The sequence below is a fragment of the Vigna angularis genome, chromosome 9 (genome assembly GCF_016808095.1).
Source record: "Vigna angularis cultivar LongXiaoDou No.4 chromosome 9, ASM1680809v1, whole genome shotgun sequence".
In the NCBI taxonomy this organism is placed as follows: Eukaryota; Viridiplantae; Streptophyta; class Magnoliopsida; order Fabales; family Fabaceae; genus Vigna; species Vigna angularis.
The window spans coordinates 1,076,343-1,202,362 of record NC_068978.1 but is presented as its reverse complement, the minus strand read 5'-3'; the positions used below and the strand labels follow the sequence as shown (position 1 = coordinate 1,202,362).

Genomic DNA, 126,020 nt, shown 5'->3' with positions numbered 1-126,020 from the left:
CTTAGAAAATAATTAAATTTAACGTTGATTTTTGTGGTAGATTGAAGAAGAGTGAAAAGGTAGATTGGGGCTTCATGCAGGAGCTTTTGTTCTGTCACATGAATCTGAACCAGAAGAAGTGGCACAAGTTCATTCTCAGCGCCTTCGTGGATATCGCCACCACCCTCCGCCAGACACCGGAGATTTCTCCGGCGAACCCCCAGCCGCCGCGGAGCGTTCGGACTGTTAGGATCGGAAGAGAAGTGAGGAAGAAGACAAAGGAAGCAATCACCTTGGAATTTGGGTCACCCTAAATTACCTGTATTACGAGGTTCAATCTCCTGGTATCTGTCATAATAAGAAAACATGGAATGAACTTTGATTTTCTGATTTATTAATGTGGACTGTAGTAACTGTTAAACTTTTTCTTTATTCAGCAAACAAAATAAGCATATTAAACTTTTTAAAATGCATATGGAATAGAATTTTAATTTAGGATTAAATATATATGTTTTTTAAACTATAATTTCTTTTAAACTAAATTATAAAATATACGATAATGATATGACAATATTTTTTCATCATCTACGTGTCATTCTGCGATTGGTCTATATTAATGTTTATGATTAGTATTATTGATTGTGAAATAATTTTAGATCAATTATATAATAACACATAGATAATGTTAAAATGTTGTAAAAGAAATATTATCAAAGTATCTATCTTAAAATATATCATTTCTATACTTTATCAATCAAATTAGTGTAAAATATTATCGTCATAGGTAATATTATAATTTATATGAATTTTTGTTTATATGTTCTATAAAAGCATTTTATAGAACATGGGAATAATATTTTACATAACTTTTTTATAAAATGTAAAGATTAAATATTTTATAATTTAATTTAAAGATAATATGTAATTTTTATAACAATTTTAAAAATATATTTTATCCTCGTTGTTGTAATATGAAGTGGGGAAGATGATGAATTTCTATTAAACGTGTACTCAAACTAGATAGAAGAAGCCAACTTTACTATAAAGATTGAATATGAAAATATTCACTAATTATCCTGTCTACGTCTGTGTAACCGTGCGTATCCATAAGTTATTACATCTGCGATTTTAATTATTCATTTAATAAAATAAAAGTATTAGTTTTGTAATAACTTTTTTATTTAATAGCTGATTTTTAACATATAGAGACATATTCATATAAATATATATGGTATTTATTGAGTTATTTTTATTAATATAATTTATGTTTAATAAATATAATAATCAATTATGTATGCGTGTACAAATACAATAAATTTAATGTTAAGCGTGAAGAGTTTTTAACATATTTTCAATGTATATACAGTGTATTTTAATTAGTTTAATTACATCACAAAAATAACATTGTTTTAACATATTAAAGTAAATAATCAATAATTTATACAATTATCTATACCTATATGAGGATACATCTATTTGATATAGACTTTTATCTTTTCTATTTTATTCTTAATGATTTATTTGTTAAGGATAATTGTATAAAATTATATATAACCAATTTCAATTTTATTTTTTAAATTTGGATTAAATTCTTTACTAAAAATTATTTATATTTTATTTGATAATACTTGTGATTTATTATACTTTCAAATTTAGATTAAAAATTTTACTAAAAATATACTTATATTTTATTTGTTTGTGGTACTTTCAAATTTAGACTAAATTTTTTACTAAAAGTTATTTATACTTTATTTCATAATCTTTATGCAACTCACATTTTTTACTTTATAATTTAGTAACTTCTTCTAATTTAAGATTTTTAATCTACATTTTCTATTTTATGTTTTAGTAATTTCGTAATTCCAAAAATTTGATTTTTTTTCTAATAATTTTATTTATTATTTATTATTTTTAAACAATTTTAGATCTTATTTTATTATGAATCAAATCAAATTAAACTGAAGTTGGAAAATTACAATAACATAATATTTAAAAATACTCACACACATGAATATGTTTGTGGTGATTTATATTATATAAAAGTTCCACATTTTTTTTTCACTTTTACTTTTCAAATGATTATTTTTCTATTTAACTGTTTTTATTTTAAACTTAACAATTTCCTAAAATTAAATAAATAAAAAATTATTACAGAATAAATAAAAACTATTTACAATTAAATTAAATTAAAAGATATTTATATTTATTTTTATATTATAATATTTTTGTTATAACTCATAATGTTGTCTAATAAAGATTCTCCTCTTACAATCCTATTATAAATGTTGTTTCAATTAGTTATCTCTAATAGAAAAACATTATGTGATAAAAAAAATTTATCTTGAAAAAGAAATATTAAAGACGCATGTATTTTCACTTATTAAAGAAAATGAGAAAATCTTTACTGCATGAAACTTTTCATTAAAGTATATAATGATAGAGAATGAGAAAACTTTTACATCACACACGTATTATATTAATATTTAATTTTACTATACATACATAAGTATTTTTATTGAAATTAATAAAATTTATTCGTGCTACAATAAGTCATTGAAGGAGATGTAGAAAATCTTTACGATATAAAGTATTGTATTAATATTAATATTATTTAATTCTTAGTATGTTATCTAACACTTTACAGTGGTGGTTCAGAATTATTTTTTAAATATTGAGTTATCATTTTATATATTTTAAAATTATTTTTTGACTATGTCTAAAGTTTCAAAGTAAAAGGTGTTAAGAAGTAGTATTATGATTTGGTCTTATCCTAGTCGATATAGGACTTTCAACACTCTCTCACGTTAAGATATATACATCTCGAGCGTAAGACTAAATATTAATAGGTGAGGTGAAATGTGGACTTTAAACGTAACTCAATTCCACAAAATTGACTTGTAAAGTGAAGTTTGCATCCACTTATATATTATGAATTGATTTTATCTCCAGTGAACTTCTAACAAAAGGAACAAAAAGTTTAGTTTTTTTTTGTCGAATCTCTACATGATATATCATAATATGTTTTAGTTACGAGGTATAATTTTTTTCTTATTTTATCTTTATTTGTAAGAATTAATATGTTGTATTTTTATCTTTGTCAATACTTTCTTTATTATTTTGAAGCCGTGATTTTCTTTTCACGTGTTTGTTAAACTTTTGAACGTAGAAAATAGAGTTCGTCTTCTTTATTAGACTCACGTCTTTCCGTATGATTGTTGTGCCTTTTTAAGGTTTTGAAAAACACTTTTTTTTTTCACTATAAAAAATTACAATTATAAATAAAGTAAATTTTGTTAATGAATTTAAAATTTTTTATTACCTTTTTCGGTCAGAGATATATTGATAGCATTTATCGATAAACTATAAATTTTATTGTGATAGATTTTTTTAGGCTTAATTGCTTAGTTCCTCCGATCTCTCCAAAGTTTACCCTAAATACAACCTAAAATTCACTCACCCTATACCCCAGAATGGTCTAAAAAATATCTTCTCATTTACTCTAGATATTTTATGTTAAAACCCACCCAAAGTTTCCGTTCTTATCCTATCCTAACTTCCTAATATAAAACCAGCATTCAAGGGCGTAAAATCTATTTTAAATTGCATTTATGTGCCCATAACGTTCTTTAGTTTCGAAACTAAGAATGGGAAGAGAACCTTCTTTAGAAGCATGCAAGAATCTACTCCAGCCCCTTTTCATTCCAGGTTTAGCTTTATAACATAAAATACGTTCCTGCATGCTATAGGAACCAACCCAAGTTTTTCATTTAATCCCTTTGACTTTTCAAAACAAAAACAAAAAAATAACCTTCTCTCACTTTGGAGACCAACCCCACCCATGAAAAGGGAAAGAATGTATTAGTTCACCATTGTTATTAATTCTTGTATATCTTTATGAAATACTTTATGAAATACTGATGTGGGGATTTGTTGTCAAATGCTTTATGTCAGTGGTGACGTGGCATCATAAATAGTTGAGGATTGTTCTTCAAATGTTATTGAAGTTTCTGAACTGAATAGAAGATTAAAGGGAGTAGAAGTGGTAGGTTTGGGTCGAGGATGGTGAAAAAGCTTGTGCCTAAAAAGTTCCATGCCCTAGGAAAGAGAAAAAGGATAACGGGTGTTGCGTGTGGAAGATGATAAGTAACTCGTGTTAGAAACAGAAGAGAGAGGAAAAGTTGGGCGTTGTAGAGAAAGGAGAACAGAGAGAACAAAAAATTACAGATTTGATAGTCACATGGATTTAACTCTGTTTCTCTCTATTTAAGAGAAGGGATATGATTGATACAATTTATACTACATTGTAATTAAATAGAGGCATTTTTAAAAGTGGATATTAAACAAAAAAAATCTCTAAATACAGGAACCAAATAAGCAATTAAACCATATTTTTATCAATAGTGTATTTGTCAATTCATCAATTTTGTTGATAATTTATAATATTGACATATATTTTTGTTAATAATGAATCTATGGTAAAATATATGTTAAAATTTTCATTTTAAACTTCAATTATTTTTGGTAAAATTCATTATTGAGTCCGTTACTAATTGATTTTTTTAAAAAAACAAATTGTTGCTAAATGAATTTTTATAGAAATTAGGATAAAATTCATTGTTATTTTGAAAATCTACGAGTAAATTCATCGGATAAATGTTTCATTTTTTTAAATATGCGAATAAATTTATCGGTAAAATGTACGTAAAATTATTCGTCAAATCCAACTAAAAGAAGAAAAAAAAAAACTTTGTATTTAACAATGTTAGAACCCTTAAAAACTCTAAGTGAGTGGAAGCCAGGTGTTAGTGAAAATCAGAAAGTGAAAGACAGGTGTGGGCAGCGGAATGGCCAATCGGTTTTGACGGTGGTGTAAAACTCAAACTTTCAAATTTCGTGCCACTTTCTTTGCATGCACCATTGTCTTCCAAACATTATGAGTTTTCATTTTCTCCTCCTTCTCTCTACAAATCTCATACTTCTCTCTAAAAATTCTCATTTTTTTCTCCTTCTGATCTACAATCAGACCACGTCTGAGATCTTCTGGTGACAAGAGCTTTCTTTTGCACCGATCAAGTTGCTGGTTGAGCTGGTAAGTTCATTCCTTTCTCGGCACTGTTGTTTTTTGGCACATGCAAACCAAGTTCTAGTTGCATGAGTTTATCTTATTCTTCCATAAAATTCTGATAGCAATTATGGTATTGTGTTTGGTCTAGTTTTGTAAAAATCTAAAGGGTATAAGACTGGTAGTGATGATCCACATTCTTCAATTGTGAGCGTTCGGCTATATCTAAAGGTAAGGGAAGCTTATATAATTTGATTATGATTTCTTATTCTGAATGGTTGTATGTTTGTTTGATCCATGAATGAATATGAAGTATTGTTTTTAATGCGTGTTTTGTATATATAAGTGTAAGAGTTACAAATGATGTGAACTGGTCGATATAGGGTTTGCTCTTAAGTCTGTAGTATTCTGTATAATCTTATGGTTGTCACTGAAAGTCATTATTGACCGATCGGTTTTTCTTTGAGTATTCGGTCTGGAGTGGATTCTTCTTCTGTGGAGAATTTCAGTTAATGACCGATCGGTTTTTCTCTTAGTATATTCGTAAGTAAGCGTTCGGTCTAAGTGTAGTTTCCTTTTTATGATTCATAAATAATTTAGTTAATGTATTCTATCATACTTAAAGTCGTAGATGTTATCTTTATCCTTCATTGAAAATAAGTGTTGTGTAATTTTATATATATATATATATATATATATATATATATATATATATATATATATATATATATACATATATATTATTTCTTTTTTATATAAGTTTAGTGGTGCTCGGTCTTGAAACTAGCATTCGGTTTCATTAGTGATTGGTCTTAAACCAAGTGCTCGATATTGTTATTATACTCCATTGTGTAATATTTGAACTAATAGTGTTCGATCAAAGCTTGTAGTGTTCGGCCAAGCTCAATAGTGTTCGGCCAAAGCTTGTAGTGTTCGGCCAAGCTCAATAGTGTTCGGTTATGTTTTAATGTTCGGTCATTTCCTCAAAACTTACCTAGTATGGACCGTTCGGTCCTGTTCTGTGGATAAGTGAAAGACCGCTCGACCTTACACTAAGTGTTCGGTTAGATTAGTCTAAAAGGTATTTTCTCGTTCGGTCTTGTTTTTAAGATGGGATATTATTTTCTTGGGTCAGTTTGAATGTATTGATGATGAAGTATGATGGTATTTAAATTGTGAAATGAATGAAAGAGTATGGTTATGAAAGAGTATTCCAGGGAGGAATATCTCAGAATTTGGTTATTGAATGGTAAAGTATGAATGTGGTCATGCTAAGGTGGTGTTTATCCTGATATTCGGTTATTACTCATTCTCAAGTAGAGAGGAGTAAATCATGTGTGAGAATGACAGGAGGTCCTAATCCATAAGTTAAGATGGACGAATTATACCGGACTAACCTCGGGTGACAGCTGTTGAATGCATCCCAGCTACTACATCACCCGGGTGCAAAAACGTCGTAGCTACGCAGAATTCATACTGTCCGGACAGTCTGAGTCAAGTGGTCGGTTTTTGCTTGTATTGATGTATGGTTATGATTGAAAATGTATAATTGGTTGTTGTATAGTTGACCTATTGAATCATATCATATTTATGTGAAATATATGTTTACTGAATTAATTAAATTACATAAGCTTACCCTATTTTACTGTGTTGTCTGTATTGCCCGGTTGTCATCTTCCTGTTGCAATGATCATCCTGTGGATGTAAGCAGAAGGAGAAGAGTTGCTGGAAGAAGCTTTAGAAGAAGTGGAGGTTAAGGCTGAACCTTGAGACCGTTCGAAAGTGAGAGTTATTTTGTTTTTTTTTATAACCGTTCAGTTAAAAGTTTAGTTTTGGAACCGTTCGGCATAGTAGTTCGTTTTGTAAATTCAAAAACTTTGTAGTATTGTAGTGAGGTCGTTCGGCCATAACTGTATCTTTTCTCCTCTTAACTGCATTGTAATATTATTAAGTGTGGGTATTCTATAATATGGTTTTACAGTGTATTTTTGGGATTTTACAAACAATCTTTTATATTTAATAGTTTTTATGAGAAGTGGTTTATATATTATATACACAACATAACAGAATTATCATAGGGTTAACGAATTTCAATTTTCCAAATTTAGATAAATTAATTTTCATCTGGCAAATTCTTTAATATATATTTTAAAATTAATTGAGTTTACAATGAATATGTTTATATAATAACTATATTATCCAGCTACAGTATTAGTACACTTTAACATTAGGCAAGTGCATAACAAATTTTAATTTTAATAAGAACATAGATATACGTAGATTAATTAATTACAATGCTAATTACAATGTTAATTACAATGTTTCCGTGCGTTGCGCGGGTAACAAGCCTGTTTTAGAAGTTTAACAACAATTGGAAATGGAAAAGGTCGTCACTGAAATTTAAAATCAAAACTCCAAAATTCGACAAAATCTCTTCTCTTCTCCCTTTCTGTGTTTTGGGTACAAATTACAAACTCCTTAGACTCGTACGATTTTGCTACGTTCTCATTCATAAAAAAATTCTTTGTTCTCTCTTTCAATTTTGATCCAACTTGTTTCGTTTAATTTCCGCTGCTTATCTTTTATTCATGCATGATGGAACGCTGTTTCCTTTGTTAATTATCGTTTTTTAAATGTTGAATTTGCTTAATCTATTATCCAAGTTATTAAGTTATTGTTCGTGCAAGTTGATTAGTTTCTAGTGTTTATGTTTAATGTGTAAATGAATAGTGTAACGACGAGAGTTTTTTTTTTTTTTTTCAGATTTGATTTTATTCTGTTTTGAGCTGAGTTTTTGTTGAGGAAGATGAGTGTGGTGGGTTTTGATTTCGGTAATGAGAGCTGCGTTGTTGCAGTTGCGAGGCAAAGAGGGATTGACGTTGTGCTTAATGATGAGTCCAAACGTGAAACGCCTGCTATTGTGTGTTTTGGTGAGAAGCAACGTTTCATTGGCACTGCTGGTGCTGCCTGCAGTCTGATGAACCCTAAGAATTCAATATCAGAGTTTAAGAGACTCATTGGCAGAAAATTCTCTGATCCTGAATTGCAACGGGATCTTAAGTCACTGCCATTTCTTGTTACCGAGGGGAATGATGGGTACCCGTTGATTCACGTGCAATACTTGGGTGAGGCTAAGAAATTTACACCTACACAAGTGTTTGGTATGATGTTGTCGAATCTTAAGGAAATTGCAGAGAACAATCTCATTACGGCTGTTGTTGATTGTTGCATTGGAATTCCGGTTTATTTTACTGATTTGCAGAGACGGGCGGTGTTGGATGCGGCCACGATTGTTGGTCTACACCCGCTTCAATTGATTCATGAAATGACTGCCACTGCCTTGGCGTATGGGATTTATAAAACGGACCTTCCAGAAAACGATCAACTGAATGTTGCTTTTGTTGATGTTGGGCATGCTAGCATGCAAGTCTGTATTGCTGGATTCAAGAAGGGGCAGTTGAAAGTGTTGGCTCATTCGTATGATAGGTCTTTAGGTGGTAAGGATTTTGACGAGGTTTTGTTCCATCACTTTGCTACTAAGTTCAAGGAGGAGTATAAGATTGATGTTTTCCAGAATGCTAGGGCTTGCTTAAGGTTGAGGGCTGCCTGTGAGAAGATGAAGAAGATGCTTAGTGCAAATAGTGAGGCACCTCTCAACATTGAGTGTTTGATGGATGAGAAGGATGTTCGTGGCTTCATGAAGCGAGATGATTTTGAGCAATTAAGTCTTCCAATTTTGGAACGTGTCAGGGGACCTTTGGATAAGGCACTTGCTGAAGCAAATCTTACCATTGAAAATGTGCATATGGTTGAGGTGGTTGGTTCAGGTTCTCGTGTACCCGCCATAACCAAAATATTGACAGAGTTTTTCAAGAAAGAGCCTAGGCGAACAATGAATGCTAGTGAGTGTGTTGCCAAGGGTTGTGCTTTGAAATGTGCAATTCTTAGTCCCACGTTTAAAGTACGAGAATTTCAGGTAAAGTTTTTTTTATGTTGGATTATTTTATGTTTCTTTTCAATTCAGAAGGACCCTTTGGGCCATTGTTGGTTTTTTAAGCTTGTTTGTGTTGTTGTCTTTTACTTGTTGCAAAATTGTACAGATCTTTGGGAATTATGATTTATGACATTATTTTAATTACATATCTATGATGTCTACCTATGTTTAGGCCCTTAGAAATTCACTCATCGGTTTCTATTCTTATTTTTACATTGATTTTCAAAATTGTCGGTCCTGTGAACTGCTGATATATTAAGCTTTGCATGTGGTATGATGTTACTATTTTTTTTCCTTTTCATAACGTGAAGGTCAATGAAAGCCTTCCTTTCTCGATTTCCCTTGCATGGAAAGGTACTGGTCCGGATGCACAGGACAATGCACCACAAAATCAGCAGAGTTCCCTTGTTTTTCCCAAGGGTAATCCCATACCAAGTATCAAAGCTCTAACATTCTACAGGTCAGGAACATTTTCTATTGATGTACATTACGGCGATGTAAGTGAGCTGCAAACACCTACCAAGATTAGCACATATACTGTAAGCCAATGTCCAACTTTCTTCTTTCTATGCTACATTTCTTTTGGCAGTGTTGTTACTCTTTGAGTGTAAGCAGATTGGTCCGTTCCAAACTGCAAATAGTGAAAGGACAAAAGTGAAAGTGAAAGTTCGTTTGAATATTCATGGAATTGTATCTATGGAGTCCGCCATGGTAAGTTTTTTTGGCTTTATAGGTCCTTCTCCCCTCAACTACAATAACCTCCGTTGTGAGCTTATGATAGTTAACAGAGAGCATTTGTTCTTGTGATTTAACAACTTTTAGTTGTTTTTTTTAGCTCCTGGAAGAAAACGAAGTTGAGGTTCCGATTACCAAAGAATCAGCAGGGGAAAATACTAAGCCAAACATCAACGAAGCCCCAATTGAGGCTGCTACACCTCCAACCTCCAATGACACTAGTGAAAATGTGCAAGATGCAAAGGTTAGCACTGATGCTTCGGGGGGTGAAAATGGTGTTCCTCAGAATGAAGATAAGCCTCTGCAAACAAATACTGATACCAAGGCGAGTAATGTTGAAAAAAATATTTAAGCAGTTGCTCGCCATTTTCTTTTCATTTCTATATGTCAATATCGATTTTATAGCAATATTTGTATTATTTTATTTTGATTCTTTTATCCTTTTATGTTTTTATTTTATTTTATTTTATGGTGTTATGGTAAGTAATATGATAGTGCTATAGTTTAAGTTGTTTAAACCATTTAGAAGAAAAGTTTTTAGAAGAATTTCACAATATAACACTTGTTGAGTTTAATGTGGGATTTCAAGTGTTTGAATCATCCTATAGTTTATTTAACTTGCTTGATTTTTCACTTCAGATTAAATGTAAATCTTAGGGATGGTTGACTTGAGAAATCATTTTCCATTTTTTTGTTTTTATTTTTAATTAAAATAAGTACTTTTTTGTTTTGTTATTTAGTTTATAAAGATTTGTAAAGAGATAGGGAAAACATTTCTTTACCATACAAAAATTTGAAAACAGAAAACAAAGTGAGGACATTGCAATTTATGTAATTATTTGTAAAATCAACAAATAAAAATAATTTGTTTCCTTAATGTAAAGACCTCGTGTCTTTCTACAGTCATGTACAATAAGGCATACGTATTGTGTTCTATGCTTGTAGGTTTGTGTATCTCAACTAGAGTTGTTCAACATGGTTGGTGATATTTTCTACTTTTGGCTGACTGAACTTTTCAATGTTATGGGTTCAGGCTCCAAAGAAAAAGGTTAAAAAAACAAGCATTGTTGTATCAGAGTTAGTTTATGGAGCAATGGTCTCTTTGGATGTCCAAAAGGCAATAGAGAAGGAGTTTGAAATGGCTTTGCAAGATCGTGTGATGGAGGAAACGAAGGACAAGAAAAATGCCGTTGAGGCTTATGTTTATGACATGAGAAACAAGGTGTGTGTTAATTCTTTCCTCTCTTATTCATGGTATGATATAAACTAAAATTGCCTATCATCAAATTGTTTTTGTCCATCATCATTTCAGCTTAATGACAAATACCAAGAGTTTGTCATTGCTTCAGAGAGAGAAGATTTTACTGCCCAACTCCAGGAAGTGGAAGATTGGCTTTATGATGAGGGTGAAGATGAAGCTAAAGGTGTATATATTGCTAAGCTTGAACAACTAAAAAAGGTATAAAGCTGGGTGATTCCTTCCCTTCCTCCCATCCCTCCGTTTAACTAAAAAGTTGTAAAAAGAAAAGGGATTGCAGCCCCTGTTATTGTTACCCTACGTTATTTATGGACAAACATAATATTAGTTTTTAACATAAGGAATCTTAATGGGTGGTTATTTATGTGATTGCAGCAAGGTGATCCAATTGAAGGACGTTACAGAGAATACATGGAGAGGGGTAATATAATTGAGCAATTCATGTATTGTATAAATAGTTATAGAGAAGCTGCAAAGTCGAAGGACCCCAAATTTGATCACATTGACATTAACGAGAAACAGAAGGTAATGACTTCTCAAACTTTCTTTCTCTCGCTTCTTTAAATGGTTGTGAATAAATTTGAAATTGATTTCTTTTTAATGTTGTGTAGGTCGTAAATGAATGTGTTGAAGCTGAGAAATGGTTTATGGAGAAGCAACAACTACAAAGCTCACTTCCAAAATATATCAACCCTGTACTCTTGTCAGCTGAAATTAGAAAGAAAGCTGAGATTGTTGATAGGTATCTGTTTAGAATCTTATGTAGTATTTGGGTTATTTGGAAATCATTTGGCTTTAGTATTTTTTTATTCTCTGTCACTTAATTTGATTTTAGTAATCTTTGCACCCTTTTTTTATGGTTTTGATTCACTTAAACTTTAATTTTTTAAATTTGTTCTTATAACCATTTTCTGCCAACAGGTATTGCATCCAGTCATATTAAATTATTAATTATTTTTATAGTGATTTAAAAAACTTTATCTTAGACATTGTTACTAGTCCATTATCGTGCCATTGCTTTATGTACTTAGTCCAGTTGGGAAAGGATTAGTTGTCAGTTTTAAACTTTTAGAGTTATCAATATTTCTTTTCTCTATGTTAATTGTTCATTTTACTTTCTATTGAAAAATTATTTATTCTTATAATAGATTCTGCAAGCCAATTATGACAAAACCAAGGCCAACCAAACCAACTTCTTCCACTGGATCAGGAGCCCCATCTCCTCACGGTGATGAGAAGCAACACCCTCGAGGGACTGCTAATGCCAGCAGTAACGAAAATACTGGGGATAGAAGTAGCCAGGCTGCATCAGCTTCTCCTGAACCAATGGAGATTGATAATGATAACTCTGAGAACGCAGGCTCTGCATAATTTTTGTTGTTGGTTTGCACTCAAGTTCATGCTCAGACTAATCTATATACCTTTGTGCAAGCAATTGAGTAAGCATTGGGCCTGGGAAAAACGACCTTTCGAAGGTTGACTGTGAATGACTCCTCTAACGTTTGGAGTAAGTATAACCCTCTCGGCTAGTTGGTATCGTAAGTTTTAATTAATATTATGGTGTTACTTCAGAATACATACTTTTTTCACGAAAAGAGTTTTATAGAAAATACGACAATGTGGTGGGAATTGGCCAAAGTTACTTTCTCTAGATTTATAGATTATTTTTGTATTAGTTTTTTAGAAGATGAATAGTTATTTATAATGTTGTTTACCCTTTAATAAGTAAGTTCTTTTAGTTAACTTCATAACTGTTGTTATGTTTCGTTGCCTTTATTCGGCTTTTTCTTGTCGTTTTATCAATGTCACAATGGATTTCCATTTTCTCACAGGTATTAATTTGATATCGCGTAGATTTCCTTTTGTAAATATAAAATCAATTTAGACTATATAATTGGATTAAACTTCACTTTATAAATTGATTTTATAGAATTGTATTAGATTTAAATTTTATTTCTTAATCCTTACCACTTATCCTTTCTGCTCATTTATTCTTTAAGTCTATCCTCGCCAAAGACAATTACCCATGCATGATTTATGATGGAGACTTTCTTTCTGCACCTCCATAATTTCTTTTTGCATTTCCATACACATTAATTTGCTAATTTTATTGTATTTTGGATTATATAATTGAAAATGTAAAATAAAAAAATCTTCCAAAATTTGAAATATATATTTTATATTTTGAATTATAAAATTTAAAATAATTGTATGATTTGATATTGTATAATTTAAAATACAAAAATAAAAAATACATTTCAAATTATATAATATAAAATAAAAATATATATTGTAGATTGTATAAGTAAAATGATGAAAAGTGGGAGAAGGGACACTGCATGGAATGTGGGAGGTCTTTTTTACTTGAGCTATGGAGGTGCAAGAAGAAGTCCCTTTATTTTTCTACTATTTTATTTTCATTCCTTTGATAGTATCCTTATAATCTATTAGTTCTTTTATAGCTCCCTCAATAATAAAACAATGATTCAGACTACAATGATTGGAGGAACAACTAGTGATAATATAATTCGATTGGTCCCATTACATTATAAAATTTACAGGATATGATTATTTTTTGTTTTTTTAGTGCAGGTGATTTACTTATTTGACTAGTGACACTTGAACACACTATCTTGATTAAGTTTTACAGTTTGATTGTTGTGTTATTAATTTAGTTTCCTCATGTGGTGTATTTTAGCTTATAAGTATTGCTTAATTTGTTCGTTATGACTATGTATGGAAGTAAATACAAGGTTTGTGGTATGAATGTATTAAGTTATAAGAATAACTAAGAAAGTCATACGATAAAATGTACAAAATTTTAATATTTCTTGTTTGAATGATTTTTCTACAAGTTAAAATTAGTTTATTCATGAGTCAATTTGTAAAAAAATTTCCATACAAATTTATTTGTTTTTATATTTATTGTGTTTGAACTTTTTTAGCATGGGAAATTATTTCATACTTTTTTTTTATAAGCACTTAAGAAAATTCTATCCGGACAAGTCTTATATTTAATTTAATGCACATAACATAATGTTAATAAGTTATCTTGTATTTAAAATCGAATTACTAGATCATGATTAATAATAATAATAATTATTATTATAGTTATATTTATATTATAATTATAATTATTTTTACAATTAAATATGTTTTTAATCATTTAATTTTTATTAAAAATTAAAATGAGTTATTTTTTGAAATTTTAATCCAATTTAATCTTTTAACATAAAATACAATTGACAAGAAAAAGAAAAAGAAAAATATGTAAGGTAAGAAATGTTCGATATTATTTTGTAAATAATTGATCTTGCATTTTGGTTGATTTTGTAACAATTGTCATTTAAATATTGGAGTGCATTGAAAAAGAAAAACGTGTTAATAATGGACACAAGTAAATACTAAAATAAATATGGTCATGTAAATTATTTTATTAACAGCACACAAAGGTTCGCTTAACTATACACTGCCAAAGACACCAAAACCTCGTGTGTTGGAATTGAACGGCACAGGTTGCAGAAGTAGCATGGTTCATATAGATCAAGCTTTGGGCTTGCTCCATTCTTCTAATGTTGGAGTTGCAACTCCAATATTTTTCATGTCAAACAAATTAGCTGAAACCACCCAAACATTGCTCATCAATTTAACTTTAATAAGATTTTGAAAAAACAAGAGAAGGTTAGTTTTGCAATTCTATGCACTTAACTCCTCAAACATGTCCTCTCAGAAATTGATAAATTGCATCTAAAGAAATACAGTTTCATAAGGAATCCTCTCCAGAAAATCAATAAGGATGTATTCAAAGGTGTTGTTCACTTCATTAGGACTTTGAACAGTCAGATAACTTGTAATCTCTAATAGTTGTGCAACTTGTGAAGTGAGCAGACTCACACGCCAACTTAACTAATTGCCACACAGTTTTAGTTTTACATATCATATGAGGTATTGTCCATTTTGAAGCGTGAAACTTCGTCATAGTTTTATCTTTAGAAAAACGCTTCAGAGCATGAAAGGAGAATGAAGTATTTAAACTGTCTTACACTTCATTCCTAGGCGAAGTGAAACTATTGGATGTGGTAGAAACATGAGTGAATAATGCGTGTGCAACCAACAGATACAATTCCAGGGAGAACAAAGAAAAATTAAAAAACAAAGACATTGCAAAGGTGAAGACCATTACCGAGATGAATATCAGGTGTGGCCGCTGCTGTAGCATCAACAATAACAGTTACTGGTTGATAGTCCAATGCTACAGCATCATAGACAGTTTGCCTAATACAGTTGGGAGTTTGAACACCTACATGAGTCAATACACAAACATATAACTCTTAGTAAGTTGACATTGTGTATTACAAAAACTATTACTCACCAGTGATCACCAGACTGTTAATTCCTGCTCCTTGAAGGACTGAATGAAGGTGTGTATCAAAGAATGCACTAAAACGGGTTTTCACAAGTTTATAATCCCCTTCTTTGATAACCAGTCCATCAACTAATTCTAGACCTTCACTTCCTTTACTGACTGGACCAACTTTCCCTGCACCATATAGATGGCGACGAAAGAGTTCAACATCTCTTCCTAAGGGATCATGTTCCCGTAGTACCTGGAAACGTGTTTAGAAATATAATTCAACAGTTAGATAGCTATTTCTTGATACCAACAGTTCAAGATCTCTGGATAGTGAATAAGAATGATTGTACTGAAGTAACACTTTAGCTCTAGAACATGGGTTGAATAGAGTCCAACACTTTTCATAGAAACAATAGTCCATCTGGTGCTTGATCATCCATAGGTATAAGAAGGAAACGTGTTTTATTCTGGTTAATCCTAAGCTTTGGATTAGGTCCAGTACTCCTTCAAGATAAACTTAAAGGATTCCACTAGTGATAATAACGATTACAAAACAAGTACACCAAATCACTTCTGATACATAAAACTACTCCTAGCTGTCCTATCTTAACTTCTCCTAAATCTAAAGTTTACAAATATTACCACTCTTCTTTAAGTAATGGTACGGTCACATATTTATATTCATTTGACACACATTATAAGGATAAAATGATCATAAAAGAATAAACTTTGTGTTTTTAAGAAAGAAAAAAAAAGTAAAGTAAAAAACTTTATGCATCAAAGTATCATTTCTCTATCACCTACCGCTTCTAACTCCAAGAGCAAAAGATAAGAAGGTCAAGCCAAGGAAAAACTCTACAAGGTAAATAAAAAGACGCTTCCAACAAAGGTACTACAAAGACTTCTATCTCAATCTAGTACTAGTAACTCAAGGTTTGGAAAATGAATAAGAATATGATAGGCTTGTAGGAACTTGTGCTAGTTTTTCTTTTGTGTTCTTCCTCCTCTTAAGTAGACTTCCTATGATATGACCATTGTAACATGAATGTCTTTATACTGTACAGGAGATTATGAACAAAGTCTTGCATAATTACTTGATATAACTTCATTCTTTGAAAAAACTGATATTATTGTACTTGTCAGTCACTTAATATAAAAGAAGAAACATGGTGCAATAACTTGTTTAGAGTGTATTTGGTATATATAATTGATTATGAGACACCCCTAATCAATTGTTTTTTTTTTTTGTTTTCTTAATAAAATAATTAAAAGATAATATAAAAACTAATGAGTAAAAAGCATCTTATTTTTTCACTCTTTTCTTCTTCTTTCTTTTCCTTTTTCTTCTCTTCCATTCCCTCAAAACTTCCTTCGTCTACTAAACGAAACATAAAAATAAAAAACACTTACTTGTGTACATTTTCATATTTTTTCCCTAATAATGAACAATGCTTCTATGAATAAATAATATATGCAATCACAGAGGACAACAACACAATATCTTAAATGTCATACCGAAAATGATTCTTCATTTATGAATAACAATGCTACATGTTCATTAAACTCTACTTTTACAATCTTTCATACTAACATTTATTTCAATTCATTGAAAGAAAAACATTGATTTACATTTGAAACATTATTCCCACCTTTAATTATCCAGGAGGAAAACAGAGAAAGAATGTTATTACCCAGATAATGAGAATTCCACGCTGCCTAGCAACATCCACAGCTTTAATCACATTAGGGACAATTTCTTTCCCTCCTTTGACAAGAAAGGGACCCACACCTTCTATAAAATCTTTCTACAGACACAGATAGAAACCTTAATTTCTCCGAACAGGTTCTGACGAGGAACAACATCGGAAAGTAAACAAGTAAGTACCTGCATGTCGATCACGAGAAGGGCCGAGCGACTGGAATCATCTGCCATTGTTTCCAAAGAGTGAGCTCGAGCAAGTGCAGATTTTGAGCGCAGTGACAAAGGCTTTGGCCAATTGGGTCTCTTATTATGTAGGATATTGGTTCCACTGCACACACAGCAACGTGAAAGACAAACCCCAAAAGAGTAAGGAGAAAAAACGAAATTGAAGAGAAAGAAGAAGAAATTACCCAAAGCTGATATTGGGTGTTTTGCTGTGCTTCTGAAATGGAAGAGGTGAGAGATTGAACTGTGCAGACTTAGCCATATTGGCCTCCACACTCACATTAACATGGATCATCCATATTTTGTTTTCTTTTTATTTAACTTACTTTTTTATTTTATTAAATAAAATATTAAATACGATTTGATTTTCTTAACTTTCAAAATTTTAGACTAATTTAAATTTTTATCTTTAAAATAGTTTAAATTTATTTTCTTTAATCAAATTTTATTAAATTTATTCAATAATTCAAATATATTTATCAATTTCAATGTAAACAAAAATGTGACTAATAGAATAAATGTGAAAACCTGAAAAATAGAGTTAAAAGAGTAAAAAGGTGTATTACGTTAATGGAACCAGACTTTAAATAGATTTTTCAAACACTGTGGTCCATTAGCTTAAGCATTCTATATCTCTCTAGAACTTTGTTTCTCATATTCTCTCTACCTTCTCTCTACCATTCCTCCTCTCTGAGCCATTTAATTTCCGATCAGGTGGTGCCCAAGTATCCGCAACGTAGAGGGCTCCGTATTTGACCGATCAATTTCTTCATTCTGACCGATAAGTAGTTCTTCCTGTTTCCTCTGCTGTTTCTGGAACCTAGAACATGCGGTTCTGCTAGTTGCATGTAACTAGAAACATTTTCTCTACTTTGTTGTCAAACTCTAGCTCTAAAAGTTGTTCTTGATCACCCAGTGGTGGTTTGTAGGGTGTTGTTTAGGTTTCTCAGCACTCAAGGTACTGTTGAGGAGTCTTTGTGAGCTGGGCAATTCAACTTTGAGGTAAGGGGAGTTAGAATACTTCATTAAATTTGTGGTATGATATGTATGTATGCTGAAATTTAACTTGGTGTGATGTTTTGGAGTGGTATTTTAGGTCTTAAGTATATGGTTTGGTATGTGATGAAACTGAAATGTATGAAACTGTGTGAATTGATTTGGCTGAGTTTGAATTGTTATAATTGATCAAATGGGAAGTAATTGAAGTGTGGAATCTGCTATAACTTTGGTTAGATAGAAAATTTGGAGTTTTGGGAGTGTTTCAAGTTACTTTGGAGGAAGTGAGATAGGGAAATTGAGAGTTAGGAGTCTATGGCTCTTGTAGCCTGTTGGGTCAGTATAGGGAGGTTATTTGTGACTTGTTTGAGTCATTAAAATGGTCAAAAACAGATTCACAGTAGTAGAATTGGATTGGGGTCCCTAAGTTGTGGAAATTGGTGTTTTAGAGTTAAATTTGAGTCTTAATCACTCTAGATTGGTAGTAAGGAGGGTTGGGATCATCTAGATAAGTTTAATTAAGTATAAAACACGACTTAGGGGTGTTAGAAGTTGGGAAAAATGACTAGAAATGGTAAAGGGTGTGTGAGTTACATAATTCTGCAGAATTTGCGTTCTGCAGACTCGCTATGCGAATGGTCTCGCATAGCGAGTCCCTGCAGGGGGTGCTCTCTGTTTGAGTCATTCGTTGTGCGAGCTGGTTCGTTGTGCGAATGACTGGAGGGTGCTGCTCTTTGTCTGGTGATTCGCATAACGAATCTGGTCGTTGTGTGACTAGTGGTTGCCTGGAGCCTCTGCCAGTTTAATTCGAAAAGCAAATTGGGAGCATAGCGAGGGGTTTTAGGGGGTTGGTCTCTGTCTAGGCTCTCGCACAACGACCTGAGTGCGCTATGCGAGAGGTTTGAAGTCTGGTGCATTCTGCGAGTTAATTCGCATAGCGAGAGGTGTCGCTGTGCGAGCAACTCCTGTCTCGCCTTGCGAATCAGTGCGTTGAGCGAATCATTTGAGTTGTATGTGCTTCTTAGTTCCTTATCTTGGTTTGGTTTTAATACAATGTTGTTTGATATGTAAAGTGTAATTGATGTATATGGTTAAAGTGAAAGTGTATGAATATAAGAGTGATGTATATGGTTTAAAGTGAAAGTGTGGTTAATGGACGTAATTCCATGATTCTCAAGGAAAGGATCCATGGTGGTGCCCTTGGTATGTTTAGAATGATGTGCATGGAAGATCAGTCTTGGGGGTTATTCTGAAGCTCCTATAGTCTTTCTTCTCACTTAGAGAGGATCGATCTATGTCGCGAGGAGTATCAGGAGGTCTTAGTCTTGGAGGCTTCCAGTATGTTCCAAGGCATGGTACAAACTAACCTCGTGAGTGTGGTAGGGTGAAACCCATTGGCAATGACTTTGCAAAGCAGTAGAAGCCACCACGAGTGCATGACCCGCCATAGCTCGACAATCATTTTGAGTCGGGACGAGTCAAGTTTTAAAGTGTAACAAGTTATGTTATGTGATCCAGTAACTTGGAATTAAACTTGTATGTTGTGTGTGATTGTTATAACATGATTTTTGTATATCTAGCTCACCTTTCTGTTTGTTTTGTGTCTGCTTGTGTGTGGTGTGTCCTTTATGCAATGATCATCCAAATGGATGTGAGCAGAGGTAGGTGAAATGCCTCTGAAGCAAGCCTTGGATGAAGATGACGTCACTACTTAGCCTTGTTAGGATTCATAGACGTTTTGTGTATTTTTGAAATACTCTTTTGTGTTTGAAATTTTAAATTATAGCCATTTTGGGATGACTCTAACATTAAGACTTTATCTGCAAGTCTTTTTTAACTGTTTTATTATATTAAAATGTGGACTACTATATTATATAATTTTATATAATCTGGGATGTTACAATAAAAAATTTCAATATTATTATAAAACATGTTTAAAACATCAACTAAATTTAATAAAATTTAATTAACAATAATAATTTCACATATTTTTTAAATTAAAAATTTAAATTGAACTAAAATTATAAAAAAAAACTATTTTCAACTTTCACTGTAAATTAAAGAAAAAAAAAACATATTTAATCCTTAAATAAAAAATAAAATTTCCTTGTATATAAATTTTAAAATTTTTCAAAGTTTAAATATTTAGGAAAATAATAAAGTTAGTTAAGTTTACTATCATTTTGCATTATAAAATATTTATAAAGTTGTAACAAAATAATAATAAAGGCTATAATTCTCATTTTACTTATGCACGAGAACTTGACACCTGTCTAAAATAAACTCTTTTTTTTCATTTACAGATTAAAAACTCTCCTTCTTTGTTTTAGTGGCAACAGTGTAGATCATTATAATTATTATTAATTATTAAGAGTGACCTCAAAATACATATTAAAAAGATAAAATGGTAATATAATCATTTTAGTTTAAAAATTTAAGAATTATTTAAAAAACATAAATAATAAGATAATTGTCAGACCTCGGAAAAACGCACCCAAAACCCCTCCTGTCAGCTCATTAAACCGCACTTAAAAACCCCTGAACAGACGTCAGGTGTCAAGCGAAGAGATCCGAAAATCAGTTAGTGGAAAACAGGTGTCGACTGAAGAGGGGACGTTCGTTTTAACGTGTGAAGTAAAACTTGGATTTTTAGAAAATCTACTCCACTCTCCTCTGCATGCACCCTCTTTCCAAAAATCTGATCTTTCATTTTCTCCTTCTTCTCTCTAGAAAACTCTCCCTTCTCTCTACGATAACTCACCTTTTCTCTGCTCCGATCAACGTTCCAGCACCGTAGGATCACTTCCGGCGTCCCAAGATTCAACTTGAACCGAACGGTTTCGAATTCTGGAAACTGGTAAGTTTCCTTTTCCTTAGTCGTTCGTTCTTTTGGAAGTGCAAGCCAAGTTCTGGTTGCATGAGTCCCTAGTTTATTTCTGAACTCCTTGTTGGTCTGTTGTTGATTTTGGTTTGAAGATTAGTTGAACGTTGAGGGTAGAAGGAATCTTAGTTTGACAAAACCAAGTTGCGGTCTGTAAGACGTTCGTTCACACTCAGAGGTAAGGGAAGCTTATTTGATTTAATTCGTATGTTGTGTTTTGTATGAACGTTCGCTAATTGACTGCATGAGTATAATGCATGATGTTTGATGAGATTGAATTGTATGAACGTTCGTTGATTTATGGTTGGGAATGAAATACATGAATTTACATTATATGGATTGTATGAAATGTGAGAGTTGATGTTGATATGAACGCATGAAACTATGAGATTGCATGATGAGAAATGAACTGGAATGAAAATGGATTGTATAAGAATTTCCCCATAATAATGTACGTTCGTTGCTGAACGGTCTTTGACCGTTCGGTTTTCCCTTGTAACATAGAAAAAATGGGATTCTTTCATTTGGATAGAACCCTAGTTAAGGATGAGCGTCCTCGTGTTATAATACTATGCTTGAGCGTTCGGCCAAGCACAGTTGTATCTGGTATTCTTTGATAAACTCCATTCTTTTATATATATATGTAATAGTATATTTCCTCGTTCGTAAACACTACCTTGACAGTCCCTTAGTATATTTATCAAATCTACTGTTATAAGTTAAATGGTGCTCGGTCTTATACCAAGCGCTCGTACTGAGAAGTGCTCGGTCTTACACCTAGCGCTCGCTATAAGTGGTGCTCGGTCTTATACTGAGCGCTCGTACTCATTCTTGTAAATTAGTCTTAATGAAATAGCGTACGTCCAACTTCAGAAGAACTTTCCTTTACCACGTTCGGTCATTGACTGGCAGTGGATTTCAGTATGAGAATTATTCTAAATATGGTTCGTTAATGTCTTGAGGTGTCTACATTTTATGTATTCGGCCTGGAGCCTCCACACTTAAATTATTCCTTGAAGTATTGGTTTGAACTCACGAGGGTCAGTTCATTAAACTGATTCACATGGTAAATAACGTTCGTCACTTGGAATCTGATATTACTCAAATCTGATAGTAACTCCGTCGTCTGTACTCTGATCTAGAACGGGCGTCTTCTTGGTCCCGTCCACAGCGTTCGTCCTCGTTCTGAGTGAGGATAGAACGTTCGGTATTTTGGTGTCTTTATAAACCTTTGAACAAAGATGAGATTTAACTTATTGACAATAAAGATGAGTTTGAGAAAAGTGATAATGAATTGGAATTGGGAATGATTATGAATGCAATAAGAAAAGAATGTGATATGAATGAAATGATGTGAAGTTGATCGAGCGTTCCGGGGAGGAACGACTCATGTATGAATATTGGAATTGGTAAAGTATGACTGTGGGCATGCTAGTGCTGGCTGTTCATCCTGATGTTTCGTGGGTACTCGTCCTCACGTAGAGGAGGGTAGGTCATGTGTGGAAACGGCAGGAGGTCCCGTCCTTAGGGGTACTTTGGATGAATAGGACTAACCTCGGGTGGCAGCTGATGAGAGTATTCCAGTTACTACATCACCCCGGTGCACGAACGCCTGTAGCTACACAGATTTCATACAGTCCGGACAGTCAATCTAGTAATAGGTTTTGAATGATATGTTTGACGAAATATACCTTGTTTTGTTGGATTGTTTGAAATGCATGTTTATACTTGAATTAAATTACATAAGCTTACCCTGTGTTTCCTGTCGTGTCTGGTTTTGTACATTCGTCCTTGTCATTGCAATGATCATCCGTGTGGATGTGAGCAGAAGGAGACGAGCGGCTGGAAGAGGCGCTAGAAGATTTGGAAGAAATCGAAGTCAAGACCGGAGAATAGGACGTTCGGGTAATAGTATAGTTGTAGTAAGGTGGACGTCCGCTCATTTTTTCCTTTTGTTTAAGTATGAACGATCGGTATTGTTATTTTTGTAAACCGGTCGTATAGTTTGGGTAGTGAGGTACGATTTTAAATTGTAAGTCTTTTTGTAAGGCCGTTCGGCCATGAGCGTATGCTCGATTCTAGTGTAAGACTGATTCTGGATTATTATTGTGATTATTCTAATATATAGTTTATTGCTGTATTTTTGGGATGTTACAATAATCAAAATGATTAAATTTTTTATTTTTATGTATAACAATGTATTTGATTTTTCTTATCATATTTTTGGGTTTATTCAGAATCTCTAAAATACTATATATACATAAATATATTTATGCATATATATTACGTATTTTGTTTAAATATACTAAAAAAAATTAACATGTTATTCTTTTTCGTATTGTTTAAATCGAAAAAAGAAAAATTCGACCACAGTGGGAGTCGAACCCACGACCTTTTGATCCGAAGTCAAACGCGCTAATCCACTGCGCTATGCGGTCAATTACATTAAAGTTACTGTACTCAATATTAAATCTATAAAGTATGTTTCATAAAAAAGCACACTAAATAACAAAGCTATTAAAATTAAATTACAGACTAGCCTAAGTAGAGATAATATATGTTTATAACTGACAACTGAACTTTTCATATTTTATTTATAAGACTTTTTTTTATTTATTTGTGAGTTTTTAATCCAAACTTATATGTAAATTTGAAGTTAATATATTTCCTTATTTTGTAATAATAAATGTTAACAATGAACTTTTTAACACTTGAACTTTTCATATTTTATTTATAAGATTTTTATTTATTTATTTGTGAGTTCTTAATCCAAACTTATACAAAATGTAAGTTTGAAATTGATATATTTTCTTATTTTGTAATAATAAACGTTAACAATGAACTTTTAACACGATCTTTATTATTTGCTTGAGAAAAACGAATTTGATTGAATATGATCTCCTATGAAAATGAATTATTTATATAATAAATTCATTTTTATATTTTAATAAATACGTATGATTGGTAATTTAGCACGAAAACGACAAATCAGAAAGCAAAAACGACACTTGGGTGTTTCAACTTCATGCTTAGTGAATTTGCGTGCAATTCTTCTCCCAAAATCTTCATCTCTCGCCATCCTCGTTGGAGAACATTCGAATTTTCTCTCCAACAACAATTCGTTCTTCCCTTCTCAATTTTCGGCGTCTGCTACCAATCTGTAATTTCCCTTTACTCTATTTCTATATTCGTCTCACTGTTACTAGAAAGTTGGAATCTCCTTTCTCTTCAATTTCTCGTAAGATACATGGATCACGTACTCGTATTGATTTGTTTTTCTCACGCTGATCTTATTTTTCAGTCGATTTTCCCGTAAAAAGTTACCACTTCAAGAATCCAGATCTGAGTGTGCAAGAACCATCGTTTGCATTTGGATAACATTGATTTGGGTTTTGAAGTGCTTTAAGGAAACTGGGGTCCCAAAAATCTGTATCTTTTGTCGAATGACGACTGGTGTGGCTTCAATTGCGGAGATTTGGATGACTGGGTTGCTGCTGTAGTGGAGGAAGTTTGACAATTGGTTTCGATTTGTTTGAGGAAGTTGTCTGGGAGGACTAGGTTTTCGTGAAGGAGTTTGTCGGGTCGGCATCATGTTCTATGGTGCGGTGGTATGGGACCCTTGGCTTATTGTTGCTCAAATTGTGTGTCTTCAATGTTTGTACTATATCACCCTGGGGTTGCTCTTGTCGATACTTGTTGGCACGCGTGTGTCTCGGATGAGTCTCGTGTATTTCTTTGACTATGTTGCGATTACCACCTCTACCGTTACTGGTTGGTGTGTTATTGCTTCATTTTTGCTAAGCTCAGTTGCAGGGTAATTGTTCTTTTTCACCTTAGTAGTGTTTCGTATTTTTTAACTTACTGGTTACAAGATTGTATTCATTATGTATTTATTCATTTGATTGCTTCTTTGAAGTTTCTGAATGAACCTTTAGCATTTTGTAGCCATGCATTTAGCATATATTCCTCTTTCTTTCATTATTTTCTGTTATGCCTCTAAGCTTATAAATGAATGTTCATTCTTAAAGCCGTTCTAATGTTTGTTTTCCTTGTATTGAACTGGTTGTGCTGTATTCTAGAGTAAGGAAAGAAACAAAAATTAAGGTTGGGACCTTTGAGATAGATGTGTCTTTAATTTGAAATTTTAAGTTCTTTTTCTTTCAATGCTTTTAGAATGTTAAAAGGCGAGATTGATTTGTAAATTAGACCCTGTTTGGAATCTTACAAAATAAGATAATTTGTTTTTTTTTCTAAATCTAGTGAGTTAACTGTTTTATATTTAGAAATTCTGTCCAATGTTGTGTTTCTGTTTATTATTTTTAGTGGAAGGATTGAACAAAGGAGGCATTCTTAGCTGTTTGGTTACGGCTTCAATGTATTATTTGCTGCAATAATGTTTTAGCCATCGTACTTATCCCACTGTTTTTTTTTATGCAGGTCGATATATATGTTTTATTTGATTGAAAGATCACGAAAGTGTTTGGATTTTTCGGCCACACTCTACATTGTCCATCTCTTTATATGCATTGTGTATGGTGGTTGGCCCTCCTCTATAACGTGGTGGATTGTGAATGGTTCTGGAATTGCAGTGATGGCCTTGCTTGGTGAACGTCTGTGCATGAAGCGGGAACTCCAAGAGATATCATTAACACGATTTCGTTCAAGTAAGAATTTCCTCCTGCTATGCTTAGCTGGCTAACTGGACATGTATTGTTTAAAGATTTGTTTTCTGATGTTATATTTTGTATGTTGTGCCCTATCTTTCTTCTATTTTGTGCTTAATTATTTTTAGAAACCTGAATATATGTTGAGGCTGTCAAACTGAATTTGTGTTAGGTGAGCATTTAAATTCTATATGTATGTTGTTTAGGAAGTTCTTATTTTCTTTCTCTTCTTACCTTTTGTCCTTTGGAAAATTATGTTTGGAAGGCAAAACCTTAATCTATGCATTAGGTTTTATGTTCTCATTTCTGTTTGCGTATCATGTTGCATTAGTTTTTAGGTTTTATGCTATGCTCTTTGTGAGTAGCTCGCATGATCTAGAGCTGGGGACACCTAGGGAGAGCAGTGGAGTTTGATTAATAGCAGTATGCTCCCTGTCTTCTGAAAAACAAAAGGAGTTGGATATAGTGTAAGAGGCTAGTCTTTTACATTTAGTAGCTGACCGTTGTTTGAGGAGGATTGCCTTCGATGGAAGATCCTTGTCAGACCCACTCTCCCTCCCAAAATAATCAGAGCTCTCTTCAATACCAATTTGAATTAGAGCATCTATTCTCCAATCTGATTTAAGGCTGAAATAAAAAGTTGTGAAAATCTGGTGATAGAATTTTAAATTGATGAAAGACCCTTGATGAATAGTATGGTACATATTACCAAATGACAATTCAATAAAACTCTATAGTTTCTGAGTCACCACCATATGACACATGTCAAATTCTAGAATATTTATATTCTATTAGGATACTGCCAATTTATATTTTGTTGTTACATTCCCTTTTCATCCTGTTTTGTAATGGGCAATGTGACAGCCTCTTGGCTCATGATCCACCACAGGTGTAAGAATTCCCTGTAGCCATAGATAGTACTTTTAGTAGTGAAAGAAGGGGGAGAAGAAACCTTAATCTTTCGGGAGCTTCCCCTTGCTTGAAAACGGTCACAACAGAACTATTTTTGAAATTATTGAAAGATCCTTCACCCAAACCTCCCTCTGAAATTCGCCTGCAACTTCTCCACCTCCCCCTTTCACTGTCTCCTTTGAGGCCGTTGGAGTTTGAGATAGGTAGGTCAAAACCAAACAAGTGCCTCTTTGTTTGCACCAAGCCTCCAGATCGTGCTCTAAACCAACACCTCCAATTCTGGCCAACACCATGGAACCACCACCTGACCCTGCCGACTGCCATGTCAGCTCCTCAAGGATCAAACTTTCAAATTGAAACCCAGCCATCTAGGCAGCGTTGTTCTCTACCCAGCTCAGCGGCAAACAGTGAAGGCAGAGAGAAGCAAGTAAACCCCACACCGTTGCAAATCCAAAATCCAGCTAGAATAAAAACCGAAAAACACAGCTTTATCTAAAATCTGAACTCTAGTTAACAAAACAACAAATGTGTATGATCAAAATCACACATTTAATTCTAGTTCAATAAATAATAATTATAATAATGAATGTTTTGTGCAAATTTTTCACCAAAATTGAGCAATAAGGGTGGACAGAGGTGGGGTTGGACATGACACTGGCAGTGAGGTAGTAGAGGGCAAAGAAAGAGATCTAATTTGTGGGTTCCCATGCAGAGGGAATAACTGGAAAAGAGACATACACGTGAAGATTAGCCCATGCAACAATAAGAAATGCTTCATCCTTTTAACCTCTTTTGGGTAAAGAGGAGCCGATATATTTTAATATTTAGTAAATATAAGGTCTGTTTACGTAGACATTTTTCTGAAAATTATGTTTACTTGTAAATCTTTTAAAATTTATTAATTTATATTTTACTAGAAAGAAATAGATCCATACTCTAATTGTAGGTTGGAGTGTGGGGGGTATCCTATTGCACACTTTTAAAATTTGCATTCTTTCTGAGTAAACACCCCTCCGGAACTAGGAATTTTCATTATATAGACACTAGCGAAAGGCAATGTTTTGCCTATCTGCCCATTTTTTATTTTTTGCATAAATTATCAAATTTAATTTCTTTTATCAGTTTAATATGTTTAATTTGATGTGGGAGTCTCAAAAAGTGTGGTAGATGTTTTGGGTGCAGTTGAAGGGTACAGTAGTCTAACAAAATATGCATACCAAATGAGGGTATTCTCCTTATTATAGATTATAGAAGAAGATTATTAATTTATTATAGACTAGAGAATTAGAGGCCCTTCATACCTTCTATATTTTTAAAGAGTGGAAATAAAACAAGACAGAGAGAGATAAAGAATAGAATAGTGGGAAATAAATAGTGGTTTACCAAAGTGGTTTTTCGGGGGTATAACAAGGCACAAAAATGTGTACTCCAAACCTTGTAATCATTTTATATTTAGTATAAATATAGATTGTCGTTTGTAGATAATGGCGTGTTAGAGAGCAGTCCGTTTTGTGTACTGTCTAAAAGATGGATGACTATTCCTGTTGCTTAATACTGTCTTACTTCCTTGCAGATGTTTGATTGGCTGAATACATTTTTCAAAAAAGAAGTGCTGCAGGATGGTAACCACTTTTGCTTCTATATATTGGATCATTTACGAGATGCAGCCCAAGAAGTGAATAGTTCTATTCTGCCGTTGAAAGACCTACATTTCCATTTAATTCTTTAGTTGCAATAGAAATGAAACATATATAACCAGACGAGTTTAGGTACATAATTTTCAGGAATTACTGGAAGTCTTAATGTAATTTATTTATATTCTATTTTGATTTTCCAACCCTTTGGTGTTGTTGGTTAAGGTGATGCATTAGTTGATAAAATTTCTCTTCTTTTTACCCTTTTTGTGAGTTTTCGGTTCTTTTTACAGTCATGGAATTATGTTACTTCTTTCTGTCCCGCTACTTTGAGGTTGTTATATATCAGCTAGCAGATTGAACCTCTTCGTCAGTTTTTTTTAATTCTTTATTGATCGATAAATTTGCACCACAGTTTTGTTCAATCTTCCTCGACATAGTTTAATTGTTAATGTTACATTGTCCAAGTAATTCCTTATTAAAGGAAAGAAAAGTAAACAATTTGTAATCATCCCTTGTCGTGGTAGTGAAGCTTGTTAAAGTAATTTACAAAACGGATTACTTTGTTTATACGTTGCCATTGGAAGCACTGGCTCCGTTAACAATCGCTTTCTCTTTTGTTAGTGCGAGTTGGGTAAACTTAACATTCGTGTTAAGAAAAAGGAAAAAGAATATAGTCATATCAGGAAAAAGGAGAAGACTGGAATGCTCGTCCTTTATTCTTTCTTTCATCTCAAAATATCTATCATATTTATCAATGTCTACGGAATAAAGTCATCTCTATATTTTGCTTGGATGCTATTCTGAAACAGCAGAAAGCCTTGGTTTGTCAAGGTTTCTGCTAAAACCAAGTAAACCATTTTGGAGGCAAAATAACATTTGATGTTAAGAGAGTTTCTGAAAGAAGTTAGGAGCCTCGTATTTTTTTCTCCTTTTGTGACTGAAATTCATCTATGGAATTCAAGGCTGAGCTTTCCATGAAGATGAAATGTCAGCCACAGCTTCTCCAACAGTGAGATAGACACCTTTCAACCCAAAGGAATCCAAAATATTTGACTGATGCAACTTTTCCATCACATTCCCAACAGGATTTGCCAACACAAGCTGCACCAACGAATTATGAAAATAAGTATTTAAAATAAAACTGATGGAGTCTTTATGGCCTTGTAATATGGTGCGATCCGTATCTATACCTGAAGTGATCTTTTGTCCAGCACCTTCCTAAGTTCACATAGAGTATCGATTCCACTTGTGTCTATGGCTGTAACAGCTGGAGAAAGAAAGTAAGAAATTATTGTTTTCAGTCAAAAGTATCTCAAAACTTGAATAAAAAAACTTCAAGTCAGATGAAATGCATACCCGTCATGTCCAAAATTATACACTTCAATGTACTTTCATTGTTTGCTTTTACTCGCTCTTCCTCTTCTCGAACCCATCTCAGTATCCTAGTGCAGGAAAAGCACTCAAGTGGTTGGAGTCTCAGGATCACACAGAAATAAGTAATGATACTATGACACACTTTTACTTTCATTTTAACACAGGTTACAAGTGTAAACTTTTGTATTGTTTCAAGAAAGAAGAGAATAAAAATTGAATAAGAGTAGTGTCAAATGAATGTAAAATATTTAGGTGTGTCAAAAGAATCTTTATTCTATAAAAATCATGTCAAATGAGTGTAGGTGTGTCAACCTACCATTGCCCTTTTTCGAAAAAGAAGAAAGTAAAAGATAAGAAAGAGTAGTGTGAAATGAATGTACAAAATTTACGTGTGAAAGAATCATTTAAAAAAAAAATCTGACAATCTATAAGTGGCTTTATCTAACCTTTCTTGCAGGTACGTTGAATTAGCAAAGTAGATGGGAGACTCAACAGCCAAAATGATAAACGAAGGAATCCTCAAAGCTTCTCTATATTGGTTTAGGTTGTGGAATATTGGCGTCCCCGGTATATTCCCCAAAACCAGTGTGTTTGGCCTAGAGACATGAAGCAAGATCTTGAAGACTGATATTCCCACCTAAAGATTTTGGCCAACCCAGTTATATTAATCACATAGCATCAACACAACATGTATTTTAGGTTTCTAATAACAAGAAACAGATTAAAGTATTCCTAGCTTTACCGCTATTCCAAGGCCAAGAGGCACTGAAATGAACAGAACACCGAAAAAGGAGCACAAGCAGGCCAAGAAGTCAAGCTTGTCAACCTTCCACAATTTATATGCAGCTTGATAATCTATTAGCCCTACAACAGCAGTGATTATAATGGCTCCTAAGACTACATTCGGTGTGTAATAGAACAGCGGCATCAGAAACAAAAGGGTCACAAGAACTGCCGATGCCATGATTATATTTGATACTGCTGTCTCTGCCCCAGCATTGAAGTTAACAGCTGATCGAGAAAATGACCCTGCAAATTTATTTTAATGTCAGAATGGACGTTTTCTCAAAAAATTCCACCTCTTCAATAACTTAACTACTGGTAAGTTGTCAGTGACGTGGTCAAATGACAGAAGAATCATTACCTGTTGTGACATAGCATGAAGAACAAGAACCAGCTATGTTCATAAGACCAATGGCCATCATTTCTTTGTTTCCATCCACCTGGTAGTTCTTCAGTGCAGCAAATGTTCTTCCCACTGCAATTCCTTCCTGAAACAGAAGATAATAGCAGTTTAGTTATATGGTGTATTGTTTGTGTGTAAGGAGAGGACCATGTTGTTTACAACATGCAATTTGCAATTTCCTTAATATTTTCTGTAGCCATTATGTTTCTCAGTTTGGGACAACTTACAGTGAGAGACAAAATCCCAGTGACAAGTCCTGTTTTGAGAGCAAGAGCCAAATAAGGACCATTGAAGTATAACATGTTTGATGATGGTGGATTCAGTCCTTTTGGCAATTCACCGATCTGACAGAGAAAAGGATGAACATTATTAGGAACGAAAATAACATTTGAGCATGTTTGTTCAAAAAAATAGAAGGGGAAGTATGCTTTCGTACAATGGCAATTTTATGGGCCTTATTTCTCAGAAGAAATACTAAAATGGTTGACAGAAGGACTGATGTCAACGGGGCAGCTGCTGAAACCCAGAATAATTTTGGCTTCCTCAAGCTCTGTTGCAATCATTATGAATTTTCAGATCTCAAAAAGTAGCTGAATTGTCTTAGAACAAAGAGTAGTCATCTATGTATATGTGCATTCGAGATATAGAATCTTACAATGTGCCTTGTTGTCAACAGGAATAGCAGGAAACTGAATCCCAGCAGAAGGTTTTGCCATGACCACTGCACAAGTTGCTCAAAAAATTTAGTGAGCATATACATAATCACACTTACTGGGACAAATATGAAATTTAATTTTCATTTAGAACTTCTACAGTATAACGGTCCGATCAGTCCAAAAACCAGGCAATCAACCAGACTATGGTCTCATGTCAGCCGGTCAACTAAAATAGAATTAGTGTTAAGGATAGTTATATTAACCTTAAGCTAGACTATTACTGTTTGAGCCGTAATTAAGTCAGTACTAATCAGAAGTTCTTTCCAAATTCTATAAGTAAACGTTTGTAGTATTCCACTGGTTGGTTACATTAATTTCACATTTATTGTTAATATCATCGACATGTGCTAACTTTAGTACAAGAGTGTTTTCTGCATGTAGCATCTCCGATCGAATGACACTAACGTGAAATGAAGAAAGAACCTTAACCCAAGAAGAATTTAGAAACCGTTTGGAGAAATAAACTTAACCTCAATTCCTTGAATCGAATCCCTTAATTGCCTAGCTATTCATTCCATTTTTCCTTTCATGATATGATTAGAAGGAAGAAAGTTTTAGTTTAATAAATAGTTGGAATCTAATCCTTAATATAAAAGTCAAAGAAGAGAATATATATACATATATATATATATATATATATATATATATATATATATATATATATATATATATATATATATATATATATATACACACACACGAATAACTGGTTTTCAATTACCAATCTCAATTCAATGATAGTGTCAATGCTTATTTCTTAAAACAGAATCAGTGCTATCAGAATGCTTTACGGTGGGGATTTTATTTTGTTTTGTTTCAAAGCTGCTTTACTTTGCCAACCATTTAAAATATGAAAAACAGTAACTGCAATATATATAAAAAAAAAAAACTTGTGGCCGTCCTTTTAAAAAATAGTATTTCCATTTGAACTTATATTATTACAAAATCGGAGTAAAACTAGAATAAAGTATCAGTATCCAACTTTACCTCTTCTCTTTGCTTGAAAACAGAGATAAGCACAGGCGTTATTTGCATCTTGTTGGTGAAATGAACTATTCCAAGCAACCCTTTCAGCTGCTGCAGTGACACAATAATCGCTGCACCAGCCATGAAACCTACCAGAGTTGCCTTTGAGAGAAAATCAATCACAAAGCCTAACCTGTGAGGATCATCAAAGGCTTTTATCAGTCATAAAATACTGCTAGCCAAATATCATTCACCATAAGCCATATATCCCTTGAAGTTGCTATATTAAATTTAAGTGAAAAAATCCACAATTAAAAGCTAAACCATGATTTAATACCTTAATATACCCAGAGAAGATTGGAACAAACCAGCAAAAAAAGTGGCAGTGAAAGCCATTTTGAGATAGAGAATAGGATCTTGAGTATAAGAAATTGTCTCTGTTAACATTGATCCCATGACTAAAGATGCAATTGAAACTGGACCAACACCCAGATGTCTAGAACTCCCAAGCAAGGAATATATCAACGGAGGCACAAAACTAGAATCTGCACAATATTCACACCACTTGAAACATTACTCACACATCATCATTGATCATATACACATCTACTACCACAAGAACTCAATGACATGCACAAACAAAGGGTACTGACATAATCCAAGAATGGGTGGCAAGTTTGCTAGCTTAGCATAGCTGATACCCTGCACACAAAAAACTCAAACTTAAACATACTTCTAAGAAACATGCACCAAGTATTATGAATCATTACACAATCCAAAATAGCCCCTTATCAATGATCTCAGAAACTCTTCACATGACACTCCACAGAGCTTTTCAATTTTCAAGACAAAATTTAATAAAACTCGGTTACATGTTGCGTGAAGATTGTTTGTCAGGTAATTCAGTTCCAGACTACATGGTCTGTATAAACTCTGACATGAAACAAAGTTTTCAATTCAGAAAACTCGTCCAACCCTGTTTAACTTTTGATCATGTAATAACTTTTGAATACTGCTAGATAGAAAAAAAGTGAGACCTGAGGAATGGCGAGGCTTGCAATGGTGAGACCTGAGATCATGTCAGAGCGGAGAAGAGAAAGGTTGTAGAGAGGGGCCCATTGGAAAATGGGGAAGAGGTATTGGAGAGCAAGGAGAAGTTTCATGAAGCAAGTTTGGTTCTTGAACCTGTGAAGAGGGTCATCTGGGAAGAAGATCTCAGAGAGTCTGTGTCTCAGTTTCTGCAAGGTGGTTCGTTCTGGTGGCAGCTGAACCTTATGGATTTCCATGGCTGGCACTGGCATTGCCATTTCTGTATCACTTTGGATCTTCATGCTGCAGCCATTGTTGCATGCTATGTCCTCTACTCTGTTAAAGTTTACACCCATTATTGCTCAGTTTTCTCTTAGCAAAAAACACAGAGAAGCTATGAATTTATAGAGGCAGAGAAACCATGGCATCAACTCAGCATAGGGTATCTGTCGTTATCCAAATTCCCGCTATTGGAATATGCTGATTTCTCTTCTTCAACCACTTCTCATACAACAAAGAATAACTAGTAATACACTTTTTTACCATGCTTTTATCTTCTGTTAAATATATAATCACACTCCAATAACATAAAAAATTCTGCATTATTCTTCCATTAAATGCTTAGTGAGGTAAATCATTATGGAGGAAATGTTTGTTTTATCTGTAGTCTCCCTGGAAATTCATAAAAAAATGGCATTGTTTCGGTTATTTTCATTATGCAGAAAGTATGTGTATATGCAGACTTTAAACATGCATTTAGAATTTACGTACTTAGTGTATAAATTTAAAGCACTAATTAATCAGCTTCATGTTAATTCATTTATACATGTGAGATTATACTATACACTCTGAAATTACTAAAATTTTAATTACATATTTATAGAAGTATTGAATAAAAATTAATTGCTTATATGTTATTGACAAAGTCAACACTTTTGAAATATTAATGTATTGAATTTTTTGTATTTAATGAATATGACAATGTTGTATAGTAATTTTAAAACAATTTTGTACTGTATGATCGTGGATCGAGTGGTCGACCATCTAGTAGGGAACCTACCAGTCCATAACAGTCATTAACTGGTAATTAATCTGGACAATAATACCAATTAATAGGCAGTTAAGGAAAATAATAGCAATTTATTGATGATTAATGAGTCAGACCTAATGGTAAGCTCATTAAAATATTTATAAATATATCTCTTATGAAAAACGCAGGTAATTTTAACTCTGATTACTCATTCTTATTATAAAATTTATTGAGTAAATCACTGACTTGAGCGTTAGAGTGTTTTCTGCATGCACTCTCCCCCGCGGCTAGGACAAGGAGAAAAGAGAGAATAGCGCAACTGGATGATGGAGCGGACAACTTTGAATGCTTTGGGTTAAGGATCTCAACCTTACTGAAACAATTTTAAAATGTTTTAGTTTTTTCTATATAAGTGTTAAGTACAAGATATATCTTATTACGATGATTTTACGTCAAACTATTGTAATTGTTATGGTTTACCTAATAGAATAATTAAGGAAAATTAGAATTTATTTTTCACACCTTTTTTATTTTCGATTTTAAGTTAGTTGAGATAACATAGTTAATTTCATCATAATTTTGTAATTAAAAGGCATATACAAAGGTAAGGGAGAAAAATGTATTTTAACTTTTTTTTGTTTCAATTCTTAAGCTGTAGACATTGTAACAAACTCAAGATCTATGAGGAATGAAAGTTCGTCTTTGTAATTACTTTTCATTCCTTCTTTAACTTTTTAAGATGTCTTTTAAAAATAAAATTGTGACAAAGTTTCATACTCTAAAGAAGATAATGTACAAGAGGAGGTCATATAAGTTTCAAAAAGGACAATATCTTCTAGGTGGTGATTGACTCTAATAATGATATTTTACTAGACTTATGTCTCAATATTAGTGTCGTCTATGAAAATGAATAATAATTTTAAATCTTTTAGAAGTCAGCTTCAAGTACAAATTTCTTAATATCGTTTTTAAAGTTAAATTGTGATGAAACTTAATGTGAACATTGTTTTTGATGCAATGATTAAGTTTAATAATACTAATTCAACATACTTAATGTTAGAACAATAACTTTTAATTCAGAAAACCTTTTTCCCTTAATTAAATTCAAAACTTTGTATGAAAATATCGATTCCAATTTGTTTGGATGCAACTATACATAGATAATGCTTGAACTTAAAGAACCTAATCAACAATTTTCATTTATTTTATTTTAGTGTCTAATATAAACATTCTCTTAAATACAGGCCACTTACCAAGTACCATTATCATAAATTTTGAAGTTGGTGTGCAGCTAGTCTCTTAACTTTCACACCAATAATATTTCCATTTCTGTTTAATTTATAGACGAAATGAGATGAAATATAAGGATGTTGGTTTTATTATCCAAACAAAACTAATAATTTCCACTCTTCTATATTTTTGAGAAAGATAGGTAAGTTTTTGTTTATTTTTTTATAATTAAAAATTTGTAAGAACATCTTGAAAGTCAAAGATCTTAATTTTGAAACCTAAGTCTTATAAAAACATTAAAATTAAAAAATTTGATTTTATGTAAGATCTTAAGTATTAAGAACAACACCTAATAACTAAAAAAGTTTATAATGTAAAAAATTGAAGTGCGAATAAAAATTATAAAAATGTAAGCTTTTATTACCGTGAATAGAGTTTAAAGAATCTACCAGATTAGCATACCAAATAAACAAGGACAAAGAATGAAAAATGTTAGCCTAATTAATATTCTCTCGATTTCTGCTCCAAATTTAGTCACCAATTATAACTTATTCGTTTGTTTTTCAAAAATAAATTAATTTGTTACCATAACTTCAACTTATTTATTAAATTAGGTTAACTGCAGGTTTATATTTAGTAAAAGTGATATAATATTTAATGTAGAATATGTATGGTTCATTAATGTTATTTTTCTTTATTTAAAAAAAATGGAGTACCAAAATTAATTTTGTTAATCAAGTTATAAAATTTCAGCTAAACAATTTCAAATAGTTATAAAGTTTTTTAGGTTATAGAAATGCATATACAGATTAATCTCATGCATAAATTTAAGAATAAAAAATGTATTAGTAGTGATAAAACACAATGAAAGAGCCAAACTTGTATACAAAACTAAAATAAAATATACTAAAATGAGGAAGTTACGCTATCAAGTGTTTAATACTTGAAATATAAAAATTTGAAATGGTCACTCATCATCATCATCATGACCACCTTTGATGGACTGGAACAATCAACTTATTACCTATGAAAATGTTGGTTTAACCATGTTTGGAAATTCTTAAAAAGCAATGGTGTTGGCAAGTTGGTTGGTGTGATGGGCAAACATAGCTAGAGTGAAAAACGAGGTTAAAGAAGCTTTTTGGTGTTAGTGAGAAAGCACTTAAATTAAGAAGGTATAGAAGTAAATTGAAGGGACCAGAGAAAGACAGCACAGAAAAGAGAGACAGATTACCAAGTAAAGAAGATAAAGAAACCCTAGATATGGAAATCACTCTGTTCTAAAAAACTAGAGGTATATTTACCTTAATATATATAACTTTAACCTAATACATCTCATGTTTTTTAAATATAATGAAATAAGCAAGAATCAATCCAAAAAAGAATAAAAATTAATAATTTGAAGGAACGTTTGACATGAAAAAACTTTTTATTGAAACCAAAATATAAGAATATTTTATTCTTTTTAAAGTATATGATATATATATATATATATATATATATAAAGTTCGATTTACATAACAAATTAACATTACTTGTAATAAAAAAAATTAAATTAACACTATTTTTAATAAAAAAAATCACAAAATATTAGATTTATGTGTCTTTTTTATATATAATTTCTAATTAATATAAGACTTGTACTTACACTTAAATTATTTTTAATCGTATAAAATAATTTTTACTTTTTTAAAATAAATTTTAATAAAATAATTCCGTTACATACACAAATTTAAAATATTTTAGAGATTATTTCAATTATATAAAACACATTGTTATAAATAATTGCATTAAGTTTAACTCAATGTTTAAATACGTATATTTTGTGTATGAGATTAAATATTTGTATATGATATCAATGGGTCTAATAAGCTTGAATAAACTCTGATCATATATTAAAAAATGGGTTAAAGTTTAATAATTAATCTTACAAAATAAATTTGTAATATAAGTTCTGCTTGTATAACTAGTAAGAACGGTAATATATTTTATTGATTTGTGAAAAATTGATTAAAATTATTCCTAATAAAAAGTTTATAACTAAAATTACTTTTTACGTATTTATAGTTATATATGTCGAAAATAATGTATCACATTATTATATAATAAAGTAATTTAATATTTATTTTCTTTATTAGTTACAAACAAATCTTTACTGTTAAATCGTTTTCTTGCATAAATCAATGTATTATTTATTTTTTATATTAAAACTTATATTAGGACCTACTCATACCTATCTTGTAATGATTTTTATTGTTTTTTCTTCTTCAAGTTGCATCTCCTTACTTTGTGTCGTCTTATTATTGTTGGTGAAACTATTGGAAATTCAAGTGTGAGTCTAAGTCACACATTGGATATAAATGAGAAAGGAAAACACTATATAAAGATGAAAGATCCATTAGTCCATTGTCTTTAAGGTTTTGGGTGAAAAGTCGTGTCAATCCCTTATATGATTAGGTTCATATCTCATTAGTGTTTGTATCTTCCCGGTGAAATCCCTTCTCAATAAACCCAACAGAAACATCTTTCCAACAAACATTACATCTCTCATTCTTCTCAAATGTCTTTTTTTCAAAGTATTATGATATCCTCCTCATGTGTTAATATAATACACGTTACATTACAAAACTTTGGTATAAACCCAATGAGAACTTAGAAAAAATTATATTATAATATTAAGTGTTTTTTTATTTAATCACTTTTGGTTATTTGATATTTCTAAAAATTTATGTTTTAACTTACATCCATCTACCAAAATCACTATAACTTATATAAAATGTTTTTTTAATCAATTTCTAAAAAAAAAAATACAACAATTTTATGATGAATCATACATAAACATTAAAAAGAATAACAATAACAAAATGAGGTAATTATTGCTAAAGAATTTCGGTATAGTACTACTTCATTTACAACTTAAATCAAATATACAGTTTAAATATTCATTTCTCTTCCTCATTCTTTAAAAAGATTTTAAAGGAAATATTTTCTAAAACTACAACAATCATATTTTAGTTTTACTTTGTTTAAATATAGAAAACAGAGAAACAAAAAATATGCTGTTTTTGTTTTCTATCATTTTAGTTTCAAGTTAACTATGTCTTTATCTTTTTTTTCTCTTTTATCAGCAACTATTCCTTTATCTCTCCCAACTTAAGAAACAGTTTTTAAAAATCATTTTAAAATTATTTCTAAAAAAATAAAAACATAACCAAACACGCTCTTTAACTACTTGTTCAACCCTCGATAAGAAAGAAAAACTCAAAACCTCAATATAATTTGAAAAAAAAAAAAAACTAAAAAGGTATTAGTGTAAATTATTCTTTATTTCGCTATTTATCACGGAACTCATTCATCCTAAATTTTATTTATACAATTTTATAGTACAATAAAATATAAAGAGAAATACGAGAAAACAATTAAAATTAAGATAATTAATACGATTAAAAAATAAAGGATTGATTAGATATACATGCTTTTTCCTGTTACCGTCGTGCACAGTTAGGTAATATAAAGTTTAACAAATTAACCATTTGACACGTTAGAAATTAACACCAAAAAAACGAAGTTATCATATAATTATTAAAACGGGTTATAACTCGACTTATGAATTGATTATTTGATGAATCAATTCAACTCACTCTACTTAACAAAGGTTTGACTTATTTGTGAGTTAAACATAAATTGTTCATTTAGTTACAATTTTTTTTTCTTCAATTTCAAAATACATTTTTAATTAAAATATGAAAAAAGTTTAATTTAAATATTATCTAAAATTATATTAAATTTCAAATACAATCTAAAATCACAAAAATACAATACAAATCAAATAAATTTAGAGACAAAAATACAATACAAATCAAATAAATTTAGAGACAAGAGCATTTAGAGTTTTTGTTTTTTTTAATATAATTTAATATTTAAAATTTATGAAGGATTGGTGAATCAATTTAATTCGAGTTCAACCTGAATAAGTGAATTCTTAATGAAGTAAATTTATTTTTTGTTCGTTTCGAAATTTATAATTCTTTTAACTTAATAGAGTTAACTTTCAAGTTTTAACTAATTTTGATATCTCTACTTATAATAATGCTATACGTTTTCTCATATGAAGAACAATAATCTTTTGTTGTTTTTTTTGGTAATTAGGGTTTAAACTTTATACAAATAAAAGGTTTTTAATTAATTGTGAACCCTTGGATGCACTGAAGAAGCAACTAACGCTAAAACCAGCTTCCTTTTGGCTCTCATAATAAGACAAGTGCATGTAAGGAAATGTAGCCGCAACATTACTTTAGGATCCAATTATGCGGTTATATTCAAACCAAGAACAAATTCTCCAAATTCTACGGATGTTATTTAAGATTCAAGAGAGGGTTCTGTTATTTTTTTATTGACATTCACTTCCAACGTATATATGTCGTTTAAACATAATAATTAGAATAATAATATTTTGATAATATTTTTTGATAATATTTTAATAAATATTGTCTAAAGTATTATTATTCTAATAATTAACTGTCTCATTTCTGGTTTTACTTATTTGCAAAAAAGTTGAGATATGACTCTCAATAGACTGAATTCATTTAATTACGTGAGTTCCGATAGATTTAAATTTGATTCAATAAAATATATATTTTTATTATTATTATGAGAAGTTATAGTAAAATACAATAAAAATTAATTTGATGGATTTTGGTTTATAAAAAAAATTTGTGGTTTTGTATCTGATTAATTTATAAGGTTTTTTCACACTAAATTATCAAGAAAGTGCGAGAAGAAAAAAGAAATAGGTTGATGAAAGATATTTGAAGAAACAAAATATTAAAAACGCAGTCTTATTTAACTCAGATCCTAAAATATTTTTTTTAAAATAATTAAGAACGTAACAAAACTACATATAAACTTATAATGAGAATGATGCTTGATTTTTAAGAATTAACTCTCATTGAATGACTAAGTTGGATATAACAAATTTAGACCTACCATTAATCAACATATATTATTATTTCTGCACATACGTAAAATATTAACTGACAGGAAATATGAAACAGAATATGTTATATATTATAAAGTGGAAATATGATGCTTTATACTTTTTGGATATTTTATTTAATCTTATTATTGATACATATTATTTATTTTATAACCAAAATGAGACTATTAATTATGAATTAGTCTGTATGGGATAACAAATTTTGGTCTTTAGACGAATATAAAAAATTAGTAACATTTGGGTTTAGATAATAGATTTGAAGTGAAAATAACTCTTGTTGTCTCTATATATAAATCTCTATGCTATCACTAAAGGAGACACACATTGAATGTTTTTGACTTAAATTATTTTCAAATTTAGCATAAACATTTTGAACATAAATTATACATTTGAGAAATTTTGTTGGAATTTAAAGTTTAGACTATATTCAAATTATAAGGACTTATTGTTTGTATAGTCATTCTTCAAAGAGATACACTTATCTAACCGTTTGTCAGAAAATTTTTAAAGACTAATCATCGGCTTTGAAATTATTGAGATCATTGAAAAGAAACAACACTGTTGAAACATAAGTTTAATTCACACATAAAATATTACATAATCTATATTAGTTTCAAAACTTTGACAATAGATTTGGGAATCTTACTCAACTTTTCAAGTTTATTTATTGTAAAATTTAAACTCAAATTTGGATAACCTATCATTAAAAAATACAAACCACTCCTGTGTGTTAAATTAATATTAGTATATTTATGTGTTTTAGATTTACATGTGATGTTTGAAAGGATTTATTATTTTAGTTATTTCACATTTGTATTAATTTATTGTACTATCGTATAAAATGACTAATTTAATATCAATTTTGTTAATTGATTTTATGTGTTAAGTTATATTATGTTATATATTGCGTTTTGTTTTTGGTATACGATACATTTTAAATAGATTGTTTGTTTCTTTTATTTAAAAATTATTTTATGATTTTTATATAGTTTTACATTTGTTTTTCTTGTTCCTCTTTAATAAATATTATGAATATTTATGTTGTAATAATATGAAAAGAATCACCCATAAAAAAAATCTAATACATTGATAATATTTACAAAATTGACTAAATTAAGTATTTTTATTAGTAAATGTATTGTATTGAAAGTTTCTTATACTACAAACAGAAAGTAATATTTAGAAATAAATTCACGTGGAAAAGAAAAATATTACTTCGCATTAAAATAATGGTATTATGCAATAATTAGAGGGTGAGGGCCCATCTATATTCCCACTTGTTACTACCAATAAAGGTAACAATAAAAGTCATTATCCTCATCCCACCCATAATTAGGCGCAAAATTTAATTATTTAGATTATTCATTAAATTGATTCCATGAATGAGCTGAGTTTTATCACGTTAAATATATTTTTAGTTCCTAAACTATAAAGCGAATTTGTTTTTATTTCCTCTTTTAAACTAAGGTACATTTTAGTCCTTCTTTTTAACGAAACCTTAATTTTTGGTCCTTCAAAACTAACACTGTTAAAAACCAGTTGAGCTGGCTGACGGTGTAGTGCCACATAATTTTTTTTTCTAACATCACTCTTACCAGATTTTCTCCCTTCCCACCAACCCAACTCCATTCCCCCACCATGGACCTCAACCCCCAAACAGCGCAACGCCCCCCACCCCCCCGCCGCCTTTGAGATGTTCCCACCACCCCTCAGCCAACGACGATTCCCTTAGCCACTCGCTGCCCCTTCCCGCGTCGCTTCCTCAAATTCCCCATCATGTCTCTCACCGCAACACCTTCCAAAAATACCACCATAACCACTACCCTCACTGCTAACGTCTGGCCATGTAACGTTTGCCACGTTTGAGAACATGTATGATGACCGTGATGCTCCTCCGCTTGTTCACCCGCACCTACATTTCCCCATAGTTCCAAAACTACCTCCACTCAAAAATATCGAAACTCCTCTCCTCCTTCTCCACAGAACTCACTCTCGTCATCGACAAATTGAACGGCCTCACTCTGAACCCGCTTTTCGCCGTGGCACATCTCTACCTCAAGCCGTAGGAGGCGCCGAACACGAAGCGCTTCCGTGCCATGATGTCTTTGAAATCGCGCCACATGTCCCTTTTCATGGACGACAACGACGAGATCACAGACTCCTTCAACGGTGTGCCGTTTTGGTAGAGGCTTGTGTCCTGATGCGACAAATCGAACGTCGCGGTGCAGTTCTTCGAGGTTTGTGACTATGACGATGGATTGGGAATTGAAAGAAATGATAATTAGGGATTTGGATAGGTTTGTAGAGAGGAAGAGTTTATATAAGAGTGTTGGGAAGGCGTGGAAGAGAGGGTACTTGCTTTCGGGTCCCCTGGAACTGGGAAATCGAGTTTGATTGCTGCTATGACTAATATTATCTGAATTTCGATGTCTATGACTTGGAACTCACAATTGTTAATGGAAATTCTGACCTTAGGAAGTTGTTAATTGCCACCAGGAACCATTCCATTCTTGTTGTGGAAGACATTGATTGCTCCCTTCATTTGCAGGATAGGCTTGCAAAACGTATAGCAAGGTCTGCCATATATTTAAGTTGTTTCTTTTATTATAGGTACACCTATAACAGGGTCTATCGTTGATCAAATCGAAAAAGTCATTAGCTATGTAAGCTGGAACTAAGAAAATGGTTCATACCCACTTTCAGCATCTTCTTTGCTTTCTCCATTTGAATGGGATAAGGAAGATTGACAGTGGAAACTTTTTCAACATGTACACGAAAACGAAGAATGAACTTACAGTGTCAATGACCTTTTTGCAGAGGGTGGCGAGGTTGGGTGGAAGATGGAAGGAAGAGACGAGGGAGAGAGAGGGAGAAAAGAAGAGAAACACTGTCAGCGCAAGAAAAAAAAATCGTGTCAGTCTACCGTTAGTCACATCAGCTGATTTTTAACAGTGTTAATTTTGAAGGACTAAAATCAAAGTTTACTTAAGGAGGAAGACTAAAATGTATCTTACTTTGAAAGAGGGACTAAAACCAAAACCGCTTGATAATATAAGGATTAAAAACATATTTAACCCAATTTTATATTTGTATGGTGCCATTTTTTTCTAGTCTAAATTATTAGATGCTTAAATTCGAAATTATTTCTGTCCAATATAATAGATTGTTTTACATACATTCACGAAATTTGTAGTAATTATATATATATATATATATATATATGACCGTTGCTATTATATTATTTTCTTAAATAGATTTCTCATTTTGTGTTAATTTGTTTCGCATAAATAATTCCATCTTGAATAATACAAAAATATTTTAGTATCATCCAATCCATCTTTAATTATCCATGTCATAGCTTAATTTATAATTTGATATATGTATTGTCTAAAACAATAAAAAAATATAAATTATTTATTTGTTAATGAAAATACGTAGAAAAACATTTTTGTTTGTAATTGATGTTGAAGGGGATATGGAATTTTAGAGTTAGGTGACTCACAATACCTACCGAAAAAGAAGAGAAATTTGAACCACGAAAAATAAAAGAGAGTTAAAATGTATACATATCCACAAAGAAAATTGGTAGGAATCTATATATACTGTTTTGTGTTAGGATCCTATACATAGTCTAGTAATAGTTTATTCTTCATACAACTTTTTAGTAAATTTTCTTTTACCAGTTTTTTTTTGGGTCAAAATCTCTCAATCACAGATCTTAACTTTTCACATGTAATTTTGGATTTTAGAAAATTTCAAACCTATGTCATTTGAATTCTGTCCGTTTTTCAGAACTGCAGAATTTTGCTGCGAAAATCATTCTCATAATCAAATGACTTTCAAAAGAAAAAACAAAAATGTTAAAAATTAATTTCAAATTTAACTTAATCTTATAAAAATGTTTAATAAGTAAAGTTTGAATACATATATATATTTTAAACGTTTATCCAATCTCTAACTGACATGTAATCCTTAACACATTCTTCCCATCAAAGTATATTAAGCGTGAGATTGTATGTATTTCATAATAAGTCAAACAATAGACATAACAATAAATTTTAAATATGCTTCTAACACAACTTTAACATAAGGTTTAGATGGATCCAACCCATGAAACAGTAAATCTAATAAATAAGAAATTTCACCAAAATAAATTCTAACCCATGATATATGTTAATAAATTTTAATTTAATTTAATATTACAAAATTAACATATAAAATAAAATTTATACTTATTTTATATATTGTGTAATTTGATTTTACTTTTAGTTAACGTAAAACTTTTAATAAAAATAACTTATTTTTAATTTCCGCACAATAAAGGTTCACAGCATAATTTTTTTAGAACAAATATATGGGAAAAGTTTATTAGTACTCATAGGATGAAAAATTTCACGTGTGAGTATATGTTGATAAAATTAGCGATAGAGAGTTAGTATCCGCGAATATTTATTCTGCGAGATAGTAGATATTTTAATATTTATTTATAAACAGGTCAGGTACAGTATTATACTATTCGTATCTGTGAATATTCACTATCTATAAAAAATAAAAATAAAATTTATATTTATATTTTTTAAATTAAATTTAATTAAATTTAACATTAATTTATATTTTATAAGATTAAATTTAACTAAAATTAAAATTTAATTTATATTTAATTTAATTTATATGGTATATTTTGTAATTTTATTTTAATAATTTATAAAAATATATTTTTTTAAATATTTATGAATATCCATGATTATTCATGAGTATTTATAAATTTTAAAATACTCACAGATATTTTTTAAATAAATATTCATATGAATAAATTTTATAAGTAAATATTAGTCGTGTCCGATCCGTTTTCATCCTAAGCATTTTTCTAAGATGAAGTACTGAAATCGAAGCTGAATGATGTTGTCTGATTAATAAACCAATTAGCAAACAAAGTAGATATTTTGACATTGGATGGACAGTATGGAGCAAAATGAAGCAGATTCTGTTGGTTTTGGTGACTGAAATTAAAATCCTTGAGCAAAGAGACAAAAGGTTACATACGCGGCGACAGGGAGCAATGTTTGATTGCTTCTTAGAAAATAATTGTAGAATATAAGGAAAATCTGTTAAGGAAGATTTATAAGGTATCAACGACCACAATTGATGGATGAGATAAGTTGGAAATTGAAAAGGAGAAGAACATGGTGGACCAGAAGCACTAAACCTTTCTGTTCAACCGCATGTTCAAAGGTTCTCCTCTTACTAATAAAAAAAATAAACAATGTTATGGCTTCCGATCAACGACATCTCAGCTTACAAATAAAATAGGGTTTGATAGAAATCATATAAAGCCAAGCTAATAATGATTATAAGAATATCAAATTTATTGAAATAACATTATTAGAGATTCATGGCATTTTAAATATTGGTTATTTTCAATATTGGAATTTTATCATAAGAAAACTGACTAGGGTATTTGAGAGATTTTCTAGGGTCATGAACATAAATGTTTTATTCACTTGAATGGATTTAGAGAGAGTGATTGAATGAATTTGAAAAGATTTAAAAATAATTTTTGCTGTTATTTATTTAAGTGGATTTGAAGGTAGGTCAGAATGAATTTGGAAGTAAATATTTTTAATCTGTCACATTAATCAAATTCTATATTATTTCTCACAAACGTTCCAAATTCACTCTCGTTTGCCTTCAAATTCACTCAAATATACACCAACAAAAATTTATCTTCAAATCTATTCAATTACTCTTCTTTAAATCCATTTAAGTGAACAAAGAAAAAGAGATACAGAAGCTTTCAAAAAATTGGAAAGTGGAGAAGTTTATTCTTGGAATATGCCTTATGCTTCTAATACATGTTTATGCACTTGTACCTCGTCAAAATTTCATTAAATGATATAGTTAAAGTTAATTATTTAAAATATTATTATAACAGATCAAAATTGTTTGATGTTCTATCTTAAATTCTAATAATAAATACAATAAACAACAATAATAAATAACTGTTAGTCGTAATAAATAATGTTATTACTGATAATAACAAATGTAATGACAAAAATAACAAAAGAATTAGCTTTATTTTTAAAAAATATTTCAAAAATAAAAAATAAATATTTAAACTAACTTAAACTTTTACTTCTACACGATATTGGATTATTAGGTACACTGATAATAAGAATAATCTTTTTGTGTATAAAGATACCTTATATATGATGTAATTTATATATATCTGGGAAAACTTGTTTAATAATATATTATGTCTCACTATCAATTATTTTTTACTGTACAACTATTTAGCGTTGACCCCTAAATAAGCGTTTCTTTCAACATGTGGTTCTTCTTATGTTTAGGCTGTTTTAGATATTATGGCAATATAACGATTTTTTAACTATGCTACTCTATAAAATAAAAATTAATTTCTATTATTTTTCAACACAAATGGAATATGAAAATTAGGTCAGACTTTTTCTTCCTGCACTCCTTAATTTCTAGGTGCATCTTCATAATTCTCAAAACAACATTTACCCGTCCCAAAGACGAGTTTCCCGTTATTTATTTTAAAAATCTTTTAGAATAAGCTTTTCAAAATTTTTAGAACATGATTTTTCCAAACCAATATTTCTAATATAATTGCCTTTTTTGAATAATATTTTCGGAACAAAAGAAAATGCATACGTGTTTTAAAGTACCTTTCTAAAATATAAATGATATTTTCTTAAACCAATTTTTAGAAAAAGTTTTCTTAAACACACAAAATGCGTTTTAAAACAAGATTTCTCTCTTCTTTCTTTATAGCGAAGAACGAAGTGCAGCAGTAATGACAGCAGGGGAAAGTACAAAAGTAAGGGTATTTCAGTCTTTTAATTAATATAGGTGTGTAGTTAGTAATAGGGGGTGCAGAAAGAAAAATCCATCAAGGTAAAATAAAATAATTTATTTTGGTCTTGGGCTTGGAGCATTTCGAACTCTAGAAATATTATCCAGCCCAATCGAGGCACACGCAATTTCTTTATCTCTTTGTTCTGTGAAAATTGATGTGCAGAGACGCTAGCAGATAAACCTAACACACGAACCTCGAAAATTCCCTCAACACTGGAGTCGCTAAGCAGGAGTCGCTGGAAATTGATTCTGGGACTCAGGTTAGCTTTCTATAATGTTATGTGATGTGATTATAATGTTATGTTTTTTTTTTTTTCATTTTTATTTAGTTGTGTATTATCTGATTCGGTAGTCATTTTTCAACTGTAAATTTTTAATTTAATCGTAATTTGATTTTTTCGTGATTTTCCTTCTTCAATCAGTTGACCAACCATGATACAGAATGGTTGCATTATATCCCAAGGGTATGCCCCTGTGAATTCTAGATCACGCAATCATGTCGTACCCAGCAGCTCTGTGGTTCGATGTGCTTCTGGAATGTCTGCTAAGGTTGCCGTCTCAAACATCCGGAGGTTTTCGCGACATAATTTAGAATGTAAATCCCCGTTTCCAGGAGGTTCGTTCATGCTGTACTTATCTGTTAACTTGTTGACTTTTGCATTGGTTATGATTTGAATTTTTGAGCTTATGACTTGTGAGAATATTATTTGACCCGCCTTCTCTGCAAATGACAAAACATTTAAAAGTATGAGCTTAAAATCTGTGCACGGACAGTATAAAAGGATTTTACACTGTCAGACAAGCAGAATTCATCATAGGGATGCTTTTCAAGGTATTTATTGCAATAATTTAGCGAAATGCGAAATTACTACACATAAAATTTTATGATTGGATAACGGCGTAAAATCTCCTGACGCAGTTAGTGTGTGCACTATTTACTCTAGAAGTATATTCTGTTCTGTAGGAAAAGGGCTTCAATGGTGTATTATGATTGAATGTGGTTCTTTTAGATAACAGCTGATTGAGGGTGTGAATATAATGTTTAGAATTTTCTTACTCGGAACTGTATTTGAGATTATTTCAAGGTGGTTAGAGTGAAAGGTAAGAAACTTGTCTTGCATAGCAGTTTGAGATTAAATGACAATGTAAAATCTGTGTAATGTCAATGCAGAGACTATAGGTTTATAATATATTTGGTAGAAAAAAGCGTTTCTATGGCCTTGGTGGATCATGATCATTATTAAATGTTGTACTTTTAAGTAACACTTGATTAGGGGTACCGACATAATGTATAGAAATTTGTTAGTCAGGTTTCACTTTGTTCTACATTCTCTTTGCAATAGGCTTCCTTGATGATTCTATTTTCTAACTAAAATGTTCATATAATCTCTGTGGTAGGAATGGCATTTTCAAACGTGTTTGCTGCATCAAGCTTGCGTTTAAGTGAGGGTCAAAATCTTCTCTTTCGCTCTTTCCCTGGGTTACCCAAATTAGCGAAGTCCAATATGGTCACTAGAGCATCAAAGGATGTCCCAACTAGCTTCCGTTACCCTCCAATGACCAAAAAACCGCAATGGTGGTGGAGATCATTAGCATGCCTACCTTACCTTATGCCTCTCCATGAGACATGGATGTATGCTGAGACAGCATATAATCTTCATCCATTTTTGGAATGCTTTGAATTCTACACGTACCCTTTTCTTATGGCAATTGGGAGCCTACCTAGCTGGTTTCTCATGGCATACTTCTTTGTTGCATATCTTGGAATTGTGAGGAGAAAAGAATGGCCACATTTCTTCAGATTTCATGTTGTGATGGGAATGTTATTGGAGATTGCCCTGCAGGTTATAGGAACTGTGAGCCGCTGGATGCCACTATCACTCTACTGGGGCAAAATGGGAATGCATTTCTGGACTGCCGTATCATTTGGTTATCTCTTTACTGTTTTGGAGTGCATAAGGTGTGCTCTTGTTGGTATGTATGCTGACATTCCTTTCATCTGTGATGCAGCATATATCCAAATTCCATATGATTAACAAGGAATATATGTAAAGAAGTTTACCCTTCTATATCACTTTTTTGTTGTATCAGAGTTTTTCTTGAACAACATTGAAAAACAAGTAGTCCGTTAATGATTATTTTTGTGAAAAAAAATATGTATGAGATTTCGTAGGTATTTGTATTGATTTTATATGCAGTCTCAGGGGTTTAATCCCTCTCTTTTCCTCTTCCCTTGACCTTATATGTAGTCTCAGGGGTTTAATCCCTCTCTTTTTCTCTTCCCTTTGACATTCTCTTCAGTCTATTTCTATTACAAATGCACATTATCTTCTAGATAGTAGGTCCTTGTGTAAGATGGCAATTTTAAGCATACGCATGAACTTGTTTTAGTCTACAAAATTACTGTGAAATGGGAGATTGATATGACGGTATCAATTAAGGGTATTAAATCTCTATGTACTCTTGGTGTGATTCAAGATTTCTAAGTTTTGTTATTAAGCATCATTTTAACTGTTTGAGCATTTTTTTCTTTGAAGATTATGGATGGGAGTGGTCAATTTAGACAGAATTTTCTTTGGAATAACATTGTAGATTATGCCTCAGCCATCATTCTTGCCACATATTGCATGTTACTCTTTCAATTCCTTTTACACAAATCTCTAAATATGCAAAAGTGAAATTGAGTGTATAAAGCAAGTTTGATATTAAGTGTAATTTTGTTAATCTAATGTAAGATTTTTTATTACTTCTGGTCAATTTGAGTGGCAAAATTAATTTTATCTAATTACAGTTCACTGTTTTTTTTTCTATCAAAATCACTTGTGAATTTATCATAATACGAACATGGGAAATGCCATTCAATATTGTGCCCAAATATTCAGTTTTTCAACAAATATTTTTGGAATGTCTTAAAAGCATACAAAAAACTTTGGAAGAATCAAATATATAAAATATATTAAAATTAAAAAATATAATAATTTATATATATATATATATATATATATATATATATATATATATATATATATATATAATTTGGGGGCTCTGGCTTTTCTCACCAGTTACTAAGATTTGTCAAGGGTAGATGGTAGAAATGAAAAGGTTAGACGATGTTGCTATTTTTGAAACATTTATCTTGGTTATCAACATGATTATGATAATAAAATATAAATTATAATAACTAATCTTATTTCTTATAAGTGCAACTAAAAACTTCATTTTTAATACTTGTTATAAGAGAAATATGTAGGGATAAAAACTAAAATTTCAAACGAATTTTAATACTTTTATGCTGTTTTTAGATTCATAGATGTACTGGACAAAAACAAAAGGGCAGAGGAAGAAGTTATATTGTTCACATAGAGAAAGAAAGAGGAGAGAAAGTGCTGTCCCTCTATAAAGTTGAAGAAAAAGAGATAAATATATTTGGTTTATTATTATTTTGCCCTTCCTCCCTGTATATATTTAAGAAAACTTTCTACCAACTTATTATTTTTAGCTAAAAATCAATTTGGGAAATTTTTCAATAGACCATTAGTAAAAAAAAAAACTGGTTGAAAAAATCTAACCAAAGTGACACAAGTTAAAATAATTATGTACATCAATTGAAAATAATTTCAATCTTAGTCCATGTTGACACTAGTATCAATTGAAAAGTATTATCAACTAATAATTTTCAATTATAAAACGCTGTATGGTATTAACCTAAATGTTGTATTGCTAATTATTAAAATCCTTTACGGAAAAAAATAAAATGAACAAATTTGAATTGCTTTTATTTTAATAAAATATCTAAAATTAAAAAATAAAATTTAAATTTAACGTGTTTGAATCTTTTGAAATTTACAAATTGACTTTGCAAATACTTACTAGGGGAGTTTGATCTGGACAGAAATTATTGTTTGGAAACAACCTACAATATCAAAACTGTCCTTAAACGAATTAAATAAATTGCAAGGACTAAAATATCACAGGGACTAATTTGCAAGAAATTCCCATAATTTTATTGCAGAAATAAACAAAGTGAATCATGGGTACCTTTGATCCACTCCGTTTGTTTCACCATCTTAGTAGATAGATACCTACACCCTACCAGTAGACAGAACGACGACGTATTTGCCATTCTACAGTACAGAGTGCAGTGGCATTCTCGTAAATCCCTGCATTAACTGCAAAACAGCGTTTGGTTTCCCTTTGTTCCCCATCGATCATAATATTTGCACTCTTTAACTCAGCACTGCGAAGCAAACCACTTGTGGCGCTCCACTTTCTCTATCCATTTCATCTTCGATCTAGCGGTCTCTTAGAATCCGCTTGATCTCCGACGAGTTATCGCGATAAAAACTTGTTAGTTCCTGCAATCTTCGAAAATGGTGAGCTTCCTCTCTTATCCCTAACGCTTCACCGTTCTCAGCAATCCTAGATCTGGAACTGTCTCGCTTCAATTTGATGTTTTTTTATTACGCTCCCTCCTATTTGAATTTCAATTGATTGTGTATCTGTGACTTCAAACGCGAGCCTCCTAATTTAGTTTTTAGATTTCAGTTACCACGGGATCTATTGTGGAATTGTGCATTGACTACTTTTTGTTTGTCTCTTTGTTTTTTGCTTGCTTTTGCAGCCTCTCCGACTCGAAATTAAGGTACTCTTTTTTTTTTGTCTTTCGTATTGAGGTTTATTTTGGGAGGAATGTCTGATAAGTTTGGTACTGAGTATTTCTGTGATTTGGACTTCTCTGCAACGGGGTAGCGGAGTGTATTACTTTCTGACTGCTTAAACTTGTGTGTTTTTGTTATATTTGAACAGCGAAAACTTGCACAAAGATCAGAGAGAGTGAAGTCTGTGGATCTACATCCTACAGAACCATGGTAATGCCTTGTCCTTGGTTGTGTTGTTGTGATTTTACTCTAGAATTATTTTATGATATGTAGCTAAATTGGTAACCAGCATTGTAATATGTTACTCACCATGAATTACTGGATGTGACTCCATCATTTGGTTTTTCTCAAGCATGATCTCTACAAGGAGTTAGGGATAGTTTGTGAACATTTGTTATTATTGGCCGTGTCTGTTTTGTGGCACTACTGTTACTCTATGATTTACTGTAGAAATTCGAAAGATAGGTAAATAGTGGATACTTGGATGTTTCACTGAATGTGTGATGTTGCTATAATTAATACAGGATTTTGGCAAGTTTATACTCTGGAACTGTCTGTATCTGGAACTACCAATCTCAGGTTTGTAGATTTTTCTATTTGCTTTTTATATCGAATTGAAAATGTAACATAGAATTCGTGCATGTTGGGACCTGAGTCAGACACACCATCTTTTGCATGGTGCTTATGCATAGTGATGTGCTGATCCACAAATAAAGGGTCTATATATTATGTCTTCTTCAAAATTCAAAGCAGTTGCATAATTTATTCCCTTTGTTAACCAACTGCTTTATGATTGTATATTAGTTGACAGCAATGTTCATTAAATGTTGGCGTTCTACTGAAATATTAGGATTATATATCTTAAGCTACCATGCATGGGGCCGCTTGGAACAGTTTTGGGTTTCTATAATTTTCGCTACTTTTTGGCGAAGCTTCTTAAATTAAGTTTTTGATTGTTTGTTTCAAATAATTGTATGGTCTAATTCATGACAATTTTTGTGCGACAAGAGCTTATTGAAAAGTTTTTAATTAAGGTGTTTTACCTACACAGACAGTAGAAAAATTAAACTTTAGCAGTTTAGCTTTCAAATCCCAACCAGGTTGAGTTGCTTCCACTTTAGCCTATTGTCTTCTTATCTGCACATGGTCACAGTCATCCTTTGTAATAAGAAAAATGTTGATAAAATGCTAGTAGCTACTCCTACTCTACACAGAAATTGATAGTTTAGATATCCCATATGAGCGAAGGCTATTTTTGGTGCATTTCCTTCCTTTTGGATATTATTGATGTCCTTTCACTCTTGATAGTCAGGCTATCTGATGATGTGTGTGCTTTTGTAGATTTATTATCAGCATTGTCTATGGCTTTTTTTTCCTCCTCTTTACACAAAATAAGATATCATCAATGTTTTTGAAGAATTATAGTCTTCTTTTTTTGTCAAATACGGGGAAAAACCAAGAAGAAAAGTGCTCCTGTACTTAGTTTTGTACATTCTGTATGGTGTATTTTGTTTGTGTTCTGGTGATATTGAATGAGACATATCCTTCTTGCGTGTTCTATGATGACTTCATGGCCTTTCTGCAATCACTTAAAGACTGAACATTCTATATGCACTGTATTTATAGATTTTAGGTTGGTATTTAAAGACAGCCTCTACCACCTGTTCATATATTTGGAATTTTTTCCAGACTTTATTCAAATGGATATTCCTCAGTAATTTCTTTGGAGATTTGTCTGTGCAATTAGTTTAATTTTTTATCATTTTATTTCAGACCATGGCCAAGTCTTTTGAGGTTACTGAGTTACCAGGTGTGTGCATTTTTTAGTCTGTTTCGTTGTTTGTATATCTTCCTCTTGATTCATTTTATTTCATTCTCTTTATATATTTTGCGGGTCTCTCATATACAGCTTGGTTTTGCAGTTAGGTCAGCTAAGTTTATTGCTCGCAGACAGTGGGTTGTGGCAGGGGCAGATGATATGTTTATTCGTGTATATAATTACAACACAATGGATAAAGTTAAAGTATTTGAGGCACATACAGATTACATTAGGTGTGTTGCAGTTCATCCTACCCTTCCTTATGTGTTGTCATCATCTGATGATATGCTCATAAAGCTTTGGGATTGGGAAAAGGGCTGGATCTGTACCCAGATATTTGAGGGGCATTCTCATTATGTCATGCAAGTGACATTTAATCCTAAAGACACAAACACCTTTGCCAGTGCATCTCTTGATCGCACCATAAAGGTAAACATGTTTTTTTCTTGCTAGTTGTTTCGTCCATTTTCTTTATTTTATTTCTATACACCTATGGTAAATATTAAAAATTAATGTATTAATACTGCTATCTTCAATTGCAGATTTGGAATCTTGGCTCCCCTGACCCCAATTTTACATTGGATGCCCATCAAAAAGGAGTGAATTGTGTTGATTACTTTACTGGCGGTGACAAACCTTATCTAATTACTGGTTCTGATGATCACACTGCCAAGGTTTGTTTTCTATTTTCTGTTTGTTCTTTGTCATCTTCCGTTTAATTTGTTTTCCAATATGTATATATGGATAGGAATTATCATGCCAATAAAACCTTTAAAACAGGTATGGGATTATCAAACCAAAAGTTGTGTCCAGACTCTTGAGGGTCACACACACAATGTATCTGCTGTATGCTTTCATCCTGAACTACCTATAATAATTACTGGATCTGAGGATGGCACAGTGCGCATTTGGCATTCAACAACTTATAGGTAATTTTATGTTGTTTACAGATTACTGAGTTGAGAGTCTTATTTTTTGTTATTTAATTTGGTGTGTTGTTCCTGCCATTTTTGTCATCATCACTCTATCATAGGAACTTGAATAATTTGATTTTGGTTTAAATTTTTTATCACATAATGAAATCATGACTTGTTTTTCAAATTTTATGATATTGTTTTCCACCTGTTGCTTAACCCATTTTTTTATGACATGTATGCCTAAATTTGATGTTCAGTTGAGAATTTAGATATTGCTGAAATTTGGTCAGGAAGAGTGGATCGTGGTGCTAGATTCTTATATATTATATATTGTATGTGGCCTTGCTCCATGTTACACTGTCTGAAGATTTTATACCAAGATTAGTTTGAAGTATATTTGAGTTTATGGATATATTCCAGTTATTTTTAAAGTTTAATGGTGGTATAATCTGCCTGCAGGCTGGAGAACACATTGAACTATGGCCTTGAAAGAGTTTGGGCTGTTGGATACCTGAAGGGTTCACGTCGGTGAGTTTTTTGGATTAAATTGTGAAAGTAATTACCAAGTCTCCTATCTGCAGTCCCTCTGAATCATGTTGGGTGGAGGTGTAGGATATGAGACTTGGTAATGAAATACTCGCTCCTGATTAGATTACTGATTAGCAAAGTTTTTTTCTCCTTGTGTCATGGGATCTTGTTTGCTTTAACTGAAAGCAGAACATTTTTCTTACTTTTTTCTTCTCGTGATCATTTGTCGTGCATTATCTAAATTACAAAAATCTTTCTTTGAAGGGTTGTGATAGGCTATGATGAAGGTACTATTATGGTCAAACTTGGTCGAGAAGAACCTGTAGCCAGCATGGATAACAGTGGAAAAATAATTTGGGCTAAGCACAATGAAATTCAAACTGTCAATATAAGGAGTATAGGAGCAGATGTGGAGGTATGGGCTCTTTTTAACCTTTCTTGTCCATATAATACATGAGATAAGAGTTGAAACTTGCTTTAGTGACACAAGTACTATGTATTTTAGATTGCTGATGGAGAAAGGTTACCATTGGCTGTTAAGGAGTTGGGCACCTGTGATCTCTATCCACAAGTGAGCGAGCATCCCTTTTCTTTGATATTAAGTCTCATTTTTTTTGCATTACTTCTCTACTTTTATTGATTAGGCTCATATTAAGCAACTCTTAAAGAATACAAGAAGCAAGTGTATTACATTATTTAGCAATTCTGACATTTTGGTATTTCAATTCTGGTTCTGACTTTTGTATTATGGTGATTCGTGCCTTTTTTTTCTTACATTTTTTTAATTCTTATTGATTCTTTTTGCCTCTATATTGTATTTGTATGCATAAAGTTTGCCATTGTTTTATGTAATCTGTGTATAGATGAGTATTTATTTAAATAAATATAGGTTTTACTGTGTAATGTTAGGCATTCAAACTCAGATGTTAATGACGAGAACTAGTTGGTATCTCAGACTATGCTTTTCTTATATTCAATCCCTTTTCAAAAAAGTGAGCTTCAAAATAATAGTCTGCCCCTTAGGTTTAGTTATGACCACTAATTTAATTTTTCATGCATGTTGATTGGTGTCTGACACTTGGTTTACTTTCATATTCAGAGTCTAAGGCACAATCCAAATGGGAGGTTTGTTGTTGTTTGTGGAGATGGGGAATACATTATATACACTGCTTTGGCATGGAGAAACAGATCATTTGGTTCTGCCTTGGAGTTTGCTTGGTCTTCAGATGGGGAATACGCTGTAAGAGAAAGCACATCGAAAGTCAAAATTTTCAGCAAAAATTTCCAGGTTGTGCTTCACTTTTAGTTACTCTTTCTTTTTATTCTTTGTCTGAAAAACACAAAAGTGATGACCACTAAACTAAATAATTTTGTTAAAAGGATGGCCAAACTGGTTCCTGCCAATGATTTACTGTTATAAAAGGGACCATGTACTAAAACTATGGTATCAGTTAATTTTCCTTGACCATTGCATCTGACTAACATTTGGGAAAAGTGCTTCTATTGCTGCTAGTAATAAGAGATTATTGATTTCTATTTTTATTGTCTAACTTGGTTCACACAAAAAGTTACCATCATTTAGGATGTCTTCCAAATGAAATCAGTTGTCTAAGTTTTAATTGGGAACAAAATTTATATATTTCAGGAAAAGAAGAGTATCCGACCAACTTTTTCAGCTGAAAGAATATTTGGTGGCACTGTATTGGCAATGTGCTCAAATGATTTCATCTGCTTTTACGATTGGACTGAATGCAGGTTGATTCGTCGTATTGATGTTAATGTTAAAGTAAGTGCTTCCATGAGGTTGCATTAGCATTCTGCTTTTATTTCTTTCTGTCTTGTTAATTTTGTTAAATTTTCTTGTGTCAGAACCTCTACTGGGCTGACAGTGGTGATCTAGTGACAATTGCTAGTGATACATCATTCTACATCTTGAAGTACAATGTGAGGATTCTACAAACTTGATTCATTTTTTACAATTCTTGACTTTCTATGAGATAGCGTTGTTTTTACCTTTATGCTTTGGTTAAACGAATATCTAATGGCACTTTACTGGTGAAGTATTGTAAACATTTTAACTTCCATTGTTGTAGCGTGATGTTGTAGCATCATATTTAGATAGTGGAAGCCCTGCAGATGAGCAAGGTGTTGAAGATGCCTTTGAGCTCCTCCATGAAACGAGTGAACGCGTCAGGACAGGGATCTGGGTTGGGGATTGCTTTATCTACAACAATTCTTCTTGGAGGCTTAACTATTGTGTTGGTGGTGAGGTATTATCTCTTTTCCCTTTTAGATTAAAAAATGCATACTTATTTTTTGTACTTGCTGTAATATTTTTTGCTTTGTTTTGATGAATCTCTTTTATCGTATGTGTATTTATTGAACAACAAGGATCCTACAATTCCTGATGATGCATTTCATTATGAATTTAGGTAACTACAATGTTTCATTTGGACCGTCCTATGTACTTGTTGGGATATCTTGCCAGCCAAAGTAGGGTCTATTTGATAGACAAGGAGTTCAAGTAAGTGAATCAGTGGTATGCATCATTCAAAACCACTCAATGCGGTAATCCTGATTTTTTCTTCTTTTGTCTATTTTACTCAGTGTTATGGGATACACACTACTTTTAAGCTTGATTGAGTACAAGACACTTGTCATGCGTGGTGACTTAGAAAGAGCCAATGAAATTCTACCATCAATTCCTAAAGAACATCACAACAGGTAGTAGATATTTTTTGTTACTTTGTTACAAAATGACTTTTACTTTCATTATTTAGAAATTATGTTTGATATGTTTTGTGAAAAGCTTTTCTTTTTGTATTGCATTGTGTTATAAAATTATGGAAATTTACTTACCAAAAACAATTAACAATTCCAATAATTTTCATGCACTACTTGCCCTTTGTTTTTTTGCAATTAAGGTTCTGGCCTGATTCCGTGAGTAAAATACCAACCAGCTTATAAATTGGAGTGGATAATCTGACTCTCGTGTTCAAGTTTTTTTTGTGCTTGTTAATGATGATACCTTACTGTGATATATTCTGGACTCACTAGTCTTGCTTGTTCATTATTTATCATTGGTTGCTTTCTTTAAGAAATGAATATATGCTGCATTTTTTTCCTGGTGTCCTTGACTTAGAATAATTTTCTGTGTATGGTGTTCACTTGGACTACAGTTTCAATGTTTGATGTTCAGATGTGACATCCACCGTAATTGCAATTGTTTATTTGTTTTCTTCACTAGTGTGGCTCGTTTCCTGGAATCACGAGGAATGATAGAGGATGCTCTTGAAGTAGCTACTGACCCTGACTACAGGTTTGATCTAGCCATTCAGCTTGGAAGATTAGAGGTTGCTAAGGTAAATGCACAAGTACATATTTTCCAACGAGTATATATTATTTTACTTCTGAAAATTGAAAACTTGGGTTTCGAGTTTTTTGCATTCTCATGTGCATCAGTCTAACTTGTGGGGTTATATTTTCATTATTCTTTTGCAGGGTATAGCCACTGAAGTGCAGAGTGAGTCTAAATGGAAGCAATTGGGAGAATTAGCTATGTCTACTGGAAAGGTGTTTTTCTCTATCAAATGAGTTTCTATGATTTAACGTTTGGCTGAATTACATTCCTAAATATAGTGCTCAATAAGACCATGCTTAAGAGGATTCAGAGATTTGATTAGTGCCAAACTATGAAGCCTAAATTCTCCAGAATTAACAGCGTTGTTATAGTATGTTATTTTACATTACACCAATACTTGTTGAGTCTTGTACTATGTGCTTAGATGGATATGCGGGAAGCGTGCACCCATTTTCTTAGCAAAAAAGTATTGAATGATGTGTTTGTGATGCTGTTCAGATCGAGCTGAACAAAGCTGCTTCATTAATATTTTTTAATGCAAGTGGTCGTGTTTCAATTTGACCCCAAATGGTTCACACACAGCACTATCTCTGCAAAAGGGGATAAGGCTCGGTTTACTTTTCGGGTCTCTTACCATGTTGCTTGACTTGCGTCTGTTCTTTGTCTAACAAGGTTCCAAGTCTTGCACATCCTTTTTAGTCAAAATTAAAGTCTCATCTTCACTAACCATTGGACACAAATCACACCTGGCTCTGGTTTTGCTTATCCTCCCCACCCCAATTTAAGAGTTATCATCCTCTTGCATTTTACAGTGACTGTGGTAAGAGGAATCAACCAAGCTTTTATAGTCCACTTGTGGGAAAATTCAGCAACCACTTAGTCAAAATAATGAAATTATTCATATGTGGTTGAATAGAAATCGGAAATGCCTATGTTTTATGAGTTTTTCATCATCTGATATTTGTTAGATATGATGTTTCAGTGATGGAAAACATTACAATGGGATAAAAGAAGGAAATTATCAAATTATCAAACATTACAATAGGATCCCAATTAATAATGTGCACTCTTCCATTTCTTCATTAAAATTTCCACAAAGTAAAGCATCATTAATTTATTGCTCAATCCTAAGGCAATCCATTATGAACACTGCATTCCATCTCCTTCAAAAGTTCCAATTGTACCAGAGCTCAGTGCTGATTCTGATGCATGATTAGGAAGTTGAATATTTATTTTATTCTTGTTGTAATTGGTAATGATTCCGGACACTTGATGTTGATTGGTATTGGGTATCGTTCTTGGTCTTATGCAGCTCACTGTATTATTTGTTCTTGCAGTTAGAAATGGCTGAAGAGTGTTTAAAATTCGCTATGGATATGAGTGGATTATTGCTGCTATATTCTTCTTTAGGGGATGCTGAAGGAATATCAAAACTTGCAACTCTTGCTAAAGAGCAAGGGAAAAATAATGTTGCATTCCTTTGCTTATTCACGTTGGGTAAACTTGAGGACTGTCTTCAGTTGTTGGTGGAAAGGTAATATTTTACGGTTGTAATCTCTTGTTTATGATATTACTGTACTGAGAGAGAAAGGGTTAAGTTAGACTGCAGTTTGATGTAGCTGTGTTATAATTTTGACAGCAATCGGATTCCAGAGGCTGCTTTAATGGCTCGATCCTATCTCCCGAGCAAGGTCCCAGAGATAGTGGCAATTTGGAGAAAAGATCTCAGTAAGGTAATTTGTTATATATATCAGATTTAATTATAACTGAACAGTCTAAAATTTATGCTGTTCTCGTGATATTAGGTAGGAACTTCACAGTCCATTTCCATGTTCTGGGTTCTTATCATATTGGCAGGTTTAATGTGTATTAGAAATACAAATTCTTATATCTATTCGTTAATGTGCACGCACAGGTTAATTCAAAAGCCGCAGAATCATTGGCTGATCCTGAGGAGTATCCTAATTTGTTTGATGATTGGCAAGTTGCGCTTGCTGTTGAATCTAAAGCTGCAGAAACAAGGTCAGTGGGGAAATGCGTACTTTTTTTACAAGTATCTTGCAACTTTGGTCATTTATGTATTACTCTGTATGGTGTGCTAAACTTCTAACAGATGTTTTGTACTAACTTTTCCTTTTATTATAGAGGTGTTTACCCTCCTGCATCAGAGTATGTGAACCAGGCTGATAAATCATATATCACCCTTGTGGAAGCTTTCAGAAACATGCAGGTAGAAGAAGGGGATCAACCTCTTGAGAATGGGGACTCTATCCACGAGGTAAAATAAAGTATAGCTAACACTGTGCATAAGTTCTCAACATTTTCTCCTAAAGTGATAGTGTCCTTTTGCTGCAACAGAAAGGATAGCCTATAACCCCAATTGGATTTGTCAGTGGTGTTAGTGTGTTTATGTTGTTTTTATGTTCTTTTGTCCCAGTTGACTGAACATAACGGGGAAGAGCACTATCCAGATGAGCATGAGGAACAAAAAGGAGAGGAAGGAAGCCAAGAGGAGGCAGTTGTAGTGGATGCCGATTCTACGGATGGTGCAATCCTCATCAACGGTAATGAGGCGGACGAAGAGTAAGGTAAAAATAATGGAACCCGACAGTCTAAAAGCATTGGGTTGGAGCTGTGCGAAAATTGAAGCTTTATCTCGGGTGATTGCTTCTCAAGTTCCATTCCTAACTCCCATTTTGACAACTAGCTGCTTTTACCATCATTACTATCACCTGAGTACCTGCAATTCTATTTTTGTTCTTTTTAATGTATCATACACTTTATTACAATTAGGCTGTATATTTTGGGAAATAGAGAGGAAATTATAAAATTATGTCCATTTTCAGTAGACGGTGACCAAATCTCAGAACACATCACCAATTTTTCCATAATTTTGTACGGCAATTTGGCTTGGGATTTTGTAACATTTTGTTGCTTGAGCAATCATGGTATAATCCATGCTAAACTTTTCCTGTAAACTTTTTGTTGTGTAAGGGATGGATGAAGTCAAGATAACAACGAATGCTAGGTATATTTTATTTTCCATCTTAAACTTTTCAAAGAAACAATAACACTGTTTTATCTCATGCAAGAGGTCTACCTTCAATATTCAGTACAAACTTATGCTACGCAAGTTTGTCCACTAATGCGTTAGACACAATTATGAATATCTCTGAAAGTGTATTATAATGGTTGCAGTTGATGTTTAAATTGGATAACTTTAAAGGGTCATATTTTTAATTAAATAATTTGTAAAATCTAGTATTTGTATAAAACTAGATGATTTCATAAAATAGATTAAGGATTGTAATTATCTAGTATCCATATTGTTTTCGCTTTTTTCTTTACCTAATAGAACTTTTTTTTATTAATTAAAAAATAAATAGAAATCCTAACAATATATTATTTTATCATAATACTCTAAGATTAACTTATTTAAGGACAAAATAAGTTGAAATTTATAATAGGCTACTTAAAATCTCTTACCAGTCAACATTTAATACTTTTCTTTTTAAGATTCATGATCATTATTACTTGAAACTTGAGTGGTAAAATATTTTACTTAAAATGCAAAAGTAGTAGTAAATATTAGACATTTTGCATATTTGTCTTTTCGAATGCATCATCACTGCCTGGAATCAAATGATCTACATGACTTAAAACTTTTCCAGAAAAACTTAAACAAATCCCATGACATGCTAAATAACATATTATCTTGTTACGAATAAAACGTGAATCTAATTTTCACTTTGAATAAAAATAAAAAACTAAAATATTATATAAAAATAAAAGACTCATTAATTTATTATTTTAAGATTTTAGATAAAAAGTGATATCAAATCATTAAATAGTTGGATTCATAATTTATGATTATTTATATGGCATCAAATTAATCTGTTTTTTTTATAGACCCAACATATATTTATGGCTACGTTTAATCAAACAAATAACAACATCCACAGCTCAAGATAAAACATGCAATCAATGATATCACTTTTCATGTACAAAACATTAATTTGTGCTACAGATAGTTAACCCATATATAAATTAAGACTAATGGATTCAAATACACTAATTTAAAAGTAAAAACAATCAAAATATATAATCAAAGTCTTCTCAAAAGAAGAACCGAATAAAGAAATTGAGGACCCAAAGCTTATTAGTTGTTTTTCTTTGTACTTCACCGTGTCTTAACTTTTGACAAGTAAAACTAAAATAGATTATAACCAAACTGGATAAATAATTATTTCTTTATCATTGTTCAATTTTTTTAATAATGTGTCATTTTATTATTGATTATCCAATGATACATACACTAGTTCGTTTTTCATACACATGATCATGAATCTTAACCGTACTTAATGGATCTTATTGTTTTTCATACATAGAGACAAAAATATTGCATGAAAATACAATTGAAATATAACTAAAGCAGCTTGAAATCATTGGCTCGTTACAAGTCAAAATAAAATTCGATCAAATTAATATGTAGGAATAACCCTGTCTAATATAATGTTTTTTAAATCATAAAACAAGTGATGAATTGTAATGGGTCTTTTCTTCTTTATTGTTCAGCACTTGGATTACTCCAATTTTTTCAAATGATCTTATTTTATATTTTGATGATCTCAGTGCTAGAAGTTCAGGGTTCATGAGATTCCAAATCTGAAATAAAGGCAGTGTTCCCCAAAAATATTATCACATAATTCATTCTTCCCAACATTGTCACCTATTTTAAGTTCTTAACTCCTCTCTTCTCTTTACAATTCTTTCTTCTCACACTCAAATCCTTCTACTACGTTTTCTTACAACACAACGCAGCCCAACCCGTCAAAATCCACTCTTTTTTCCGCTTCAACTTTCTTAGATTCACACTTGCCTTTGCCGTTTCTATCTTCTCGTAATCTCTCAACTTTTGGGCTTTTCCGATTTCACTGAAGAAACTTCTCATGGAGGGTTTCGATTATTGAGGGGAAAATTCCGGATTTGATTACTTATTTTACCACTTTGGGGTTTTGGCGTTTGGTATTTGTTGAAATTTGTGCTTTTGTAAAGTTTCCGCTTTGTGGGGGCTTCTGTTAGGAAATTTCTAGGTTTTGGTCGGGGTTTATCGGGTGTTGCTCTTTCCGTGCTGATGGCTACCGTGGTTGAAGAAAACAACGTTGAGTATGATAGTGATCCCGAAGATGCAAAGAGACTGTTAACAATGCGGAGGCGCGAAGCCAGTGATGACGAAGAAGCCGAAGGGGAAGAAGTCACTGATAAGAGGGAAGTTGGTAGAATAGAGGTTCGTTCTGATAACTTAGATGATGAAGGAGGTGTTGAAGATTATGCTAATGATGGTGATGATGTTGAAGAAGGACAAAAAGAATTGCAAGAAGAAGAAGAGGAGGAGGAGGAAGTTGAAGAAGTGTACGAGGAGAAGGGTGCAAGTGGGGGGGTTGAGGTTGAGGGTCCAGTGGTTGTGTCTAAGGAATCTGATGATGATGTCAGACCCCCTTTGGAAGATTTTACCGAGGACCATTCTGAGGAGAAAAAGGAGTCTGATCCATTTGCGGTTCCCACAGCCGGAGCTTTTTACATGCACGATGACCGATTTGGGGACAATGCTGGTACCCGCAACAGGTATGTGATGTTTACTTCTAATTCTTTTCATTATGCCAAACATAACCTCTGGAATATGTGCATACAATGTAATGATTCATTAATACCTAACTTGGAATGTCATTGTTGAGCTGGCTAGGACCACTGTTGTATGGTAGTTTCAGCTTAATCATGGTCTCAGTTTTAGTGCTGGATATTCAGCTTTGTCACCCTGTGTGGTCCTACTCGGCTTGTGCATTACTTTTTCTTGTGATCTATGTTAAAGAAAATGTGCTCAACTTAGTCAGAATGCATTGTCTTTGATACGCTGATAGTGAATACTCTCTAGTTTCAACCAGTTTGGAATCACCTTAGATGTTATTTTTAAAATAGTTCTTAGAAAATTCAACAATTTTACTGTCTTGGCAATTTATGATATGATTGGATGACAATGTAAATATTGTCCTTGTATTTTAATTATGTCTTGTTTTTTTATCTCCCCTTTAGACGGATACATGGTGGAGGAAGGAGACTGTGGGAATCCAAAGATGGCAAGAAATGGGGTCATGATAAATTTGAGCAAATTTTGCATGAAAAGCATTATGAGGAGGTAATGATCTTTAAAGTGCTTTATGGTCAATCGTTTAGTTCTATTGTCATTTTTATAGCGCTCCTTTTCTAATGCTTTCTGTCTAAAATTTAGAGGAGACCTTCTAAGGGTAATTATCATGGCCGTGGTAATGGTCGAGGCACTGATTATAGAGGGTACGTACGAGGAAGTAAGAAAGGCTATAATAGCAGTAGCAATCAAAATCAGATGCCTAAGAGTGTTGTGAGAGGGAGAGGCCCCCAAAAGTATGAACGTAGCAACAAAATCAATGGTCCATCTTCCCAAGTGCAAAATAAACAGTAAGTACAAGCTTCATTTTATAAAATTTGCTGGAAACTGGAGACCTATAGCCTCAAGTGACATTCTGATACGAATTATTTTGTTTTCCTAGATCTGGGAAATCTCGTGAGAGAAATTCAAATGTTAGTTTGGAGAGGACTTCGACACCTTCTTCCCATGCAGAATCTGACCTTGTGCCTTCCAAAAATCAAGTGCTGGCATCAAATTTGAATTCAGCTTCCCCACCATATTACCCCTCAGGCTCTTCCAGCAATGATATTAATTTGGCACAAAAAAGGGAGGTGAAAACAGGTGGCAGTAGCAGGAATGTTGGTCCTGTTGCTGTGGATGAGGGTTTTCCAGTTCAACAAAAGAATGCTCTGATTCAGGGAAAGAATGTTGTTGATTCCATCAGCATGTCAAAGTTGTATATAAATGAATCCACCCCTCGATCTGTTGGAAAGCCTTTGAACAATGTGCGTATGGCACGACCTGGTTCTTCTGTAGTCAATGCTTCTCAATCTCCTCACCCAAGGGCTTCTGGGACTGGGAGGGGAGTATCAATCCCAGTACATACAAATTTTCAGCGTTCTTCCTCACATAATAAAATTTCTCCATCAGAATTCCAGGCTATTCAGACAAGTTCTGTTCCAGGTAGGAATTCAACTTCTGTGCAAGCTACTGCCCCACAGTTGGGCCAAAGACCTGGCAGTGGGTTTCCATTGTCATCACCCACCAAAACAGCCACACCAATTAATTCACATGATTCTGGAGAATTGGATTCAGGTTCAGAATCTGGTAAAGGCAAAGGGGCTTTGGTTGGGAAGGGGAGGGGAGCTTCCCATGGCGCAGGACAGGGAGCTTTTGTTTATGGTGGGGCACAAGTAATAGGCACCGCTGGAAATGTGGGTGTTAGCCATGGAGATCCAAACTTCCCTGCTTTCTTGCCAGGTTTGTACCTACATTACTGACCTTGTGGAAACTTTATATTCAATCTACCTATTATTTGTTATTAAAACATCTGATGTTGGAATGCAATTTCTTATTTCTCATGCGAAATTAGTTGTAAGTTATAGAGCTATGCTGTGTAGAAAACTAAGTAATTCTTCTATTTATTGTTAAAAGAGAAACATTACCACAAAGGTTCTGGTGTTAACACCCATGTTTCTTTTAGTTTGCTTGTAGTCCTTTCTGAACAAGACCAGCAGTTATCATTTTCTGTTAATTTGTTTGTTACGGATTTTCTGATTTTGACTAGATTTTGATGGAATGCAGTTATGCAATTTGGGGGCCAGCATCCTGGGGGTATAGGAGTTCCTGCTGTTGGCATGGCATTCCCTGGATATGTTGCTCAGCCTCAACTGGGAAAATCAGAAATGACATGGTATGGGTAAATCTCCAATTTTAATGTGGAGTAATGTTTTTAGGAGTTGGTAATTCACATGTTTTAGTGCCTTTTGTCATGGTCTTAATCTCTCTCTACATTGCTATAAGAATAGTGTATATCAATGACAACAAACCATGATAGCAGATATTTTAGAAGAGGATCACACAAGAACATCTTGCTCATTTGTGTTAAATAGTTCCTTTTTTACTTAAAATGGATAAACGTTATGATTCCTTTTTGTTCCCTCTCTATTGGAACCCATAATAATATTTCCATCCTCCTTTGGTTTAGGCTACCAGTCTTGGCTGGTACTGCAGGAGCTTTAGGGGCTACATACCCATACCTTGCTGTTGATGGTGCAAGCAGTCACCAATCTGGACAGGCCTCTGCAATGGGTACCTCAAGGTTGGCCAAGTTTTGTAGCATTGGGATATATTTTCATATCACTTAGTACTTACCACCGTTTCCTTTTCAATGTTCTTAAATCATATTGCTAGAGGCTTGATTTATTATTTTCTTTTGTTATCCAACCTGTGCAGCAAGGACCATAGTGTTAACAAAGCCAATAATGAATTGAAGCCACCTCAGAAATCTGGTAAATATTCATGTTCCATTTCCTCTTATACGCTATCAATTCCCCTTGGTTACTAACATTATAATTTTTTATTCGTTTTCTGTAGAGCTTGCAAGTGAAGAGTTTGGACAGAGGCAGAATAAACCCCGAAGGCAAGTTGAATTGATAAAACCATCTTAAGTATTTTTAATTATTATTGTTGTGGACATGGCAATGGTACTGCACAACTACCGCTTCTTTTACTTGATTTTTACTTTAAGTGCTGTGTAGTCACTTTGTAGGGAAGCTGGAAAATGCTCATTCCGTTTGTGTATTAGATATTTAATAATGAATGTTGGTTATGCTCTATTATGCAGATACTCAGAGATGAATTTTGGTCAGTGAATATGGTGCACTTTGTTTGAAGTAAACAGATAAAGGTTTGTTATTTCCCAGTGAAGATCTTCGTTGTTGTTATTACCATTATTGCTTCAAATTCTGAGTTTTGGTAATTTTGTTATTTGACAGGCCTTTCTCCTCCTGGCCCTTAGTTCTCTAGCTTTTCATCTGGAGCACTTTGGGCTACCATAAGTTTCAGAATTTTCAGGTAACCTTGTAGCTACCATAAGTTGAATTTTCATCATTCAACTTTTTTGTTGGTATTTTCGAATACTTATCTGTTTCATTTTCCTACCCCTTACCTATTCTCTACACTACAGCAATATAACACCTGCTCTTGCTGTTCCCATCGTAGAAGTACTTGTTAAATTGGAAGGTATGGATTAATAATTACTAGTTATAATGTTGGTGGATTTGACTCTTCTAAAGTGAGCAAATTTCCTCTCTAAAGTGAATCTCTCATATTTGAGGAGTCAAATCTCTATACCCTTTTGATCAAGAAAATGCTGACAATTCCTGGGTTCTTTCCAGGTTCTTCCTGCAGGTTGGTTTCTTAGTGAAGCATGTGTGAAACACACGCAGGCTTCTAGAACTATAAGAACAGAGGAAAGGCTATAGGTATCATTTTGCAGCAGCTGATTACATTGTGGGTGAAATTTTTCTCATGTAAAGGTTTTTGTATTCATCTGGTTTTGACCATGTGCTTATATCATCTATATAAGCTTATCAGACATTTTAATGTTTTGTTCCTTTTCTAAACAAAATTCAATTGTTTGCTATCATAGTGTTGATGTTTTAGTTACTTGAATATGCAGTTTTGCTTGTTTCCTACAGTATCTATAACTTTTGATAAGAAACTTTTATTCTTCTTTTAAATAAGTTGTAAATATTTTTCAATCTAATGTTGTAACTATATTATTCAATTTTCTTTTTAAGGTTTTAATTTATTAAAGAACAAAAAAATGTAGTTTTTTCCTCCTTCAATTTTATCATTCGACTGAAGAGGGTCCAATATTTCTATTATATCATAAAGTTTCAAATTTTGAGACTATTGTTGTCTTGGAATATTTTTTTATTTTCTCCTTAACAGAATAGTAAAAAGAAAATATCCCATTTACACATATTAAAAAAGACTCGAGCAAATCAGTGACATGAAAACTTATACAATGTCTGTCGAATATTTGATTAAATTCTTATTTTTCCAAATTAACTAAAGAAAACTAGCTTCATTACATTATTTACAAGAATTTAATACAGATAAAGTCGGTCAACTATTATGCCAATTGTGGCGCGTGAATATTCGCTACTTAGCTGTTTATATATCATCCTTATTCAATATCATATTTAAGACAATTTTATTCTAACCAGCTATTATTAAGTTGGAACAATTTTACTCTTTTTTGTTAATTATTCAATGAAAATATTCACCGAATAATAATTAAATTACTTTATAATATAAATTGAGAGAACCTTTCATCATCATTTTCTCTCTGATGTGACCTCTGAACATGCACATGAAAGTTGTTGCGACCTCCGAGCTCGCCAATAATTAATTCAATGATTTATGAAAAATTATTCTTAAATCTCAATGAGACAATACAAGTTTTTTTAAATATTCTTCATACGGAAAAGATAAAAAAAAAGTAATAAAAAGAATTATAAATTAGAGATATAAAAAGTTTTTTGGATTGATTATTTATGCTTTAGTCAGAAAGAGAATTGAGTTTGTTATGGTTGACCAACCCCATACATGTGCAACGCACGTGCATTCGTTCTCTGTGAAACTCCTACCCCTGTCTCTTCTCTTCAGCCTTTTGTTTGTTCAGTTGTTGAACTCTCGTTTTCGGATGAAGGAGCAATTCCAGAATAGTCGTTGACCCTGAAAGCAGAAATCTTGGAGTACCATCACATCTTTAAACCATTGAAGAACACGAAAAATGCATCAAGAACTGTAACACACCTTTTCTTTACCATTTTTCCTTTCACTTTCTTTCTTTGTAAAACTTGAACTTCCTATATATGGTAGAAGCAACAATGCTGAAAGAACTGATCCTGAAGAGGAAGTGAATTTACAAGTGGGTCTCAAGCTTCTTTAATGATATAGTAAACGATACTGGTAATGGAGGACTGCAACAGCAGCAAAGGAGAAGTTCATGCAAATTTTACAAAGCAGAAGAACTCTTCAGCAAGATCAGGTATCTGTTTGAAATCTTCGTCATCTGGAAGGTCAACTCCACAAAATTCCCCTTCATTTCAGAGACCACATTCTACCTTAACACCAAGAAGAGAAAGCAAGGGTGTTGCACAGTGCTACGGCAGCAACCGGATACTGTTATGGCTGCTTCTGATAACCCTTTGGGCTTATCTTGGATTTTTTGTACAGTCTAGGTGGGCACATGATGAAAAGGAGGAGGAATTTTCAGGCTTTAGAAGCAGACAAAGGGATGCAACAAAATCCTATGATGAACTGAATCAGCATCATGATTTGATTGCCAAAAACATTTCCTTATCTGTTAAAATCGAACAAGTTGTGAACAAACCAATAGATGTGGCTTTGGCCAAGAAAGAATATGGTGTTCTACCTGAGGTTAAAGCTAGCACAAGGAAAAGAAGAAGGCGACCAATGCATGTTTTGAGAGGTAAGAGGAGGCGAAAACATAAACTTGAGAGTGGTGGTTTGGAGGAGCTGGAGCCAGAGATTCCCCCAAGGAATTCCACCTATGGATTCCTTGTTGGTCCATTTGGTTCGTTAGAGGATAGAATTCTGCAGTGGAGTCCTCAGGGGCGTTATGAAACCTGTAACACCAAAGGGAAATTTGCGCGCCTTGTTTGGTCAAGAAGGTTTGTTCTGATATTTCATGAGCTTTCCATGACTGGAGCTCCACTTTCAATGATGGAGTTGGCAACTGAACTCTTGAGTTGTGAGGCTTCTGTTCATGCTGTGGTGCTTAGCAGGAAGGGTGGTTTGATGCAAGAACTTGCTAGGAGACAAATCAAGGTGCTTGATGACAAAGCATATCACAGCTTCAAAACTGCAGCCAAGGCAGATCTTGTCATTGCTGGATCAGCTGTCTGTGCATCATGGATTGGTATGAACACATTGCTTGAGTTTTTCCTTATGCAGTGTCTGAAAATAATGCAGAACCAGCATAAAAGTTGCCAAAATATCAGAGCCTTAGTTGAAAATCCTCATATTAATTCTAAAACTAATATGGCATAGGACTTCTGGCATTGAAAGATAGCAAAAGTGGTTGAGTATACCTATTTTGAAAACTTCAATTATATATCATGAGGTGGTTCATAATAATATGAACAATTGTTTCTTACTATGTACTTGTTGTATACATCTTCTCTTACTTGAACACCGTTACATATTTCCAGAACAATACATTGAACATTTTCCCGTTGGAGCAAGTAAAGTTGCTTGGTGGATTATGGAAAACAGAAGAGAGTATTTTGATCGTGCAAAGGATATGCTGCAGAGAGTGAAAATATTGATTTTTCTCTCTCAAGCACAATCTAAGCAATGGCAAAAATGGTGTGAAGAAGAAAGCATAAAATTGAGATTACAGCCAGCACTTGTTCCATTGTCTGTCAATGATGAACTAGCTTTTGTAGCAGGCATTCCCTCTACACACAATAATGCATCCTTCAGTGCTGCAAAAATGGATGAGAGAAGAAAGTTGTTGAGAGATTCAGTTCGAAGAGAAATGGGATTGAATGATAATGATATGCTTGTTATGAGTCTGAGTAGCATCAACCGTGGGAAGGGTCAGCTATTTCTTCTTGAATCCGCAAGAACAATTGTAGAAGATGAACCATTGCACCATGATAATAAGAAAATGCCAGTGTCATTTAATGATGGGGAACACCATGATAATAGTAGTGTAGCCTTCAACAATATCTCAAGCACATTTACAAAAAGGTACATAAATCTCAAAACTATAGGGTGGTCTATCTAGTATATTTATCTATTGGACTATTGATGCATGTTTTTGTGTTCACAGCAAGGAAGTGTTGTCCAACAACAATGCAACAACTGCACAATCTCTCAAAATTCTCATTGGTTCTGTCGGATCTAAGAGCAACAAAGTGGATTATGTTAAGGGTCTGCTAAGATTTTTAGCACACCATTCAAACTTGTCAAAGTCAGTTCTGTGGACCTCAGCCACTACACGTGTTGCCTCACTTTACTCTGCTGCAGATGTTTATGTCATAAACTCTCAGGTAAATCATGTTTAATTTGTATAAAACATTCTCTGCATAGCATCTATTTTTATTACATTGCTTGAAAAACATACTAAGTTTTTTTCTTTTTCAAAATGGTGAAAAGGGATTGGGAGAAACATTTGGAAGGGTGACTATAGAAGCAATGGCATTTGGTCTTCCGGTATGGTTTCCAATATGCTTTCCCTTGTCTTGTAATCACATACTATGGTAGTTTTGTTATCCTTTCAAACATTGCTCATTGATTGAGTTTAGAAATGGAAAATTAGTTATCCTTATATTGCTGTTGTCAAAGAGCAACCTTTTACATTTGAATATGCCCTTGTATCAATATTTAAAGAAAGAGTTATATTGTCCATACTAGTCTCACGTAATGCAAATAGCATTGTGTATAGTATGAACCAACTGGACCTGAAGAAACATTTTAGCACCTACCGTAAAACATTCAACAACGTGTATTGATGAAATCGCGGTCCTCTGATTAGTTCTTTGGACCGTGTCTCATTGTTTTTACCAAATGGCTTTTTGTCTGTTTCTTTTTTTTCGCCTGCGATCTAAATTGCAGGCGAAAATTCATTAGTTCCTCCGTCTGGATGAACTTGGTTATGAGATTTGAAACCAAAAACCAATCTCAAATTACTATAAACTGCATAATGACAATATATACCTTGCTTATTTCTATGATTCGGTTAAGGTAGTTGATACTTGATGATCTCTAGGTGTGATGTGTCTATCTATGTGGAAAGTTTATTGAATAGTAGAAATGAATGTTGACATTCATTGTTTTCACTTAAAAATATGGAGTAGGTGCTTGGAACAGATGCTGGAGGAACGCAAGAAATTGTTGAACATAATGTGACAGGTCTCCTTCATCCTATTGGTCGCACAGGGAACCATGTTCTTGCAGAGCATCTCCGGTTTTTACTTGAAAACAGCTTTGCAAGAGAGAAAATGGGGATAGAAGGAAGAAAAAAGGTGCAGAGGATGTTCTTGAAACAGAACATGTATGAGAAATTTGCAGAGGTTCTTGACATGTGCATGACAACCAAATAACTGCTTACATTCTTTCATTGGATTCAATCACATACATGGTTGTCACTCAAAATGATATTTCTTGTGCCCACTTACTATCTTTCTTTTTTTTTCTTTTTTTCCTGAAAAACAATATTTTAACACATTTTTTTACAACATTTTAACATAATATAAGTATTATTTTTTCACTTGTTCATTATTTATTTTTTATTGTATTATGTAATGACATATTCTAAATCTAAAATGATATATGTTTTTGTCAAAAATATGGTTAAAAAATATGTTAACATATTATTATCTTTTTTTTCTTTTTTAAAAACATAAAAATGTGTTCTTTTATAACCATTTTATTTTCACAAAGTGTGTGTTAAATGAATGCAAAGTATTTTATCTTATCCTATAGTTACTATTTTCTAAATGTTTCAAGATGCTACCATTTTATTTCGAGTCAAAGGTTTCCATTTCCAATTCCTATTCTATGTATGGTAAAAAAAAGTAATAGTGACTTCATTGGCTTGCAATTGCAGAGTATCCATTTTCTTCAATCTTCCAAAGTTAAGTTTGTAAGAAGTTGATATAAAATCAGGACAAATTATAAAGGTAGAAGGATAAACAAGCTTGTTAAGAGATCCTTTTTAGGATGTTATATTTAATAGATTTGAGTTATTTTATTTTTAAATAGTTTTACTTTTAAATGTTTGTTTCGAACAGATCATTTAAATTTAATAATTTCTTTTATTTTAATAAAGTATTTCAATTAATACTAATATTAAAAATATTTAATAATTTTAAATTATTAAAATTGATTAAGGTTATTTTTCGATTTAAAAAAATGTGAACTCTTGTAAACCAATAATATTAGATAATGTGAAATACAATTTGTTTTTACTTGTTACTAATTAGAATTTTTTTTTATTTATGACATTGGAGGAAGTTTCAATTGGTCGATAGATAGTGTAAATGAATATATTTACATTTAACATTGGTACTAAAAATTATTGAATTTTCCGAATCAATAGTAAGAAAAACTTATAACAAAATTTAATATATATATATATATATATATATATATATATATATATGTATGGTTTCTTATCTTATGTTTTAAAAGTGAATGACAAAAAAATTATTATTCAGAAAAAATATATACTTTAAACACGGAAGTATTTTAATATTTTTTATTTTTAATTTAAAATAAAATAATAAAAAAATTATTCAAATATTTTTAGTTTTAAAATTTAAAATTTAGAATCTATTCAAATATCTATAATATATAAAAATATTTTTGTTTGATACACTTTAATCTATTGTATGTTTTATATGGAATATGATCACTCAAACTTAAAAATGTCTACACATCTACACTCATCAAAGTATTTACACTTTATTTTTCAACCATTGGCTTCCAATTTTTCATTTATTAAAGTATTTTGCCTTCAAAGTTGTTTAACTGTATTCACTTGCTTTTCTCACAATCTAATTTCTTGATCCATTTAAATTCATGCACTGTTCTTACCGTTTCATTAACTTCCTATTCATTCATACATTCAATGTTTTCATTTAAAATTCATGCATGCACTTTCCAGTGGTACTTTAATTTTTTGTCATTTATTTGCTTTCATTTAAATTCATTAATATTTTCTACTTTCTGCCATTTAACTGCTTCTGATATTATGTTTGTGCTTATCTCAATTTTGTTCCCATCAATATTTGAAAAATTGTGACCAAAACAGGTAAATGTTAATAAGTGTTTACTTCCTTAATTCAAGACTATCAATATTAATTAATTATATTTTAAACAAGGAAGAAAGATTTAATTATTTGAAATTGGTTTTAAGAAAGATGCGTATACGTAAGTTGATAAAAAGAATGAACAGATTGGAGCATAATTAGAATTAGACAAGTGCAGGTTTGGATAAAGAAAGGGTCACATTGAATGGAATAATAAGGAAGAGGTCTTCTAGAACAAAACTTGAAACTTGTCGCTTTGTGGGTCCCTTGCAATTCATTGAGGCCTTATCACAAACAGATAAAATGCAAAAAATAAATGAAACTTTCCAAATGTATACATTACCTTTCAATTTAATCATGCTCCCGCAGACAGTTACACTAATTCTCTTTGAAAATATGCACTCATCTATGTTTCAGAACATTAAGGATACACACCACGATGTCATTCTTCTCATGTTTGCTATATTGAAAATTGAAAAATGAACTTTCATGTGTAGACATTAAAGCAAATACTTTCATGGATCTTTTCTAAACTTAGGTTTTTTTCAATAAATTTAGAAATGATTCTTTTAATTTATTTTTTTCTAAATTTTACTTCTAAATACACTCTCACTTATCTTCAAATTCACTTAAATAAAAACAACAAAATTTACCATCAAATCTTTTCAAATCCAATCAATCACTCTTTTCAAAAAAAAAATACTTTTAACGATGAAATATCAATTAAGTTTCAATTAAGTTCTGACGAAACTATTTACAAAACCAAACCTATATTGGTTTATGTTGTAAATTCTTAATTTATATAACTTTTATATGGAAAAATAAAAAGGGAAAATTCTAAATTTCCAAAACGCAACCGGTTTGGATATGACCCATGAACCCTTCTAGGCAATCCAGTTTCCTCCAGTTGCAACACTCAAAATCGAAAGCAAAAGCCACGTGGGCTTCACCGTAGCCGCTAGATCCGATCAAAACCAGCGTCCCATCCAACGCCCCAATGTACGCTACGTTGGGTATCTCCCCCGGCACCGTCGATATCTTCTGCCACGTGTTGTCGCGAAGCGAGATCAAGTCCCCGCCTCTGCAAAGAAACACCGCCTCGTCATCACCACCGTCCACTAACGTTCTCGGACACGTGGCGCAATCCAGGAAGTCCTCTTTCACTTCGTCCCAGCTCCATGTAGCAGGATCGAACGCCTCCGCGCTCTTCTCGAACCTTCCCTGCTTCTCCGTCAGGTAGCCCCCGACGACGAAGAACTTCCCGCCATGGAAAACGCCCTTGCACTCGTCCCGCTCCGCCGCCATGTCAGGAAGCGAAACCCACCGGTCCGAGGTAACCTCATAGGCCAACGCCGAACGCAGCGCGTTCTTCTCGTTGTCGTGTCCACCGGCAACAAAAACCGTCTCCTTAGAATCCGACGCGCAAGCGAAAAACGTGCGGGGCCCACCCGGCATGTCCGCAGCGCGGCGCCACTCCGCCGACAAGAAATTATACACAAACACAGAATTCGAAGCTTTCCACGAATTCGGGTCCAACCCGCCCAACAAGACAAGATCGTACCCGACACTAACTAACTGACAGAACATGGGTAACCCAGAATAAAACTCGGGCGGTGGTGGCAGCTCGTTCCAGTGACCCGTTTCCGGTTCGAACACGCTGAGACGGTAAACCGGGTTCGTCACTCGCTTGGTCGAACCAGTTCCGGGTTGGTGTCGAGCCTGAACCATCGCTACGAGCTTCTGCGCGTTTTTCGTGCTTCGCCGTTGACGGTGGTACTCCGGCGAAAGAATCTCCGATTTCCAGAGCTTGCACACTGAAGCCACCGTGGGGAACTGCTGGTACGAAACCCGAATGAGACAGTCCCGTGCTACGTCCTGTGGTAGACCCGAAATCAACTCCATGGTAACGGAAATCGGTAAAATTGAAAAGAACGATTTTTTCAATGTATCAGTGAATTAAAGAAGACCCATACACCGGAATCGCCGAAATAAAGGATCTTGCGAAGAAAAGAGAAAGAGGGTATACGGAATTTTGAGAGATAGAGAGAAATGAGTTTGTGTTGTTTTGCTTTGGATTTAGGTTGTTTTGTGAGTTTTAAAGTTTGAGGGTTTGGGATTTATAAAGAGGAGAAATTAGTGTGCACACATAGTTTTGGGTAAAATGTGAGTGAATAGGGTGATGGTGTTCTAGAAGGATTTGATTATGACATGCACAATTTGGTAAAAGACTTTTTTTATTATTTATTTTTATTTTATCCAAAATGAAGTAACGGTCTATCCTATGCATTTTTATTTTTATTTTTTTAATTTGGTGAATTTGGTGAATGATGCAAATGGCAGCAATTGGGTTACATGGCCGTTGGCTAGCTCAATAGCTGTTGCTTTTTAGTTAGTTATTAAAATGATATCATACCTTCTTTACTTTATCTTTTCAAATATCTATCTCCACATTCTAAGTTAGATAAAAAATATATATAAAAATTATTATAATTCCTGATTTATGCTGCGACCACCTTTCTCTATCACTGTATTACATCAGATATTTATTCCCTAATTATTTTGGTTTAGACTGTTTTCATTTAAGTAATAACTTTTCCTTGAAGACATCTATGATTAAATATATTTTTTATTTTTAAACGTAAACGTAAAATTAGAATTCATTTTTATTTTCTAAAATGTTGATATAATTTAGTTTTAAAATCTTAAAAATAAATATATATAATTTTTTAAATTAATAATTATTTTTATATTTGTTAAACAGTGTTTTAGATTAATATCTAAATCATATCTTATCATAACTATATAAATAATTCTTTGATATGTTAACTAAATTTAACTTCATTGAATTAGAAACATTAAAACGACGGAATTTAATTTTATGTCAAAAATTAATAATAAAAACATATTTAACCTGTCTATCTATATAATCTTTATCAAAATAATGAATGGAAATGTTTGCTTTGTTATTTTTATTGTTTTTTTATTTTATTCAATCTAAATATAATAAATTATATATATAACCTTGTATGATAGAATATGATTTCTCCGTTTTCAGTTCATCAGTTCATTATATTCGATTCTCTAACTCTACTCTTTATGGATTTCTAATTACACAAGTTTTAAATGTTTTTTTATAAATATGCGAATAGATGTGAGTAAAGACACAAAAATAACATCTGAGAGGGATTAAACTTTTTATATATATTAGATCTTATAAATTATATTTTGATACTAAATTATACAAACCTTACCTTTAATTTATAGTAAAATAGATAGCATTATAAAACAACCACCTCTATACCTGAAATACAATTTGTAAGTTTATTTATTCATAAAATATAACAATTAATTGAAAGTGTATAGCTATAGTTTTTTTCTTGACACATGGTCTCCTTTATTCCCTTGTTTTATTATTTACTTATTTATTTTATCTTTTTTCTGTGTCATAAAATTAATTTTAACATTATTTTAAAACATTTATTATTAAATAGAAATTAAAATTAATTATAATTTATTTATTATAAAATATTTATTAATTTTAAATATTTCAATTATTATAGAATTTATGTATTTGAAAACTTAATTTATTATAAGTATTTAAGTTTAGAAAATTAGCCTTTCAAATCTGTTTAAGTTTTATTTTGATTTCCAAATTTGTTTCATTTGGAAAATACTTCGTTAATCAATCTACACGGCTCATGCACAAACACTATTAAGCAAATCAATTAAAATAAAATTAATCATATAGTTGAATATTTTATGAAAATAATATAAAATCGAAATAAATTATTTTATTGATAACTTGAAACCATGAGCAATATATATATATATATTACAAAATATTTTTTAATTTAGAAAACTTAAAAGAAACTAATGAAAATTGGAGGAACTATATATGTATGTTAGATGTGTATGTTAAAATACTATTCCCGATAACTTCGTTTCCCATGAAACCTATATACAATATATTTTATCTCACTTTCTTCCATATGCAATAATTAATGTTTCTCTGTCAATGTTTCCTCGTTGACTTTATAGCTATGCATCTAGAAACTTTTGTTTTTTAATGTTTATCTTTCTTTTTTCTTTATTATTATGAGGTGTAAAATGAAATACAATTAATTTTGGAAAAAATCAAGAGAAGATTATATTCTGACGTAAAGTTTATTAAATAAAGTGTGAATTAGTTTGAAGCAATAAACTAATCGGAATCTCGTTTTTTTTAAGTATATCTATCAATTTAATATCTCACGTATTCTATGAGAATTGTTTTCAAAATACTATTTGAAAAATAGAAAATAAATAATTTACTTTTTAAAATCATTCATAAAAACTGTTTTTTGTTATACTAGTTTATATGTTTATAAAATTAAAAGCATAAATAGGTATGGATTCTAATAGTTCCGTTTTCATTTATTTTAATTCTGCATAGAAGTAAATAATTTCATTGAATATATTAAATTACAACCAATATAGTTAATTTTAAAATATATTACTATGAATTGTGTCTGTCACGTCGTGTCAAATTTATTAAAAAACTAGGAATTTTAATTTAATGTATAACTTTCTAATGAATGATTAGTAAGACACTTCCATGTCACACTTAATACATGAAATGAAAAGGAATTCAGATAAGTAAAACTACTAGTAAATTCGTAAAAAAAATTATTTTTAATTTTTTCCTTTTTTTTTATAAAATTTTGTAAAAATAAACTACTATGTGCCAAGTCATGATTGTATTATATGACAGTGATAATATTATCACTTCATGGTATTTAATTTAGTTTTTATATTTAAAATTTTAGTTTAATCTAATTTTTTAAAATGGATAATTTAATCTCTTTTCAATTTAAGATCAAATTTAATTACTTTTTACATTTGTAAAAATATATTTAGATGGAGTTATTTAATGTATAATTCAACAAAATTATTTTAATATTTCTATAAAATTTATAATTGAACTTAATTATTAATTTAATCTTAAATTGGAAAGGAACTAAATCATTACATTTAAAAAAATAGTGTCTAAATTGAATTAAAAGTTTGAATATAAAGATTAAATAGAACACAATTATATGTTAATACTAATACGTAATAATCGTTGTCAACGTGATACAACTATAACTTAACACGTTATAATTTATGTTTTTAAATTAAAAAATTAAAAAAATTAAAAAATTAAAATTCTTATAATTTGACACACGATATTAATGTCAATTTAATAAAAATATTAAATTATATTATTTTCAAAATTACAGAGTAAAATTAACAGGAAAAAATTTAATTAATCCAACAAATACAAAAAATTAAATATATAAATAAACCTTTAGTTAATACAAAGAGGGAATAATTAATCATGAATAATAAATAATATTTTTATTACTTTTCTAGGTCCTAAATTAATACAAGTCTAGATTTACGTTACCATCGTAACATATATATCATAAATATTATAGTTTTAAATATTTAATAGTGATTTATATATCATCTTATAACATAATCTGAATCTCATATACTTTATTCATATATATATATATATATATATATATATATATATATATATATATATATATATATATATATATATATATATATATATATATATAGATGAGAGAGAAAAGAGAGAGAATAAGATAGTTACTTTTAAACATAGATCATATAAAAATAATACAGAAATTGTAACACCCCTAAAATATAAAACATCTCACACCCAATTTATTTCATTAATAAAGAAAACATCATACAATATTACAATCCTCCATTTAGGAGTAACATAGTTCACACTGGAAATACATTATATTTTCACACATAATTAAAACACTCTTAATCTTTTTTTTTTCTCTTAAAACATTCTTCAATTTTCTGCTGCTTCCTTCTTCACTTGAATTGGTTCAGACGTCGTTCCCTCATCTGCTCCCGTATAACAAAAATATTATACGATCATCGCAAAAATAAGATTTTTCCGGCACAAACAAACAAGTAAGGGTGAGCTACCATGCAAAGTTCAAAGAAAAGCATGACACTATTATTATACGTAATACATTCACCATAAATTCTAGCAAGATGCAATTATCATACTAGACTCTATTATCCGGATATAATGTTGATGGAAGTCTCGGGTGGTCATGCACTTGTGGTGATTTCAACAACAAAAATTTTGGCCAAATATAATATATCACATCACCCACAAGGTTAATCCATTAATGTCTATAAACATAGACTAGGACCTCCTACTACTCTCACAACATAACACATCCTTCTCTAATTGAGACTGGAAGATTATTAGAGTTTTAGGATCACCACCAACAACAGGACCTTCAACATCAACATATACACTAATACCATGCCAATTTAGAGTCTCGACTCATGCTATATTTCAAATGAATAATTTCATATCAAACATCACAATAAACACTCATAATAGAATTCATACAAGATAATTATAAACAATTAACAATAATAAAGTATTACTATAAATGATCATATAAGAATACAATATTTGACAATCATAAAAATAATCTTAATATAAAAATTCATGGGGAAACAAGAAGTTGAATCTGGCAGAGCCGGTTAGACAACCTCTAATCCATCCAAAAGTACAATATAATTAAATAACAAGAATAATAACATATATGGGGAAATAAGAAGTTGAATCTGGCAGAGCCGGTTAGACAACTTCTAATCCTTCCAAAAATGCAATAAAATAAATAAGTAAAGCAATAAATAGTTTGGGGAAACAAGAAATTGAATCTGGCAGAGCCGGTTAGACAATTTCTAATCCTTCCAAAATACAATAAAATAAATAAAGAAAAACAATAAAATGTTTGGGGAAACAAGAAATTGAATCTGGCAGAGCCGGTTAGACAATTTCTAATCCTTCCAAAATACAATAAAAACAAATAAGGAAAACAATAAAATGTTTGGGGAAACAAGAAATTGAATCTGGCAGAGCCGGTTAGACAATTTCTAATCCTTCCAAAATATAAAAATAAACAATTTAATAGCATACATATGGCATAACATAATCAACATCACATTTTACAACTATCACACTTGGATCTAAACACAGAAGCATATTCTCATCCAAAATTCAAAATCATACAGAAACAAAATACTTCACATTCAAGATTTAAGATCAACAAAAGTAACATATACAAGACTCAAAATAATACCAAACAAAATGTAACTCCCCTTACCTCTATTCCAGACTTAGTTTTCCTCTTCTCAAATCAGTCTCCGGAAACTTCCAGAATTTCCCTTCTTCAACTAGAATTTCTTCAAACTCTCTTCTCTCACAATTTCTCTAGAATTTTGGTGCCAATTTTCAGCCTCCCCCCCTTGGCTATTTATAGCCAAAAAATTTTACTATTCATTTTTACTATTCACTTTTACTATTCATTTTTTACTATTCAAAAATTATTTTTTATTCACCATTCTTATCTCTGAATAATTGAGTTTTACGTGGAATGTTCTCTTCCACAATTTATTTTAATATTATTTTTTTTTTACTATTCACTATTCACTATTCACTATTTACTATTCATTTTTTTTTTAACTCTTAAAATAAATTCTCAAATTTTTAACTCCTTCCTTTGAAATTATTATTATTATTGGTACCTATCATAAATTTTAATTTTTTTTTCTTACCATACTATTATTAACTTTATAAAAATAAATAAAAAAAAAACAACTATTTATTAAATTTAAATATTTTACATGGGTCTTACATTCTCCCCAACAACAAAAATTTTCGACCTCGAAAATTCGACACTTCACAAAAAAAGATAGGGATAAGAATGTTTTACATCATCTTCTAATTCCCAGGTAGAGTCACCTGTTTTTCTATCCCAAACTACTCTTACTAAGTTGATAGTTTTCCCTCTAAGCTCTTTGGTTTTAGTGTCTTCTATACAAACAGGTTGCACTTCTACGGATAGATCCTCTCTGATTTGAATATCTTCCACTTCTAAAATGTGAGAAGGATCATGAACATATTTTCTTAGTTGAGAAACGTGAAATACTGAATGGAGTTTGGCTAACTGAGGAGGTAACGCCATCTCGTAAGCGACTGGCCCAATTCTTCTCAAAATTTGATATGGACCAATGAACTTAGGAGAAAGTTTCTTCGAACGAAGAGCCCTTCCTACTCCTGTAGTTGAAGTCACCCGCAAAAAGACATGATCTCCGACTGCAAACTCCAATGGTCTCCTTCTTTGATCAGCATAGGACTTTTGTCTGCTCTGTGAAGCCTTCATTCTTTCTCGTATCAACTTTACTTTGTCTGTGGTCTGTTGTAGTAATTCAGGTCCTATCAGAGCCTTCTCACCGTCCTGGTACCAGCATAAAGGAGTTCGACATCGTCTTCCATACAGAGCCTCGTAAGGTGTCATTCCAATACTAGCATGAAAGCTATTGTTGTAAGTGAACTCCACCAAAGACAATACCTCATCCCAGACTCCCAAGTGATCCAAAACACATGTCCTCAACAAGTCCTCAAGTGATTGGATTGTTCTTTCAGATTGCCCATCGGTCTGGGGATGATACGCTGAACTCATCTGCAATCTACTGCCCATCTCACTCTGAAGTGTCTGCCAAAAGCGTGATGTGAACTGCGGATCTCTATCTGATATGATGCTAGAAGGAACGCCATGTAGTCTCACGATCTCCTTGATATACAGTTGTGCCAACTTTGCCATTGACATTCTCAAATTAATCGCCAAGAAATGAGCACTCTTGGTCAATCTATCTACAATCACCCAAATAGCATCATGTCCTCTGACTGTGCGTGGTAAATGAGTAACAAAATCCATAGCTATGCTATCCCATTTCCACTCAGGTATCTCAAGTTGCTGCAATAGACCTCCAGGTCTCTGATGCTCTACCTTAGCCTTCTGACAGGTTAAACAAGAAGCAACAAATTGCGCTACATCCCTCTTCATACCAGACCACCAAAAAGACTCCTTGAGGTCTTGATACATTTTAGTCATGCCAGGATGCATGCTAAAACGACTCTTATGACCTTCCTCAAGGATTAATCTTATCAACTCTGAATTGCTAGGAACACAGACTCTGCCTCTGAACCTCAGAATGCCATCAGCTCCCAAGGTAAAATCTTTACCTTGCTCAGTCCCAATCAAACTTGCTGATTTTTGAAGCTCAACATCTTTCAACTGCTCTACTTTGACACGCCTCAACAAGTCATTGGACACCACCAAATTACTGCATCTGATACTATCAGCTTCAAATTCCACCTGCAATCTCAAGTCTCTGAAGCTTTCTACCAACTCTAACTCTTTGACCATTAAGGCTGAAATATGCACTGACTTCCTGCTCAATGCATCAGCCACCACATTAGCTTTCCCTGGGTGATACAGGAGATCAAAATCAAAATCTTTAAGAAACTCCATCCATCTCCTTTGTCTCATATTAAGCTCCTTCTGATCAAAGAGATACTTTAGGCTCTTATGATCGCTGAATACTTGGAATTGAGCTCCATAGAGGTAGTGCCGCCAAATCTTCAAGGAAAATACCACTGCTGCCAATTCCAAATCATGAGTAGGATAGTTCTTCTCATGAATCTTTAATTGTCTTGAAGCGTATGCCACCACTTTTCTTTCTTGCATGAGTACACAACCTAATCCCTGATGAGAAGCATCACAATAAACTTCAAACTTTTTACCTGGTTCAGGGATTACCAAAACCGGTGCACTGGTCAGTTTCTGCTTTAGCTCCAAAAAACTCTTCTCACACTTATCCGTCCAGACAAAAGGTTGATCTTTGCGAGTTAGTTGTGTTAAAGGCGCTACTATTCTAGAGAAATTCTCTATGAACCTTCTATAGTAGCCGGCTAATCCCACAAAACTCCTTATTTCAGTTATGGTTTTCGGTTTTTCCCACTGCAGTACTGCTTCAACTTTTGTTGGATCCACCGCTATACCTTGAGCTGATATAACATGTCCTAAGAATTTGACTTCTTGCATCCAAAACTCGCATTTTGACATCTTTGCATACAATTTCTTCTCCCTCAAGATCCCAAGGACGGTCCTTAAGTGTTCAACATGTTCTTCTTGAGTCTTAGAATAGATAAGTATGTCATCTATAAAGACTACGACAAACTTATCAAGGAATGGTCGGAAGATTTTGTTCATGAAATCCATGAACAGGGCTGGAGCATTAGTTACACCGAACGGCATAACTACATACTCGTAGTGTCCGTATCTGGATCTAAAAGCGGTCTTCTGTACATCTTCTGGCTTCACCAAAATTTGATGATATCCAGACCTGAGATCTATCTTTGAAAACACCTGAGCTCCATGCAACTGGTCCAACAGATCATCAATCCTAGGTAGAGGATATTTGTTCTTGATGGTTAGCTTGTTCAACTGTCTGTAGTCGATACACAATCTAGAGCTTCCATCCTTCTTCTTTACCAACAGTACTGGTGCTCCCCAAGGTGACACACTTGGTCGAATAAATTGCTTCTCCAACAATTCTTCAATTTGCTTCTTCAATTCAATTAACTCCGCCGGAGCCATTCGATATGGGGCTACTGATACTGGTCCAGCTCCGGGTATTAAATCAATGGAGAATTCTATTTTCGTTGAGGAGGCAATCCTGGTACTTCTTGTGGGAACACATCATTAAACTCATTAACTATAGGAACATCGAGATTTTGTTCATTTTTCTCGACTTCCACATGAGTCAAGATAACGAAACACGAAGATCCTTCTTTGACTTCCTTTAACACTTGTTGTACTGACAGCAACTCCGCTTCTTCAGGATTAGGGAAAATCAACTCCTTTTTGCTACAATCAATAAGGATACGATTGGCAGATAACCAATCCATTCCTAAGATTACATCTAAACCTTGTAAGGGTAAAGATATAAGATGTACTTTGAACCTACGTCCTTCTACAATGATTGGACATTGAGGACACATCCTCGATGTTTTTATCAATTTAGAGGCTGGTGCAGATACCATGAGATCATACAGTAACTCTCTCACGGGTAGGTTCAACTCTTGAATAAGAGTTTCAGACAAAAAGGAGTGTGTCGCTCCAGAATCAAATAGAACATTAAACTCTCTACCAGCTATCATACAACATCCAATGATGAGATTACCTGATTTTGCAGCTTCTGCTCCAGTTAAAGCATAGACCCTTCCAGTTGCTTGAGGCCTGTTGTCAGTCCTTCTCTGTTGAATCGGTTGTTGAGGTTGAGCTGTTCCGCTTTTAGAGGGACAGTTTCTAGCAAAGTGTCCTTCTGCTCCGCAAAGGAAACATTTGTTGTGTGAAAGAAGTTGCGGACAAACGCTCTTCAGATGAGGTCCTCCGCAAACGAAACATCGGATTATTCTCTGCTGGTGTTGTTGTTGATGAGAATTCCTATGAGGTTGTGGTTTGACATAAGGTCGATTCCTTACATGTTGTCCAACTCGTGACCCAGATGGTCCTCCCACCCTTTGTAACTTTTGCTGAACTTCCATCTCCCTCCTTAACCTTTCCGCAACTTTGGCATGTTCAACTAAAGCAGAAAACTCTTTAATAGCTACAGGGTTCAAGGCTAGTTGTATGTCTGCTCTCAATCCATTTTTAAATTTTCTACACCTCCACTCTTCATTTGATGGTTGGGTGTAAAAACGTCCCAACTGTTTGAACTTGTCTGCATACTCAGCCACCGATTTGTCACCTTGCACGAGTTTCAAAAATTCCACCTCTTTTGCATGTCTTACACTGTCCGGAAAGTACTCAGCGTAAAACTTATTTTTAAAAACTTCCCAGCTAATAATCTCACCACCTTCCTGTAATACTAGCTTCATATTGTCCCACCAATGTATTGCTTCTCCGAACAGCTGATACTCGGAATATGCCAACCTAGTTTCTGATGAACAATTTTTCGCATCGAAAATCTTTTCCATATTCCTTATCCATAAATCAGCCTCATCTGGGCTTGTTCTCCCATTAAAAGTAGGTGGACGGTGTTGTAGAAAGTTTTCCAAGGTCCATTCCTGAATCCTTTGAGCTCCTACAGACGTGCCATTCGCAGATAGTTGCCTTAAGGCTTCCACATGTTCTCTTTGACTGGCTTCAGAACTTAGCCTAGCCGCTTCTAATTGTTGTAGAGCAGTTTCGTGCTGCTGCACTAAAGCAGCGCCCTGTTGTTGAAGAGCAGAGGCGATAGTCTCCAAAGCTCTTGCCAAGCTAGGCACATTAGAGGATTCACCATTGGATTGCCCACGTGTCATTTCTCTCTATTCACACAGAGAATTATTGTTATTATGATTTATAATATGAGTTGGTAGGATAAATCCACAACTCTTAGGTCGTCTTAAGGACGAACCGCTCTGATACCACTAAATGTAACACCCCTAAAATATAAAACATCTCACACCCAATTTATTTCATTAATAAAGAAAACATCATACAATATTACAATCCTCCATTTAGGAGTAACATAGTTCACACTGGAAATACATTATATTTTCACACATAATTAAAACACTCTTAATCTTTTTTTTTTCTCTTAAAACATTCTTCAATTTTCTGCTGCTTCCTTCTTCACTTGAATTGGTTCAGACGTCGTTCCCTCATCTGCTCCCGTATAACAAAAATATTATACGATCATCGCAAAAATAAGATTTTTCCGGCACAAACAAACAAGTAAGGGTGAGCTACCATGCAAAGTTCAAAGAAAAGCATGACACTATTATTATACGTAATACATTCACCATAAATTCTAGCAAGATGCAATTATCATACTAGACTCTATTATCCGGATATAATGTTGATGGAAGTCTCGGGTGGTCATGCACTTGTGGTGATTTCAACAACAAAAATTTTGGCCAAATATAATATATCACATCACCCACAAGGTTAATCCATTAATGTCTATAAACATAGACTAGGACCTCCTACTACTCTCACAACATAACACATCCTTCTCTAATTGAGACTGGAAGATTATTAGAGTTTTAGGATCACCACCAACAACAGGACCCTCAACATCAACATATACACTAATACCATGCCAATTTAGAGTCTCGACTCATGCTATATTTCAAATGAATAATTTCATATCAAACATCACAATAAACACTCATAATAGAATTCATACAAGATAATTATAAACAATTAACAATAATAAAGTATTACTATAAATGATCATATAAGAATACAATATTTGACAATCATAAAAATAATCTTAATATAAAAATTCATGGGGAAACAAGAAGTTGAATCTGGCAGAGCCGGTTAGACAACCTCTAATCCATCCAAAAGTACAATATAATTAAATAACAAGAATAATAACATATATGGGGAAATAAGAAGTTGAATCTGGCAGAGCCGGTTAGACAACTTCTAATCCTTCCAAAAATGCAATAAAATAAATAAGTAAAGCAATAAATAGTTTGGGGAAACAAGAAATTGAATCTGGCAGAGCCGGTTAGACAATTTCTAATCCTTCCAAAATACAATAAAATAAATAAAGAAAAACAATAAAATGTTTGGGGAAACAAGAAATTGAATCTGGCAGAGCCGGTTAGACAATTTCTAATCCTTCCAAAATACAATAAAAACAAATAAGGAAAACAATAAAATGTTTGGGGAAACAAGAAATTGAATCTGGCAGAGCCGGTTAGACAATTTCTAATCCTTCCAAAATATAAAAATAAACAATTTAATAGCATACATATGGCATAACATAATCAACATCACATTTTACAACTATCACACTTGGATCTAAACACAGAAGCATATTCTCATCCAAAATTCAAAATCATACAGAAACAAAATACTTCACATTCAAGATTTAAGATCAACAAAAGTAACATATACAAGACTCAAAATAATACCAAACAAAATGTAACTCCCCTTACCTCTATTCCAGACTTAGTTTTCCTCTTCTCAAATCAGTCTCCGGAAACTTCCAGAATTTCCCTTCTTCAACTAGAATTTCTTCAAACTCTCTTCTCTCACAATTTCTCTAGAATTTTGGTGCCAATTTTCAGCCTCCCCCCCTTGGCTATTTATAGCCAAAAAATTTTACTATTCATTTTTACTATTCACTTTTACTATTCATTTTTTACTATTCAAAAATTATTTTTTATTCACCATTCTTATCTCTGAATAATTGAGTTTTACGTGAAATGTTCTCTTCCACAATTTATTTTAATATTATTTTTTTTTTACTATTCACTATTTACTATTCATTTTTTTTTTTAACTCTTAAAATAAATTCTCAAATTTTTAACTCCTTCCTTTGAAATTATTATTATTATTGGTACCTATCATAAATTTTAATTTTTTTTTCTTACCATACTATTATTAACTTTATAAAAATAAATAAAAAAAAAACAACTATTTATTAAATTTAAATATTTTACATCGGTCTTACATAAATAATTTTAGAAAAAAGTATGTTATCTTGTTTATATGATCATACACAATGAAATTATTTTAATTACTTAAAAAATAAAATTATTTAATTACTAAAGTATTTTTAAAAAATATATCTTTTTATGTTATAGTATATTTTATACAATATAGTATATAAAGAGAGAAGAACAGTCAAAATATTACACAGAAAAATACAAAATACTTTTGAAAACAAATCTAAAGTGATTGTGTTCTTGTTTTCCTCATTTTAAGGCTTTTAAGGAAACAAAAACATTTTGAATTTAACTATTTTTTACAGAGACATGTTTTCAATCTTTTATGACACGAAAAAGAAGCAAGATTTTTTTTCTTTATTATTTTATTTTTGCACTTTGAGGTTATAAATTGTAATGGTTAATAATCCATGTGAATCACAGAATAATAAATAGTATTACTAACATCAAATGGAAAAAAAACAGAGACATAAAGATAAGATGCTAGAAAGAAGATTGTTACCTAATTGGAAATAGTTGTTTCATATCGCCTCTTTTATAAATATGTTTTCAACTTGTAAGGACCATTTATTGTATCTTCTACAACACGTCATTTTATCTGTATTATGGATTCTGTACATTTCAAAATAATAGACTTCAACCTAATATCTAACATATAAACTTTTTAATAAAATTACTTTTAATTTTATTAAGTTTTTTTATCCTAATTTATATAATTTAGGATTAAGTTCTATAAAATGAAATAATTTAACAATATTATATTAAAATTACTAAAATAAATTTTTAATATACAAAATGTGATATTTTGTCTTATGATAAAATAATATTATTATATATTTTATATATTTTTTATTTAAAAATTTATTTTTAAAAGAAATCTCAGAAAATTAAAATATATATATATATATTTAAAAAGTTTATTTAATCCAAGTAAATAGTTAATTATTTATCTATATTTTTTATTTTATAAATTTCATTAAGAAAACATATAATTAATATAAAAAATAAGAGAAAATACGGCAAGCTAATTAATAAACTGAAAGTATGAGACAAGGTGTTGAAATTTAGGCATGAGAGTGGAGATTGGGTGCAAGGATTTAACACGGATGTGACAGCAGCAGGGCGAATGGGTCCCACCAGAACCCTATTTCGGTTCCAATGACCTTTGGGACCAGAAATTCCGAGTCGGTCAATCTTATAACAAGACATTATTGAATGTATTTTTTTATTTTATCTAAACTTTAATAAATGTTTATCCTTCAGTTCATAATTTAATTAGTGAACAAATAAATTCATAGTCCTAAAATTACAAAACTAAAACAATCTTATATTGTTTTAATTTATAAGATTATGTGTTATAAATAGGATGGAAAAATATCTGTACATGAGTATTTATAAATAAAATTTATAGTGGATATTGAATATGTGAGTAATAGGAATATATTTATTTATAAATAAGTATATATGATATTATTAGAATATTTATTATCGATAAAAAGTTAAAATTTATATTTTATTAAATTAAGTTTAATTAAAATTAAAAATAATTTATATTTTGTTAGTTAAATTTAATAAAATTAAATTAAATTTATATTTAATTTAATTTAATTTATATTATATTTTATACTTTGTTTAATAATTTATTTTAATTTTTTTTTATAAAATATGTTTTTTAAATATTTGTTCATATTCACTGTTTTCTTAAATTTTAAATTATCTACATATATTTTAAATGGATATTTTAACAAAGCATAAAAGAAGTATTTTTTTTTCACAATTATAATAATAATTTTATTATTTTTATTATCATAAAAAAAGTTCACAGCATATATTAAAAGTAATTCATTTTTTTAATTTATAAATCATTATCGGTCTGAAATTTATTTTTTCTTTACGTTTTTTCTTTTTCAATTAGCTTATACTCTTTCATTTATACGTTAGAAAAAGTATGAAGTAGATCTAATTGATTCTTTTAACAGCTTAAAGTTTTAAGTTTCTATTTTAAATTCCATTTCTTTTTTCGTGGCTAAATCTTAGGTTAGACATTTATATGGAGTATATGATGTTATTTTGATTTTATATTAATGGAGGAAATATTGTGGGACAGAAAGAATGCTAATATTATTGGTTGAATTATGGAGAGTTTCAATTTTGATATGATTATAAATTGTCATTATTTTATAAAAGAATTTGGATATATTGAATTGACATGATATGTGAAAGGAAAAAGTTATTTGAAGTATAATTTTTTTAAAAATTATAATTAATCGGATATATTATCTGCAAAGGTTCTTAAAACTGAAGTCAATATACGTCAAAATTACAGCAAATAACACCCAAGAAGGCAAAGTTCAGAAAATAGTGGAAGTCTTGTCTAATAAAAAATAAAAAATAAGTTGACTTTGTAAATCAAGGTGTTAAAATACACCAAAATAACAAAATAAATGTCAACTGTTATGTCGCATTCTACACATTAAAATAAGTTTACTGTATAATTTTTATTTTATTCTATATTATCTCTTAGTTGTCACTTTTTATTTTATTTTATTGTGTATTATCTCTTAGTTGTGAATTTAAATGCTAATTATTAAACCGTTAAATCATACAGCCTTATAATCATCATGCACATCTGATTTAAACAAATATTTAACAGTAGAATTATATATATATATTTGTAGGTAAACTTTTGGTTTCTTTATTCAAAGCACAACAAACAGTATTAAAAAGTTGTAATGTAAAAACTTTATACCAGTCTTAAGAAAATAAAAATATTTTTATTTTTAATAGAATTTTAAAAACAAACGAAATACATTAACATAATATTTAATAAAAATTGAAAGTTGATTTGAGTTTGAAAGTATCCACTTTAACATCCAAATAATTTTTTTTACTGAAAAACAAAAGTAAATTTCTTTTATTTATATAGGACTGTTACAGACAACTTAAAAAAAAGTATTTAATAATGGTGTTAGGTTAAGGGTTAATTTTTATAAGTCCGAATAGAGAAAGAAGTAATGAAAACTTTCTTTATGACTCTGAATTTTAGTAATATTTATTCCTTTCAAATACTTGTGAATCGTATACAAAACAACTTAAGGAAACAATAATTATGGTATGAAGTGCTATATAAAGTCAATAACAAGTTGTTTAAATGAAAAGGTAGATTATTGTCTTTTTAGTAAAGTTTGTTATTTATGCCATATCACTGTTTTGTTTATCCCACTTGTAAATTGTTGACAAAATACAAAGAATTTTCTTGGAGATAAGAGATAAGAAGATATCATGAATTAAATGAGAAATTTTGTGCATGTCAAGTGATGAAATGAAGATGGAGGACTTGAAATAAGAGATATAAAAACGTTTAACTTTGTTTTATTAGCAAAATGAAAATGGAGATAAGGGCGATTATGCAAGGATTGTGGTTGAAAGTATTATAATCTAAGAATGAATCATGAAGAACCTAGATACTAATATAAAATTAAAGGAAGAATCGTGGTGATGGAGTAACTTGTGAATAATATCTGGAGAAGGGCACAAAGATAATATGTGTATGGTATGTGTTATTGACCGAACGGTTTAATGGTGGAACCATTCGATCCATCTAATACGTCAAGCGCAAGTTAGGCAGAGTAAATGGTTTTGTTTATAATGGGCCGAAATTGGGCCAGCGTATAAGTTATTGGACCGTAACAGGGCCAACACTTAAATTGTGATTGATGGGCCAGTAATTAGTATTATTGGACTGATAATCTAACAATTAGCAATTAACAATTACAAATTTCAATCACAAAGAAACAATTTGTAAGAGTTTAGAAACCACCTCTCTTGATACCACAAGAGATGAACCTACACCTCCTTTGAGTCTTCACAAAGGATGAACACCTCCTTCGAATACTTCACGAAGGATGAACTTCCTCTTCCGAACACCTCCTCAGACACACCAAGGATGAACCGGCTATTTCCTCTGTCACCGTAGCAGCACTTAACCAGCTCCACAGACACGAGTTTCACAAGCCGAACAAGAACACACAAGTCTCAATGATTTCTGAGTACTAGAGCATAAGGGAAGAGTTGTTTTTGAGAGAAATAGTGAGCCAATTTATAGACTCAGCCTAATACCCTTCCATTCTACGAAAACGGGCCATCTAACGCATTTAATCGATTAACATAAGTATTAATCGATTAAACTGAGTACAACGGCTAGTTTTTCAAATCTGAAAACCCCAACGGTCAGTGTTAATTGATTATTCTCAGGATTAATCGATTAGCTAATCGATTATTATACACTTTAATAGATTATTCCAGTGGCACTTGGGTTTTCAGGGCCAGCCTCGTTTTAATCGATTACAACTGGATTTAATCGATTAAAACAGCTTATGGATGATTCCCAACAGTAAATAAATCAAATATGAAATACAAGAATCAACCCTAATACATATTTGAGCACTATTACATCAACTTTGATTATTATAAAAGCTTTATAAAATACAGAGATCTTCAATGTCTTTATGGATCTTGACTTGTGCAAATCTGTTCATCATCAAAACTTCATCTTTGATTTTTGCTAACATTCTCCCCCTTTTTTATGATGATCAAAAACTCCTTTGATTTAAAGCTTTTAATAATAATCTGGATAAAACACAACTTATGGAAGAAAAAGTGCATTAGTGAATAAACACAAAAAAGCAAATAAGCTTTAAACATTTTCTCCCCCTTTTTGATCATAATTAAAAAGTTATGTTTGATGTCCTCCCCCTAAGATAATACTCCCCCTTAATAAAGGCATGTATGCATATGAGCTAAAAATATTTCAAATTTAAAGATTCATTCAAACATACACAATAGGATATTTAAAGCAAATAATTTTAGGATAAAGAACTTATAAAACATTGTTTAAACATACATTGAACTATATAAGATAGGAATTTTGTAAAAAAATGCATTCCTAAGATATTTCTAAAAATTCTTAGATCTCTTCTAATGTTTACCCCTTTAGATATGCCTCCAACTTTGTAATGATAATCCTCTAGGTTGTTTCCACATTAGATCTTCATCTTGAGGATTGTCATCATTCTTTGCTTCATTTGTTGTTTTCTACAAATCTTCATCATTACCTGCATGTAATTCAACTGACTCAAGAGGTTTTGCCTCAAGGTCTACAATTTCATCAAGGACAACATGCACACATTCTTCTATTTCAAATGTTTTCCGATTGAAAACTATATATGCTTTGTATATTAGAAGATATCCAAAAAAAAAAATAGTTTCATCGGCCTTGGAATAAAATTTTCTTAAATTTTGTTTTAAAGAAATTCTAAATATTAAACAATAGGTACCCAACTACTTGTATGGGTCCTTTGGGTTAGATTTAGAAAAAAGAAATCATTTTACAACCCAAACATATCTACCACTTGGAACACCATAATGCTTAATTTTACATTTATTTGAAGTATGACCCTTTTTCATACAATAAAAGCATGATACAAAGTTTGTGTTCCTATAAGTTGTTCCTTTTTCTACCCATGTTCTACGGGTTCTATTATTATGTTTATTTTTAAATTTAGGAACATACTTATTTTTAACAACCTTATTTTCATTATTTTTACTACATTCTCCTAAGGTTGTGTGTTCTAGAAGTTTCTTAAAATTTTCACAAGAAGCACATTCATCACTACTAGTAAATTTACCCTTTTCAAAAAATAAAACTTTATTTTTCAAATCTTTATTTTCTTCAAAAATATTTTCAAAATTTAATTTTAAATTTTTATTTTCTTCAAGAATATTTTCAAAGTCTGATTTCAAATGTTTATTTTCTTCAGAAATATTTTCAAAATTTAATTTTAAATTTTTGAAATCCTTTTTCAATTTCTTATGAGCTTTATCTAATTTTTCAGATTCTATTATTAAAGTAGCATAAGTTTCATGCAATTCATCTTCACTAATTTGACTATAATTATCAGAATCGCTAGATGTCTTTACTTGGCTTCCAGCGTCGTCGTTCACCACTAAACAGATGTTTGCTTCTTCATCAGATTCGCTCAAATCGGAAATTGTTTCGTTGTCATCGTCCCATGCGATGTAGGCTTTCTTTTTCTTGAAGTTTTTCTTTTCCTTTATTTCTTCATTCTTCTTTTGATTTGGGCAGTCCGCTTTTAAGTGCCCCATTTCTCCGCAACCATAACATTTATAGTGTGAGGAAGATCCTTGTTTTTCTTTCTTTTCGAATTTTAATCTTCCTTTGTCTTTTGATTTCATGAACCTGTTGAGCCTTTTTATCATGAATCTCAAATTTTCTTCATCTTCTGAATCTTCATCTTCCATTTTGCTCTTGCTCCTTTCTACCTCAGATTTCAAGGCTAGACTCTTTTTCTTAGTTTTTGCTTTTGCTTCTTCTTCATCTAGTCTTCCGAGATCAAGTTCATGCTCTCTCAACTTTCCAAATAATGCCGCCATAGTCATTGTGTTGAGGTTTTGTGACTCCGAGATTGCAGTCACCTTTGGTTGCCACGACCTGTCTAAAGACTTCAAGATTTTAATGTTAAGTTCATCGGTATCAAATGACTTACCTAGTCCAATGAGATGATTGACAATGTTGGTGAAGCGTTTTTGAACGTCGGAAATTGTTTCTCCTTGCTTCATCCGGAACATTTCATACTCTTGAATTAGGGAGTTCTTTCTTGCCCTCTTTACGTCATCTGTTCCTTCATGTGTCACTCTGAGCACGTCCCACATTTCTTGAGCAGTTTTGCAGACAGAAACCTTGTAGAACTCATCAACAGTCAATGCTGATGCAATGATATTCCGAGCTTTTACGTCATTCTGACATCTTTTCTTTTCTTCAATGGTCCATTGACCATGGGGCTTTGGTTCCTGTGTATTGTTAGTAGGAACAGAAGAGCCAGACGCAATAACATCCCAAATTTCACAATCAATAGATTCAATAAATATTTGCATTCTTACCTTCCAGAATGCATAGTTCTCACCTGTGAATAGTGGGGGTCTATTGATTGATGCACCCTCTGCAAAGGTTTGATGTGATCCTGCCATTTGAATGACTATCAAAGCAAGCTCTGATACCAATTGTTAGAATCGCTGCAGCGGAATTGTTAGCGTGGAATAACAAACCAAGAGGGTTTTTAATACGAACGTGTGCCTTTTAATTTCTACTCAATTAAACTTACCAAGCAAATAATAAAGACAAATAAAGAGAGTAAGGTTGAGAGAAATTTGCACAGATGATTTTATCCTGGTTCGGATCTTACCAATCCTACGTCCAGTCGCTTATCTCAAACAAGATAAACCTTTTTCACTAACACAAAACAATTACAAATTTCAATCACAAAGAAACAATTTGTAAGAGTTTAGAAACCACCTCTCTTGATACCACAAGAGATGAACCTACACCTCCTTTGAGTCTTCACAAAGGATGAACACCTCCTCCGAATACTTCACGAAGGATGAACTTCCTCTTCCGAACACCTCCTCAGACACACCAAGGATGAACCGACTATTTCCTCTGTCACCGTAGCAGCACTTAACCAGCTCCACAGACACGAGTTTCACAAGCCGAACAAGAACACACAAGTCTCAATGATTTCTGAGTACTAGAGCACAAGGGAAGAGTTGTTTTTGAGAGAAATAGTGAGCCAATTTATAGACTCAGCCTAATACCCTTCCATTCTACGAAAACGGGCCATCTAACGCATTTAATCGATTAACATAAGTATTAATCGATTAAACTGAGTACAACGGCTAGTTTTTCAAATCTGAAAACCCCAACGGTCAGTGTTAATCGATTATTCTCAGGATTAATCGATTAGCTAATCGATTATTATACACTTTAATCGATTATTCCAGTGGCACTTGGGTTTTCAGGGCCAGCCTCGTTTTAATCGATTACAACTGGATTTAATCGATTAAAACAGCTTATAGATGATTCCCAACAGTAAATAAATCAAATATGAAATACAAGAATCAACCCTAATACATATTTGAGCACTATTACATCAACTTTGATTATTATAAAAGCTTTATAAAATACAGAGATCTTCAATGTCTTTATGGATCTTGACTTGTGCAAATCTGTTCATCATCAAAACTTCATCTTTGATTTTTGCTAACAATTAGTATTATTGGACTGATAATCTAACAATTAGCAAAATAATGACAGAATAACTGAAGATATTGATTGTAGAATAAGGAAACAGTTTCTAAGCAATAAACCGAGAAGAAGGTAAGTTAGTTTTATTGGATCTGTGATAGTTTAAGGTCCATTAGATAGCTTATAAATAAAGGGTTAAACCACAAAGATACTAAGTTTTACAGAATTCTAAGTATACAATCTCTATTAAATATTATAATTATTTTCACGTTGGTCACTAACTTGAGCGTCAGAAGGTAAAAGCGGAAAGGTTAGTCTCTTAACCCTACACAAATACATACAAAAACAATATGTTTGATAATAATGTAGCTTGGATAGTGGGAAAAGGAAATAAAATAGAATTTTGGGAGGATAAATGATGAGGATATATACTATTAAGCCACACGTTTTGTAGGATGTATGCTTAAATGGTAAGAACATAACAATAGAATAGCTTGAGGAATGAAATGAGATTTGTTAGGAATGACATCTAATATGGAAGAAATGAAGATTGGTGGGAAACAGGCCAAAAGTATGAAGTTAAGCAAATTATATAGATAAATCTTTTAGAAGTTAAATAAATGACACATGGGCTTAGAAGAATACAAGAAATTTAGGTATGAAAAGATATATAGTAGAAAGTTTGAATTATATATGAATAGAACTCTTTATACATCTATATCATACAAATCAAATGGATAACTTTCACAGTATTTTTGTATTGGGTTGAAGAACTCCAAATGTTATATATTACCAAGAAAAAGAACTAAAAACAAGTATTGTTATGATATTTAAAAAAGATACAGAATAAAATATGTTAGGGAAAGATGAAAAGAGATAAAGTAAGTAATAATATTATAATAGAAATGTAGTAATATATAATAAAAATGTTTAGAAATTCATTATTTTATAGTTTTACATTATCGGTAACGTGAATTTTTATGTACATGTTTAATATCACTTATTTGTAGGGATAACATCATAATGGGAGATGATTTCATTATCCTTCTCCATCTTAAAATAAAAATTCAAAATTCATCTACATTTCTATATTTATTAGATAAACTTTTTTGTCTCGTCATGTTTTCACCAGATAAAGTAAAAAATATATAAAAAATTGTTCTTTATTTAAAATGATAATGTTTCAAACATGAACAGAACATTTTCCACCCCTTGAATTCATAATTTAATATAATGTATTTTACGTAAGAATTTTTTTTTTATGATCGATAGAAGCTTCTGATTTAAAGTAGAGTCAGAATTCAATCCTTGTGCTATGGACTTGAAAATTCATTTTCTTGGTACCCAAAACATTGATTTCAATCAATTTGCACCATGCATGACGTATAAATTTTTCTTTCATCATCGCTTTCGAAATATTATTCATTGACTTGATAAATTCAGAATCGTACACAACCCTTTATGGAGTTCAAGCTTGTTGAACAAAGAACATTTCTCATATCATTAATTAAGTTTGATTAATTTTTTATTATATGATAAAACCCTACGTACGGATTCAGATTTATAGTTGAAATTGGTTGATTGGTACGTCTTGTTTGAAGTGTGAAGAATTATTTAACTTAAATGAAAATCAAAGCGTGACTTTTTCCATGTGAAACTACGAGAAAAAGAAATATAAAGTGAAGTTGACATTGTTGTAATCGCGTTTTGACTTGTTAGAATTTGTCGTTAAAGCTAAACCATTGGTCAATCAGAGACATTCCCCTACTTTCTACCTTTCAATTTCTTTCAAAAAATTAGACTTTGATTAAAGTTTGCATTAAAGAATATAATAGTGCCACTTGCACTTGAATGTGTATATTTTTTAATACCTTTTCGAGGACAAACCAAAATGAAGTATGGGAGAGTTTAACTTCTGTTTATGAAAAGATAGATTGTATTTTTAATAACGATTTGTTTACCAAAGATAATTTAAAAAAATATGGTCTCTAGTTTAGTTATCATACACGGAACAAAGAATCGTTATATTTGAGATTTTGGCTTAGTTTTTTCCACTTATATTTTTAAAATTATTTATATAATTATAAGTTTTGATTTCAAGATGATCGAAGTCTACACCTGGTTGCATGGGTATAAATTTTAATTTTTTTAATTAATTGAAGCTTATACCTATAAAGTCAAAGTACAGGCTTAACTTATTAGAATCGAAATGTATACATTATTAAAAAAAAACTTTTGAAATCGCTTAATATGTTTTAATTTTAAGAAAAACAAAAAATTTTAAAATACTGAAATTTTTACATAACTAGAGGCTTTGACTCTAAAATAACTCAAACATATATTAGTATATGCTAAATAATCGAGGTTTATTCATCTATTATGGTTAAAATCATACTTTCATAAATAAAATTCATTTGTACCTTTATTTTATCAATCTCTACTAAGAGTAATTTTGTGACATCCCAAAATATATAGCAATGTATATATGTAGAATGCATCGATTATAATAATAGAAAGCAGTTAAGAGTACACAATAGATAGGATTAATGAGTACAGTTATCCAAGTCTGGCTGGGAAGTGTTAAAACTTAAGTACAAGTTCACAACTCTCCAAAATACAAGACTATTGAAATTTTAAAGAGACCTAAAAAAGTTTTCCAAAAGACGGATCATGATAAAATGAAGTCTAGAAGTCTTTCAAAATGAAGAGCTATTTAACATAAGAGCTAGTAGAAATCCTAAGCACTAGGTGCTGGGTCTTCCTCAACTTCCAAATCTTGCTCCAAAGGTACATCATCACCTACTGCTCACATCCAAAGGATTGGATGATCATCGCAAGGGGGAAAGCAAACACATGCAACACATACAAATCCAAGGGTGAGCTAAGTCTCAAACAATCATACAATTCATTTTCAATCAATCTAGCATTTACCAGAATATCCTTACACATATAAACACCTTAGTCAACATAAACATAAGCATTTATTTCATAAAACTCATCATGACAAGCATCCTATCCTGTTAAGACTCTAGACACGTCCGGACATAGAATGTATGTAGAGCTGGGGCGGGTTGTGCACTTGTGATGACCTCTACTGCTTTGCAAAGCCATTGCCGAGGGGTTCCACCCGACCATACACAAGGCTAGTCCGTTACCGCGGGATAGACCTCCAGTGATAGCGTCTACCCTAGGACCTCCCACTACTCCCACCACACGCGTCAATCCTCTCTAAGTGAGAATGAAAGACCGTTGGAGTGTTAGGGATAACCCCCCATATGGAAGCCTCTTACATTCATTCAATACACTAACCGATCCCACCGAGAGATCTTAATTTCCGATTAAATCCTACCATTTTAAATCTCATGATATTTCTTTTGGATCAACAATGTACATCATAAACCACTTATAACCATACACTTTCAACCAATCTGGATCACATGAAGATGCATTCATAAATTGTAACCGAAATATTTAAATAACATAACTTACTGGATGAGAGAAAACATAACAGAAAATATCACCACTGGACGAACACTATTTGGACGAACGCCAAAAGCCCTTGGGCGGACACTGTTTGGACGAACGTCCAAAACCCATTGGACGGACACTGTTTGAACGAACGTCAAAAACACTTGGACGAACCCTATTTGGACGAACGTCAAAAGCACTTGGACGAGCACTGTTTGGACGAACGTCAAAAGCACTTGGACGAACCCTATTTGGACGAACGTCAAAAGCACTTGGACGAGCACTGTTTGGACGAACGTCAAAAGCACTTGGACGAACACTGTGGGATCAAACACTAGGTCGAACGCCTCCAATATGAACGCTCGCTACTACTTAAGGACGCTCGCTACTACTTATGGACGCTCGCTACTAATTCAACCCCCGACCGAACGCTAATTAAACCTTCAACTGACCGAACGCTACTCAGCACATGGCATGACCGAGCGTTCAACTACGACATGGACGAACGCTCAGTTTGCACATTCTGCAGAATTTAATTCTGCAGAATTCTCAGAATTCTGCAGACTGTATCAGAATCTCCCTTGACCATTTCTAACCACTTTTCTCAACTTCTTAGACTCTTAATTCTCGTTTAGACTTAATTACACTTATCCAAATGATTCTAAACATTTCTACTACCATTTTTAAGTGATTAAAGTTCACTTTCAACCCAAAACACTAACTTCAACAACTTAGGGACCCAAATTTGATTCTTACCACTTTGCACCTATCTTGACCAAATGAGTGACTCAAACAAGTCACAATACAGTGGGTGAAACTGTCCCCACAGTCCAAAAACATGACAAACCTCATTTGCTCAAAATCACTACCTCACTTCCTCTAAAAATGACCAAAAAGTGACCCTAAGACACTTGATTTTCCTTCCTATCAACACCACAACAAATTTTCCACACCAAAGCAGTTCCAACATACATAATTCATCACTCAAAATCATCCCAAACAGTTCATATCCATCAATCACCAAATTCACATAACATTCACACTTCCATACATGCATTTCAAGTTAGCAAAAATCAAAATTTATGCTTCCAACAACATACCAATTTGAAAATCATCATGCATTCACGTCATACAACTAAATCGAAAAAGAAAAACTAGCTCTCCTTACCTCTAGTGTAGACAACCCAGCTCAAGTAGGAACCCTAAACCACTTGCTTGCACTTTCAAAATGTTAGAATCACCTATAAATCATCAATTGATGATAGAAAACGAATCTTAGCACCAAATAGAAGCTAGATTATGGAAAAAAACGAAATGGGTTGCATGCAACAAGTTCAATCACATGCTTACAACCCTAGGGCACATGAGAAAGAGGGTTTTTCTTACCGGTTCAGATTAGAGAAAATTGATCGACTAAGAGCAATACCCGCTACTTTGTGATCGTTGGGGTAGCACCTAATCGAGAATTTAATGGTTCAGTGTGAAGAATGGAAAGGGAGAAGACATAGGAGGAGGAGAGAGCTTGCAGGAAGAGGAATGGTTTCTCAGACAAGAGGAAAGAGTTAAAAACCAATGTTTCCAAACTAATGAAATTTTATTTTAAAGTACTCAACCTCTCATCCTTTGCCACTTGTCATCCCCTTTTTGCTGACTCAAATCCAAGCCCTTACAAATTTTGCTCTCTTTCTTGTCGTCAACGCAACTCATGTTGTCACTTTTGTCTTTACTCTTTTACTCTCTTTCATTCCCTTGTAGCTAATGCGAAGTTTGTCATTGTGTTGTCACTACTAGCATCCCTTTTCTTCCCATGAAAGAAATTCTTTCTTTCATTTTGCATTTTTTTCAGTTTCATAATTATTTTTTTCCTAATACAAATAGTTTTTTAATCTCTTTTATTCAACGTGGAGGTGAGAAAAGTAGTAGTAACTCTATTTGTTGATAGAGAGCATGGTGGTTCAACAATGAAAAGTACTTGAGAATGAGAAGAAATTAAATTTTTTTAATATAAAAATAGACTTCGATTCAAAATAGAACTAAAATATAAAGTAAAGAATAAGTTTTGATTATGACCTGAAACCTAAAATTATATATTTTTTACTTCGTCTAAAATAAGTTTCGATTAAAGAACCATAGCATAATCTCTAAAATAACCCGTATACAAGTCCTTACTTGAACTAGTGATAGTTATACAAATAATTTCAAAAATACAATGACAATTTTAAAATACTTTATTCTGAGTTATCAAAATATAAACTTTAAATCTAAATTAAACTAAAGTCTATGATTGCATGAATATATACTTCAATTATTTGGAAGAACTTAAACCTTTATACTCAAATACTAAGGCTTTATATAAAAAAAATAGGTTAGATTTTCTATATAAACAACTTATATCTCACAAATAACTAATCTTTGCAATCTATCTCAGTAAAAAGAAAACTGTATTTTTCCTTTTTAAATAAAGTAAATTTGATTATAGCTTACATAAATCAATATAATGAAAGTATGTTATTTATTTAGTTATACTTTAGAAGCTACTTTAAGATAATGATTAAAACTACATAATATAAGTAAAGTAATTTATTTATAATTAATATAATCAAGTTATAAAGACTTCAAAATATAATTCATATAAAACTATATTTAAATGATACACTTTTACATTTATTTATGAGTTAATTTTATCAATAACCTGGTATAGCAAATTTAAATTTTTTTAGATCATTTTTCACCTAATTTCATGTATGACAAAATGGATTAATTGGATAACACAAAATGATCCAATTGTAAAGAGCTTCAACACATGATTTTTTTAAGATATTATTCATTTTGGATAAAGTTTCCATAAATTTATTTTTGGTATAATTGAAAAAGATCTTCTATAAAAAATTATCTTATGTATATAAACCCTTATTATTCTTTTTATAAAATATCGTTGTATCTTTTATATATATAAATAGGTTTAATCAAGGTTCTTATTTTTGTTCAGAAGTCTCAATTAGGTTTAGTTATTTTTTTATTTAGGTCTTATTTTTGAAAAATTAAAATAATTAAGTCATTGTGGTTAATTCTGTACTAACATTCCGAGGTGTCACGTTTTAGTTTTTTTTAATGTTTAATTATTTTTATTTATAAGTTTTTGGAAAAATAAAATAAAATAAAATGTCACATGTCAAACTGATATTGTGCCATGTGACAATAATAGTGTGATATGGCATTAATAGTGTTATTGTATTAGTCTCAGTTTGGTCTCTGTATTTTTATTTTGTCTCTCTATTTTTATTTTGTCTCAATTTAGTCCTAATTTTAAAAATTAATCAATTTTATTCCTCTCCAAATTCAAACAAAATTTAAATTGTATATAAATCTTAACAAGTATTTTTATTAAAATTAATATTTTTATTAAATATTAAGTTTATTTTTATTTTTAATTAATTAATTATCAAATGTTACGTAACATTTAAACAACACAATTAAATTTATATATATATATAAAAGAAAGATCTGTTATGAGAAAAGGTGTAGAATATGAGTTTATGCTGAATAAAGAATTCACATATTGCGTAGCAGATGGTGCAACGTAAAGCATTATCGTGTACGATTGAAACAGTAACAATCATATGAGAGATTAGTTAAGAGTGATGAAAGATTAACAATATTGTAACGTGAAAAGAGGATATTGGGAAGTGAGAAGAGCACGTGAAAGGAGAAGACTTAATGCATTACCCACTGCAAAAACTGAACATGGTGGTCCACTTCACTGTTGTGATGGAAATCAGATATTCCTATTCCACTGCTTCTAGAAGAAACCCTAAATAAATTATTCAACTCTTCCCATTTTTATCATACACACTTCATTTGATGTTGATTGCTCACAACTATTCAAGTTTCCATACCAGTAAACCTCCTTGGAAATTTTCCTGTTACATAGCATATTTTATTCTTTTATTTTTTAAAGTATAATATTATAATTAATATTTATATGGATAATTTGGTTTTGGAGAAGTTAAAATTCGGTTTTTAGATAATTAAATTTTTACTTGAATTTTCGTAAATTTAATTGAGTTATAATTTGAAATTCGATTTCCGAAAAATCAAGTTTTAAAATACATTTTCATAATTTTAACTGATATTATATATATATATATATATATATCAAAATTTAGTTTTTGAGTAGGAGAATTCTGACTTGATTTTCAAGATAACTGAATTCTAAATTGATTTTTTTATTTTAAACCAAGTTAAAAGTCGACTGCCCAAAACTCAAATTTCAATATATATTTCAATCAAAATTACGAAAATCTATTTTATAACTCAACTTTTTAGAATCTAAATTTTAAATAATATTTTGTATTGAAAGTCTCACGTCGACTAGAGATAAAATCAAATTATAATATATAAGTGATGTACAAACCTCACTTTACAAAGTCGATTTTATAAAATTGAATTAGACTTAAACCAACCTTCTAATCTTATATCGAAATCATAATTAAAATCTATCTTAAAAATATTTTTTGTTTCCTAAAGGCCGATCACCCATTAATTTCTATAATTATAGAAAAAATATGCATTCATGGACACACATAAGACATCATCATCCTATTACAACGTACCAAACAAAATAATTTTCATGGTCGGATAATCATGCATTCGGAAAAAAGATGTCAACCCTACTGCACTGTCAAGAGCACTGCAAAAGTTTACATTTTCCTTTTTGGAAAAAAGTTCATCATTAAGGTTCCGTTTGGTTTTAGGAATTGTACAGTTTCTTTCTTGGAGTTCACGCATTGTTTGGTTACGGTGGTTTGAGACAATTTGAAGAAACAGATACGGTGGAGGAACATTTTACCCATCCACATATTAGGTAAAAAAAATGTGAGGTGTAATTTTGAAGATTTTATGAAATATATAAAGGATAATGATACCTTCACAATATTTTTTTGACAACATTTTAATATCTACATATTATTTTGTGATGGGTTTAAAATTATTTCACAATCAATAATAATAATTACAAACATCAATATCGACCAATCAATGTAAATGATATTAAAATATTATAAAAAAAATATTGTCAAAATATTATTATTCATATCTAAATTATTACTTGTTTTTAATTTGATCGTATTTACGAGTTTCGTATATAGAACGCTTTAGATTCGATTTTGAATAAATAAATAAATTTAGAATTGATTTTGATAATATCCTGAATTTGTTATATTGGAATTATAATCGATTAAATAATTCAAATAAAATAGAATGAATCGTGTCACTATGTAACATCCTAAAAATATAGTATAAATCATACCATAGAATATTCACATATTAACAATATTACAGTTCAGTTTTGAATGCAAACGGGTACATTCATGGTCGAACGACCTTACAAAAATAGTACAGAATTTAAGATTTACAAAACTAACTACTAGACCGAATGGTTCCAAGAAGAAACTTAACCGATCGGTTATCCAAAAGAAAGAACACTCCCTTGCCGAACGGTTTTAAGGTTCAGCCTTAACCTCTACTTCTTCCCGAGCTTCTTCCAACAAGTCTTCTCCTTCTGCTCACATTCATATGATGATCATTGCAATAGAAAACGACCAAACGGACAAAACAGACAAGATAGAAAATAGGGTAAGCTTATGTAATTTAATTAATTCAGTAAAACATATATTTCACATAAATCTGATATACATCAAAAAGTCAATCATGTAATCATCCAATCATACATTTCCAACCCAAAATTATACGTCAATGCATACAATGACCGACCACTTTACTCTGACTGTCTGGACTGTATGAATTCTGTGTAGCTACGACGTTTTTGCACCCGGGTGATGTAATAGCTGGGATGCCCTCAACAGCTGCCACCCGAGGTTAGTCTGTTCCGTCCAAGTTCACCTTATGGACTAGGACCTCCTGCCATTCTCACACATGACTTACTCCTCTCTACTTGAGAATGAGTAATCATAGAATATCAGGATAACCGTCAGCTAAGCATAACCACATTCATACTCTACCATTCAATAATCACTCATGAGATATTCCTCCCAGGAATACTCTTTCATTTCCATACTATTCCATTCATATACCATAATACAATCAAACCGAACCAATAGAAACAGATCCCATCTGAAACCAAAACTGAACAATAACATTCACCCCAGAGACAAGACCGAACGATTTGAATACTTTCTAGACTAACACAACTAAACACTTAGTGTAAGACCGAGCAGTCTTCCACTTATACACAGAACAGGACCGAACGATCCATTATAGATAAGACTCATCATAAGCCGAACACTCGTGATAATATTTGGACGTTTTACTGGTTACTCAACAGTTACTCCAGAACAGTATTTTACTAGACATAACTCCTAAAAATGTACAGAATACTAAAGAATACATATAATTTAGACTTAACCGAAAATCATAATAACTGTTGATGGAACCTGAGAACTTAAACCGAACCCTACAAGATTTAACCGAATACTATTGACTTGGACCGAACACTCTTAGTTCAAATATAGTACACAATGGAGTATAATAAAAATACCGAGCGCTTGATTAAAGACCAATCACTATTGAGACCGAGCGCTTGGTTTAAGACCAACCACTGCTGTAACCGAGCGCTTGGTTCAAGACCAATCACTATTGAGACCAAGCGCTTGGTTTAAGACCAACCACTGCTGAAACCGAGCGCTTGGTTCAAGATCGAACATTATTGAACTTATATCAAGATGAAGAAATATATATAAACTATTACACAACACTTATTTTCAATGAAGGATAAAGATAATATCTACGACTTTAGGTATTATAGAATACATTAACTAAACTTATTAGGAAGCATAAATGGAGAACTATACTTAGACCGAACGCTTACTTACAAGTATACTAAGAGAAAACCGATCGGTCATTAACTGAAATTCTCCACAGAAGAAGAATCCAGTCCAGACCGAACACCAAAGGATAGACCGAACGGTCAATAATGACTCTCGGTGTCAACACGAAATTACGCAGCATACTGTAGACTTAAAATCAAAACTCTATATCAATCCAGTTTCTCATCATTTATAACTCATACACTCATGCAACCAAACATACAGTAACAATAATACTTCATATTCATTCAACGATCAACAAACATGCAAGCATTCAAAACAAGAATCATAATCAAATTATGTAAGCTTCCCTTACCTCTAAACGTAGCCGAACGCTCACAGATGCAGGATATGGTTCACCACTACCAGTCTTATACACTTAGAGTTCACCGATTTAAAAACTAAACCAAATACAAGACCAGAATTGCTATCAGAATGCAATGATAAACTCATGCAACCAAAACTTGGCTTGCATGTAACAAACGGTCTAAGAAGAGGAGTAACTCACCAGCTTAAACCACAACTTGATCGGTGCAATAGAAAACTCTTGACACCAGGAGATCTCAAACGTGGTCTGATTGTTGATCAGAAGAAGAAAGAAATGAGAATTCTTAGAGAAAAGGAGGAGAAAAACTGAAACTCGTAATTTTGGAGAAGAAGAGTGCATGCAGGAAAAGTGGCACGAAGTTTGAAATTTTTCTTTAAATACTACCGTCACTAAACCCAGTGCTGCACACCTATCTTCCACTTTCTGAATTTCTAAACCCTTTCATTGACACCTGCACTCCACTATCTACTAAATTTAAGGGTCCTTATTGTTAGAATCTATTTTAATTCATACAAATTTGGTTTCATATTAGATTTTTTATGATTTTTAAATAAACGAGTTAAAGCAGTTTTAAGCTTAAGCACATTAAACAAAAAGATTATATCAAGTTCTAATAGAAACTTGCATTTATAATTAAAATATTTAAATGTTTGTTATCTTAAGTAACTTAAAACAATTTAGTTAAAAATTAAATATATTTTTAGTCTGTGTATTTATATTTAAATTTGGAATTCACCCTTTTTCAAATTTTTGACATATTTTAATCCTTAAATTTTAAAAGTAAATATAATGTATTAAAGCTTTTTTACATGTAAAATACAATCAAGTTAATATTTAAGTGGTTTATACAGTTTAATACGTTGAAACTTAAACATCAATCTGAAGCACCTTTTCATAAACTTAGAAAAAGTTAATATCATTAAATTAAAAACATTATATCTATGATTTTTTAAAATATCTAAACAGTGAAATTATAATTTTGTCAGCATCCATTTGAACATCATCTAGCAACTAACACTAACAATCAACACATACTTGTTTGGATCTTTGTTAGGTTTTGACTAAATATATTGCCTAACCTGATATTAGTTGTTCTTCCTAATAAGTTGGATTATGTAGAGTGTGAGAAGTTAAGTGTCAAATTTAAAATTTACTAATATAAGCAGAAGCTTTGAACTTACTTTAGAAGGAAGTGCAGTCCTTATGATGTAATAATTATTTTATTTTCTCATATTTTTATTTTTTATTAGGAATATATTTTTTATTTAATGTGTGTGTATATAACTTAAAAAATCACCTCACTTTCTATTATTTTCTAACTTAAACATTTTAATAGGTGATGAAATGATCGAATATTGAAATCAAATGAAATAGTTTCAGGACATCATACCCTAATTTTGTGCCGAGAAGTCCACGCTAGTGACCCAATTGAGGTCCAACAAGCTGAAGCCATGTTTTCAAAATAAGTTGAGTGTTTCATCTACACCTCTAAGATCTCATCCTGCATCTCCAAAAATTACATTTTTAACCTTCTCACATCTCATCCTACACTTCCAACTTTTTCAAATTTTCATTTCAACTTTAATAAATATTTTTTCATTTTCTTTTCTTTCTTATTAAAAGCATTCTTCACCACTTTAATAATAATTTAATTTAACTTAAAATTTAAATATTATCTATTATAATTTAATATTTTAATAATTATTAAAATATGATTTATATTATAATAATAGTTATATTAAAAACTTAAAAATAAAATAATAACAATAAAAATAAATAGTAATAATAAGTTTGATTTAATATATTAAAATATATTAAAATATATTAAAACATTAAATTAAATTAAATAATTATTAAATTTTAATTAAAAATCAAAATTTTAAAAACTTGTTTGAGATATTAAAATCCATAAAATATGTTAACACTTTTTGTTTTTTATTTAAAATTTAACAAATATTGAATTTAAATAAAAATTATAATATTATTTATTATATTTTATATTTTAATAATTATTAACATATGGTTTATATTTTTATAATAGTTTTATTAAAAGAATTAAAATAATAATAACTAAAATAAGAATTATAATAATGAAAATAAAAATAATATTTCAAATCATGTATTTAAAAATATTAAATTATATTAAAATATTAAATTAAATTCAATAATTATTAAGGTCTAATAGAAAAACAAAATTTTGAAAAGATACGTTAATCGGATATAGATATCCGATAAGTAATGGTTCGGATATCTATATCCGATGAATAATTGTCTTTTAAAATTTATTTTTATTTAAATTTTAATAATTATTTAATTTAATTTAATATTTTAATATAGTTTAAATGTATTTAAATGTTTTATTTAGTATACTTTTATTTGATTTTAAGTAAATTATTGTTTTTAAAATTTTATTTTTTATTTAAATTTTAATAATTATTTAATTTATTTTAGTATTTTAATATAACTTAATATATTTAAATATTTTATTTAATATAATTTTATTTTCATTTTTATTATTTTTATTTTTATTATTTTATTTTTATATTTTTAATATAACTAATATTATAATATCAATCATATTTTAATAATTATTAAAATATAAAATTATATTAAATAATATTTAAATTTTAAATTTAATTATTATTAAGGTGGCGTAAAATGTTTTTAATAAGAAAAAGAAGAAAATAAAAATATATTTTTTAAAGTTAAAATTAAAATTTTTGAAAAAGTTTGAGGTGCAAGATAAGTATGAGATGTTAGAAAGTTAAAAATGTAATTTTTGGAGGTGCAGGATGAGATCTTGGAGGTGTAGGATGAAACACTCAAATATGTTTTATTCAAGTTGAAATAGTGAATTGCTTTCTCTATCCCTTCAAGTTTCGCCCTGCACCCCATCAGTTATGTGAAATTCTAAAGCTGACCTTATGTGGTACATGAGAAATATTTTGAAAATATATCGTATGATATCCGTCCTTAAAGAAGATTGAACGGTTAGTTCATCGAAAAATTAACTCTGATTCTGAATAATTTAAGATAAAGTGTGATTATCATCAATTCGAATAATTAGACTATTGCTAATAAAAAATTCGTTCTGAAATTTATAAATATAGAGATAAAGATAAAGAGGTAAGTGATTGAATTTAAGACACTGTTAATACTTGAACAGTCGAATTTTTACTGACTTTGACATTTTTCTTTCTGCATCGTTTCAAGTTTCATCCTACACCCAATTAGTTATGTGAAATTCTAAAACTGGTCTTATGTAGTACACAAAATTTTTTTTGAAAACGGTATCGTATGGCGTCAATCTTGTTATGAACTGAAGAAGATTGATCGGTCAATTCATCGAAAAATTAGTTATAATTCTGAACAATTTAAAATAAAGTGTGATCATCACTAATTCGAATAATTAGGCTACTGCTAATCAAAAGTTCGTCCTATAAATTATAAATATAGGGATGAGGTAAAGAGATAAGTAATTGTATTTAAGATATTATTAATACTTGAACAGTCAAATTTTTAATGATTTTAACATCAGAATAATCTTTACAAATTATTTCTTAGTTTGACCGATGAAGAAAATAGATGAACAACATCACATAAAGTTGGACACTACATTCACACCATTGACCTATTCGGAAAAAAATCATATATTGTTAGATTTCACTTCCTTAATTAATGGCTAAGGGAGCCCCTGAAACAGAATAAGGGAAGAGACAGAGATGATAGAATTTTTCCTCCCCTTTTCATTCATACGAAATCTATATAAAGCCATTACAAGGAATATTCATATCACAGTTGGTTACAATCAAAGGGTATTCCTGATTTGGTGGGTAAGGAAATCTACAAAGATCAAAAGCAAATCTTCCAAAATGCATAACTGAATTATTCTGATGCAGTGAAAAAAACATGACCTGGCACTTCTAGAAACAAAGAGTTTTTTTTTTATGGAACATAATCCTTCAAATGGGCTGGTGTGGTAGTAATCCTTTTGGGCCTTGCATTATTTGGATGACTTATAGTTTGCTTGCTAACAATGTCCGCCTCTGGAAAAATCACCTTGTCCTCGAGGTGATAATCAGAACTGAGTTGTGCCCACTCTTCCCAACTAGTATCATCAGGTGAAAGACCAAACCATTGAACAAGGACCATTTTGGTTGGAGGGTCAATTGAATCATCCGTTCGAGTATCTAAAATCGCCAAAGGCCTAATTACGGGTTGTTGGTTGAAGGCCTCCAAAGGAAGTGGAGTGGGGTCTAGGACAAGACCATGATGACGTTTCAGCAAGGAACAATGGAAGACTGGATGGATTTTAGACTCAGGTGGTAAATCCAATTGATAAGCAACCTTACCTATTCGGGCCAAGATTTTGTAAGGACCATAAAACCTTTTGGAAAGTTTGTGATAAGTAGAACCAGAAAGAGACTGTTGCTGATATGGTCTGAGGCGAACATAAACAAAATCACCTACCTCATAAGACATATCACGTCGTTTGAGATCTGCATAATGCTTCATAGTGGCTTGGGCTTTAATTATTTTTCGCTGCAATTGTGCTAAGAGGGTTTGGCGCGATGTCAATAATGTATCAACAGCTTCGACAGAGGATGAACCCAGTAAGTAATGGGGAATGGATGAAGCTGGTTTGCCATAAATAATATGGAAAGGAGAATACCCCGTGGAAGAGTGGGTAGAAGTGTTATAAGACCATTCCGCCAAAGCTAAATACTTAGACCACTGAGAGGGATTGGAATGAACGAAGGCACAGAGGTATTGCTCCAAGACCCGGTTAAAAACCTATGTTTGACCGTCCGTTTCTGGATGATAGGATGTGCTCATGCGCAGTCGGGTACCACATAAGCGAAATAATTCGCGCCAAAATTTACTGATAAAGATGGGGTCGCGATCGGATACAAGGCTGCGGGGTAAACCGTGATATTTGCAGATAATATCAAGGAACAAATGAGCCACCTTAGAAGCAGAATAGTGAGGTGGCAAAGGTCCTAAGTGAACGCCCTTAGAAAAACGGTCTACAACAACCAAGATAACTGTGAAGCCTTGAGAAGAGGGTAGACCAGTTATAAAGTCAAGGGATAAATCTTCCCACACAGTTGTAGGTGCTGGCAAAGGTTGCAGAAGGCCAGCTGGTTTGTGTGTTCCAGATTTCACTTGTTGGCAGATAGAGCATTGTTGAATGAAGATTTTAACGTCTTTACGGAGTCCATCCCAATAGAAATTTGCTAATAGTCGAGTCACCGTTTTAGTTATGCCCATGTGGCCACCAATTGGAGTACTATGGTATTCATCAATAAGCTTGAGGCGGGATGTATTATCTGGATTCAACCATAAACGATTTTTGAATACAATCAACCCATTATGCAACTTATAATCTGGATGAGCAGCAGGGTCCGTTTGTATGCGGTCAAGTAATTTGATGTAAGCAGAACTAGCATGTACCGATTGGCGCAACTGATCCATAAAAATGAAATTAGGCATGGAGATGGCATAACACACAGCAGGGGAAGCATCGGGAAGTCTAGAAAGACCATCTGCAACAACGTTATGAGATCCTGGCTTGTACTGGACCGTATACTCATATCCAGTAGCTTAGAAAGGTAATGTTGTTGTTCTGGAGTTTGTATGATCTGGGACAAAATCTCTTTGAGGCTCTTATGATCGGTATTAATGACAAAGGGGTACCCCAACAAGTATTGGTGCCATTTCTTGACAGCTGAAGTAAGAGCGTGTAATTCCCGGACATAAGTGGAAGAATGAAGGAGTTTGGGGCTGAATGACTTACTGAAAAACGCAATGGGTTGATTGCGTTGCATCAGAACGGCACCCATAGCTGTGCCAGATGCGTCCGTATCAATAGTAAAAGGGACAGAAAAATCTGGCAAGGCAAGAACTGGTGCACGGGTCATGGCTGCCTTAAGAGCTTCAAATGCGTGTTGAGCTTCCAGAGTCTAAGCAAAGGCATCTTTTCGAAGTAAATTTGTAAGAGGGGAGGCAATATTGGCATACCCTTTGACAAATTTACGGTAAAAGCCAGTAAGGCCGAGGAAGCCACGGAGAGCCTTGACGTTAGAAGGAGGAGGCCAATCCAGCACGACTTGAATCTTGGAAGGGTCAGGTTGAACCCCTGCAACGGAAATGATGTGTCCCAGATATTCCAGTTGCCTTTGTGCAAAGAGGCACTTAGAGATTTTGAGATAAAACTGGTTCTCCAACAGACATTGTAGTACCTGTTCCAAATGAGAAACATGTTGTGAGAGAGACGAACTATAAACAAGAATGTCGTCGAAAAAGACAACAACAAATCGACGGAGAAATGGGCCGAGGATGGTGTTCATGGTAGCTTGGAACGTTGACGGCGCATTACAGAGGCCAAAGGGCATTACGCGGTACTCATAGTGTCCCTGGTGAGTACGAAATGTTGTCTTAGCAATATCATCCGGATGCATCAATATTTGATGAAAGCCTTGTTGAAGATCGAGTTTGGAAAACCATGTTGCGCCACCAAGCTCGTCTAACAACTCATCAATGGTAGGCATTGGGAAACGGTCACGAACAGTGACAGCGTTAAGAGCCCTGTAATCGACACAACAGCGCCAGGACCCGTCCTTCTTGCGAACTAGGAGGACCGGTGAAGAAAATGGACTCCTACTTGGTTGGATCATGCCCTTGTCAAGCAACTTTTTTACTTGTTTTTCAAGTTCACTTTTCTGGGAATGGGGGTAACGGTAGGGCTTGATGTTTACCGGTGTAGCATTAGGAAGGAGGTGAATACGGTGATCAGTTGGGCGAGATGGGGGTAATGATGGTGGTGAGTGGAAGAGATTGTCAAAACGGAGGAGAAGTGTCTTGATGGTAGGTGGAAGGTAAGCGGTGTGGGGCGGTGAATTTGTGGTGGTGGGTTCATGTATGGGTATAATTTGGATAGTAAATAGTTCGGATGCACTATGAGTTTGGATGCACCGTTTGAGTTGTGGGCTAGAGAGTGAGTCGGTGTGACTATGATTAATCCCCCTTAATATGATGGGTTGGCCTTGGTGGGTAAATGAGATGGTAAGGTGGTTATAATCCATGAGAACAGGCCCAATAGATTTGAGCCATGGCGCGCCCAAAACAATATCGGCACCTCTCAAAGGAAGGATGTAGAAATTAACATGGAGAGTGTGCTCCTGAATTTTTAGTTCGACCTCAGGGCAAAGACGATCACATCGTAAGAGATTGCCGCTCCCAACCATAACGGTCAAGGGGTTGTATGGGATTGAAGGGAGATCTAGGAATTTGGCTACCCGGTCTTGAATAAAATTGTGGTCGCTACCACCGTCGACGAGAATAGAAACAGGGTTGTTGCCGATTTGCCCTTGGAGACGTATGGTGGATGAACCAACACCGCCAGTGAAAGCATGGAGGCTGACCTGAGAATGGTTTCCGTCAGCAACGGCCGTAGGAGAAGGTGGATCCAAAACTATTGTAGGATCCGGGGTAAAATCATTGGCGATAGGGTCTTCGGTAGTGAAGAGAAAAAATTTCCCTTTGCAACGGTGGGATGGTGTGAAGATCTCGTCGCAGTTATAGCAAAGACCCTTTTCCCGACGAGCGGCCATGTCTTCTAGGCTGAGGCGGTGAAAGTTGATGCGGGGTTGGGGTGCCGGTAGGAGTGCCGGGGACGCAGTGGCGGCTGGTAACGCAGTATTGAAATTAGTTGCCGGAATCTGAGTTTTGGGGCGGAAAGAACGGCGACGTTCCTCGATTTTGTCTTCTTGCAGCTTAGCAAGCTGGGTCGCGTGATCCAGAGATGCGGGACGGAGGGCCTGAACCTCGCGGCGGATTTCTGGTGTCAATCCGGAGATGAAGCAGTTCAGGGCAAATGTGGCAGGTAAACCCACTATTCGATTTGCGAGGCGTTCAAACTCTGTGAGATATTGTTGAACTGTCCCTTTCTGTGTGAGTTTGAATAAAGCACCAGAAGGTTCATCATAGAGTGACGGAGCGAAACGAGTTTCCAAGGCGCGAAGGAACCCGAACCATGTCTGAATCTGGTTGTTCCGGTACATCCACTGGTACCAACTTAGGGCTGGTCCGTCCATATAGAAGGAGGCGACTTGAAGACGTTCCTGTTCCGGTGTATTGTGGTAGTCGAAGAATTGGGAAATTTTGAAGATCCAGCCAATGGGGTCAGTTCCATCGAACCTGGGAACTTCGAGCTTCATGTGTGGTCTGCGGAACCCGTCAGGGGCATTGGAATTTGAGGGAGAAACGTGTGGTTGGGGAGAAGATGGTCGAACCATCAAAAGAGAAAGTTGTTCTAGAATAGAATCAACTTTGATGGTTAAATCATCCAAGCGTTCTGCGTTGGTGGGTCGGTTGGCCATGATTGAAAATGAGCTCAACGAAAGCACCAAATTGTTAGATTTCACTTCCTTAATTAATGGCTAAGGGAGCCCCTGAAACAGAATAAGGGAAGAGACAGAGATGATAGAATTTTTCCTCCCCTTTTCATTCATACGAAATCTATATAAAGTCATTACAAGGAATATTCATATCACAGTTGGTTACAATCAAAGGATATTCCTGATTTGGTGGGTAAGGAAATCTACAAAAGATCAAAAGCAAATCTTCCAAAATGCATAACTGAATTATTCTGATGCAGTGAAAAAAACATGACCTGGCACTTCTAGAAATAAAGAGGTTTTTTTTTATGGAACATAATCCTTCAAATGGGCTGGTATGGTAGTAATCCTTTTGGACCTTGCATTATTTTGATGACTTATAGTTTGCTTGCTAACATATATTATGCATCCGAAAAAATCGGTTCAAATGCCAAATTCATATCTCTCACTCTTGTTCCGGATCATATTTTGCGGAAGCTTATTCCGGATTCCGAATCATCACCTATCGCAGGTTGTTTGAGTTTCATAAATCATCACCACCTCACCTTAGCAGCACCTCCACCGAGCTTATGGAGAAACCAACGAAATGTGAACAGGGCAGTGTCTCCATGAACGAGACAATTTCAAATAAAACAAGCAGGGATATAAATGAAATTAGAAAAAAATGATAGATGCATGAAGAAATTGATGGGGGTGCAGTAAGCAATTTCCCAAGTTAAAACATACTTATTTGAAGCCTGAACAGAAGCCCATACCAGACCTCGAAATTTAATTGGGTTGATGTGTCTACAGTTTTAAATAAAACTCGAAAGTATATTCAAATAAGTTTTTGTTATTCAAGTTAACAAAACCTATGATAACACTTTACAAATAATTTACGAAGAATAAATCATAGTTTGTTACCGTATTCTTATTATTTATCTTTTTGGCAACGCTTTTTATTTAAGAGGGTTGTTTTCAACCATTCAAGGTCACTTGATCATTCGAGTTTTTTCACAGTTATTCAGGAATAATATAGTTATTTTAAGCTACAAAAATAGTCATAAATGTGACTATAATTTATATATATATAATATATATATATATATATATATATATATATATATATATATATATATATATATATATATATATTTATAACCACTTCTTCCCAGTCGATTTTCTAATATTTAGGTAATATAACTATATAAGCCTTGAATAAAGGAGTTGAAATTGTTAGATTATCACATTTGTTCTATAAATAAATTTAGAATAACGGTGATAACAAATATTTTTTAGATGTTCTTACTTAGAGTTCATACATCGTTTTGAACTATAATATAAACACAAATTCATAATAGTAAATGGATACAATTAATAGATAATACAATTAGTATAAATATTTTGATTATTTACTTATTAACTAGACAAATACATGTACCATGATATTTAGTTCAAGGATATTTTATGTTTGGGACTTTTATTGAAATGTATATTTTTTAAAAATAAGTTATTATAATTAAGTTAATGATGACTAAAGCATTAAAAAAACAAAAAATAGTGGTTGAGATCAAGTGTGAATTTAAGTATTTTATTAAGTGAAAATGAGAAAGTTAAATGCCCTATAAAGAAATATAACGAATTTATTGACTCACGTTTTTTTGTTAGAATTGATGTCATGAGTTAAAGTCAAGTTTTATTATTGTGAAATTTGTCGTATGAATCATTTATTTGATAGACCCATCATTATATAATCACAAATTTTCATTCAATGGTCGTAATGGTCAAAGTGCATAATCATATTATGAAAATCAAATGTTGCAACTTACAAATCCTCCCTTGACCTAAAAGATCTATCTCCACTTAATTTAAGTGACACAAATTTATATTTGATTAAGTTGAAAATTTCCCTCCTCACAATTATGTAAAAGTGACCATCAACTTGGATATCTCATAACAAGTTTCAAAAATTTTGTCAATGTCTCATACTTCATACCAACATGATTTTTATTAACATGAATTTTATCCAAGCCAATAATTTTGTGTCCAAAATATCATATATGAGTTATACCTCATATAAATATTTTAGACTTGTAATGAAAAGTTAAATTCTTACCAAAATAGATAACACTATGACTATCTACAAATAAGATAATTGTTATGCACGAAATCAATCTTTTACGAGATTTTTTTCATCAAACATAAAATATGACTTTTTGTGTAACAAAGACGACGATATGCAATTGTTTTTTAAAAAAAGTTGTTCACATTGTTCTTTTAGAAATAAAAAATTGTATCACTTAAAGTAGTCATATTTGTATGAAACATTTAAACAAATAAAAATAACTCAAATTAAAGAAACTCTAATACTATTATGATGAAAAAACCATTAAGAAATAATATTATTGAGTTTTATGTCTCATATTAAATAAATCGAAAAAGTTAAACATATCATGTAAATGAAAATGCGTAAATTGTTATATTAATATTCTAGGTTCTAAATGATATTAATATTTTATGTAAGTTGAAATTAGATTATCGACTCCTTCCTGTCAATTATTTTCTTGATTGAGCTATCATGAATATATATTTATATTTTATATTCATATAATTAAAGTTTTTTGTAAAAGGTTGAATTTTATTCAAACTTATGTTTATTGTGATTAATTAATTATTTAGAAAAAAATGATTTTATTATAAAGTTTTGTTTAAAATATTGTAGCAATAAAATAAAATGATTTAAATAATACTATTTGAAATTAAAGAAACATTTATGAATACTTACAAATATTTCTTAAAGAGATACCTTACCTATGACGAATAATTACTATCCTAGTTGGTCCTGACCCATTGGTATCCGTGTTCATCCATATTATTTGTTAAAAATTTTCTGCCCCACACACACATGGGTCACAAGTGCTCCTTATAGCTCAGTGTTGAGCCCATCGTCCTTTCTAAGGACACCCAAAAAGTTTATATTCAAAAATCAATCCAAAAAGTTAAATATACCATCACTGACTTTAGTTTTAATCTTTAATTTTTCGAAATAACTATTTTAAAATTACATATAAATCGTGATAAGAAATTGATTAAAAATATTTGTAACCATAAATTTAAGATGAAATTAAAATTTAATTATGTCTCACTTTTATTTATTAATTTTTTTAAATTTGACGTAAAATATATCGAAGTAAAATTATTATTAATTTTATATATAAGTTTAAAGAATAAAAATATATTAAAAAAATTAAATATATTTTTAGTTTTATAATTTTTAGTGAAAATTGATTTTTTTTTTTAAAATTAATGCAGTCTCATAATAATTTAGTTAAAATTACATATAAATCTTCGTAAGAAAGGGATTAAATATATTTTTAATGATAAATTTAAGATAAAATTAGAATTTGATTATTTCACACACTTTTATTTTTTAAATTCGACGTAAAATATATAAAAGTAAAATTATTATTAATTTTATATATAAGTTTAAAAAATAAAAAATATATTAAAATAAAAATATATTAAGAAAATTAATTTTAAATTTTATTAGATTTATTTAATTTTTGGAATATGTTTTTTAATTAATATCAAAAAATTAATGCATAATTAGTTAATATTAAAATAAAAATATATCTAACGATCTAAATAATTCAGATGTTATTTTTAAAAAAAATGTTTAAAATATAAATAAATTTTAAAAAATTAGTTAAATCATTTTTAAAATTAAGAAATAATTGAACAATTTTTTTTATTTTTATTTTCATTATAAGTAAGGAATTAGAAATCATAAAATAAAAAAAAATAGATATTCGGTGGGTTTATTGAAGAAAGTAAATGGTAATTTCATGGTACAAGGCGAGAAAGTGATATACACATATATGCGCACACACATCAAAAAGACTTTGGTTGCTTCGTTCGTGTTCACAGTAGGGTTGCTTAGCCTCGTTTTCCTTTGCTTTGCAGCTCACAAAACGCCACCCTTCTCTCTCTCTTCCTTCTCTCGTGACCCTATCATTTATTTTCATTCTATTCCCAATTCCATCGATTTTCTCTCTCACACTCTCTCTCTCTGCAACACTCTCTGCAACAATGGGCGCTTCTCTGCCGAACAAGGAGGCCAACCTCTTCAAGCTCATCGTCGTAAGTTTCGATTCGCTCTCCATTCTCGCTCTTTCCGTTTTGCTTTTCTGCTTGCTCATCCAAGCTCCGCGCAGCTTTACTCACTGTGTTTCTTCTCCATCGTAAAACCCTAGATTCTCTTCTCACGCTATATTCCCTCGTTTACAATCGCTAGGAATAGAAGGATAGTTAGGGATCTTTGCCTGAATTTCGTTCTTCTGTTTTCTGATGTCTTTGGGAATTGGTCATTTCGTACTTTGGACTTTGAGCTTGTTGCCTGGCTTCACTGTGCTCTTTGTTTTCTGTAGGAAGTAGTTTCTTTCGGTGCTGCAAATCTGGGACTTAAGTTTAATGGAAGGGAATTTGGGATATTCAGTTAAATTATATGTGTTGTTTTGTAGTTGTTTTAATCTGTAAGTTCTCACTGGTGTATCGGGTTTTCGTGGGATTGGGACAGGTTGGAAATTCGGTACTCCGGGGTTTGAGTTTTTTTCTTTATCTCCCGCACATGGGATGTTAGAAGTTCGACCTGATATTAAAAGGACTGAATATGGTTGTTCTTATAGAAGAAAATGTTGCATGGTTCGCTTCATGCTATACTACACCCAGGGAGACAAAGAGAGAGAAGTGTAGGGATTATAGGTGTGATAAGAAGAGGGGGTGGGGGCGGCGGGGATAGGGAAAAATGATAGATTGTTTGTAAAATATTTGCGTCCATGTATCACTATTTTTTTCATCAATGTGTGTTTGCAGGCTACTTAACTAATCATTTAACTATGCTGTGAATAATAAATACAGTAAAATTTGGAAAAAGTTATTGCATCTTTAAGGAATTAAATTGAAAAAGGACGTCAGTAGTTGAAGGGGATTCCCATGCTTTGAATATGTTTGGCTTTGTTCTTGTTCTTTGTAGTTGGTTTTACTCTACGGGAAAAAAGATCATTGGTCATTCACTAGCTCTTGCAATTAAAATTTGGTTTTTCTTATCATTAGGATATTTATGCAACTGAGATAATATTGTTTTTGAGGATGTGAGTATACGTGTCACTGTTTTTTTTTTCTGCAGAAATCATATGAAACCAAACAGTATAAAAAGGGCCTCAAAGCTGCTGATACCATTTTGAAAAAATTTCCAGACCATGGAGGTATACTTTTTTTGGTGATTATTTTCCGAGCTTTACTTTTTTTTGCCAAGGTTCATTTTATCTCCCCCCTTAACTGTTTAAGTCATGCGATTTTATCCCCATCCCCTTTTCTATCTATTATTTCTTATTTGTGGCATGTTTTGCTTCTTTGGTCATAATTTTATTTATGTGTCCGTTCCTGTTCCTTGATGATAGAAACTTTATCGATGAAGGGTTTGACACTAAATTGCATGGATCGTAAGTCTGAAGCATATGAACTTGTTCGTCAAGGATTAAAGGTTTGTTTGTTGTCTTTGGTTTTGCTCCAGTTGTCTATCATACAATAGCTATTCCTCGGATGATCAAGCTTTGAATTTTATTTTGGTACAGAATGACCTTAAAAGTCATGTTTGCTGGCATGTTTTTGGTCTCCTTTATCGATCAGACAGAGAATACAGGGAAGCGATCAAGTGCTATCGAAATGCACTGAAAATAGATCCTGACAATATTGAAATTCTTCGTGACCTATCACTCCTACAGGTAGCATCTTAAATCCATTTGTCTTTTTTTTTTCTCTACATATCAATAAGTTTATCGTGGATGTAAGTCTTTATGGTGGCGTGTGCTTAAGTTTGAAAATCATAATATTACTCGTTGAACAAGTGGAAGCATTTTCTACCATTCCCATTTGCAAACTTTTGCAATTAACTTTGGTTGGCTTAGTTTTTATTGTAGCTACTAAGTTGGCGCAACTTTTTCAACTTCCAGTCCAGACATTGAAATTTAAGAAATTAACATACCAAAATGACTGTTTGTTGTTTATGTTAGAATAGTTTTTTATGTACTTACCTTTTTCATACACATAATACATTAGCTGAGGGAATACTCGTTGAGTTTTTATATTCTGTTTTCACCAGTTCATCACTGTCTGCCACTGTCCACCATCTCTGTCTGGCTTTTGGTTTTACTACCGTTTGTTGCCTTTTCCTTTGACGAACCCAAGGTTAAGTGCTGCTCAAGGAGTGCAATTCAACTCAAGAAGTTGCGTGGCCTAATACTTAGGCATGCTGTGCCAGGGACCAGTATTCTCTGATGCTCTGTCTGGGCAATGCAGCTTGTTAGCCTCTTGTCTGACTACCTCTAGTAACTTCGTTGTCTTCATATGGGCACATTTCTGCCATTGGTTCTCATTTTTCACCTACTTGAAGTTGTTGGGCACGCAGTCCCAAAAATAGTTTGTTCCGTGCCCTTGAAATGACCTTTGTATGTTCTCCTTCCCTCATTACAACTGCAAAACTCAACCCAAAAAATCAGTTGTCTCGGTCTGCCTGTGGTGTCGTGGTTCCTTGGTAATGGTTTCCATGACCACTGGGAGAAGGAATCTAGCTTGACATTAAAAGTGCCTTCCTTTATGGTGACCTTGAGGAAGAAATTTACAGGGAGCAATCTCCTGGATTGTGTTGTTAATGGGGAGTATGTTCTACTTTGTAGATTATGCCGGTCTCTCGCTAATTTATCACTACTTCTTGTTGACCCGATATTTTACCATTTTGGCTGGTTTTTATTGGTGTGACCATTTTGATATTAATTTTGCACCATAACCATACCTGACACGAGACTGTTCCTGGTCGAACCAGCTGCTCTACTCTGTTTTGAAGCATATGGATTTCATATCATGGGAGCAATTTGTAATTATACTTGTATATTATATCATGAAAATTTAAGTGTTTTTGTGGGAGCATTGGTCCTCAAACTCCTTTAAGTAGTTCCATCCCTGCCTGTTATTGAAATTTGTATGAATGCTTGAGCTCATAATATGCTATCTGATAATATTTTCAATAAATACCATACTAAAAGTTGAGTGACAAAATGTTAACTTTCTGTGTTAAAATTGACTTGGAGGTTGTTTTAACATCCCAATACTTCTCTTGGAAACATCCTATTTTGTTGTAAATATAAGTTTCTTCAAGATTGGTACAATATCATATTCCCTTGGCATGAACTACTGTAGATAGATGTTTCTCTGCTGTACTATTTTACTCTATCTATTACTTCTCATTAAATATATATGCATGTGAATATATCTTCAGTGTTTTTTTTTTAATGATTTCATTATGATGTTTTTTTACACTTCACTCACAGGCACAAATGCGAGATTTATCAGGCTTTGTTGAGACAAGACAACAACTTTTGACTTTGAAGCCAAATCATCGCATGAATTGGATTGGATTTTCCGTAGCCCATCATTTGAATTCCAAGTAAGATTTGGATTTGCATTGAATTATTTTTTCTGAAATGGTGATAATAGTTGTTGGCCTCAAATCTATATTTTCCAGGTGCTTCTTTTGCAGGTTTATGTTTTTGATATAAATAATTAATGCATGTGATTTATAATTTTATCCCTATTTTACTCTTTTTCCCCTTTTCTGTTATTTGTAACTGGCAGTTGTGTTGTCTGACTCCTTGTGGCTTGATGTATTTTTTATAAGTTATATTTAGGTTTTATGGATGGCTTTTAGGCCATAAGATGGGGATATGAAACTCAATATCAAGCATACGATGATCTTGAAAGACTAGGACTAGTTCCGTGTGAGCTATTAGCTTGTTGTCAGATGCTATTTCTCTTATATCCTAGGAGGATCCATAGAGATACATAAATATTTTATTATTGAGTTCTCAACCTGGTGCCTAGTGGATATGTAAATATTGAAGCTTTTATTATTCTCAAGTATTAGTTTTGACATTGTTATCTGTCACTAAATGTATTTGTTGGCATTTCTCTAAATCTGGCATTGAAATGTGGTGATCATTTTTTCTGTGATGTCATTTTTTATAAATAATGACAATGAATAATGAGTTGGCAAATTTATTAAAGTAGAAACATGCAAAAAAAATGTTGTTGAGTTTGGTTTGAAGACTTTGTTAGAGACTATTTGATTTACTTGAAGAGCTTAGAAGTAGTTTATTTTCTTTTAAGTCATTGTTACATAATAGTTGGGTTTTCCTACATAAATAATAATAATAAGGAACATTATATTTCAACAGATTTTTTAGGGACCAATTACATGGTATATTTACCCAAAGGGTCTTTTATTTCCTTTGGTTTCTGATCTTTATAATCTGAACATTAGGATCAAGCCTTACTTTTTGATTTGCTATTGTAAACGGTTGCTGTTGAAAGATCATAATTTTGTTCTTATGGTTGTTTGTAATACTGACCTTTTTGAATGTGTGCCAGTGCATCCAAAGCAGTTGAAATTTTGGAAGCGTATGAAGGGACTTTGGAAGAGGATTATCCTCCAGAAAATGAACGGTGTGAGCATGGGGAAATGCTTTTGTACAAGGTTTTCAGTTGTTTCTTTTTTATGCACAATGACTATTTAGATATTAAGTGCTTGATGTAATTTTCTCTGTCAAATGCAGTGATTTGGATTTATGAATTTTTGCCTTGTCTCATTGTATTGCCAGATTGGCTATATAGTGAACTGGCCACCTGATTTGGTCAACCCTTGGTCCAAAACAGGGCCTATTTAAAATCGAGTCCAACAGATATGGTAGTCATTGTCGTAAGTCTTGGTATTGGTGACTTATACCAAGCATTATGACAGGAAAATGGTTGTTTTCCAGTTATTTCATCCGCTTAGCCTGACAACAGGTGGAGAAATCTAAATACTCATTGTGAATTCCAAGGTTGTTTCCTTGGTGGTGTTCATTATACACTGAAGCTTCTGTCAATTAGATAATCATCAGACCCTTAGTAGGGCTGGTCTAATTGAAGTGTGTTTTGGCTTTATGTGATGTCCTTTTATATGTTAATGATGACTGGTATTCACTACGGCTTTACAAATCTTATGAATTATTTTGTTACTTCGATGAAACTAAAATTAAAGATTTTGATATGATTCTAGTCAAATTACATTGTATTGAATATGAATATTTTTGCTGTCAATCTATTGTTGAATGTTCAAGAATATGAAATCTTTATATGGGTTGACTACTGATATTATTTTTCCCTGTGGTGTTTCTCTGCACCAAATCTTTTTGTCCAGATCTCGTTGTTAGAGGAATGTGGGTTTCTCGAGAGAGCTCTTGAGGAGTTGCACAAAAAAGAATTTAAAATTGTATGTATGTTTTAGTAATTAACCTGGGTAATTTGATAAATGTATCTACTATTATATGATATCTAACTTGCTTCTGATTATACCTTCCTAGGTTGATAAGCTTGAATACAAAGAACAGGAGGTGTCACTTTTAGTAAAGCTTGGTCACTTACAAGAAGGCGAAGCTTTGTACCAGGCATTACTTTCCATGAATCCTGATAATTATAGGTGATCTTTGTTGCC

The 126,020-nt window shown here is 32.1% G+C and overlaps 12 protein-coding genes and 1 non-coding gene across 15 annotated transcripts in view; 8 read left to right on the top strand and 5 right to left on the bottom strand.

The window, feature by feature from the left end:
- LOC108320446 (transcription repressor OFP14) overlaps window positions 1-411 on the top strand; it is a 1,082-nt gene extending 671 nt beyond the window's left edge. Inside the window, exon 2 of the mRNA XM_017551866.2 lies at window positions 41-411. Coding sequence (XP_017407355.2) covers window positions 41-293 — 253 coding nt within the window. The 3' untranslated portion in view covers window positions 294-411. The remainder of the gene's footprint in view (window positions 1-40) is intronic.
- Window positions 412-7,404: 6,993 nt separating this feature from the next.
- Window positions 7,405-12,739, top strand: LOC108320430 (heat shock 70 kDa protein 15). Its single transcript, XM_017551849.2, has 10 exons — window positions 7,405-7,501; window positions 7,805-9,017; window positions 9,347-9,574; window positions 9,651-9,746; window positions 9,871-10,095; window positions 10,804-10,992; window positions 11,083-11,229; window positions 11,404-11,553; window positions 11,640-11,770; window positions 12,177-12,739. The coding sequence occupies exons 2-10, from the start codon at window positions 7,848-7,850 to the stop codon at window positions 12,397-12,399; spliced, it is 2,559 nt and encodes an 852-aa protein (XP_017407338.1). The 5' UTR covers window positions 7,405-7,501; window positions 7,805-7,847; the 3' UTR covers window positions 12,400-12,739.
- Window positions 12,740-14,430: 1,691 nt separating this feature from the next.
- Window positions 14,431-17,584, bottom strand: LOC108320499 (probable inactive nicotinamidase At3g16190). The gene is made up of 6 exons (XM_017551931.2): window positions 17,495-17,584; window positions 17,268-17,412; window positions 17,074-17,187; window positions 15,401-15,635; window positions 15,212-15,328; window positions 14,431-14,645 (listed from the first exon to the last, which is right to left on the bottom strand). The coding sequence occupies exons 1-6, from the start codon at window positions 17,569-17,571 to the stop codon at window positions 14,572-14,574; spliced, it is 762 nt and encodes a 253-aa protein (XP_017407420.1). The 5' UTR covers window positions 17,572-17,584; the 3' UTR covers window positions 14,431-14,571.
- A 5,966-nt stretch (window positions 17,585-23,550) lies between these two features.
- Window positions 23,551-23,624, bottom strand: TRNAR-UCG (transfer RNA arginine (anticodon UCG)). Its single transcript has one exon. It is a non-coding gene; the product is annotated as a tRNA-Arg (tRNA).
- Window positions 23,625-24,177: 553 nt separating this feature from the next.
- On the top strand, window positions 24,178-28,597 carry LOC108320565 (uncharacterized). Its single transcript, XM_017552014.2, has 4 exons — window positions 24,178-24,346; window positions 24,488-25,000; window positions 25,624-25,850; window positions 28,336-28,597. Exons 2-4 carry the CDS (start codon window positions 24,777-24,779, stop codon window positions 28,341-28,343), a joined length of 459 nt encoding a protein of 152 aa, XP_017407503.1. The 5' UTR covers window positions 24,178-24,346; window positions 24,488-24,776; the 3' UTR covers window positions 28,344-28,597.
- Window positions 28,598-29,078: 481 nt separating this feature from the next.
- On the bottom strand, window positions 29,079-34,191 carry LOC108320563 (probable sulfate transporter 3.4). Its single transcript, XM_017552011.2, has 13 exons — window positions 33,679-34,191; window positions 33,295-33,343; window positions 32,979-33,186; window positions 32,663-32,834; window positions 31,615-31,680; window positions 31,396-31,509; window positions 31,187-31,303; window positions 30,918-31,044; window positions 30,516-30,802; window positions 30,220-30,410; window positions 29,756-29,841; window positions 29,590-29,666; window positions 29,079-29,500 (listed from the first exon to the last, which is right to left on the bottom strand). The coding sequence occupies exons 1-13, from the start codon at window positions 34,024-34,026 to the stop codon at window positions 29,357-29,359; spliced, it is 1,986 nt and encodes a 661-aa protein (XP_017407500.1). The 5' UTR covers window positions 34,027-34,191; the 3' UTR covers window positions 29,079-29,356.
- Window positions 34,192-47,928: 13,737 nt separating this feature from the next.
- Window positions 47,929-49,869, top strand: LOC108320564 (protein TIC 20-I, chloroplastic). 2 transcript variants are annotated; one of them, XM_052868660.1, is made up of 3 exons: window positions 47,929-48,062; window positions 48,225-48,418; window positions 49,201-49,869. In XM_052868660.1, exons 2-3 carry the CDS (start codon window positions 48,235-48,237, stop codon window positions 49,836-49,838), a joined length of 822 nt encoding a protein of 273 aa, XP_052724620.1. In that variant the 5' UTR covers window positions 47,929-48,062; window positions 48,225-48,234; the 3' UTR covers window positions 49,839-49,869. The 2 variants fall into 2 exon arrangements, with proteins under 2 accessions (XP_052724620.1, XP_052724621.1); XM_052868661.1 differs by lacking the exons at window positions 47,929-48,062; window positions 48,225-48,418 and adding an exon at window positions 48,431-48,634.
- A 2,058-nt stretch (window positions 49,870-51,927) lies between these two features.
- On the top strand, window positions 51,928-61,933 carry LOC108320562 (coatomer subunit beta'-2). The gene is made up of 24 exons (XM_017552010.2): window positions 51,928-52,175; window positions 52,424-52,444; window positions 52,609-52,670; window positions 52,985-53,039; window positions 54,234-54,270; window positions 54,383-54,708; window positions 54,822-54,953; window positions 55,060-55,208; window positions 55,656-55,724; window positions 55,989-56,139; window positions 56,230-56,295; window positions 56,824-57,012; window positions 57,370-57,510; window positions 57,594-57,668; window positions 57,818-57,994; window positions 58,157-58,248; window positions 58,332-58,448; window positions 58,972-59,086; window positions 59,226-59,297; window positions 60,423-60,619; window positions 60,725-60,818; window positions 61,001-61,107; window positions 61,231-61,363; window positions 61,523-61,933. The coding sequence occupies exons 1-24, from the start codon at window positions 52,173-52,175 to the stop codon at window positions 61,670-61,672; spliced, it is 2,730 nt and encodes a 909-aa protein (XP_017407499.1). The 5' UTR covers window positions 51,928-52,172; the 3' UTR covers window positions 61,673-61,933.
- A 1,756-nt stretch (window positions 61,934-63,689) lies between these two features.
- On the top strand, window positions 63,690-68,694 carry LOC108320677 (protein MLN51 homolog). 2 transcript variants are annotated; one of them, XM_017552185.2, is made up of 13 exons: window positions 63,690-64,710; window positions 65,176-65,278; window positions 65,372-65,577; window positions 65,670-66,211; window positions 66,344-66,508; window positions 66,833-66,941; window positions 67,236-67,349; window positions 67,484-67,539; window positions 67,625-67,670; window positions 67,875-67,937; window positions 68,026-68,104; window positions 68,217-68,272; window positions 68,428-68,694. In XM_017552185.2, exons 1-10 carry the CDS (start codon window positions 64,220-64,222, stop codon window positions 67,900-67,902), a joined length of 1,860 nt encoding a protein of 619 aa, XP_017407674.1. In that variant the 5' UTR covers window positions 63,690-64,219; the 3' UTR covers window positions 67,903-67,937; window positions 68,026-68,104; window positions 68,217-68,272; window positions 68,428-68,694. The 2 variants fall into 2 exon arrangements, with proteins under 2 accessions (XP_017407674.1, XP_017407673.1); XM_017552184.2 differs by having other exon boundaries at window positions 65,670-66,508.
- Window positions 68,695-69,311: 617 nt separating this feature from the next.
- Window positions 69,312-73,300, top strand: LOC108320539 (uncharacterized). The gene is made up of 5 exons (XM_017551985.2): window positions 69,312-70,985; window positions 71,278-71,821; window positions 71,904-72,123; window positions 72,230-72,286; window positions 72,931-73,300. Exons 1-5 carry the CDS (start codon window positions 70,016-70,018, stop codon window positions 73,174-73,176), a joined length of 2,037 nt encoding a protein of 678 aa, XP_017407474.1. The 5' UTR covers window positions 69,312-70,015; the 3' UTR covers window positions 73,177-73,300.
- A 2,295-nt stretch (window positions 73,301-75,595) lies between these two features.
- Window positions 75,596-76,994, bottom strand: LOC108320511 (F-box/kelch-repeat protein At1g80440). Its single transcript, XM_017551952.2, has one exon. It carries the CDS (start codon window positions 76,786-76,788, stop codon window positions 75,724-75,726), a length of 1,065 nt encoding a protein of 354 aa, XP_017407441.1. The 5' UTR covers window positions 76,789-76,994; the 3' UTR covers window positions 75,596-75,723.
- Window positions 76,995-114,019: 37,025 nt separating this feature from the next.
- Window positions 114,020-116,437, bottom strand: LOC108320445 (uncharacterized). The gene has a single exon (XM_017551864.2). It carries the CDS (start codon window positions 116,435-116,437, stop codon window positions 114,020-114,022), a length of 2,418 nt encoding a protein of 805 aa, XP_017407353.2.
- Window positions 116,438-120,328: 3,891 nt separating this feature from the next.
- Window positions 120,329-126,020, top strand: part of LOC108320612 (N-terminal acetyltransferase A complex auxiliary subunit NAA15) — a 15,334-nt gene continuing 9,642 nt past the window's right edge. Inside the window, exons 1-8 of the mRNA XM_017552078.2 lie at window positions 120,329-120,574; window positions 121,620-121,698; window positions 121,894-121,976; window positions 122,068-122,217; window positions 123,820-123,935; window positions 124,916-125,021; window positions 125,727-125,798; window positions 125,890-126,005. Coding sequence (XP_017407567.1) covers window positions 120,524-120,574; window positions 121,620-121,698; window positions 121,894-121,976; window positions 122,068-122,217; window positions 123,820-123,935; window positions 124,916-125,021; window positions 125,727-125,798; window positions 125,890-126,005 — 773 coding nt within the window. The 5' untranslated portion in view covers window positions 120,329-120,523. The remainder of the gene's footprint in view (window positions 120,575-121,619; window positions 121,699-121,893; window positions 121,977-122,067; window positions 122,218-123,819; window positions 123,936-124,915; window positions 125,022-125,726; window positions 125,799-125,889; window positions 126,006-126,020) is intronic.

What these genes read in the sequence shown, in the direction of transcription:
- LOC108320511 (XM_017551952.2), bottom strand. Translation starts at nt 76,788, where the DNA reads ATGGAGTTGATTTCGGGTCTACCACAGGACGTAGCACGGGACTGTCTC.
- LOC108320563 (XM_017552011.2), bottom strand. Translation starts at nt 34,026, where the DNA reads ATGGGTGTAAACTTTAACAGAGTAGAGGACATAGCATGCAACAATGGC. An exon ending in TTCATGCTATGTCACAACAG is followed by an intron (nt 30,803 to 30,917) that starts GTAATGATTCTT and finishes ATAAATTTGCAG; the next exon opens with GGTCATTTTCTCGATCAGCT. An exon ending in TCAACGTACCTGCAAGAAAG is followed by an intron (nt 29,842 to 30,219) that starts GTTAGATAAAGC and finishes TTCCTGCACTAG; the next exon opens with GATACTGAGATGGGTTCGAG.
- LOC108320562 (XM_017552010.2), top strand. An exon ending in TACCTGAAGGGTTCACGTCG is followed by an intron (nt 55,725 to 55,988) that starts GTGAGTTTTTTG and finishes CTTTCTTTGAAG; the next exon opens with GGTTGTGATAGGCTATGATG. An exon ending in GAAGATTAGAGGTTGCTAAG is followed by an intron (nt 59,087 to 59,225) that starts GTAAATGCACAA and finishes ATTCTTTTGCAG; the next exon opens with GGTATAGCCACTGAAGTGCA.
- LOC108320445 (XM_017551864.2), bottom strand. Translation starts at nt 116,437, where the DNA reads ATGGCCAACCGACCCACCAACGCAGAACGCTTGGATGATTTAACCATC.
- LOC108320565 (XM_017552014.2), top strand. Translation starts at nt 24,777, where the DNA reads ATGTTCTATGGTGCGGTGGTATGGGACCCTTGGCTTATTGTTGCTCAA. An exon ending in TTGCTAAGCTCAGTTGCAGG is followed by an intron (nt 25,001 to 25,623) that starts GTAATTGTTCTT and finishes TTTTTTATGCAG; the next exon opens with GTCGATATATATGTTTTATT.
- LOC108320539 (XM_017551985.2), top strand. Translation starts at nt 70,016, where the DNA reads ATGGAGGACTGCAACAGCAGCAAAGGAGAAGTTCATGCAAATTTTACA. An exon ending in TGTCTGTGCATCATGGATTG is followed by an intron (nt 70,986 to 71,277) that starts GTATGAACACAT and finishes ACATATTTCCAG; the next exon opens with AACAATACATTGAACATTTT. An exon ending in TTTATGTCATAAACTCTCAG is followed by an intron (nt 72,124 to 72,229) that starts GTAAATCATGTT and finishes AATGGTGAAAAG; the next exon opens with GGATTGGGAGAAACATTTGG.
- LOC108320499 (XM_017551931.2), bottom strand. Translation starts at nt 17,571, where the DNA reads ATGGCTAAGTCTGCACAGTTCAATCTCTCACCTCTTCCATTTCAGAAG. An exon ending in TTCTCGTGATCGACATGCAG is followed by an intron (nt 17,188 to 17,267) that starts GTACTTACTTGT and finishes CTGTGTCTGTAG; the next exon opens with AAAGATTTTATAGAAGGTGT. An exon ending in GTGGAATTCTCATTATCTGG is followed by an intron (nt 15,636 to 17,073) that starts GTAATAACATTC and finishes ACACGTTTCCAG; the next exon opens with GTACTACGGGAACATGATCC.
- LOC108320430 (XM_017551849.2), top strand. Translation starts at nt 7,848, where the DNA reads ATGAGTGTGGTGGGTTTTGATTTCGGTAATGAGAGCTGCGTTGTTGCA. An exon ending in TTAAAGTACGAGAATTTCAG is followed by an intron (nt 9,018 to 9,346) that starts GTAAAGTTTTTT and finishes CATAACGTGAAG; the next exon opens with GTCAATGAAAGCCTTCCTTT. An exon ending in ACATTAACGAGAAACAGAAG is followed by an intron (nt 11,554 to 11,639) that starts GTAATGACTTCT and finishes AATGTTGTGTAG; the next exon opens with GTCGTAAATGAATGTGTTGA.
- LOC108320564 (XM_052868660.1), top strand. Translation starts at nt 48,235, where the DNA reads ATGATACAGAATGGTTGCATTATATCCCAAGGGTATGCCCCTGTGAAT. An exon ending in TAAATCCCCGTTTCCAGGAG is followed by an intron (nt 48,419 to 49,200) that starts GTTCGTTCATGC and finishes TCTCTGTGGTAG; the next exon opens with GAATGGCATTTTCAAACGTG.
- LOC108320677 (XM_017552184.2), top strand. Translation starts at nt 64,220, where the DNA reads ATGGCTACCGTGGTTGAAGAAAACAACGTTGAGTATGATAGTGATCCC. An exon ending in AATGCTGGTACCCGCAACAG is followed by an intron (nt 64,711 to 65,175) that starts GTATGTGATGTT and finishes TCTCCCCTTTAG; the next exon opens with ACGGATACATGGTGGAGGAA. An exon ending in TCCCAAGTGCAAAATAAACA is followed by an intron (nt 65,578 to 65,669) that starts GTAAGTACAAGC and finishes TTGTTTTCCTAG; the next exon opens with ATCTGGGAAATCTCGTGAGA.